This window comes from Salvelinus namaycush, chromosome 28 (assembly GCF_016432855.1).
Source record: "Salvelinus namaycush isolate Seneca chromosome 28, SaNama_1.0, whole genome shotgun sequence".
NCBI lineage: Eukaryota > Metazoa > Chordata > Actinopteri > Salmoniformes > Salmonidae > Salvelinus > Salvelinus namaycush.
The window spans coordinates 24,692,236-24,813,613 of NC_052334.1; the positions used below are offsets into that span (position 1 = coordinate 24,692,236).

A 121,378-nucleotide genomic window follows, 5' to 3' on the forward strand; every position below is an offset into this window, starting at 1 on the left:
ACAGAGAGCGGGAGAGACAGAGACAGAGGGAGAGACAGAGAGGGGGAGGGACAGAGAGGGAGAGAGAAAGAGAGAGCGAGAGACAGAGAGGGGGAGAGACAGAGACAGAGGGAGAGACTGAGAGGGGGAGGGACAGAGAGGGAGAGAGAAAGAGAGAGCGAGAGACAGAGAGGGGGAGAGACAGAGACAGAGGGAGAGACAGAGAGGGGGAGGGACAGAGAGGGGTAGAGACCGGGATAGAAATAGCAAACAGTAGGGAGGCAGGGCTTGAATGGAGTCCTCTTATAAATAAGTAGCGACTGGTGGTCAGTGCTCTTTGGTGGACTGAGGCGGTGACATGAGCCTGTTAACCACCATAACAATTTAATAAATTAAACGAAAGAGCCCAGTCTAGTTGGTAGCTTGTGCATTGACCCATAATCATGATCGTTACTTTTAAACAGCAATGCATTATGACTCACATAACACTCTTTTGTGAGGAACTCAGTAGGGGGCTTCTATTTATATCATATTATATGAAAGCCTGACGTTTGTCTGTATAGGCCCTCTGGGGTATTGTAGCATGCCTATCACAGCTGTGTAAGGGTGTGAACACACAGAAAAGAGGAGTATTTCTGTCTGTAATAAAGCCCTTTCGTAGGGAAAAACTCCTTCTGATTGGCTGGGCCAGACCAACCCCTCGCCAGTGGGTTGGCCTGGCTCCCAAGTGGGTGAGCCTATGCCCTCTCAGGCCCACCGATGGCTGTGCCCCTGCCCAGTCATGTGAAATCCATAGATTATGGTCTAATGAATTTATTTCAATTGACTGATTCCTTATATGAACTGTAACTCAGCAAAATCTTTGATATTGTTGCATTTATAATTTTGTTCATTATATCTCTCATTATCTTTGTCATATACATATAAGTGGTGTTTGCAGCGACTGGTGGTTGCTGGTGATATTCACTGAGTGGCACTTGCGGCAATGTTCAGGGACTAACCTACTCCACCAGTGACAGGGTGATGGAGATACAGCATTCACCGCTCAGAGACTTCTCATTACACTCCATCGACAGAGGAGCTCACCACCACAGTGTCACACCCAATGACTGACTACGTCTGTGTGACTGACAGGATCCCATCTAATTGCAGTAGTGTCAGGGTTCAGAGTGACAGCGTGGCCCATTATACAGCAGCCTCTGACTGCCTGAAGGAACTCCAGAGAGCCACAGCCCCTATAACCGGCCCGGCACGCCTTTGCTCACAGCCTCACACTACAGAGACTCAAACTGTTGAGGGGTAATGACTCAGGGAAACACTGGGGCTGCCCCCCCTCCATCCGCCTGCCTGCAGGGAGGGGTGGAGTCAACACTGGGGCTGCCCCCCCTCCATCCGCCTGCCTGCAGGGAGAGGTGGAGTCAACACTGGGGCTGCCCCCCCTCCATCCGCCTGCCTGCAGGGAGGGGTGGAGTCAACACTGGGGCTGCCCCCCCTCCATCCGCCTGCCTGCAGGGAGGGGTGGAGTCAACACTGGGGCTGCCCCCCCTCCATCCGCCTGCCTGCAGGGAGGGGTGGAGTCAACACTGGGGCTGCCCCCCCTCCATCCGCCTGCCTGCAGGGACGGGTGGAGTCAACACTGTGGCTGCATCAGCTAGTTTTAATGTTGTTGCTCCATCCGTTTATTCTCTAGAACTGGGCTTTGCTCCATTGGCACTATACACTCATTTTTAAACCAAATCACATTTTATTCGTCACATGCATCATAAACAACAGGTGTAGACTAACAGTGAAATGCTTACTTACGGGCCCTTCCCAACAAAGCAGAGAGAAAAATAGAAAAATAATAGAAAGTTATTAACACGAGGAATAGATCCACAATAAGGAGCGATAACTAGGCTATATACACAGGGTATCAGTACTGAGTTGTTTTCTAGGGCTACGAGGTAATTGCGGTATATACAGTGCCTTCAGAAAGTATTCACAGAGTTTGAATTTTTCCACATTTTGTTGTTGCAGCCTGAATTTAAAATGGATTACATTTAGATGTTGTGTCACTGGCCTATACACAATACCCCATAATGTCAAAGCAATCTTAGGAGGAGGTCTTTAGGGAGCGATTTTGTCATATCAGAGGAGCCCCACTTTAACACTCACGGTCTATTTAAAAAAATCCCAATCTGATATCTATTCTTCAACTTCTATCTTAAGTAGAGCCCCACTTTAACCTTCCCGGTCTATTTTTAATAATCTCAATCTGATTTCTATTCAGTTTCTTTCTTAAGTAGGCAAGAAAAGAAGAGTTCTTTTGTGACACAGACAGCATCTCCTGGCTGGGCTGAGCTGGAGGCAGCAGTGTGATGACGATGGCACAAAGGCTCCTCTGTGTCACTGGGCTGTGATGCAGCAGTCGCTCTCTCTCGCCTCTCTCGCCACTCTCTCTTTCTCGCCACTGTTGTAGTTAGGGTGAGGCTGCTTCCTCATGTTATTTTGAGTACCCTTCCATAGGAAGCCAGAAGAGGTATGCAGTCCGTGGAATTTATGCAAAGGTTTGGGAATGTGCGCCATAAGGGTGCAATACATTTCTAATAGACACCAATAGTGTGTCACTAAAAAAATATGTTTTAGTCTAGCGAGAATGCTAAACACATTTACAGAGCACTTCCTAACCTGTGGATTAGGATCTGCATGCAAGACTGACACACAAAGATGGAAACAGTAGTCCCATCACATGGTCATCATCATAATGACTTCATGTTTTCGCTTTTCACAGAACTGTGAACAAGGAGGATGTGGTATTTGGAAATAACAATGTGTAGGCAGGTTTACAGAAGTAAGCTCCATATGTTGAGGTTTTTGTAGTTATAGCGCCATCTGTTGGAAGAATTGCCTCTGAATACAGTATTTCCCAAACATTGGCCACCAGCAGTCCTTCTTGTTTTGCTGATCAGTATATTTCAAAAAGAGTTATACCATTCACACATACAGCATAACTATAAAACTACAGAATTACATTTCCTGAAGAAAATGTGTGTGCTTGCTAGTCTTGGAGTATTTATGGTTGTAAAATAAGTAGTTGTCACGTCGTGTATGTAGGTGGCAGGGAAGTCAAGCGCAGGAGAATTAAACTTGGTATAAATTGATTATTTTTATAATTTAAAACAAACTCCAAAACCAAAGTCCATAATAAAATAAATGTGGGTACAAGAACCCGTCGCACACCAATCCATAAAACATGAACATAACAATAAACAATCTCTGACAAGGACATGAGGGGAAACAGAGGGTTAAATACACAACAATTAATGAATGGGATTGGAACCAGGTGTGTAAGAAGACCAGACAAAACCAATGGAAAATTAAACATAGATCAATGATGGCTAGAAGACCGGTGACGTCGATCGCCGAGCACCGCCCGAACAAGGTCAGGCATCGACTTCGGCAGAAGTTGTGACATAGTGGTAGTGGTAGTGACTGCAATAGTAATGGTAGTAGTACTAATGGTAGTAATAGGGTTGTCATAGGCCTATCAAGGCACAAGGCGAGACCCAGATGCAGACACAGGAGGCAGATGGTTGGAGTCTTACAATGTTTAATGATCCAAAGGGGTAGGCAAGAGAATGGTCGTGGACAGGCAAAAAGGCCAAAACCAGATCAGAGTCCAGGAGGTACAGAGAGCAGACAGGCCCGTGGTCAAGGCAGGCAGAATGGTCAGGCAGGCAGGTACAAAGTCCAGAAACAGGCAAGGGTCAAAACCGTGAGGAATCGAAAAAGGAGAATGCGAAAAGCAGGAGAACGGGAAAACACTGGTTGACTTGGAAACATACAAGACGAACTGGCACAGAGACAGGAAACATAAATACAGTGGGGAAAATCAGCAACACCTGGAGGGGGTGGAGACAATCACCAGGACAGGTGAAACAGATCAGGGTGAGAAAAGGCCATGGTTTAGTTAAAGTGAGACATTTTGGGGTGGTTTGTAGGTGTGGAGTAATTATAGTGGGTTCTCTTGCCTACCCCTTTGGATCATTAAACATTGTAAGACTCCAACCATCTGCCTCCTGTGTCAAAAGTCGTGCTATAAATTCTCAGACAACACAAAGATTTCTTGATGCCCTTCCAGACTCCTTCTGCCTAGCCAAGGATGTCAGAGGACAAAAATCAGTTAACCACCTAACTGAGGAACTCAATTTAACCTTGCGCAATACCCTAGATGCAGTTGCACCCCTAAAAACTAAAAACATTTGTCATAAGAAACTAGCTCCCTGGTATACAGAAAATACCCGAGCTCTGAAGCAAGCTTCCATTAAATTGGAACGGAAATGGCGCCACACCAAACTGGAAGTCTTCCGACTAGCTTGGAAAGACAGTACCGTGCAGTATCGAAGAACCCGCACTGCTGCTCGATCATCCTACTTTTCCAACTTAATTGAGGAAAATAAGAACAATTCAAAATGTATTTTTGATACTGTTGCAAAGCTAACTAAAAAGCAGCATTCCCCAAGTGAGGATGGCTTTCACTTCAGCAGTAATAAATTCATGAACTTCTTTGAGGAAAAGATCATGATCATTAGAAAGCAAATTACGGACTCCTCTTTAAATCTGCGTATTCCTCCAAAGCTTAGCTGTCCTGAGTCTGCACAACTCTGCCAGGACCTAGGATCAAGAGAGACACTTAAGTGTTTTAGTACTATATCTCTTGACACAATGATGAAAATAATCATGGCCTCTAAACCTTCAAGCTGCATACTGGATCCTATTCCAACTAAACTACTGAAAGAGCTGCTTCATGTGCTTGGCCCTCCTATGTTGAACATAATAAACGGCTCTCTATCCACCGGATGTGTACCAAACTCACTAAAAGTGGCAGTAATAAAGCCTCTCTTGAAAAAGCCAAACCTTGACCCATAAAATATAAAAAACTATCGGCCTATATCGAATCTTCCATTCCTCTCAAAAATGTTAGAAAAAGCTGTTGCGCAGCAACTCACTGCCTTCCTGAAGACAAACAATGTATACGAAATGCTTCAGTCTGGTTTTAGACCCCACCATAGCACTGAGACTGCACTTGTGAAGGTGGTAAATGACCTTTTAATGGCGTCAGACCGAGGCTCTGCATCTGTCCTCGTGCTACTAGACCTTAGTGCTGCCTTTGATACCATCGATCACCACATTCTTTTGGAGAGATTGGAAACCCAAATTGGTCTACACGGACAAGTTCTGGCCTGGTTTAGATCTTATCTGTCGGAAAGATATCAGTTTGTCTCTGTGAATGGTTTGTCTTCTGACAAATCAACTGTACATTTCGGTGTTCCTCAAGGTTCCGTTTTAGGACCACTATTGTTTTCACTATATATTTTACCTCTTGGGGATGTCATTCGAAAACATAATGTTAACTTTCACTGCTATGCGGATGACACACAGCTGTACATTTCAATGAAACATGGTGAAGCCCCAAAATTAACCTCGCTAGAAGCCTGTGTTTCAGACATAAGGAAGTGGATGGCTGAAAACTTTATACTTTTAAACTCGGACAAAACAGAGATGCTTGTTCTAGGTCCAAAGAAACAAAGAGATATTCTGTTAAATCTGACAATTAATCTTGATGGTTGTAAAGTCGTCTCAAATAAAACTGTGAAGGACCTCGGCGTTACTCTGGACCCTCATCTCTCTTTTGACGAACATATCAAGACTGTTTCAAGGACAGCTTTTTTCCATCTACGTAACATTGCAAAAATGTGAAATTTTCTGTCCAAAAATGATGCAGAAAAATTAATCCATGCTTTTGTTACTTCTAGGTTAGACTACTGCAATGCTCTACTTTCCGGCTACCCGGATAAAGCACTAAATAAACTTCAGTTAGTGCTAAATACGGCTGCTAGAATCCTGACTAGAACCAAGAAATTTGATCATATTACTCCAGTGCTAGCTTCCCTACACTGGCTTCCTGTTAAGACAAGGGCTGATTTCAAAGTTTTACTGCTAACCTATAAAGCGTTACATGGGCTTGCTCCTACCTATCTTTCTGAGTTGGTCCTGCCGTACATACCTACACGTACGCTACGGTCACAAGACGCAGGCCTCCTAACTGTCCCTAGGATTTCTAAGCAAACAGCTGGAGGCAGGGCTTTCTCCTATAGATCTCCATTTTTATGGAATAGTCTGCCTACCCATGTGAGAGACGCAGACTCGTTCTCAACCTTTAAGTCTTTACTGAAGACTTATCTCTTCAGTAGGTCATATGATTGAGTGTAGTCTGGCCCAGGAGTGTGAAGGTGAACGGAAAGGCTCTGGAGCAACGAACCGCCCTTGCTGTCTCTGCCTGGCCGGTTCCCCTCTCTCCACTGGGATTCTCTGCCTCTAACCCTATTACAGGGGCTGAGTCACTGGCTTACTGGTGCTCTTTTATGCCATCCCTAGGAGGGGTGCATCACTTGAGTGGGTTGAGTTACTGACGTGATCTTCCTGTCTGGGTTCCTTTTTATGTCTCTATTTTGGTTGGTCAGGGCGTGAGTTTGGGTGGGCATTCTATGTCTGGTGTTCTATGTTGTCCTTGTTTTGTATTTCTATGTGTTTGGCCTGGTATGGTTCCCAATCAGAGGCAGCTGTATATCGTTGTCTCTGATTGAGAATCATACTTAGGTAGCCTGTTCCCACCTGTGTTTGTGGGTCGTTGTTTTCTGTTTTGTGTTTCGTCAGTTTACAGAACTGTTCGTTTGTCGTTTTGTCAAGTGTTTTGTATTTTTATTAAAAGTAATATGAACACTTACCACGCTGCACCGTGGTCCTCTTCTCCTTCTCCCGACGACGTTCGTTACAGTGGCAGTGGAAAGAGAATATTAAGAATGAACTATTTCTAAAGTTGTGCTTGGCTTTTAGCAAGCACACCTTATAATTAGAAAAGGACATTTCCTGAAGTAAATGTGTGTGCTTGCTAGTCTTGAAGTATTTATGGTTGTGGAATGGTAGTAGCAGTGGTAGTGATGGCAGTGGTAATGGTATTAGTACTAATGGTAGTAATAGGGTTGTCATAGGCTATGGGTTAGTTATAGTGACCTATTTTGGGGTGCATTGTAGGTGTGTAGTTGTTATAGTGGGCTATTATAGTATGCTAGAGTGAGTACATGAAAGTTCTGTGGTAGTGATTTCAGTCTAGAATGTTGAAGCCTGCATTCCGCCATTGAAATAAATGGGGATACAACAACATTTATAGTTTATGAAGTATACTGTAGATGTAAGAGAAAAGCTATGTTGAAGCAATCCAGTGGCGACCCGTCATTCAGGGCAGAGATTATTTGTTCCCGCCCCCTGTTTTGTTTATTTAGCTTTGTGATGCAATTCCCTTCTTCCTTATAAGGTTACTGGTAAGAAATAGTACATTATTTTCTGCTATGAGTGTGCCCATAGGAGCAAAGCAGTAAGTAAAAGCATAAAATAAAACAGGAAGTGTACCCATCAATCTGTGCTGTAATTTGGTGAATCAACTCAACTGACATTACAAAAAATACATTCTATTGCATGAGGTCCTCTGGCTTTCTCATCCAATGTGTTTTGAGAGAGGACGCAAGAGTATGTAATTGGGATCGTCCCTGTGTTTTGCATAACTCCACGGTTCTCAAACCTTGTACCCAGAGAGCTACCGTCCTATTGGTTTTCAATCCAACCCAACCCTAATCAAGCTCACCTGTTGGAGTAGAAACCTAGAAGACGGTTGCTCTCCAAGAATATGTTTGTAAATCCCTGGTCTAACTAATGCTGAATGACAGTGTGAATAGCATAGTAACTGAGTAATTGTTGTTTTATGTTTTATAATAACATTACATTGGTTATTATTATTATTTTTACTACAATTGTATTTCTTGAAAATATTATTAGTATAATAAGTGATGAGCCTCCAACTTCCTGGAATCCATTGTAGCTGCTGTTGGGGTCAGGGTAGTTTGATGGAATTGCTGCCACCACAGAGGCTGGGAGAACCCATTGTTGGCCTTGACCTAGATGTTGTCCCTTCAGCATCCACTCCAGGGTGATCTGATAAGAGACCAGTCTATTGTCTGGAGGGACAATAGGCCTAGGCCTATACAACATAAAATATAACAGGCCCAGGGATAATTGCATATGAATTTATAAGCCATATTGATGATGGCACAACACATTTACATTTAGGTAATTTAGCAGATGAACAACTAACAGGAGCAGTTAGGATTGAATGCCTTGCTCAAGGGCACATAGACAGATTTTTTACCTTGTCGGCTCGGGGATTCGACCCAGCAACCTTTCGGTTACTGGCCCAAAACTCTGACCGAAAGGCTACCTACCTCCTGCAATGCTATTGACGGCTCTCTTGATCTTGTATACTTGAAGACTGTATAGCCAACTCAGAGTTCAACGGGTGTTTGTTAGTGTTCAAGTGTGAGGCTGTTTTTCTTCCTCGTGTGAGTGTGTTTACAGGCTAATTAGGTTATTAATGGTATAAAAGCTAGACTGGCAATTGCAAGCAATATGTTATTCTCTACTAACACTATTGACTTTATACTTCTTACACTGTTCAGTAATATACATTATTTTATGTAGACCCAGATTGTGGAGTGTGCGTCCCATACATTGTATTTCTATGGCGCGCATCCACTCGTTCTAGACACTGTTCACCTAGCCATCATTGTCAGACAAATTTGAAAGGGACTACAGTAGCCAGTTACATTATGGGGTATAGGCAGGACACTCAAAACACAGTTGGAAGGGTGTCATTAGGTAGGCTTTTTGTTTTAATCTTGGAGAGTAATATAAATAACCTGTGAGTAATATTAGCCAAAACACTTACGCTTCAGAGAGCTTCCCATTGGCCCGTCGTGTGGCACTTCAATTCCAGTTGATCCTGGGCATTCTGAAGAAAGTCTCCAACACATCAAGGTTGATGAGCGACAAGAAATCAGAGTGTTTAGTTACACACACGCCATCTTCTGCTGCATCGTCAGTCTGATGTTCTACCTCCTCCATTATCGGAATAATCTGGTCCCATTCTCGACAGCCGACCTCTACCAATGTCTGTTGGTATAGGTAGGCATCTCCCGCAACTGCACCACCACCCAGGTAGCACAAAAGTCTGGCTCATATCTGGCCTGATTCCTGCATGCCAGATATAAAACTGCTAGCCCAGGTCTGGCAGCCGGGTTCCGGCCCGAATCAGCCCAGCAATGGCCCAAATCCACTCTATTCTACCCCCCCTCTACCCCCCCCCCCCCCCCCCCCCCCCCCCAGTTTAGATGCTAGCTAGCTAACGTTAATAACTATTTAGGACACAGGTTGCTTACCTCAACCTGCATTCCAAATGTCCCAGTCAGGAACAAAGTGTGTAGCGTGGTGTGCGTGATGACACAGCCAGAGAAGGTAACGTTAGTGAGCACACAGTGGGAGAATCTCAATTGCATACTCAATTCACACATATGTGTGAAAAGTATTATTAGTAGTGGAAAATAATCTTTCAAGCAACCTGAAGAGTCAGCCTGCATGTTTAAAAGTGGTTTAGGTAGCTTTCACTGTTTTGATACTATGGGTGGCAGCGGAATGAAAAGATGAAGAAGAAGAAGAAGAAGTATGAACAATTTCTAAAGTTATTAGGTGTGCTTGCCGAAAGCCAAGCAAAAGTATGTACAATATCTAAACACTTACGTCCAAAGGAACAAGTTCACCATCTGAATACACCAATTGCCAGAGCTCCGCTTGTCAAAGCAGCTGTTCTAATTTCAGTGAAGCCTTCTTACTGTGTCCCCTTGTAGTGCTATCCTAATTAACTGACTACAAGAACAGTATAACCACATCACTCTGCACTCCCATGCAAATCTATTTTACAGTAAAAAAAAAAAATCTACATTTTAAGAGAGCTTAAGTTTTAACATTGTATAGCAGGAGAAACAGGCAGAAGAGTTGAGAGACCATCTGAAATGCTGCTCAATGATACCATGTACTGAACCTCTCCTCCATCCCTCTCATGTCGTGTCCTCACCACCCAGGGAAGCGGGAGACTCAATACCGGCTCTGTGTCAAAGTAATTAGGCTAAACATATGCTGGCCAAAGAGAAGAGGGGACGAATAAGAATCCCTACAGTCCAGTGGCACTTGGAAAGCATACAGAGGGAGAAGACGGAGAAAAGAGAGCCATTGGGAGTAATTATCTCAAATGATCTGTTGTGGTTATTTATAGCACAAGCAACAAATGGCAATTAATCTCTCAGTGAAATTGCTACATCCCTCCTGCCTTTTCCTGTATTATCTGCCAAGAAGGCCTTGAGGGATTTGAGGGTGGGGGTGGTGGTCTGTGATTCATTCAACTAACACGCACCCTTTCATCTCTGTCTTCTGTGTGTGTTTGTTGTGACTAGGACATTTTAGAATGTACAATATGTGTATTTGTAAAAGGCTTTTTTGTCTCTGACAAGATAGGGAGACGTGTGTGTGTGTGTGTGTGTGTGTGTGTGTGTGTGTGTGTGTGTGTGTGTGTGTGTGTGTGTGTGTGTGTGTGTGTGTGTGTGTGCGTGTGTGCGTGTGTGCGTGTGTGCGTGTGTGTGAGGGTGGCTGGGGGGATGACAACAAAAGCTGTTTTTTGCTGAGAGTGTGAGAGCCATTTAAGTTAACCCAGTACAGCAATTAAAGAACACATAATAATCCATGCCAAAAGCCTTGATTATCTAACTAAGTTCACTGTTTAATCATCCAAAATTGGATTATGTAGAACTAATTATTCTTTGTCTGACCCTTTTGTCCGACTTCCTTTAGATTAAAACAAATCTGTTTGAATTCACAGATTCCAATGAATTTGAAATTAGAAGTTTCGAACTTTAACAAACACTCAAAGGAACACAAGCCCAAACTCAGGGGAGTGAATAGTATACATCACAGATGGTCCTTTAATAAGCAGGTTTTAGGATAGTAGGTTTTTCTCAATCCTCTTTAGAATCATTGCTAAGTGGACCACTTGATTGGACCCAGACAATGAATGGTAGAGTTTGATTACTACCAGGGTAAACTCCCTAATCAACAATAATTAATCTGCTAAATTTGATTCATATAAGTAATTTATCAGCAAGTATTTAACATGGAGTTTGAACACCGCCCACCTCTATTTGTACATTTCATTGAGTCTCTCCATATAGCTGAAGAGAGGGCATTGGAGGCAAACCTTCCCACTACACTACAGACCCACTATGTAAACAGAGATCAGTATGAAAGGCTGCGAGGGGGCCAATGTATACCTGTGGGAGTTTGGGGCGTGCTTCATGGTTTATGCTTGAAAAAGAGCTATAATCTTCCTACTAATCTGTGGCTTGGTGAGGAATTCCCTCTGCATGGAGGTCATTCAGGAAAGATGGCTATATGCTGGATGTACTTGGTGATGCATGATCACTGAAATATAGTATGGAGTATAGAATAACTAAGACATATAACAGGCTACTTGTATAATTGCTCAAAAGCTACATTAAATGGTAAATTATATGGTGGCTCATTTGTATTAATTGTGGTGAATGTCTACTTTAGCTTCTTATATGTAACCTCTGAACCAACATTAATACTACATTTAGAATTAGGTAGTGATACCATTGCATGTTCATATCTAGCAACACCTCTTGTCACCCTTTTCCATTGTGAGCAACTATTGCCCCCTAGTGCTCAGGAATGGAGGTGGCTGTGGTAATTTCTACAAAAATCATCCCGGGTCTCGTGTGTTAGTTTAGTGGACCCATCTGTTTGTGACATACGACAGGCAATGGGTGCTAATCATAGAAGCAGGTCACAGGAGAGGACATGGCTAGAACCATTCCCATCCACCGGGTCTGTTCCCCAGGTATCTGTTTGCATGGAATCTAGTAATCAGCAAATGTAAATTATTTGTGAATTTATGGGGAAAATGCAAATTGGAACTTTCTTTCTCAACTCCTGTGGCTGGACGCCATTTGGGCTTGATGGATGTATCCCCACCTTGTCATCTGGCCTTATCCGAATGGCCTGTGCTCCCTGGGACTTGCCTGCCAAGGAAGTCGTCTCCATCTGCTTCTCCTCCTCCATCTTGTAGTGGAGTAGACAAAGAACAGCAAGAGGATTGTTCCAATCAGCGCTGGTCCCATGTCACAAGTCGTGGAAACCGAAGGCAGCGGCATTCTGCTAAACAGACTGGAGTGTCTGCGAGAGGTCCAGAGCAGATTGACATGAGGAACAGCTTTGCCGCACTGGTGCCTGATCTACCTGCCCCTTCATCGCTGGGACTGCCTGTGTCTGTGATGACTCCAACTACGCTGACTCCAGCAGCGGCTTCGTAGTCGAGTCTGACTCCTTTCCCTCTCCCTGGATCTGACGGGGCACTGCCTGCTGTGGGAGGTCTGGACCTATCGCCGGGAGCTGCGGGCGTTCGCTATCCTGCTTCTTGTGGGCCCGAGAAAGTTTCCACAAATTGTGTGAAGTAGGAATGGGCGGATTTTTCCATCTCCTTTTCCGGCCACTGTATTGGGTAGTATAATGGTGAGAAATGTCTCAGTCTCTAGAGCAAAAACTTACAGGACATCAATAAGCTGCTCCCAAACATTTTAAATCTGCTTAAGGAAATTGAGTCTATCATAGTTAATGTTGGATTCAATGACATTATGAAGGGTAGCTCAGAAAAGCTGAATATGGATTTTAAAGAACTGATTGGGTCTCTGCTTGACACCAACAAACGCCCCATAATTTCTGGCCCTGTACCCTTCCTAAATCGTGGCATTGAATGTTTCAGCAGACTTTTAGACCTCCATAACTGGCTACGTGACTATTGCAGCTCTGTGGGTGTAACATGTATTGACAATTCTGATACCTTTTGGAAACAAAGCTTGTTTTATAAGGAGAATGGGATCCACCCAAATCATTTGGGTTCCAGGATCCTCCCACAGCATTATAAGGCTGCGTTGAGACAATGACCCAAGCCCAGCTCAGTTAATCCCTACTGTCGCTGAGTTGTAATAATGCTTCAGCAAATGTACATTACTCCAGGGGTATTGGAAGACACAACTTAAGTAACCTAATTTATGTCCCTCTAACTGTCCTGAATGCCTCTGCTGATCCTACAGCTATTGAATGCAGCAATCATGTGCCTATGAACCAGAGATACTGTTAGCACTGAGGCGGTGTGCCCTAGTAGGATGTCCACTGAGTGCAGGTCACCCTGCACTAACATAAATAAAATGAGCATGTCTACTTCTGCTAAGCTTCCCAGTAAACCAATGAACACAATCAAGCATTGCAGAAAAGTGCAAAAAATAGCCCACATTAACATATGTAGCTTAAGAAACAAGGTAATTAAAATCAACAATTTGCTAGTTAGAGATGACATTCATATTCTGACCATCTCTGAAACTCACTTAGTAAGTACCTTTGATGATACAGTGGTAGCAATACATGGTTAGAACATCAACAGAAAAGACAGAAATGCCAATGGTGGTGTTGCTGTTTGTATTTAAAACCACATTCCTGTAAAGCTTAGAGAGCTTTATTACGTCAACATATTACGTCAACAGCATGTTAAACACTGTTGACGTAATATGGCTATAGGTTCATCTGCCATACTTAAAGCCCATTCTCGTGGAAAGCTGCTATACACGATTGTGTTTGACCAGATACAATGCTATTTTACTGTAAACAAATTGACAACAGACTTTCAGCACACTTATACGGAAGGACATTCAACAAGCACAGCACTTACACAAACGACTGATGATTAAAAAAGATTGTGGGAGCTGTTTTGTTGGACTTCAGTGCGGCTTTTGACATTATCAATCACAGTCTGCTGATGGAAAACATATGTGTTATGGCTTTACACCCCCTACTATATTGTGGCTAAAGAGTATCCTGTCTAACAGAACACAGAGGGTGTTCTTTAATGGAAGCCTCTCCAACATAATCCAGGAAGAATCAGGAATTCCCCAAGGTAGCTATCTAGGCCCCTTACTTTTTTCAATCTTTACTAATGACATGCCACTAGCTATGAGTAAAGCCAGTGTGTCTATGTATGTGGATGACTCAACACCATACATGTCAGCTACTACAGCAAGTGAAATCGCTGCAACACTTAAACAAAGAGCGGCAGTTAGTTTCAGAATGGGTGGCAAGGAATAAGTTAGTCCTAAATATTTCAAAAACAAAAAGCATTGTATTCGTGATAAATCATTCACTAAACTCCTAAATCTTGTAATAAATAATGTGGAAATAGAGCAAGTTGAGGGGACTAAACTGCTTGGAGTAACCCAGGATTGTAAACTGTCAATGTAAAAACACAGTAGCTAGGACAAGTCTGTCCATAAAAAAGCGCTGCTCTTTTTAACAACACTATCAACAAGGCAGGTCCTACAGGCCCTAGTTTTGTCACACCTGGACTATTTGTCACGTTCTGACCTTAGTTCCTTTGTTTTGTCTTTTGTTTTAGTATGGTCAGGGCGTGAGTTGGGTGGGTTGTCTATGTTGGTTTTTCTATGATTTTCTATTTCTGTGTTTGGCCTGATATGGTTCTCAATCAGAGGCAGGTGTTAGTCATTGTCTCTGATTGGGAACCATATTTAGGTAGCCTGTTTTCTGTTGGGTTTTGTGGGTGGTTGTCTTCAGTCTTTGTGTGTCTGCAGCAGACAGAACTGTTTCGGTTTTTTCACTTTTGTTGTTTTGTATTTTGTAGTGTTCACTTTTTTCATTAAAATAAGATTAACAATTACCACGCTGCGCATTGGTCCTCCGATCCTTCTAACTTCTCCTCCTCAGACAAGGAGGAAGATGAATGCCGTTACACTATTGTTCAGTCTTGTGGTCAGGTGCCACAAAGAGGGCCCTCGGAAAATGACAAAAGGCTCAGAACAGGGCAGCACGGCTGGCCCTTAAGTGTACACAGAGCTAACATTATTTTTATTATTTAGACAAGTCAGCTAAGAACAAATTCTTATTTTACAATGTTGGCCTACCCCGGCCAAACCCTCCCCTAACCCGGACGACGCTGGGCCAATTGTGCGCCGTCCTACGGGACTCCCGATCACAGCCGGTTGTGATACAGCCAGGGATCAAACCAGGGATTGTAGTGACACCTCTAGCACTGAGATGCAGTGCCTTAGACCACTGCACCACTCAGGAGCCCTTTAATAACATTAATAATATGCATGTAAATCTCAAATGGTTCAAAGTGGAGGCAAGATTGACTTCATCACTACTTGTTTTTGTAAGAAGTGTTGACATGCTGAAATGCACCGAGGTGTAGGTTTAAACTACTAACACGCAGCTCGGACACCCATGCATACCCCACAAGATATGCCACCAAAGGTCTCTTCACAATCCCCAAGTCCAGAACAGACTATGGTAGGTGCACAATACTACATAGAGCCACGGCTACATGGAACTCTATTCCACATCAGGTAACTGATGCAAGCAGTAGAATCAGATATAATAAAATATATACAGTACACCTTATGGAACAGTGGGGACTGTGAGGAAACACACAGAAAGTGAAGAGACACCGTTTACGCAGTACTTTGTTGAAGAACCTTTGGCAGCGATTACAGCCTTGAGTCTTCTAGGGTATGCCGCTACAACCTTGGCATTCTTCTCTGCAGATCCTCTCAAGCTCTGTCAGGTTGGATGGGGAGCGTTGCTGCACAGCTACGAGCGCTCTGGACATCAGACTGGGGCAAAGGTTCACATTCCAACAGGACAACAACCCTAAGGATACAGCCAAGACAACGCAGGAGTGGCTTCAGGATAAGTCTTGAATGTCCTTGAGTGGCCCAGCCAAAGCCTGGACTTGAACCCGATCAAACATCTCTGGAGAGACCTGAAAATACCTGTGCAGCAACGCTCCCCATCCAACCTGACAGAGCTTGAGGGGATCTGCAGAGAATAATGGGAGAAACTCCCCAAATACAGGTGTGCCTAGCTTGTAGTGGTTAAAATGGTACCGGAAGAAATGGCAGCAGTTTTACAGGCGCCCAACCAATTGTGCTATTATGTGGGGTTTTTCGCGTTATTTGTAACTTATTTTGTACATAATGTTTCTGCAACCGTATCTTACGGCAAAAAAGAGCTTCTGGATATCAGGACAGCAATCACTCACCTCGGATTAGACAAAGATTTTTACTACAACAAGCAGGACGCACAGGACATACTCCAAACACCCGACAGGGTCGACATCCCAGTTATTGGCAAGAGGAAGAGATGCAGGTACAGAGGACACAGAGGGGGTGCCCCGTAAGGATTCGCAGAAGGCAAGTGGGAAAGCTGCCGTTACCGTCAATATTACTCACCAACGTGCAATCATTGGACAATAAATTAGACAAGGTACAATCACGAATATCCTACCATCAAAAACTGTAATATCTTATGTTTCACGGAATCATGGCTGAATGATGACATGGATATTCAGCTAGCGGGATATACGCTGCACCAGCAAGATAGAACAGCACACTCCGGTAAGGGGGGGGGGGGGGGGGGGGCGGTCTGTGCATATTTGTAAACAACAGCTGGTGCATGAAATCTAAGGAAGTCTCTAGATTTTGCTCGCCTGAAGTAGGGTATCTTGTGATGAAATTCAGACCACACTATTTGCCTAGAGAGTTTTCAGCTATACTTTTTGTGGCTGGTTATTTACCATCACAGACGGATGCTGGCACTAAGACCGCACTCAGTCAGCTGTATAAGGAAATAATCAAACAGGAAACCGCTCACCCAGAGGCGGCACTCCTAGTGGCCGAAGACTTTAATGCAGGGAAACTTAAATCAGTTTGACCTAATTTCTATCAACATGTTAAATGTGCAACCAGAGGAAAAACAATTCTAGAACACCTGTACTCCACACACAGAGACGCGTACAAAGCTCTCCCTCGCCCTCCATTTGGTAAATCCGACCACAATTATATCCTCCTGATTCCTGCTTACAAGCAAAAATTAAAACAGGAAGCACCAGTGACTCGTTCTATAAAAAAGTGGTCAGGTGAAGCAGATGCTAAACTACAGGACTGTTTTGCTATCACAGACTAGAACATGTTCCGGGATTCTTCCGATGGCATTGAGGAGTACACCACCTCAGTCACTGGCTTTATCAATAAGTGCATCGAGGACATCGTCCCCACAGTGACTGTACGTACATACCCCAACCAGAAGCCATGGATTACAGGCAACATTCGCACTGAGCTAAAGGGTAGAGCTGCCGCTTTCAAGGTGCGGGACTCTAACCCGGAAGCTTATAAGAAATCCTGCTATGCCCTCCGACGAACCATCAAACAGGCAAAGCGTCAATACAGGGCTAAGATTGAATCATACTACACCGGCTCTGACACTCGTCTTATGTGGCAGGGCTTGCAAACTATTACAGACTACAAAGGGAAGCACAGCCGCAAGCTGCCCAGTGACACGAGCCTACCAGATGAGCTAAATCACTTCTATGCTCGCTTCGAGGCAAGCAACACTGAGGCAGGCATGAGAGCATCAGCTGTTCCGGACAACTGTGTGATCACGCTCTCCGTAGCCGACGTGAGTAAGACCTTTAAACAGGTCAACATTCACAAGGCTGCGGGGCCAGACGGATTACCAGGACGTGTGCTTCGGGCATGTGCTGACCAACTGGCAGGTGTCTTCACTGACATTTTCAACATGTCCCTGATTGAGTCTGTAATACCAACATGTTTCAAGCAGACCACCATAGTACTTGTGCCCAAGAACACGAAGGCAACCTGCCTAAATGACTACAGACCCGTAGCACTCACGTTCGTAGCCATGAAGTGCTTTGAAAGGCTGGTAATGGCTCACATCAACACCATTATCCCAGAAACCCTAGGCCGACTCCAATTTGCATACCATCCAGACAGATCCACAGATGATGCAATCTCTATTGCACTCAACACTGCCCTTTCCCACCTGGACAAAAGAAACACCTACGTGAGAATGCTATTCATTGACTACAGCTCAGCGTTCAACACCAGAGTACCCTCAAAGCTCATCACTAAGCTAAGGATCCTGGGACTAAACACCTCCTTCTGCAACTGGATCCTGGACTTCCTGACGGGCCGCCCCCAGGTGGTGAGGGTAGGTAGCAACACATCTGCCATGCTGATCCTCAACACTGGAGCCCCTCAGGGGTGCGTGCTCAGTCCCCTCCTGTACTCCCTGTTCACCCACGACTGCATTGCCAGGCACGACTCCAACACCATCACAAAGTTCGCAGACAACACAACAGTGGTAGGCCTGATCACCGACAACGACGAGACAGCCTATAAGGAGGAGGTCAGAGACCTGGCCGGGTGGTGCCAGAAAAACAACGTATCCCTCAAAGTAACCAACACTAAGGAGATGATTGTGCAGTACAGGAAAAGGAGGACCGAGCACACCCCCATTCTCATCGACAGGGCTGTAGTGGAGCAGGTTGAGAGATTCAAGTTCCTTGGTGTCCACATCAACAACAAACTGGAATGGTCCAAACACACCAAGACAGTCGTGAAGAGGGCACGACAAAGCCTATTCCCCCTCAAGAAACTAAAAAGATTTGGCATGGGTCCTCAGATCCTCAAAAGGTTCTACAGTTGCAACATCGAGAGCATCCTGACTGGTTGCATCACTGCCTGGTACGGCAATTGCTCGGCATCCGACCGCAAGGCACTACAGAGGGTAGTGCATATGGCCCAGTACATCACTGGGGCTAAGCTGCCTGCCATCCAGGACCTCTACACCAGGCGGTGTCAGAGGAAGGCCCTAAAAATTGTCAAAGACCCCAGCCACCCCATTCATAGACTGTTCTCTCTACTATCGTATCTCTACTATCGCATTAACAGGTAATCAAATGGCTACCCGGACTATTTGCATTGTGTGTCCCCCCCCCCCAACCCGTCTTTTACGCTCCTGCTAATCTCTGTTTATCATATATGCATGGTCACTTTAACTATACATTCATGTACATACTACCTCAATTGGCCCGACCAACCAGTGCTCCCGCACATTGGCTAACCAGGCTATCTGCATTGTGTCCCGCCACCCACCAACCCCTCTTTTACGCTACTGCTACTCTCTGTTTATAGTCACTTTAACCATATCTACATGTACATACTACCTCAATCAGCCGAGTAACCAGTGCCTGTACTGTTAGCCTAGCTACTGTTATTTTTCACTGTCATTTTTACTTTTGATTTTATTTCTTTACTTACCTATTGTTCACCTAATACCCTTTTTGCACTATTGGTTAGAGCCCGTAAGTAAGCATTCGGCGCACGTGACAAATAAACTTTGATTTGATTTGTAGCGTCATACCCAAGAAGAATCGAGGCTGTCATCGCTGCCAAAGGTGCTTCAACAAAGTACTGAGTAAGGGGTCTGAATACTTTTGTTAATTAATATGATATCCGTTTATTCTTTATTAAAAAAATTACAATAAACTGTTTTTGCTTTTTCATTATGGGGTATTGTGTGTAGATTGATGAGTGGAGAAAAATATTTTAGAATAAGGCTGTAACGTAACAATATGTGGAAAAAGTAAAGGGATCTGAATACTTTCTGAATGTACTGTATCTAATAGGAAGGATTTTTAGATGAGGTCTTCCAATATTAGTGCTGTACCCTCTAAACGCAATCACATAATGTTGGGGTCCATCCTTTAAAAAACTGCTTTATATCCGTCGTTTTCTCAACATCTTTTACAAAATATGTATATTGTTCTGTTTGTTCCGATGTCTTGTTCTCTGGTGTTGTGAACTCTTCGCCATTTAATCCACGCCCACCTAGACGTGTAGCACCACCCACCTGGCGAAATGCTGCCGAAGATGGTGGATAAATGAAGATAGGTAAACTCAGGCCGTTTACCATTGGGAAAAAATTGTCCGTTTCGGTCTATTTAAGGGGGTGGCTCTCCCATAGATACCAATGTGATATAGCAGCTGGGTCTGGTCTACTGCTGCATTCAAATCAACTGGGAACTCGGTCTTCTCCGACTTCAGTGCGTTCAAGACAACTGGAAACTCGGAAATAAACTAGTTCCGACTGGGGAAAATATTTTGAACAGTCATCCAACTCGGAATTCCAAGTCGGGAACTCCCGACTTTCCGACCTGAGTATCAATGGCAAGATGATTTGACCGAGTCCCCCCCCCCCCCCAAGATACCAGTTGTTGTGGAAGCACCATTAATGTTTGCTTTGGAATTACAAATGCAGCTTAGAGTGTGTGTGAACTGTGCCTGGTATTACGCTCGTGCGCTGAATAAGTTAGCTGACTCGCGCCCACTGACCTGACGTGGCGGGAAAGTTATAAACGAGTGCTTCTTTGAGGTTAACAAACTGTGACGTGTCCTACATTTATTATAATTTCTCTAAATTTCTCTGCCGAATCACCATCAAAACTCTTTAAATGCTTCGAAGTAGCACAGAGGAGTTGACACCTGGCAACACCACGGACTCCGGAAGAAGCTCGGTGCTGTCACCTTTGGATCATCGAGGCGGACAAAGTGGGCCTGTGTCACTCGGTCGTGGATCAACATCTGCAGGGCTGCTCACAAGAGGTAGGCCTACAGAAACTATTTAACGTTAGATATGTAAACAAGCATGCTAGATAGCAAAGCTAACGATTCTGATGAAATGGAAATCATGTTGGCAAAGTTGAGGACTGCTAAATTCTCTAAATAAGGCTTATACACATGTTCATATGTTTTATTATCTAGGCTACAAAGCACTTAGCCAGACAGGCTTATTTAGATTGAGTTGTAGTCTACAAGTTGATGGCCTCTTTCTTTGACTCTGGTCAAGTGATTCACAGCTTCAGAGGGGGAAGGACAAGTTCATCTGTCCCACCATCCAGTGGCTCCTCATTCTGTGGGACCCCCAGACTCATGGGGGGGACCCCCAGACTTGGGAGGACCCCAGGCTTAGCTGGGGCTCTAGGCATACACCCTGCATGGACGCCACAGACTGAACCCTCTGGTAAAGCAATACAGACACACGCAACTGAGTTGTTTTTCGCTGGGCTGTCTCAGTTTGAGAGATGAATTATTCCGCTCTCTCCATCCCTGCAGTGACCACTAGCTGCTCCTCTGTGACATCGGCCACTGCTGCCTCTGTGATTGTGGCGGTGGTAGAAGGGCGTGGGTTGGCCAGGGGGGAGATTGGCATGGCCAGTATCAACCTGAAATGCCCAGAGCTGGTCCTCTATCAGTTTGCAGACACTGGGACCTATGCCAAGGTAGAACATAATAAACAAACAGGCTGAATTGGTTTACTGTCTTCAGTATCTCAGAACAGGGAGAGACAGGCAAATCCATTTCCATGCAGCCTAGCTAAGTGCATGGTTATCTCAGTGTACTAAAGGAGCGTTAAACTTGTCTCTGATCCACTACCAGGTTATCACCAAGCTTCACATCCTGGTGCCACTCGAGATATTAATGCCAGACACTGCCAGTGAGAAAGGCAAAGGGACCAAGCTATACAGCCTAATCACAGAAAACTTTCAGGTACTGAGTAAAGGTGGTCTGTCTATACTGCTGAAGTGAGACTTTTGTCTTATGTGTTATTTGTTGCCTAACCTTCTTTATGTTTCAGTCAGTAGCTTTCACTGCAATCCAGAGAAAGTACTTCAATGAGAGAAAAGGGCTGGAATACATCCAGCAACTGTCTGCACCAGAGTACAGCACTGTTATTATGGAGGTGCAAGTTAAGTATGTCACTGGGCTCAGAGAGCACAACAATAATAGTCTGTCACTTCATAATAATCAATCAGGCAGAATAACCTGTCCAGTAAACTGCAGTGTTCATCCCCAGATACTATTGCTTGGCAGCTGCGGCTGCTTTACTGAAATACTTTGAGTTCATTCAGAACTCCATCTATGCACCAAAGTCACTGAAAGTAAGCTTCAAAGGGAGTGAGCATACTGCCATGGTTGACTCAGCGTCTGCCACTAACCTGGAGCTGGTTGTCAACAACAGGGACCACAGGTATGGTGGCGTGGCAGAAGGATGTGAAACCGTCTCACTTATCAGTATTTCAAACATGGTCACTACATCAAGAGAGTATGTGACGTCTAGTGTGTGTGTGTACATTTGTGTGTGTGCAGGAGTGAACATACCCTGTTAGGGGTGCTGAACTACACCAAAACCCCTGGTGGTGGAAGGAGGCTGCGCTCTAACATTCTAGAGCCCTTGCTGGATGTCGATACCATAAACATACGTCTAGACACAATTCAAGAGCTGTTACAGGATGAGGAGCTCTTCTTTGGCTTAAAGAACGGTTAGTAACAGCTACTAACTGCATTACCTTATATTACAGTGATAGGTTTTCAATATTGATTGACAGTTCTGTACAGATTAGTGTGAACTTGTGTATTTCCTTTGCTCATTTCTACTGTGACTGCAGCCATTGGACATTTTCTGGATATAGACCAACTGCTCTCTGTTCTTGTCCAGATCCCCAAGCAGGAAACGGTACATATAGATTTTTTTTATATGGTTTCCTGAAGATAAAAGAGTTGTCAGAGCCGTAATGATGGAACAGTGAGAGGAATGTTAGAATCTGTCAATTTTCCTCTCAATGAAGGTTCAAGTTGCAGAGTCAAAGATTACACATGTGATTCAGCTGAAGCATACTCTGGAGTTGGTACCACCACTGAGGGTAAGTGCTCGGTGTCCTTATAATATATTCAAAATCATTACTGTTGTTGTACCATGTGCCTTTTTATTACCAGTATTGTGTAAACAGATGGTGCTGAAGAACTGTAACACTGCTCTGCTGAAGGCTTACAGCAGCTCACTGGAAGACAACAGGTACATAATCACTAAAGGGATTGGGTTTTCCATTAACAAGCCTCTAGGTAGAACACTTCTCAGGCATATTGTCTCCATTGATCATGTTATGTTCTCAGGTTTGACATGATCCTGGAGCAGATCAAGTCAGTGATTAATGATGACACCAGCTACATGAAGGGGAGCCTCAACATGCGCACACAGAAGTGCTACGCTGTGCGCCCCAACATCAACGAGTTCCTGGACATCGCCCGGCGAGCCTACACTGAGATTGTGGATGACATTGCAGGTGTTCACTAGATGGTTATGATGTTTTAAAGGGATATGCAAATGTATAATCTCTTATCGTATTATCCCTAATTGATTTCAAACACTCTGATGTGTTATGTGTAGCCTACAGTCAGTCTTTCTTGGTGGGAATTACATAATGACCCATGTTGATGCACAGGGCTGGTTGACCAGGTGGGGGAGAAGTATGGCTTGCCAATACGCACCAGCTTCAGCACAGCTCGAGGCTTCTTCATCCAGATGAAACTGGAGGGGGTAGCTTTACCTGATGGGGAACTCCCAGCTGACTTCATCAAGGTAATAACTTATTTGATGAACACCTCTGTACCTGGCAATGCTGGACTGTGGCAATGGTGAATGGATGATACAGAGCTTTAAGTGAGAGAAACCCATTACAAAGTGTCATATAGCTTCATGTTCATGGTTTAAAATGGCTGTACCTGTCAGAATTGCTTTGGCTCTATATTACACTAAAACTTGTTCGGTATTTTCCATAGTAATATATTTTCATATTCTTGCTGTGTTTTATTCACACTTTCCTCAGGTGACGAAGCACAAGAACAACTACAGCTTCACCACAGCAGACCTGATGAAGATGAATGATCGCTGTGATGAGGCCCTGAGGGAAATATTTCACATGTCCTATGTGTGAGTAAAGAGCAGCTTCAGTCTCACAATTATCAGGCTACATTTTCAGTGTATAATGTGTACAGAAAAATATGTATTCTTTGCTTTGATCTGTCTGTCAAACCTACCCTTTATTTCTGTTATGATCATGTGTCATAAAATATAACTGAGGGAAGTTGGATTGACTTACTATTGTTTACCCAGTAGATGGGGCTATTGAGTTTGGTTTGGCATTGTATATAATTTTGTACTGTTTCCACCTATCTCTTTCCAGGGTGGTGTGTCAGCTGCTGAATACAGTTCATGAGCATATCCACTGTCTTTACAAACTGTCTGATGCTGTGTCCATGCTAGACATGCTTCTGTCACTAGCCAATGCATGCACCATCTCAGACTATGGTAAGTCAAGCAGGAAAGTTAAATGTAATCAATTATTAATTTCCTCCCTACATATCTGCAAAAAGTATGTGTTGCTCAAATTCATAGTTCACGCTAACCATATGATCCAGTCAGATTCAAGCTATCCCTGGAGTGGTGTGACCTCGCTCTGAGTCTAGACAGTATCTGAAGAAACCCACCCACTCATCCATCTCACATAGCAGCCAGTCATAGCAGCATGAGTAAATAGTGTGTCAGCAGCAGCACCCTCTGTTCTCCTCTATAAGTGACAAAGAGGCTGCTGTGATCTGCTCTCTATTTAACATTGGTTGCCCTGCTAGCTTAAGTTGTCTGGGCAGCAGCTCCCATAACCATGTGGGTGGTGACCAATCGCTCACAGCTGTCTGAAACAGGATCTCTGGAGGGACACGTGCTGACTGTCAGCCTTCTCTGTCTGTCATCTCACTCTCAGATTACCCTGGTCACGAAACCATTACTGTATTTGACCAGACCAATTTTTCTGCAAGACACGACTACTGTAGATGTCTGTTTCGACTGCATGCTAGAAGTGTTTTGAACTTTCTCATAAAATGTGATAAAATAAGAAACCCAACTGAATGTCATCCACAGCAATTCAACACTGAGTAAAACATTTATTTTCTAACCATGTAATTATGAATTTGAATTGTATTGTGTTCTTCCTAAAGTTGTTTTCCTTCTGTGCCTGCAGTGCGTCCTGAGTTCACAGACACACTGGCCATCAAGCAGGGTCGTCACCCCATTCTGGAGCGCATCGTTGGCCAGCAGCCCGTGTCCAACAACAGCTACATCTCTGATGGCAGCAACTTTGTCATCATCACTGGGCCCAACATGAGCGGCAAGTCCACCTACCTCAAACAGGTGGCGCTGTGCCAGATCATGGCTCAGATAGGTGGGTGGAGAAACCACAAAATTAATTTTAAAAGGAATGTAGTTATATAATTAACTTCATTTTCAGTGTTGTAACCATTCAACAGGCTTACTCACAGGTTACTTATATAATGAATCTGATCTAGGCTCCTTTGTCCCTGCTGAGTATGCCTCCTTCCGCATTGCTGACCAGATTTTCACCAGAATCGGGGTGGATGACGACTTTGAGACAAACTCCTCAACCTTTATGGTGGAAATGAAGGAGGTACATTTCCCATACATATTTGCCACTCAGTGGTTTTGTATGTACACTGCTCAAAAAAATAAAGGGAACACTTAAACAACACAATGTAACTCCAAGTCAATCACACTTCTGTGAAATCAAACTGTACACTTAGGAAGCAACACTGATTGACAATAAATTTCACATGCTGTTGTGCAAATGGAATAGACAAAAGGTGGAAATGATAGGCAATTAGCAAGACACCCCCAATAAAGGAGTGGTTCTGCAGGTGGTGACCACAGACCACTTCTCAGTTCCTATGCTTCCTGGCTGATGTTTTGGTCACTTTTGAATGCTGGCGGTGCTTTCACTCTAGTGGTAGCATGAGACGGAGTCTACAACCCACACAAGTGGCTCAGGTAGTGCAGCTCATCCAGGATGGCACATCAATGCGAGCTGTGGCAAGAAGGTTTGCTGTGTCTGTCAGCGTAGTGTCCAGAGCATGGAGGCGCTACCAGGAGACAGGCCAGTACATCAGGAGACGTGGAGGAGGCCGTAGGAGGGCAACAACCCAGCAGCAGGACCGCTACCTCCGCCTTTGTGCAAGGAGGAGCACTGCCAGAGCCCTGCAAAATGACCTCCAGCAGGCCACAAATGTGCATGTGTCTGCTCAAACGGTCAGAAACAGACTCCATGAGGGTGGTATGAGGGCCCGACGTCCACAGGTGGGGGTTGTGCTTACAGCCCAACACCGTGCAGGACGTTTGGCATTTGCCAGAGCACACCAAGATTAGCAAATTCGCCACTGGCGCCCTGTGCTCTTCACAGATGAAGGCAGGTTCACACGCACATGTGACAGAGTCTGGAGACGCCGTGGAGAAAGTTCTGCTGCCTGCAACATCCTCCAGCATGACCGGTTTGGCGGTGGGTCAGTCATGGTGTGGGGTGGCATTTCTTTGTGGGGCCGCACAGCCCTCCATGTGCTCGCCAGAGGTAGCCTGACTGCCATTAGGTACCGAGATGAGATCCTCAGACCCCTTGTGAGACCATATGCTGGTGCGGTTGGCCCTGGGTTCCTCCTAATGCAAGACAATGCTAGACCTCATGTGGCTGGAGTGTGTCAGCAGTTCCTGCAAGAGGAAGGCATTGATGCTATGGACTGGCCCGCCTGTTCCCCAGACCTGAATCCAATTGAGCACATCTGGAACATCATGTCTCGCTCCATCCACCAACGCCACGTTGCACCACAGACTGTCCAGGAGTTGGCGGATGCTTTAGTCCAGGTCTGGGAGGAGATCCCTCAGGAGACCATCCGCCACCTCATCAGGAGCATGCCCAGGCGTTGTAGGGAGGTCATACAGGCACGTGGAGGCCACACACACTACTGAGCCTCATTTTGACTTGTTTTTCTTTTTTTTCTTCTTTTTTTTAAGGACATTACATCAAAGTTGGATCAGCCTGTATTGTGGTTTTCCACTTTAATTTTGAGTGTGACTCCAAATCCAGACCTCCATGGGTTGATAAATTTGATTTCCATTGATAATTTTTGTGTGATTTTGTTGTCAGCACATTCAACTATGTAAAGAAAAAAGTATTTAATAAGAATATTTCATTCATTCAGATCTAGGATGTGTTATTTTAGTGTTCCCTTTATTTTTTTGAGCAGTGTATTTTCGAAATACCGCAAAGTAATTCTGATTCATTTCTTTGTACTCCCAAGGTCTCATATTTAATCCATAATGTGAGTGATAGGTCTCTCATTATCATAGACGAGCTTGGGCGTGGTACTAGTGCTGAGGAGGGTGTCGGCATCTGTCACTCTGTCTGCGAATTCCTCCTTAGCCTCAGGGTAGGTACGGTGTGGCCAACCAGCACAGTGCCTCTCTCCTGTCTGAAACTATATGATTCATTGGATTTTTGTGTATGAATCATGGAGGCCTTTATTTTCTTTGACGTCCTGTTACTTGCACTGCTCAGTTCACAATCTATCATAAGATAAATGTGTGCTCAGCTGTTTACCTGCTGGTCCCAGGCGTTCACACTGTTCGCCACACACTTCCTGGAACTATGTGAGCTGGAGACATTGTACCCCAATGTGGAAAACCAGCACATGGAGGTTCAGCACACCCGCACTGGTGACACGGGTACAGAGCGTGTCATCTATACCTTCCTGCTGAGCCGTGGAAGCTCTGAGGAAAGAAACTACGGTAAGGAAATACAATCAGACACTTAACATTGTCCAATCTCAATCATTCACCTTTATTGTAAAAGGTTTACTGTAATGTTCAACTTGCAGGTCTGAGGGCTGCGGAGATGACTGCACTGCCTTCAACCATAATCCAAGAAGCAAAGGAGATTAGCTCTAAAGTCAGCCAACAGCTCTTGGTATGCTTTTCCAGTAGGCCATGCTTTTGGTATGCTCTTCCAGTATCATTATTTAGATCTAACTTACTATCCATCATCTTATTCTCTGTAGTCCCTGTTGTCTTCCTCCTACCCTAACTCAGGCCAAGCACCACAGTGATCCGGAAACGCAACGGCAGAGAGCAGTGTACCACCTGGCCACTCGGCTCCTGCAGACAGCCAGGAACTCCAGGCTGGACCCTGATAGCCTGCGCATCTATCTGAAGAGCCTGAAGAGACACTATGAAGCAGAGCTGCAGGTCATAGGAGAGCCTGTGTCCATGGAGACAGAGGAAGAATGAGTCAGATGAGGAAAGGGATGTCAAGGGGGCGATGAGATGGGGAGAGGAATTTTAAGGAAGCTTGTGGACTTATGAGTGATGCTGTTTGACTATATCTTCTATAATGATATTCAATGACGTTGTTAGATATTTGTAGTATTTGTTTTCTCAATGTTAATCTGTAATATTTAAATAAAACATTTTTATATTTTCCAAGTGTCTATTATTAACATGGAGCGGGACAACAAGGGAGGGGCCCACATTTTAAACACCCACGTTGCTTCAAAACCCCTATCAGAGAAGAAGGCCCTGCCTTTTCTATATCCTCGTCTCCAGTCCTCTCTTCGTTGAATTTTACGCTGTGTGCTGAGACATATCGACCCGCCCCCGCGAAACAAGATACACAGGCAGCGTTGAGTTGTGCTGCTCTTGGGAACTCTCCATTTAATTTCAACATTTAGGAAACTGCGGCACTAAAACACCTCAGGGTATGTACATTGCATTTTCTCATACATTATTATTTATTAAAACGATCTAGTCACGCGAGGCTTTGCTTAGATGAAACAGTAATCTGGGCCTGGCACTAGCCCCAACGCACTACCGGAAAATCGGGACGCAAGAGCGGGTCAGATTTCAGGACAGGGCTGGGTGACTATAGGCGAGGCCTTTTTGTTGGGATTGGCTTCTCAGGTGCTGTACTCCTGGGTTAGTAGCTGTTTTGGGAACGTTATTTGTAAACTACAAATGATTTTGTTTCCAGCATTTCACCTGTTTTAAAATATAATAACTATGTCCGTGCGTATCGAGACGTCACTCACTGACCAGACAAGTTTTACCGCAAGTGTCATGATTTGTAGCACGTTGACACAGATGGAACTGGCTAACGTAACGTTAATCACTTCATTTATTGCTGGCTGGCTAACTAGTTTACCTTGGACAGCAAACTACTTAGCTAGCTGAACGTCCTGACCCAAAAAGATGGCGTACTTCGTTTGTGGCTAAAGTAAGGTAGGCTTCATTGGAAAAGCCGGAGTGGTTAGCTATCCATTAACTACCCACAAACATGTGCGCCCCTAGTCAAATAATGACAGTACGGCTTAGTAACTAGCTAGTTGGTATCCAAAGCAAGGCCTTACCAAAGCCCTCCCGTCAGTATCGTGTCCACCATTCAGATGTAACGTTACGTTGCTAGCAAGTTACACTGAACAAATATATAAACGCAACATGTAAAGTTTTGGTCCCTTGTTTCATGAGTTGAAACATAAGAACCCAGAAATGTTCCAAACGCACAAAAAGCTACTTTCTCTCAAATGTGCTAAAATTAGTTTGCATTTCTTCTTTGCCAAGATGTGATCCACCGGACAGGTGTGACATATCAAGGTGATTAAATGGCATGATCACTACACAGGTGCACCTTGTGTTGGGGACAAAAGGCCACTAAAATATGCGGTTTTGTCACTCAACACAATGCCACATATCTCAGGTTTTGAGGGTGTGGTCAACTGGCATTCTGACTGCAGGAATGTCCACCAGAGCTGTTGCCAAGGAATTTAATGTTAATTTCTCTACCATAAGCTCTCTCCAACTTCATTTTATTTACTTTGTCACTATTTCCAACCAGCCTCATAAACGCAGACCACATGTATGGCATTGGGCGAGCGGTTTGCTAATGTCAATGCTGTGAATCGAGTATCCCATGGTGTGGGTATGGGCAGGCAAAAGCTACAGACAACAAACATAATTGCATTTTATCAATGGCAATTTGAATGCACAGAGATACCGTGAAGTGATCCTGAGGCCTATTCATGCCATTCATCGCTGCCACCACCTCATGTTTCAGCATGATAATGCACGGCCCCACGTCGCATGGAAGCTGAAAATGTCCCAGTTCTTCCATGACCTGCATATTTACCAGACATGTCACCCATTGAGCATGTTTGGGACGCTCTGGATCAACGTGTGCGACAGCATGTTCCTGCCAATATCCAGCAACTTCGCACGCTATTGAAGAGTGGGACAACACTCCACAGGCCACAATCAACCGCCTGATCAACTCTATGCGAAGATGTCGTGCTGCATGAGGCAAATGGTGGTAACACCAGATACTAACTGGTTTACTGATTCATGCTCCTACCTTTTTTGCACATCTGTATTCCCAGTCAAATGAAATCCATAGATTGGGGCCTAATTCATTTATTTAAATTGACTTATTTCCATATGAACTGTTGCTCAGTAAAATCTTTAATTGTTGCATTTATGTTTTTGTTAAGTACAGATAATACATTCGCATTATGGTTTGTAAGATAATAGCAGAACAATATCTAACCACAAGTGCTGCTTGCAAACTTACGTGCAAGGACATGGAAGGCATGCTAGCAGAGACTGAACATTTCATCACCTTGAAACAGAACTGATTAGCCTAGGGGCTAGGCCTTATGCAATACTAGCTAGGGGAGTTTTGCTTAGAACAGAGCCTGTTCTCATATTAAGCATGGCCCAAAACACCCATTGTAGGCAGTTTTGTGGGTAAAGGAAATTACTACTTTATCTGTAGAATAGTTTCATTAGCTAGCTGGTTACATTCACATCATTACACTGTTTTAATGGGTGGAGGGATGACTGTTTTGAATTGTCCCAGTCATCTGCGCCTAAATAGTTGTTAGGCTTATCATGTGATCTCTAATTGTCTAATAAAATTATTGTTGTGAACCTCACATCAGTGTGCATTTCTCTCCCACCATCTGTAGCTGTTGTGAAGAATGAGTGATCCTTGAGGTTTGTGTTTAACTAGCTAGGCTACTCCAGTATTTTGAAGATGATCTCTACTTGTCATGGCTAACATTTTAACTGGATAAAGTCCCCCAAGTGCTCTTATTCATTACGCAGCGACTTGTGTTGACAGGGGCCATCTACATAATCTGTATTGCATGACATTTGGTAAATGCTGTCCTTATGTTGCAGCCATATAAGCTATTTTTGCAGTAGGCGATATACGTCCTGACCCCTGGTCCTTTTCCTTACTTTAGGGCTGTAATTATTAGTCCAAAGAAGTTTTGCAACTAAAACAAGAGTTTCTATTGGACAAATTCAGTTAGGTTCTTCCCTGTTTGCCACCGTTTAAGAAACGTTTTGCAACAGATTCGGCGTAATTAATACACCCCAGTAATGATTGGTCAGTTAGGACTGTGTGTGTGTGTGAATGGCAGCCTTCTCTTGTGAGTCTTATTCCAGATATGGCTTGAAGGGGTGGTGGTTCTATTTGTTGGCACCCACAGGGCTGACTGCTGAGATACCTTATCAGGCGCTGCAGTAAACCTCATGGCTTAACCTGGATACTGAGGGATGTAATGGCTGGTTCTTATCAATGTCTCCCTCTCAGTATCTCTGTCTGTTGGGATTATTAGCAAGACTTAAATTATGCATGTTTTGGCCTGTTCAAGACTATATCCTACTGAAACATTAGCAGGCTAAAAATAAGTTTAATGCTGTTATTTCTGAACACGGTATTACTGACACATATTACAGATACAGGTCAGGTGTAGTGTGCCCTTAAAGGCTGGTTTGTCATGTTCTGTTTTCTCTCCTTGAGGACTGATAGTTTATAAAGGGTTCCTGACACAGAGGCCACCATGTCTGTCCCTGCCAAAGCAGGAGCTCCAGCTAGCCAGTGGCTGGATTCCGGAGAGCCAATGGCCCGAGAGGGCTTTGTCGTCCGGGCTCATTTCCATGCTGGGACATGGCTCCTGTTGTACTGGGAAACTTTTTCACCCTCCAGTCTAAAGCATAGCTAGGGCTGAAAGCAAGCAGGCAAGCATGATGCGATTTACCCCACCCATCCTGTCCACACTGCCTTAGTGTTCTTTTCTGCTTAAGAGGTGTTTACTTTCACAGCTCCAGTCGTCCCGCCTAGGGTGTTTCCTGTTACGGTGGCTGCTCCGGTTTGGCCCTGAAAGGGTTTGTGGCCCAGCCCCTTGCTAATCAGTGGTGGCTTTTGCACCTATATATATTATGGTTTCTTTGTGTGTCTGTGTGACCTTGTATTCAAAATGTGAATTCTTCCATTGAGTACATTGTCCTATGCCCAATCATGCCCTTTTACTCCCAGCTCTTGTTATTGAGCAACTTTGGTTCATATTGTTAGCCTTGAAAGCCTCTAGTTGCTTTTACTGCTGGTATCATGATTCATGTCCAATATGGATGAAGTACTTTCAAATGAGGTATCCAATAAGCTCATTTTACTCAACAGATAAGCAAATCTCATTCAACAAAGAGATGTGGCAAAAAATCCTTGTGCCAATATTTGCTCTTCTGATCAACTAGAAACTGGCACATTAACCATTATGGGGTTTGAATAGGGGCAAATTCATGGAATTTAGACTGAACATTTTCCAAAAACACATTTACTTGGAACAATGCAGATGTGAAGTTTGGTAACAGAATGATGATAAAATCTGACTGTGACCAAGTTTTCCAAAAGCTCTGTTAAATATCTACTCCAAATTAAGATTCAAAGATGTCTGCAGAAAGAATGGGGTGTCTGCTGTGACGTGACACCAAACAGCATGTGAAATTTATTGTCAATCAGTGTTGCTTCCTAAGTGGACAGTTTGATTTCACAGAAGTGTGATTGACTTGGAGTTACATTGTGTTGTTTAAGTGTTCCCTTTTATTTTTTTGAGCAGTGTATGTATGTATATATATATATATATATATATATATATATATATATATATATATATATATATACACACAATCAATTTCACATGCTGTTGTGCAAATGGAATAGACAGAAGGTGGAAATTATAGGCAATTAGCAAGACACCCCCAATAAAGAAGTGGTTCTGCAGGTGGTGACCACAGACCACTTCTCAGTTCCTATGCTTCCTGGCTGATGTTTTGGTCACTTTTGAATGCTGGCGGTGCTTTCACTCTAGTGGTAGCATGAGACGGAGTCTACAACCCACACAAGTGGCTCAGGTAGTGCAGCTCATCCAGGATGGCACATCAATGCGAGCTGTGGGAAGAAGGTTTGCTGTGTCTGTCAGCGTAGTGTCCAGAGCATGGAGGCGCTACCAGGAGACAGGCCAGTACATCAGGAGACGTGGAGGAGGCCGTAGAAGGGCAACAACCCAGCAGCAGGACCGCTACCTCCGCCTTTGTGCAAGAAGGAGCAGGAGGAGCACTGCCAGAGCCCTGCAAAATGACCTCCAGCAGGCCACAAATGTGCATGTGTCTGCTCAAACGGTCAGAAACAGACTCCATGAGGGTGGTATGAGGGCCCGACGTCCACAGGTGGGGGTTGTGCTTACAGCCCAACACCGTGCAGGACGTTTGGCATTTGCCAGAGAACACCAAGATTGGCAAATTCGCCACTGGCGCCCTGTGCTCTTCACAGATGAAAGCAGGTTCACACTGAGCACGTGACAGACGTGACAGAGTCTGGAGACACTGTGGAGAACGTTCTGCTGCCTGCAACATCCTCCAGCATGACCGATTTGGCGGTGGGTCAGTCATGGTGTGGGGTGGCATTTCTTTGGGGGGCCGCACAGCCCTCCATGTGCTCGCCAGAGGTAGCCTGACTGCCATTAGGTACCGAGATGAGATCCTCAGACCCCTTGTGAGACTATATGCTGGTGCGGTTGGCCCTGGGTTCCTCCTAATGCAAGACAATGCTAGACCTCATGTGGCTGGAGTGTGTCAGCAGTTCCTGCAAGAGGAAGGCATTGATGCTATGGACTGGCCCGCCCGTTCCCCAGACCTGAATCCAATTGAGCACATCTGGGACATCATGTCTCGCTCCATCCACCAATGCCACGTTGCACCACAGACTGTCCAGGAGTTGGCGGATGCTTTAGTCCAGGTCTGGGAGGAGATCCCTCAGGAGACCATCCGCCACCTCATCAGGAGCATGCCCAGGCGTTGTAGGGAGGTCATACAGGCACGTGGAGGCCACACGCACTACTGAGCCTCATTTTGACTTGTTTTAAGGACATTACATCAAAGTTGGATCAGCCTGTAGTGTGGTTTTCCACTTTAATTTTGAGTGTGACTCCAAATCCAGACCTCCATGGGTTGATAAATTTGATTTCCATTGATAATTTTTGTGTGATTTTGTTGTCAGCACATTCAACTATGTAAAGAAAAAAGTATTTAATAAGAATATTTCATTCATTCAGATCTAGGATGTGTTATTTTAGTGTTCCCTTTATTTTTTTGAGCAGTGTATAAATATATATATATATATTTTTTTTTATCCTATGGGCGATTCATGATAGTCTTTTTTCTCTAAATATGCATTGTTGCACAATTTAAAGGTCAAGACACTGCATTTCAAACAGTCGTGAATAATCGAATGAATTCGGGGCTTGCTAAATTTATACCTAAGCTAAATATAAGCCTTCAACCCACATTTATTTGTTAAACTTTTTCTTTTTTTTTGCAAATTGCAATCTGGCTTCCAAGTCCGTCTATGAAATGCCCTTTTTTGTTACAAATTCAACCAGAACCATGCGTAATGCACATTCACGTAATGCACATTACTAAATTATTATAGCAGGCGTTATAGAAAATATAAACCATCTCAAGCACACCTGCTAGTGAGTAGCCAGCTAATCTTTTTTATATTTCAAGTCTAGCCAACTTGGATCTGTATCCACTTGGATCTATATGCTTGCTAACAAGGTAGAACAGTTTAATTATTATGGATACACCCTCCTGTCCATCTCCAACTGTTTGAACACCATAACTTGTTAACATTGTTTAGATGTTAAAATCAACTGGCCTTATTTCTCAGAATGAAAACGAGATGCCAATTTCTTATATAAATGTATTTTTATGCTCAATGTTGCACATTTATAAAACAGACTAGACAGCTAGCACAAAAGTATGTGGCTAAAATGCTGCCAGCAGTATGTGGTACCTCAATGCTGCGCACGACCAACAGGGTTGGAAATTAACACCCGCCAAATGCGGGTGGATTTTGTCATTGGCGGGTAAAGGCATCTGCATGCTTCCCAGCCAAAACAGTTTGGAAGAGTTTGTGCATATATTATGTAGTTTTTGTTCGTTTTGGACTAAGGTAAGTTTTTTTTTTTTGACTGTTCGGGCAACACATTTTTTTTTTCTAGAGGCATGCTGAAGTCTATAGCCAGAGTATATTTGTCGGTGATTGGTCAACAGTAGGGATTCTTCAATAAAGTCTTTGTCATTCAATGAGACTACTCGTTTTCATGCACATTTTGAGAAACAAAGTACCAAACATCTTAGTTAGATGTAAAATTACATGACGTAGATCTTCTAAGCAAAAACGTCAATTAATGACCGATTTCTTGAGTTCTCAGATTAATTTGGACTGGCTACGGTGTCTCTAAATGGACAAACGGCTGTTTTCTCGATTTCCCAGCTACTGTCTTTTTTAAGGGAGTGTGCAAGCACACTCTGTTCAGCTGGCGCCTAGCCGAGAACCGAAAGAGACATTCTTAACTTCTTTGGGCTAGGGGGCAGTGTTTGGATGAATGAGGTTCCCAAAGTAAACTGCCTGTTACTCAGGCCCAGAAGCTAGTATATGCATATAATTGGTAGTATTGGATAGAAAACAACTGAGTATAACAGAACTAAAACCAGAGGACAATCCATCCAGATTTTTTTTACATTTCAGCTCACCCTTGATTACTATGGCTGTCAATGGGAATATAAAAGGAAGACCTCCCATATTGCAGTTCCTAGGGCTTCCACTAGATGTCAACAGTCTTTAGAAAGAGTTTCAGGCATGTTTTTTGAAAAATGAGCTAGATTTTGTAGTTTTAGTAAGTGGCTCCCATTTTGGCTGTAGTGTTTGTTGCGTGGTCCGGTGAGTGCGAGTACTTCGTTATTTATCTCCGGTAATGGTCTCCGGTATTCTCCGTCTTAAATTTGAACGTTTATTTACATATTAGGGTACCTGAGGATTGATTAGGAATGTTGTTTGATATGTTTGGAAGAAGTTTATTGGTAACTTAGGGATTCATTTGTATGCATTTTGAATGAGGGAAACCGGTGGATTACTGAGTCTAGCGCGCCAATGAAACATATTTTTTGGGACATAAAGAAGGACTTTATCGAACAAACGGACCATTTGTTATGTGGCTGGAACCCTTGTTATTGCAACCAGATGAAGATCTTCAAAGGTAAGTGATTTATTTTATCGCTATTTCTGACTTTCGTGACGCCTCTGCTTGGTTGGAAAATGTATGTAATGCTTTTGTGTGCGGGGCGCTGTTCTCAGATAATCACATGGTGTGCTTTCGCCGTAAAGCCTTTTTGAAATCTGACAATGCGGCTGGATTAACAAGCAGTTACGCTTTTAAATGATGTATGACACTTGTATTTTCATGAATGTTTAATATTACAATTTCTGTAATTTAAATTTTGCGCTCTGCAATTTCACCGGATATTGTCGAGGTGAGACGCTAGCGTCCCAATGATCCGTAAGAAGTTCAGGCATCATCATGCTTATTTCACTAGCCACACTTGGGAACTGTTATTTAAAATATATATAATATATACACACACACACTACTGTTCAAAAGTTTGGGGTCACTTAGAAATGTCCTTGTTTGTGAAAGAAATGCAATTTTTTTTGTTTATTTTAAAACCACATCAAATTGATCAGAAATGCAGTGCAGACATTGTTAATGTTGTAAAGGACTATTGTAGCTGGAAACAGCAGATTTTTTTATGGAATATCTACATAGGTGTGCAGAGGCCCATTATCAGCATCCATCACTCCTATGTTCCAAAGGAATGTTGTTAGCCTTTTAAAATTATAAACTTGGATTAGCTAACTGATCATTAGAAAACCCTTTTGAAATTTATTTAAGCACAGCTGAAAACTGTTCTGATTTAAAGAAGCAATACATCTGGCCTTCTTTAGACTAGTTGAGTATCTGGAGCATCAGCATTTGTGGGTTCGATTACAGGCTCAAAATGGCCAGAAACAAAACTTTCTTTTGAAACTCATCAGTCTGTTCTTGTTCTGAGAAATTAAGGCTATTCCATGCGAGAAATTGCCAAGAAACTGAAGATCTCGTAGAATGCTGTGTACTACTCCCTTCACAGAACAGCGCAAACTGTCTCTAACCAGAATAGAATGAGTGGGAGGCCCCGGTGCACAACTGAGCGAGAGGACAAGTGCATTAAGGTGTCTAGTTTGAGAAACCGATGCCTCACAAGTCCTCAAATTTAGTACCCGCAAAACACTAGTCTCAACGTCAACAGTGTTGAGGTGACTCCGGGGTGCTGGCCTTCTAGGCAGAGTTGCAAAGAAAAAGCCATTTCTGACTGGCCGATTTAAAAAAATAAATAAACAAATAAGATTTAAGATGGGCTAAAGAACACAGACCCTGGACAGAGGAAGATTGGAAAAAAAGTGTTATGGACAGACTAATCTGAGGTGTTCGGATCAAATGAAGAACATTCGTGAGATGCAGAAAAGATGCTGGAGGAGTGCTTGACGCCAACTGTCAAGCATAGTTGAGGCAATGTGATGGTCTGGGTGGTGGTGGTAAAGTGGGAGATTTGTACAGGGTAAAAGGAATCTTGAAGGAAGGCTATCACTCCATTTTGCAACGCCATGCCATACCCTGTGGACGGTGCTTAATTGTCCTGTTGTAGGAGGAAATTGGCTCCAATGACCCAAAGCACAGCTCCAAACTATGCAATAACTATTTGAGGAAGAAGTAGTCAGCTGGTAGTCTGTCTATAATGGAGTGGCCAGCACAGTCACCGGATCTCAAACCTATTGAGCTGTTGTGGGAGCAGCTTGACCGTATGGTACATAAGAAGTGCCCATCAAGCCAATCCAATTTGTGGGTGGTGCTTCAGGAAGCATGGGTTGAAATCTCTTCAGATTATCTCAACAAATTGACAACTGGAATGCCAAAGGTCTGCAAGGCTGTAATTGCTGCAAGTGGAGGATTCTTTGACGAAAGCAGAGTTTGAAGGACACAATCATTATTTATAACCTTGTCAACATCTTGACTATTTCCTATTCATTTTGCAACTCATTTCATGTATGTTTTCATAGTAATGTCCTTGTTTTCCAAGTGACCCCAAACTTTTGAACGGTAGTGTATGTGTATATAAGATATATATATTATCCAAAGGCCACATGTAGAGTTTGGTCGAATTGACAAGAAAGGCTACTAAAGTGTGACTTTGTCCTTCTTGGCCAGTGATATCGTTTTCACATGCTAGCTTGTTTTTCAATGTTTTGAGTTTGCTGCAACTGTTGCTAGGAAGACATCGCAGTCATATATATATATTTTTTTTTTCACAGACAAGCGAGTGCCCAAGTTACCACAGTTATGGTACCTCCTGTAAAGGGCCAGCTGAACATTTCTCATCTAATGATTGTGCTTGATTTGAGCATGGAGCACTCCTAAAATGTTATTCATAAACTTAGTCATTTATCATTAAAACTCTCAAATACTTTAATTGTTCTCCTAGATCAGGTATTCCCCAGCGGTACGCACAATACCGTCAGGGCTACACCAAATAAAAATGTGATTCACATTAAAATAAATACTAAATGGACTGTTTGAAAATGTAAGGCCCACGTCCATAGAGACACATACCAGCTCTACTGGTAGTGCTGCTACTACCAACAGTACTACACCTGCACCTGTCAACATCACAAGCTGTTCTGCTTCCACGAGCACATCCAATGCTAGCATCAGTAATTCTACATTTGTTGTTAGCCCAGCTAGCATGGACACTGACAGTTGTGAATCTGATGCAGCCAAAGAGCTACTGACCCCTTACCCGGGAAAGCACTGAACAACAGACGGGAACGTTGGACCATCGAAGAGGCGCAAATATGATGAGAACTACATTGATTTGGGGTTCACTTATATTGGGAGTAGTGCCTTTCCTCAGCCACAGTGTGTTATATGTGCAAAAGTACTCTCACAACTCGATGAAACCTTCACTCTTGCGCAGACATTTAGAAACAAAACATGCCAATTTGAATAATAAGCCACGGGAGTTTGAGAGAGAATAAACACGACTTTTGAGAAGTAAGCCATGTATAAAAGCAACAGATACCATTTAATAAGAAGGGGCTAGAAGCGTCTCATATGGTGAGCTACCTAGTGGCTAGGACAGGCAAGCCCCATACTATAGTGGAGGACTTAATTCTTCCTGCTGCAACGGATATGGCTGGAACAATGCTAAGGGAAAAGGCCCAAAAAACTATACAGACAATGCTTCCATCAAACAACACTTTCACGACGCATCAATGACATGGCAGGAGATGTTTTGAAACAATTACTGCTTCACATGCAAGCCAGTGAATTCTATGCGTTACAGCTGGATGAGTCAACAGATGTGGCGGGCCTGGGCACAGCTCCTGGTATATGTGTGTTATGTTTATGGGGGTTCAATTAAGGAAGACTTCTTCTGGAAACAAGGACAGCATGAGGAGGATATTTTTTAAGTACTGGACAGCTTTGTGATATCAAATGGACTTTGGTGGTCAAGATGTGTTGGTATCTGTACTGATGGTGCAAAAGCCATGACATGGAGACATAGTGGAGTGGTAACGCACATGCAAGCAGTTACTCCCGACGCCACTTGGGTACACTGCAGCCAAGGGAAAGCTTGAAAGACGTTTTGGACACTACAGTGAAAATGGTTAACTTTGTTAAAGCAAGGCCCCTGAACTCTCGTGTATTTTCTGCACTATGCAATGATATGGGCAGCAACCATGTAATGCTTTTACAACATACAGAAGTGCGCTGGTTATCAAGGGGCAAAGTATTGACAGGTTTTTTTTTTATTGACCATAATTTTCACTTGTCTGACTGCTTGCATTATGACGAGTTTCTCACACAACTCGCCTGAATGATCTGAATTAGAGGTCGACCGATTATGATTTTTCAACGCCGATACTGATTATTGGAGAACCAAAAAAAGCCGATGCCGATTTTTATTTATTTATTTGTAATAATGACAATTACAACTACTGAATGAACACTTATTTTAACCTAATATAATACATCAATAAAATCAATTTAGCCTCAAATATATAATGAAACATGTTCAATTTGGTTTAAATAATGCAAAAACAAAGTGTTGGAGAAGAAAGTAAAAGTGCAATGCGTGCCATGTAAGAAAGCTAACGTTTAAGTTCCTTGCGCAGAACATGAGAACATATGAAAGCTGGTGGTTCCTTTTAACATGAGTCTTCAATATTCCCAGGTAAGAAGTTTTAGGTTGTAGTTATTATAGGAATTATAGGACTATTTCTCTCTACCATTTGTATTTCCTTAACCTTTGACTATTGGATGTTCTTATAGGCACTTTAGTATTGCCAGTGTAACAGTATAGCGTCCGTCCCTCTCCTCGCTCCTACCTGGGCTCGAACCAGGAACACATTGACAACAGCCACCCTCGAAGCAACGTTACCCATGCAGAGCAAGGGGAACAACCACTCCAAGTCTCAGAGCGAGTGAAGTTTGCAACACTATTAGCGCGCACCCCGCTAACTAGCTAGCCATTTCACTTCGGTTACACCAGCCTAATCTCGGGGGTTGGGTAGGCTTGAAGTCATAAACAGCGCAATGCTTGAAGCACTGCTGGCAAAACGCACGAAAATGCTGTTTGAATGAATGCTTACGAGCCTGCTGCAGCCTACCACCGCTCAGTCAGACTGCTCTATCAAATCATAGACTTAGTTATAACATAATAACACACACAAATACGAGCCGTAGGTCATTAATATGGTCGAATCCGGAAACTATCATCTTGAAAACAAGATGTTTATTCTTTCAGTGAAATACGGAACCATTCCGTATTTTATCTAACGGGTGGCATCCATAAGTCTAAATATTCCTGTTACATTGCACAACCTTCAATGTTATGTCATAATTACGTAAAATTCTGGCAAATTAGGCTGCCCAAACTGTTGCATATACACTGACTCTGCGTGCAATGAACGCAAGAGAAGTGACACAATTTCACCTGGTTAGTATTGCCTGCTAACCTGGATTTCTTTTAGCTAAATATGCAGGTTTAAAAAATATATACTTCTGTGTATTGATTTTAACCTGTCTAGCCCCGGGGTTCCCCCCCACATTCCACTGAAAAGGCAGCGCGCGAAATTCAAAAAATATTTTTTAGAAATATTTAACTTTCACACATTAACAAGTCCAATACAGCAAATGAAAGATAAACATCTTGTGAATCCAGCCAACATGTCCGATTTTTAAAATGTTTTACAGCGAAAACGCCACGTATATTTATGTTAGCTCACCACCAAATACAAAAAAGCACAGACATTTCTTTCACAGCACAGGTAGCTTGCACAAAATCGACCAAATAGAGATAGAATTAGTCACTAACCAAGAAACAACTTCATCAGATGACAGTCTTATAACATGTTATACAATAAATCTATGTTTTGTTCGAAAAATGTGCATATTTGAGGTATAAATCAGTTTTACATTGCAGCTACCATCACAGCTACCGTCACAAATAGCACTGAAGCAGCTTGAACAATTACAGAGACCAACGTGAAATACCTAAATACTCATCATAAAACATTTATGAAAAATACATGGTGTACAGCAAATGAAAGACAAACATCTTGTGAATCCAGCCAATATTTTAGATAGTATTGACTTTGGGGGGGTGAATAGTTATGCACGCTCTAGTTTTCAGTTTTTTTGGTCTTATTTCTTGTTTCACAAAAAATATTTAAGTGGTAGGAATGTTGTGTAAATCAAATGATACAAACCCCCAAAACATCAATTTTAATTCCAGGTTGTAAGAACAGAATAGGAAAAATGCCAAGGGGGGTGAATACTTTCGCAAGCCACTATGTGCATCCTTTCAAGCACATCCTTCTTATTAACCTGTGGTGAGTTATTCACAATTTGATGAACAAATTAGGTTTTATATGTATGATGGTTAAATAAAGAGCAAAAGTATTGATTATTTGTGCCTTGGTCTTTTAAGAGCTCTTTGTCACTTCCCATGAGCCGGGTTGTGACGACAAGTCACACATTATGTTTTAATAAATGTATTTGTGTGTTTGGCAGGCTTACAATGATGGCAAAAAAAACATTTGAGTGCTGACCCTGGTGCTAGAGGGGGTACACAGCTGGAGGTTGAATGTTTTGAAGGGGTACGGGACTATAAAAAGTTTGTGAACCACTGTCCTAGATGCATTTGTGTGCTTCTACATTTCTACTTTTCTACTACTAAAAATGTCAGTGTAGGTCCCTGAACTAATAATAATAATAATAAGCCATATCACTCAGCCTTTTGTGGCAGCTTAGGCACTTTTTGATTATTGATGTTCAGTTGTAGAACTGTTTCTGATTTGACTATTGTTTCTAAATTATTTATTTTAACATGCATTGATTAAAAGACACATTTCATTTTTGTGACTTGCATCAATATACCCCATTACTACTTACAAGTAATGCATTTCTTGTTTTAGAAAAAACAGAAAGCATGCTCATCTGTTTAGATGTGTAATTATGGCCCAAAATATATTTTAACTGCTAAAAAAAAATCTAAAGTTAATTTGGTGTTTGTGCATGTGGGAAGGTGCACAGAAGAAGCCAAGGAGATCAAAAAGACAAACCTTGAAACTAGCAATTCAGCCATTTGAAACATTGCGCTAATACATTAAAATTAATTCGATATCACCCCGCCCTAATGGGGTCCCTGAACAAAATAAAGGAAATGTCAACATAGTGTCTTAATAGGGCGTTGGGCCAACAGAACAGCTTATATGCACCTTGGCATAGATTTTTCCAGTGTCTGGAGCTTCCTGTGTGGAAGCGCCTCATGCTTTCAATATACTTTGTATCCCTTGTTTCCTTTATTTTGGGAGTTGCCTATAACATTGAGAGTATCGCTCGAGTCGCAACAAAATGGATTATAACGTTGTGGATAAAGTTCGGATTGACAATTTCATGTGTACAACATCGAAAGACCTGCATCACTATATTGAGAGCTGTGCTGTCTCTACAAATTTGACATGCTCCTATGGACTTCATATGTTGGTACTCATTGGTATTTTTACATGGAAATGCCCATATGCATTATTGCTCTGTGAGAGAAATGTCCTCTCTGATTTTTCTATTCGGAGATGTTAAGTGTCTGACCCTGTGGTATCACGATACTACTTGGTACCATGATACTTGGCCTGGTATTACATTGTTAGTAAAATGTTGGTATTGTGACAAGCTCATTCTGAAAATAGGCACATTTTCTTGCAGTTGACACAGATTTTGTGTTTATCCGTGCTAAATTAATCGCCTTTTTGGGCCCTCACCAGTTAAAATCTCTGCTCAGGCCCAGAGCATCACTGCATCAAAGTTATTCTTAAATGTATTATCATGGGTAATGTAAAGGGTTGCGTCAATCGAATCTGGTATCAGGATAAAATGTGATTCAGAGTCACCGAATATACTTTAATTATATTTATTTAACACAAGTGATAAATGGTAAATGCAATTTTCGTATATACGGGTTCACTGTATCACCACGCAGGGTAAAGCAGAGAACTGACTCGAAATGATACAAACAACATTTGTTATACTGTGACAGAGATAGTTCCAACTCGTCCGTTGGCCTATCACAGTAGAGGCTTAGCGTGGTTTAGACTCACTAGCCTGTCGGTGGCGCCCAGGCTGGTCCCAGCCCCACAGCGCTCCAGATGTCCGGCGCTGTTGCTGTGTAGATTACGCTCCCACACCCTAGAAACTGAGGTCAGACAGTTCTGTAACACTGTTGAGCTATTTGCACCTGCATAGAAAGCATACTGTTCCCGCTCAAGGTTAACCACAGCTTCTCAGCACACTATCTGGGGCAAAATGTTACTTCCAGCACACACACAGGCACCCAGGCCAACAGTTGCTAATATTCAATCACATGTGATATAGTATTGGGTTATAGCGCAATAAACACAGATCCTCACAATTCCCCCTTTTTACACCCCACAGGGTGTAACCCTTTTTCTCACATACCTTGCCTTTGAACCCAGGAACTTGAAACCTTTTAATGACCATTCAGAGCACGTTCTCAGTAACATAGTAACATATTAGATAACATAGGGATTTTTAGGAGTCCTCCTTTTGACACCCCTAGGGTGTCACTCATTTTGTAATCTGATTTAATCCAAATTATGGCCTACCTAAGAGGCCCAGCATGTATCTGCTAGACAGAGCCGAGTCCTGTGCTATTGCTGACACCAATCTGAATTCAGAGCAGGCGGGTATTGCCAGGTCAGCCACTGTAAGCGGCACTGTTTGTAATTTTAACAATAATAGTACACTTCAATCTAGACCATGAGCCAGGGCTGAAATGTGTTTGTTTCCGCTCGGTGGTGTACAAGTAAAGCGATGCCTGACTGAGTGAAACGATCTCTGTTCAGATGATCACTGGACAGGCAGTTCCTTGTAATGGTTCTTCTTTTTACCACTATCGTCTCTCCACTTGTGGTTTCTTGTAACCAATAGAGCCTACTATGTTTTCATCGATTGTTGGTCTCCTTCGTTCCCTTTCCTACCACAAACTCATAGGACTACCTCCAGGTGTCCAAGGCTGTGATGTCAGACAGTATAGGCATTTTTATTCAACCCTTGGTGATCTCCATCCAGTGTAGGAGCTAGGTGACATGCGTAGGCTTTACGTTGGCTGATGACGACATATTGCTGTGTCCTGGGCCTGGCAGGCAAGAGGAGCCTTTTCTCCTTTAACCTCATAACAGGCTGGTTCAAAACTGCAGTACTGATGTGACATTTACATGTTGGTGTTATTTTTGCCCCTTGCAAAGCACTTCTGTATTAAGTTAAGAATGCCATTTTACCCTGCAAGTGCATTGAGGAAGGGGAGTGGATTAACCACAGAGAGGGTTAATCCAGCAGGATGTCAATTTTTGTGTCCCTCATCTAATGGTATAGCAGCTAGCTAACAGACTGCTTAATTTAGTGTGTATTGTTTTAAAGTACAAACTGTAGTAGCTAGTCTACCCTGTGTCAGTGTTTTCCATTAGCGTCAGCTAAATAGCTGGTTACAGACTAATTTTCAGTGGGCTACTTTTTCCACTTCATTAACTACTTTTCATTTACAAGTTTTAATTTGTTATTCCGATGAGCCCATTGTCGAGCCCTCTCCCTCTATAACAGGCCTGGTCAGTTGTTTTCCATGGAGGGCCACATTAGAATATATTTTTGCCATCCTGGGCCAGAACGATGTTACAGGATTATAGATCATGTGTATGACTGTTGTTGACAGATATATCTACAGTAAATCACGTCCAGATATGTTACTTATTTTACTTTAACATGCACAGAAATAAACAAGATCCATGTTCTCCTTTTTTGAAGGTATTTTTATTATTAAACATGCAATGAACTACACGGAGGGAAAAGTACACTGTGCATTCAGCACCACAGACCGAACAAGAAAGAGAGAGCTCAACATTACATTTAAACTACTCAGTCTATGTGAGGAGTGAAGTCTCTGATGGGCATTGACTAGAGCAGTGAAGTCTCTGATGGGCATTGACTAGAGCAGTGAAGTCAGGTATAGTTTCTGACCTCGCTATGCGCAGGATTGCTGAGAGGTGAGAGTCAGTAAGAGTTGATCTGTGCCTTGACTTGTTATATTTCATCACTGAAAATGTCTTTTAACATGCATAGTTTGACCCAAACAGTGCAAACATCTTCTGAGCATGACTCCTAATCTTTGGAAAGTCTTGTTCATTGAGAGATGCATAGAACCTTGTCAGTGACATTGTTTTGAATAGTTCTCCAATCACTGCATCAGACTGAAGATCGATAAGCTCAAGTTGCAGGTCAGTGGGAGCGTTATCCACATTGAAGGTGAACGGAGAGGAAAACAACAGCATGTCATTTTCCAACACTTTGAAATCCTCAAAACGAGAAGAGAACTCACCGTTCAAAGCACGCAGCAGCGATGTATGGCCAAACTGAGCAATCGGGGGAGAAGGGCCTTGGTCAGGGAGGTCACTCTGACAGAGCTCCTTTGTGGAGATGGGAGAATCTTCCAGAAGGACAACCATCTCTGCAGCTCTCCAACAATCAAGCCTTTTATGGTAGTGTGGCCAGATGAAAGCCACTACTCAGTAAAGGGCACATGGCAGCCCGCTTGGAGTTTGCCAAAAGGCACTTAAAAGACTCAGACCACAGCATCATACTGTGGGGATGTTTTTCAGCAGCAGGGACTTGGAGACTAGTCAAGATCAAGGCAAAGATGAAAGGAGCAAAGTACAGAGATCCTTGGTGAAATGCCTGGAGCACTCAGGACCTCAGACTGGGGTGAAGGTTCACCTTCCAACAGGACAACGACCCTAAGCACACAGCCAAGACAACGCATGAGTGCCTATCAAGACAAGTCTCTGAATGTCCTTGAGTGGCCCAGCCAGAGCCCGGACTTGAACCCGATCAAACATCTCTGGAGAGACCTGAAAATAGCTGTGCATGGACGCTCCCCATCCAACCTGACCGAGCTTGAGAGGATGGATCTGCAGAGAAGAATGGGAGAAACTCCCCAAATACAGGTGTGCCAAGCTTGTAGCATCATACCCAAGAAGACTCAAAGCTGTAATCGCTGCCAAAGGTGCTTCAACAAAGTACTGAGTAAAGGGTCTGAATACATCTAAATGTGATATTTAAGTTTTTACATAACCTTGGCAGACCCCCCAGGGCGCTTGGCTGGCTACTTTTTCTATTTGGCTGGCTACTCTGTGTGTGTGTGTGTGTGTGTGTGTGTGTGTGTGTGTGTGTGTGTGTGTGTGTGTGTGTGTGTGTGTGTGTGTGTGTGTGTGTGTGTGTGTGTGTGTGTGTGTGTGTGTGTGTGTGTGTGTGTGTGTGTGTGTGTGTGTGTGTGTGTGTGTGTGTGTGTGTGTGTGTGTAAGGTAGGCTGTGGGCCGGGACAGTGTAGTCTAATAGGATCATATCACAGAGACGAGTGAGGGAGGACACACACTATCACCCCTCGTACACTCACTCTCTCACTCACACACATACATTCTCACTGCACAGGGCTGGTTCTCTCATTCAGCAGACAACCTATAGAAAAAGTAATTGAGTTATATTTATTACAAATCGATTCATGTGGTGTGGGAAAAGGCATTAGCTTTTCTGCTGTAGTATATCAAACCCATAAAGTATTGAGGAAGTGTCACCATCAGGGAGGCACTGGTAGCGAGGTGGAATGCCTTCTGGCATTCATATCAGTCTGGCTGGAAGTACCCAAAGCTGTTTTAATAATAATTTGGGGGCGTGATTATATATGTCCTGTTATACACATGTGTGTGTGCAAATGTGTGTTTTTGCCTATCCCAACTCCCACTGAGACACCCGCAGGGAGTGGGGTCACCATTGTACAGCACCCCTGGAACTAGGTTAAGTGCCTTGCTCAAGGGCAGAGTAACATATTTTTCACCTCGTCGGGCCCAGTAATCAAACCAGCGACCTTTCGGTTACTGGCCCCAGCGCTCTAACCTAGAGGCTACCATCCGCCCCATTTCACGTTAGCCCATTTCCCTTTCACTGGGCTGCTCTGGCATGGGATGGGGCTGTGCTAGTGTCTGGCTGGCCTTGAAGTTTGGAATTAAACCAACTTTTTAAAATCTAAAATATGTGTCAACAAAGAGATATAGGACATTTGGGCATGAACTGCTCAGCTATTTTGCTATGCACCATTTGTATTTATTTTATTTCTTGGCTATGTTGAAAGTTGGTTATGTGCTTATGACGTGCATGATACCAAAGACTCATTCTTGCTCTCTCTTCAGAATGGCGCTGGACATCTATGACTCTCAGTACCTGGTGATCCTGGCCCCCTCCTTGGTCATCGCTCTCATCTTCCTCTTCTTCTGGCTCTTCATGAAGGAGACCTCCTATGACGAGGTGCTGGCCAGGCAGAAACGAGACCTCAAGCTGCCACCCTCCAAACCAGAAACCCGCAAGAAGAACGATAAGAAAAAGAGCAAGAAGAAAGAGAGCAGTAGTAGAGGGGAAGGAGAGTCTGAGGAAGACCTGCAGGACTTTGACGTGGCTGACGCTGTGAGCAGCTCCACTGCGGAGGAGGAGGAGGAGGAGCCTGTCCCTGTGGCTCCACCCACCCCTGTTTCTGCCCCTGTGGCAGCGCCAGCCGAGGCCCCTGCAGGGGTGAGGGAGAGGAAGAAGGAGAAGAAAGCCGCGAAGGCAGCTGCCACTGCAGCTGCTCCCCCTGCCGAGATACCTTCGGTGAATGGCTCCAAGCAAGCAGGCCACAAAGCAGAGCCCCCTGCCCCAGTGGCTAAACCCAGTCCCCCCATACCCCAGCCTGACCCACAGCCCCCAGCTCAGGCTCAGACCCCCCCCCAGTCCTCTGGCAAGAAGAAGAAGGAGAAGAAGCAGAAGACAGAGGCTGGTGAGTAGAAGGCCAGGGTGGCTTTCATAGGATAAGAGGATGTGGTTCACTATGCGCTTGCCTGTGTCTGCAGACAGGACTAGTGCCTTCCCCGAGGCCACTCGTTAGTGTCTGAGTGCACATCTATCCTCCCGAATCAGATTATTTAAAGCCCAGTATGAGTAGTGAGCAGGACCTTCTACACAAATGGATCACAAGGCCATCATAATGGCATCCTCTTTTCCTCCATCTCTAAAGCCTAATTGTCCTCGTGTTGGTTCCTGTCTAGTGGAAGAAGAGATTAAGGTGGATAAAGCTCCAGCTCCAGTCAAAAAGGAGGTTCCCGTGCCGGTGGAAACCAAAGCCCAGGATGGAGCGACCCCCACAGCCACCACCTCAACCAGTGGCAAGAAGAAGAACTCTGCCAAGAAGCAGAAGACTGAGCATGGTAAGGATGATGTAGACCTACTGATACTGCAGGTTAATCAAAGTCAGAGCAGGTTCAGACATTGTTCGAAAGCTGCTAGCAGAAAGCAAAACAAATCTTACTCTGCCTTTTTAAAATATATTTATATTTATGAAATCCTTGGGCCCACTCTCAATTTGTGTACCTTGTCTGGCCCCAAATATGACAATGTGTTACGGTCTCCCTCAGCCCAAGTGGATGATATCCAGCCTGACTCTGCAGGTCCTGCTAACCACCAAGGGGATGCGCCCTCCAAGGGAAATGTCAAGAAACAGAAGAATGAGATGGATAAAGGTGAGAAACCTACACTCCAATATATAGCTACTATATCATGTTTAAACCTGACATATAAACAATTACATTTGATAAATCTATTTAAACTGCATCATTCTATTCCACTCCGCTGCCATGCAACACTTGTATAACACATCATAGTTCATCCTCTGCCTTTATGTGTGTGTATTTGTAGAGAACTCTGAGGTGAAGCTGAAGGAGCTACTTTTGGGCCTGGGAAGTCTGGCCCTGTCACAGGCAGAGGCTGTCAGTGTGGTCACTGTGCTTAAAGAGAAGAATCCGTCTGCCCTGGACGCTTGGCAGAAGTCTGCAGCTAGGGCTGACCCCTCATCCCTGGAGAGAGAGAGGCTCCTCACCACTCTGCAGGAGGAGGCCTCCCTCGCCAAGGACAAGGTCCAACAGCTCAGCAAGGTGCAGCCAAACATACTCATAAGATGACCTTAACCCGACCATACCGGTACCATAATATATATCCATTGACATCACTGGTTTACATCACTGGTTTATTACCTGTGGACTCTGGCTGTGGCTTGGTGGCATTTCATTCCAATACTGATCCGCTGCCATTTATGCCCTGTCCGCTGTTAGGAGCTGCAGCAGGAGAAGCAGAAGACTGTGAGGGCGGAGGCTGTTCTGAGGGACCAGCGTGGGGCGCTGGAGAAGGAGCTGAATGTCATGCAGGCTAAATCCCAGGGAGAGCTCCAGGGCATACAGATGAAGGTGACCACCATCCACCACTCTGATACCTTTACCTCAGGCCAAACCTCAACTACCATCACTTTTTACTGTAATGCTTTATACTCCAACATCAGTCCTGAGGCAGTATAGACAAGTGTTTCTCTCGGATGCTTTATGTTTGGTGGTACTGACTCCCAATGTTGTGTAGTTCCAGAAGCTGAGGGAGCAGCTGGAGGGTCAGATCGCCAGGCTGCAGCAGGAGAACGGCATCCTGAGAGATGCAGTCAGCTCTGCCACCAACCAGATGGAGAGCAAGTGAGTGCCACCTCCCAGCCATCTGTTTCTAGATTATAAAGATGTTAAGTTCTTTGATAGGTATTGTATTGCACTGTAAGAATACTAGTTGCCTTTGAGGCACGGCATGGATGAGTGTGTGGGTTGTAATAGTGGTTGTGGTGTGTATGGCAGGCAGTCGTCGGAGCTGAACCAGCTGCGCTCTGAGTACTCTGGTCTGATGAAAGAGCTGACGGAGAACAACAACAAGCTGCAGCAGGAGGAGCACCAGAGGAAGTCGCTGGAGGTCAACTACAAGCAGAATGTCTCTCAGCTGGAGGTATGTGGTTTGTCAGGGGAGGGGCTATGACTCACACGGGCATCTAATTTAGTTATTTATTCAGCCCATAGTTCACTAGGCTGCCCCACAGAGATTAAACACAAAGGAATCTCTCCTTCGTGGTCAGACCTGGACTGTTTCGGGTTTCTCACTGTAACCATGGGAGGGCCTGTGTCCGGGGGGGGGGGGGGGGGGGGGGGTCTGGGTGGTGTGTAATAGAACAGGGAAGTGGAGGATTGTGTTCGCTCAGGAAGTGGGTCTGTTTGAGGCTTTGCGCTCAGTATGAACACTGCTTCCCTGCAACATACACCCAGGTTGGCCATTCCTGTGTTCATCACCATAACCACAGTACAGTGAGATGGATTCTGAGAGGTTGTGTCAGTGTATGTTCACTGTTAAAATGCCAAGTGTTGTCCCGTGATCACCAGGCTCAACTGCAGGAAGCTAAGCGCCGCTGGGACGAGCTCCAGAACTACCTCCACAATGTCAACGCAGAGAGGGAGAAACTTCATGCTGCTAAAGAAGGTGCTCACAGAGATTCTATAAACAGACCTCTGAAACGCAAACTAATGCACGACTCATTGCCAATATGTAACAAATGTTACATATGACGAAGGTGATATGACTGGGTCTGGTGTCTCTCCTCTCTCAGAACTACAGAGCCAGCTGCTGGCGGTGGAGAAGGAAATGAGCAACAAGAACAAGGAGATCCAGACGCTGCACAGCAGCCTGACCGACACCATAGTGTCCAAGGACCAGGTGGAGCAGAAGGTGATGCAGCTGCTGGAGGTGTCCCAGCACAGCCTGGCTGACAACGCAGCGCAGGTCCAGGTAGGGGAACACAGCCCTTATTGTTGTAATGACAGTTGTGATGTGTATAACAATAAAAAATTCCCTTGTGTTTACATTCACCAGTGGTTGACAGTTAAACTTGGATGTTATTGTGCCAGGTATAAACAGGACTTCACACTCACACCATTCGGAAACGAGGGAGAGAAGTAGTTAAAGGGAAACTGTTTTAGTTGAGAGACTGAGATGGGCCAAATATTTGAAGTATTTTTGTATTTATATTTTTCATATTCTGGTATGCACTCAACGTAACATCCTTTTAATCCTGACAGGATCTCCTGAGGGAAAACAGTGGCCTTCAGACCCAGATTGAGACTCTGCAGAACCAGTTGAGCTCACAGGTATGTTTCCAACATGTTTCACCCTTTAGTTCATCAACAAGAGTTCATATGTACAGTACCAGTCAAAGGTTTGGACACACCTACTCATTCAAGGGTTTTTCTTTATTTTTACTATTTTCTACATTGTAGCATAATGGTGAAGACATAAAAACTATGAAATAACACATATGGAATCATGTAGTAACTAAAAAAGTGCTAAACAAATCAAAATATATTTGAGATTCTTCAAAGTAGCCACCCTTTGCCTTGATGACAGCTTTGCACACTCTTGGCATTCTCTCAACCAGCTTCATGGGGAATGCTTTTGAAACCGTCTTGAAGGAGTTCCCACATATGCTGAGCACTTGTTGGCTGCTTTTCCTTCACTCTGCAGTCCAACTCATCCCAAACCATCTCATTTGGGTTGAGGTAGGGTGATTGTGGAGGCCAGGTCATCTGATGCAGAACTCCATCACTCCTTCTTGGTCAAATAGCCCTTACACAGCCTGGAGGTGTGTTTTGGGTAATTGTCCTGTTGAAAAACAAATTATAGTCCCACTAAGCGAAAACCAGATGGGATGATGTATTGTTGCAGAATGTTGTGGTAGCCATGCTGGTTAAGTGTGCCTTGTATTCTACATAAATCCCCAACAGTATCACCAGCAAAGCACCATCACACCTCCTCCTCCATGCTTCTCAGTGGGAACCACACATGCAGAGATCACCCGTTCACCTACTCTGCGTCTCACAAAGACACGGTGGTTGTAACCAAAAATCTCACATTTGGACATTGCTTGTGTTTCGTGGCCCAAGCAAGTCTCTTTTTCTTATTGGTGTCCTTTTAGTAGTGGTTTCTTTGCAGAATTTTGACCATGGAGGCCTGATTCAATCAACATCAACTGTTCAGAGGAGACTGTCTGTTACTTGAACTCTCTGAAGCATTTGTTTGGGCTGCAATCTGTGGTGCAGTTAACTCTAATGAACCTATCCTCTGCAGCAGAGGTAACTGGGTCTTCCTTTCCTGTGACAGTCCTCATGAGAGCCAGTTTCATCATAGCGCTTGATGGTTTTTGCGACTGCACTTGAAGAATCGTTCAAAATTCTTTAAATTTTCCAGATTGACTGAGCTTCATGTCTTAAAGTAATGATGGACTGTCGTTTCTCTTTGCTTATTTGAGCTGTTCTTGCCATAATATGGACTTGGTCTTTTACCAAATAGGGCTATCTTCTGTATACCACCCCTGCCTTGTCACAAAACAATTGATTGGCTCAAACGCATTAAGAAGTAAAGTAATTCCACTATTTAAGGCACACCTGTTAATTGAAATACATTACAGGTGACTACCTCATGAAGCCGGTTGAGAGAATGCCAAGAGTGTGCAAAGCTGTCATCAAGGCAAAGGGTGGCTACTTTGAAGAATCTCAAATATAAAATATTTTTTGATTTATTTAACATTTGTTTGGTTACTACATAATTCCATATGTGTTATTTCATAGTTCTGATGCCTTCACTATTATTCTACAATGTAGAAAATAGTAAAAGATAAAGAAAAACCCTTGAATGATTAGGTGTATCCAACCTTTTTGACTGGTACTGTATATGTGAGTGTGTTGTGACCACTGTCTTCCCTCCTCTTTCAGGCCACTACTGTATCCCACTTTGAGGAGCTACAGAAGCTGTAAGTGTTTCCCCAGCCCACTTGCACATCTGTGTAGCCTGATCCTTGAATGTCCGTCTGTTCCTTATAATGTCCTCTCTGACTCGTGTCCCTGTCATATGGGTTGTGTTGCTGACTCTTGCCCTGTGTGGTTGTGTCCAGGCTGGCTGAGAAGGAGCTGCAGAGGAAGAGTCTGGAGGACTCCCTGAATGGTGAGAGGAGCAGTGGCGCCAGCAGGGAAACTAACATGCAGGTACCTACAGTAATACTCTGTAATACTGTCTAAACCCCCATTATTACACCAGCTCTGTAAAATACGGTCTGTTAACTGTATGGAATGTGTTGAGCTGTAGGAATGCTGCTCACATGGCTCAGTGGATTGATTTGTGGGCTTACCATACATGGAAGTTATTTCTTTGTGAAGCATAGTAGCTAGTACAGTTATAAAACAGAACTATGATAAGCCCTCTGGGCTGCCTTTGTTCATTAAAACAAAGTAAATTGGCTGAAAATGGTCATTAGGATAAAGATATTATCAAACTACTGTAGACCTACATGCACACTGTCAAATGAATAGTGATATCTCCTTTGTGTGAGATGAATGTTGTTGAATCTGGGCTTCCTGCCCTCACCCTCCTCTCTCCTCCACAGGCCATGCACAATGAGAACATGTCACTGAAGGTAGAGCTCCAGAATCTGCAGGCTCAGATTTCTGAACAGGTCAGAAGTGAAACACGCCTGTTTTCTTAGATGGAACTCCTGCTGTGATCTACCAGTTCCTCAGTATGCATAACTCTGACACACCCTCTCTCCCCATCTAGACTGCTTCTCAGCTGGCCTTGGACCAGTTCCAGAGGAGGTATGTGAGAATGGAGAGCATTAAGACCACACCAGAAAACAATGCTGTACTTCACATTGACCCCGTCTCACTATGTCTTTGTGTTGTTGACCCCCCCCCCCCCCCCCCCACACACACACACACACAGTTTCCAAGAGCGGGAGGAGAACATCAAGACTGTGGAGGACCTGCTGAAGATGGGGCTGATTGAGGTGGCCAATAAGGAGGAGGAATTGAAGGTGAGCAGGGTTCAGGGGAATGAGCTTGATCACCCCACCAGATAAAGAGTTTTGATCGTGCATTTTGTAAACAAAAATGATGTTGAAATGTTTGAAATCAAATTGTTTTCTCTGTCAGACTGTAAGAGAAGAGAAGGAGGTTCTGAAACAAGAGATGGAGGCTTTAAAGCTTCAGACTACTGAACAGGTATGTTACGCACACTTTTTTCCCCCCACACGGATCTACTGTCTCTTTTTATTTTGATAGTCTCAACTCCGTTCCCTCATGGATTCTCCCTCTTGTCTTTTCCTACTCTCAGACATTGTCCGATTCGATAGTGGACGCACTACAGCGCAAGTAAGTCAATGAAAATACCACCTTTTCCCTAGCAACTGCTATGAAACAGCTTGCCATATTCATGGACAATTTGTTCTGTGTTCGGTAAGTTTTTGTTGTTCTGTATTTCAAGGATCCAAGAGAAAGATGAGCAGATTAAGTCAATGGAGGAGAGCCTACAGGCAGCACAGGCGAGTGACTCCAGCAATGGGATGACCATTGAGGTGTGTGTTCATAGTCGCTCTCGCTCTCTTTCAAAATTCAAGTTAAGTGCTTTATTGGCATGTGTTTAGACTTCTCCCAATGTTACTGTTTTGGTTCTAGACTGTGCTGTGTCTCCCTGCTGGGTGTTTGGTGTTACCCTGTGTTTGTTGTCCCTGTAGTCTCTGGAGCAGCAGGTGGTGGGGCTGGAGCAGCTTAGACAGAAGGAGGCTGAGGACACCACCAGTGCCAGAAACCAGCTCCTAGAACTACAGACACAGTAAGCCTACTGTACTATCCTTAAGCCTACTGTACTACTCTTTCCTACTTGATTACTGCATTGTACCCTGAGAAATTAGGCTGACACACTCTATTGCAGGCTTGCTGCTAAGGACCAGGAGATCCAGACCCTACAGAGTGAGTTGGAGGCGAGGGCCAAGGAGGTGAGCGACAAGGTGCAGGAGCTACAGCAGCAACAGGTGAGAGAAGAGGTGGAAACAGTTCATTGGTCATCTGTATTGGCTGAATGGGATAGGGTGAAAAATAATAAGTTAAATAACTAACTTTTTTTCTTGTTCTAGCTGACCCACACAGAGGCCCCAAGCCCGGAACTGCTGACAGCGTGAGTAACAGCAATACTTCACAGAATTCCCTTCAGTATACAATAGGTGTCCCTTGGCATGGGGCTATCCAGCAGCGTTATGCTTGGTAATGTATGTGTGGTGGTGTTCTGTCCTCCAGGTTGGCAGAGAAGGAGAAGCAGGTGTCTGATCTCCAGGGAGAGCTGGCTAAGCTGAGGGAGTCCCTGGAGCTTCACAGGAGCAAGAACAACGTAGGTGTCCCGTCCTGTGCTGCAGACAGTCCTGCTGCTTCCCCAGCCCACACCCACACTACCTACCTCTCCAGTCTAGCCCTGACATACATCTGCAGACCTCATCCTGTATATACTCTGCTAAACCAGGGGTTCTCAAACCCTTCCTCGGGGACCCCCCAGCCATTCTATGTATTTTAACTATTCCGGAGCTAACACACCTGATTCAACTTGTCAACTAATTATCAAGACCTTGACTAGGTGAATCAGATGAGTTAGAAAAAGGCTACAACAAAGTTGTGAAACGTCTGGGGGGTCCCTGAGAGGTTTGAGAACCACTGCCCTAAACCACACCCCTCAGTGATGTCACTCTACCCATGCATATGCAGTCCTGTGCACCTCTGCTTCAAATGAATAATCTCACTACTCATTTTCCCAAGTGGATAAATTGCATTTCGTCACAGACTATGAATGAAATTAATTAAGCTACTTGAAATTATTCAAGTCAATGATTTCTCTACCATTACATTTTAGTCCTGTTAATTTGAAATTCCATACTTATGTTGGCTTAGGCTTTCTACAATCAAACAGCATAGTTAAGGGCTGTCAGTCTACTCTGCTCTGTTCTTGGCCATGTTTACAAGGAGTCCCTATTTCTGTGTCCACGGTATAACAACAGCCTTGTTTTACAAAGACTGAGAGCTTCCTTGTTGACTAGCTCTGTATCACGTGATTTGGCTTTTCCTATCTAGGTACATTTGACTTTTTTGGCAGTGAGCTGCAGCTCTCATTCTTCAGATTCTTTCAGTGTCTATCCCAAAGACCTCTACTGAGTGACTAACTGTTTCACTGTTTGTTTTTGCCTTTTGCCTTTTAAAGACTCAATCGTTAGATGGGCAGCTCATGTTAAGCTGCACTTGACCCTTAGACTGGTTTACAGGTAAAGTGCAGTGAGGATTTTCTTTTAAACCTACACTCAGAAACAGGATAGGACAGGACAGCTGTACAGAAAAGGAGAGTAGAAAATAGTATTAGCTAATGGTTCTCTGTTCGTCCCTATATGAATTGTGTTTGTGGGTCACTGCATACTTTTCCCTGAGGCTGAACTGAAAGTCATATCTCTTTTGAAACTGACCAGGAGCTTCGGGTGAAAAACTGGAGCGCTATGGAGGCTCTGGCAGCCACCGAGTCCATGCTTCAGGGGAAACTTGGCAAAGCCCGCAAGGTTCGGACGCTGCTTCCAGTCTGCTTCACTCTAGATTGAAAACTTGATTCATCCCCAAACAGCTATTGCCATAATGGACCAGTGAGGTTACTCCATTATTCATACATCTGATTTCTCCCCTCTTTCTGCACTCTGGCCCTGAATAATTGTCTCCATTAGCTATTCCCCTCAGGAATTTCAGAAACACTAATGAACTTTATGTACTTTGCCACGGCTGTTCTTGAGTTCTGCTTGCTATTCTGCGCTAGAATCTGCTTTACTTGTATAGTTATATAACTACATAAATTCCAGTGCAAATTAAAACTGGGAATTGAAAATGAGTGTGCAGTGACTGACTCCAGATTTCATGTAGCTGGATGGTCGTAATGAGTTTGAGATCCATGATCTTCGTGATGCTCCTCTCACTTCCTGCCATGTGCTTCTCTCATGTCCTTTCCCCAATTCTGCATGTGTTCCATTATGCTTTGTGATGTGTATACACTGACATCAATTCAGCCATCAGCCGCTAGTGAAATTCTATTCCAAGATTTTTTAAAGAAATTTGATCCTGCAGAATTGCCGTTGAGAAAATGATGTCCAGAATATGTGCAATCAGTCAACATCATTATTTTGTGTAAAAGCATTTTTGAAAACATGCTAAAATAACAGTGATACTATTGATAAACATACAGAAATCTTTCAGTTTGTGTACACCACCACCTTACTGCATTGACTTATATACTGAACAAAAATATAAACACAGCATGCCACAATTTTTTAAATCGGCAGTGGTGGAAAAAGTACCCAATTGTCATACTTGAGTAAAAGTACAGATACCTTAATAGAAAATGGCTCAAGTAAGTGTCACCCAGTAAATACTACTTGAGTAAAATATACTTAAGTATCAAAAGTATGAATCATTTCAAGTTCCTTAAATTAAGCAAACCAGTAGGCACAATTTTATTTATTTATTTTATTTACGGAAAGCCACAGATACACTCCAACACTCAAACACATTTACAAACAAAGCATGTGTATTTAGTGACTCCGCCAGATCAGAGGCAGTGGGGATGACCAGGGACATTCTCTTGATAAGTGTGTGAATTGGACCAGGGAAAATGTATGGCGTAACAATTGCATCCTTTTATTTAGGAATGTAGTAAAGTAAAAGTTGTCAAATATAAATAAAGTACAGATCCACAAAAAAAGACTTAATACTTTAAAGTATTTTTACTTAAGTACTTTACACCAATTGAAATAAATAAATGAGGCTCTAATCTATGGATTTCATATGAGAATGGGAATACAGATACAGTGGGGCAAAAAAGTATTTAGTCAGCCACCAATTGTGCAAGTTCTCCCACTTAAAAAGATGAGAGGCCTGTAATTTTCATCATAGGTACACTTCAACTATGACAGACAAAATGAGAGAAAAAAATCCAGAAAATCACATTGTAGGATTTTTAATGAATTTATTTGCAAATTATGGTGGAAAATAAGTATTTGGTCAATAACAAAAGTCTCTCAATACTTTGTTATATACCCTTTGTTGGCAATGACAGAGGTCAAACGTTTTCTGTAAGTTCACAAGGTTTTCACACACTGTTGCTGGTATTTTGGCCCATTCCTCCATGCAGATCTCCTCTAGAGCAGTGATGTTTTGGGGCTGTTGCTGGGCAACACGGACTTTCAACTCCCTCCAAAGGTTTTCTATGGGGTTGAGATCTGGAGACTGGCTAGGCCACTCCAGGACCTTGAAATGCTTCTTACGAAGCCACTCCTTCGTTGCCCGGGTGGTGTGTTTGGGATCATTGTCATGCTGAAAGACCCAGCCACGTTTCATCTTCAATGCCCTTGCTGATAGGAGGTTTTCACTCAAAATCTCACGATACATGGCCCCATTCATTCTTTCCTTTACACGGATCAGTCGTCCTGGTCCCTTTGCAGAAAAACAGCCCCAAAGCATGATGTTTCCACCCCCATGCTTCACAGTAGGTATGGTGTTCTTTGGATGCAACTCAGCATTCTTTGTCCTCCAAACACGACGAGTTGAGTTTTTACCAAAAAGTTATATTTTGGTTTCATCTGACCATATGACATTCTCCCAATCTTCTTCTGGATCATCCAAATGCTCTCTAGCAAACTTCAGACGGGCCTGGACATGTACTGGCTTAAGCAGGGGGACACGTCTGGCACTGCAGGATTTGAGTCCCTGGCGGCGTAGTGTGTTACTGATGGTAGGCTTTGTTACTTTGGTCCCAGCTCTCTGCAGGTCATTCACTAGGTCCCCCCGTGTGGTTCTGGGATTTTTGCGCACCGTTCTTGTGATCATTTTGACCCCACGGGGTGAGATCTTGCGTGGAGCCCCAGATCGAGGGAGATTATCAGTGGTCTTGTATGTCTTCCATTTCCTAATAATTGCTCCCACAGTTGATTTCTTCAAACCAAGCTGCTTACCTATTGCAGATTCAGTCTTCCCAGCCTAGTGCAGGTCTACAATTTTGTTTCTGGTGTCCTTTGACAGCTCTTTGGTCTTGGCCATAGTGGAGTTTGGAGTGTGACTGTTTGAGGTTGTGGACAGGTGTCTTTTATACTGATAACAAGTTCAAACAGGTGCCATTAATACAGGTAACGAGTGGAGGACAGAGGAGCCTCTTAAAGAAGAAGTTACAGGTCTGTGAGAGCCAGAAATCTTGCTTGTTTGTAGGTGACCAAATACTTATTTTCCACCATAATTTGCAAATAAATTCATTAAAAATCCTACAATGTGATTTTCTGGATTTTTTTTCTCATTTTGTCTGTCATAGTTGAAGTGTACCTATGATGAAAATTACAGGTCTCTCATCTTTAAGTGGGAGAACTTGCACAATTGGTGGCTGACTAAATACTTTTTTGCCCCACTGTATGCATCTGTTGGTCACATGCTGTACCTTAAAAAAAAAAGGTAGGGGTGTAGATCAGAAAACCAGTGAGTATCTGGTGTGACCACCATTTCCCTCATGCAGTGCGACACATCTTCTCATAGAGTTGATCAGGCTGTTGATTGTGGCCTGTGGAATGTTGTCCCACTGAGCGAAGTTGCTGGATATTGGCGGGAACTGGAACACGCTGTCGTACAGGTCGATCCAGAGCATCCCAAACCTGCTCAATGGGTGACATGTCTGGTGAGTATGCAGGCCATGGAAGAACTGGGACATTTTCAGCTTCCAGGAATTGTGTACAGACCCTTGCGATATGTGGCTGTGCATTGTCATGCTGAAGAAACATGAGGTGATGGCGGCGGATGAGTGGCACGACAATGGACCTCAGGAACTCATCACAGCATCTCTTTGCATTCAAATTCCCATTGATACAATGCAATTCTGTTCGTTGTTCGTAGCTTATGCCTGCCCATAACCCCACCGCCACCATGGGGCACTCTGTTCCCAACACTGACATCAGCAAACTGCTCGCCCACACAATGCCATACACGTGGTCTGCGGTTGTGAAGCCGGTTGGACGTACTGTCAAATTCTCTCAAATGACATTGGAGGCGGCCTACGGTAGAGAAATGAACATTCAATTCTCTGGCAACAGCTCTGGTGGACATTCCTGCAGTCAGCATGCCAATTGCACGCTCCCTCAAAACTTTTGGCATCTGTGACGTTGTATTGTGTGACAACTGCAGCAATTTGTTCAGATTTGCGAGAAATACGCTATTTTGCGTTTTATATTTTAGTTTAGTGTAGAAACCAGACAGTAATATTGACACAAGTTCCTCTGCTGTAGCTGCTGTTAATATTCACCCAGTTGTTTCCTAGGGGGTTTTCTAGTCCTCTTCATCAGTGAGAATATGATCTGCCATTACCCTTTACTTAGCCGTATGTATTTAGGGACCCACTAATAAACCATAGACTAACAGATTGCTCTTCTACTATAAACAGTTGTGGGGGTTCGGTATATTTTTGCCACAGTTCTAACCCCTAGTGACTCGCTCCTCATGTCCATAAAGCAGACCGGGTACATAGTGAACTGATTTTCCCAGCAGCTGCTCTCGGCCATCTTGGTACAGTAAAAATGGCCTTCATTTAAGCTGAGTGTAGGAGTTCCTGGACACCTGTTGTGTGCGCTCAGGAAAATGCATGCTCATACACAATCCAAAGCATATGTCACAGCGTAGATCCCTTTCCCCTTACAACACAAGGTGTTAATGAGAGTAGAGGTGAATGTGTCAGCGGTCCCTTACAGGACTCACTCCATCGGAGGGTAAGATGGGTTATACAGGACATCTCTCTCCTCCTGAGAGTTTCAAGCCCTGTGCAGCTAGTGTGATTTATGGTACCAACATAGTGGGTTTTGTTTGGTGGTTCTTCATAACGGACGCACGTGTGGTGCTCTATGGGAAGAATGTTAGCTCCTCCGGGGCATTACTGCAACTGAATGAACAAGAGTGAGTAACATGTTCCTCCTTGAAAGGAGACCAATGTGAACTTTGTGAACCTGTGGAGAGCAGAGCGGGGCCTAAACTTAATGAACTCGTCTCGTGGTGGTGTGTGGCTGCTGAACACTGGGGTGGATGAATACTTGCTTGAAGCACACTAAATAATTGAGCCGTTAAATATTAGCTGTTTGTTACACTGGAGTGTCATGGAGAGGGAGTTGCGTTTGTCACAGGCCATGCTCCTGTATGCACTCTGAGATGGGAGGGGTGAAACCAAGCGAGCAGAGAGGTAGCAATTTGAGGTGTTGGATGTTTGCCTGTACAGCTGTGTGTGTGTGTGTGTGTGAGCCCTGAGTGTAGTCCATGTTGAACGTCCCCTTTTCTCTTCCTCCTTCTCCCTCTCCTCTACCTCTTCAGGAGCACCAGACAGCCCTGGAGACAGCTCAGGTAGAGTGTCGAGATGTTTTGCACAGACTGCTACCCAACGTGCCTCTGCCCGCTGAACATGTAAGGTCTCACATAATACAGTATATAATATGCCATTTAGCAAACACTTTTACCCAAAGCGACTCAGTCATGCATGCATACGTTTTACGTATGGGTGTCCCGGGAATTGAACCCACTATACTGACGTTGCAAGAGCCATGCTCTACCAACTGAGATACAGAGAACCACATGATGTGATATTAATTCTAAGTTAATCTGTTCCACATGGTCTATTGTTGTGTATCTCTCAGAACCACCAGGAGTGGCTGCAGAGGTTTGAGACTGCAGTGAAAGAGGCCCCGGCAGCAGAGGTGACCCTAGCAGCAGAGCCCAGACCTTCAGCTCCAGGGGGCTCAGAGGACACCAAGGTTTCCTTTTACAAACACTTGTATGTTTTAAAATGTCTGAGAACTGAGGTGGAAAGAAGTGAAACCAGGGCTGTTCCTTTCACCAGATATTGGCTGATAAGCTGAAGGAATCTGAAGAGGCCCAGAAGGTTCTACAGAAAGATTGTGAGACATACAAGAAAGTGTTGGCTGAGACGGTGAGGCGACGCTCTCTATCAGTGTACTGTAGATGACGTTAAAAAGGTGTCATGAGGAGGCTGTGAAACTAACCTGTAATACCCTCTACTGTCCACAGGAGGGCATCCTGCAGCGCCTCCAGAGCAGTGTGGAGCAGGAGGAGTCTCGCTGGAAGGTGAAGCTGAATCTTTCACAGACAGAGCTGAAAGAGGTGAACACTGAAGAACATTCAATTAACCTCAAATTGTGTTTATATTGCACTTTTAACAATATCATTGGTATGTGTGGTGCAGTGGAGGCTGGTGGGAGGAGCTATAGGAGGACGGGCTCATTGTAAGGCTGGAATGGAATAAATGGGAAAGCATCAAACACATGGAAACCACGTTTGACTCCGTTCCTTCATTCTCGCCATTACAATGACCTCCTATAGGTCCTTCCACCAGCATCCACTGGTGTGGTGCTTATAGTCACTCTCCTGCCCTTTCTTTCCTAGATGAGTGTGAAAGTGGCAGCACTGGAGCAGGAGGTGGACAGAATGAGCGACCTCGGGGAGCTGGACAACGTCAGTCCTTCAGTTTAACACTTTACATACCACTCAGCAATTGTATTATTTAGTCACTTTACATCAGTTGACACATTCAATTGAATTGATTTTCATACATAGCTTAAAATGCAATATTTTGTTCATCCATAGTTGAGAAGAGACAAGCAGTACCTTGAGTCTGAGCTGGAGAGAGCAGAGCACGAGAGCGCCACCTATGTGACGGAGGTTAGCGAGGTGAGCTGACTCAACTTCCTGTCATCTACCTGTCATACTCGGTCATGTCATAGTGGTTATCCATCTATGTAGTCATAGGGGCGGCAGGTAGCCTAGCGGTTAAGAGCGTTGGACCAGTAACCAAAAGGTTGTTGGTTCGAATCCCCGAGATGACTAGGTGAAAAGTCCGTCTGTGCCCTTAACTTCTTATGGCTGCAAGGGCAGTATTGAGTAGCTTGGATGAAAGGTGCACAGAGGTGCCCAGAGTAAACGGCCTGCTCCTCAGTCATCATTCCATCTATCTATGTACAACCTCTGGATACAGTAGTGATATAAGCTTAAATGCAACAGGCTAAACTGTGGGTTTTCTTTGCTTTTTAGGAGGCAGTTATATTCTTAGTGTAACGATAGACTGGGCTATTAGTATCATTGGTTATAGATGGACCTTCCTTACTCGTGAGAGGACAGACTTAAAACACTACTGTTTCCATCCTGCACACTATCCACTATCCCCCTCAAACTCAACTCTGGACCTTGAAGCCAGTTCCATTGTTTTTTCCCTCCTTGTTCTCCTATTGTCAGGGACTGATTTAGCTTGGTGCAATTATCAGGTAGAACAGAAAACCAGCAGGCTCCGGACCTCATAGAGTAAGAGTTGGATACCCCTGCACTATCCCATCACTACCACTAAAAGGCTTACGGTGGCTTTCTGCTACTCCTGTACAGGCCAATGAGCTTCTCCATGTCGGCCATCTTTGGGGATACATTCTATGCCTTCAACTGCACGCACACTTTCATCATATTACCATTAATTTGCCTCCACACACAGTTGAAACATTTTCAACGTCTGTCTCTCTCTTGTCACCCTTCTGTCTGTGAATGCCTTGAAGGATACCTGAACATTTTATGGTTTTTCATTTGACAATGCATTAAAAAAATAAAGAAATCTTTGTCAGTGTCTAGCTAATTATTATTAGTTTAGTAGATATAGCTACATGTCTACCTCAACTGCTCTAAAAGCCAAGTGAAAACAGTTTTGGTGTATGCAAAACAGATGTTTGCATTTTATTGGTAGAAATATACAAATATATTACCTCGTGTATATGCAAATTCTCCCCTCCAAACAGTTTTGAGATCAGATTTCACCAGGAGTGGAACGGTCATTGTCATGTGTTAAGTGTCTCGTCTCTCTATTGGTGTTTGGTTGCAGCTGAAGACCCAGCTGACTGAGACTCTGTCTAAACTGGAGACCGAGGAGCGTGAGAGGCAGAAGGTGGCTGGGGATCTCTATAAGGTAAGACAGCCTCTCAGGATTGGACTACCATAAGTTTATGTTTGGATGTACATTGTTGTTAGAGAAATAGTTTGTTACCAGTCCCTAGTCTAGAATGAAACACTCTAGGAGCTAAATACACTCTGAACATTTGAATACGTGGACGTGTTGAACACACTTATATTACCTGAAATGTAAGCTTAAATGTTTCTTGTAATTTCCCCCATCCTGCTCTACCACAGGCCCAGCAGTCTCTGGACCTGATCCAGGAGGAGATCTGCAAGGAGACTGGCCAGGGTGACCTGATAGAGAACAGCAACCTCTCATCACACGTAAGACTTACTGGAGGGGAAGGGGAACGTTGTCTGTCTGTGGCTGGGTGGATATTTTTATTTTCAATATTTGTTTTGAAGTCAGTCACGCATATGATCTAGGTAGTGTACATTCATGGTAAAAACACAGGTAGCTATGAGTAGTTGTAGTATTGTAGTTGTATGTTAAATGTAACCAGTCTTTACCTAGGGGTAGTTTTATTGACCAGTAGGTGTAGTTATATTGAAAGTGACCAGAGGGGGGTAACTAAACTGTCACTATGTCCCTCAGGAGGAGATTGACAGGAAGGAGAAAAAGACGGCAGGCCTAAACCAAACTGTGAGGGAACTGCAGCAGCTGCTACTGGCTGTCAACCGGCAACTCACCAAGGGACAAGAGGCGGTAGGACATTGGATGACACGGCAATCAAAAGAAGTCTTTGAAATATAGGAGTCAATTTACAATAAATGGGGGTTATAACTGGCATGTAAGTCTTCGTTGTAACTCTAAATAGATATTGAACTGTGCTTTCTTGCAGGAATCAAACTCGCCTGAAGTATAGGGAGGGGAGGATGGACCCTCTCTACAGAGACAACCTCTCCACCTCTACCTCTCCTATCATGCCCTCTCATCCTCTCCTGCTACTCCTCGCTTTCCCTTTCACCTGTACTGTAGGCAGCCTCTTGCTGACCCCATGCCCAGTGCTGACCTATAACCTCTGACCCCCACCTGCTCCTCCTCAGCAGGGTCAGGGAGAGACCTGGCTGGGCCCCAGAGCAGAGGGGCTCCCTCAAACTACAAACACACCGAACACCAAACCAGACCTTACTACTGCAAAGTCCCACCACATTCCTCATGATCCCAACAGCACAGCCAGAACTAAAGGCATCCTACACATTCAGACTGTGTGGCATCCCCCCTGTTTAGTACCCCCTTTTTTTCAATGGAACGCTTTGAATACATCGTATTTCTCTGTTAGTTTTCTTTGTCAAGAAGGCGATGAAGTGGATTCCTAAATGAACTTTGGGTTCTTTGTCCTTTTAAGTTAAAAAGGAAAAATGTATTGTTTAAAAAAGTAACTGTTAGGACCTGCTGACTGTACACTACAATTGTTGATCTCTTTGACTCCTGTCCTGACAACTCAAACACGTACTGTACATGTGTTGATTCATGAATACATAGCTACTGTACATGCATACTTTGGCTGAGTATTGGGAGGGCAAGGGGATAGGGGAGGGTTCCAGCATGTCAGATGGGACACTAAGTAACTGTAACCATGGAGATCCGTAGAGGAAGTCTAAGTGCAGAGCCAGTAGGAGGGAGGCTGTGGCCCTGCCTCGCTGTGGGAGCAGAACGACAGGTCTACCGAGCTGAGGTTTTTAATCCTTCTGTAACTATTAGAGGAATCCCATATTATCTGTAATCAACGCTCGCTATATTGTTGGTAATTTCATTAACACTGAATATTTCGGGGGGGGTTTTGTAACAGGTGATCGTTAGTAAAAGGGATGCTTAAAAAATCTGCTTAGTGTCCTGTCTTCAGTTCTGCTCGTCTTGACTGCACTTTCTTTGGTGCCCCACAGTGGTATGGCAATCTCCCAGACCTTATCTCTGCTTTTAAGAGCAAAGATGGGGCCTAGTTCGTTGCAATTTTGTCCATCCTACACTTACAAAATCAACCCCTCAACACATCTAGAAACCACCTTGAAATGTAGTGCCTACCTGAAGGTTGAGGGAAGCTTTTGTCGTTGCTTTCATCTATCGGATACTTTCAGACCTATGAAGAGCCATCAGGCAGTCTAGGGGATAACTTTTGGGCGAGATTAACATGTATCTCTACAATGAGGCATTCAATTTAATTTAGACCCTAACTAAACAAAGGGAAGGCCATTAACTGCTCAGTTTTTACACTGATGTCCAACGTTCTAAGGAGTGCATGACTAATAAATAGAATAATGTAAGGTTGTCCTCCCCTTTCAAGACAAACATGTTGCTGTCATGTGGTGGGTTTAATTTTAGGACACAGGAGGGTATTCGTGTGATTATGGTGTGCTAGCATGACGCCGCCATTATGAAACTTTGTGACCCGGGTTGCCATCAGGATGGCAACGAAACGTTACTCAACAGGTTAATTCCGCATTCTTGCAAAACATTGTGCAACACGTTGATTCATCATGCTATAGTTTAGTGGAAGTATGGCTGTGTGGGCTGAAATGGTATAAATAGGTGGGGTTTAGCTAGAATAATGACTTTGTGGCAACTAGTGATGACATAATGGATAGCCAAGAAGGACAACTGCCCCCTACTGTTATCTGGAAACTTTACAACTGGAAATTCTATCAGGTTTGTCACTGGCAGCTGTACAAACAGTGGATCAGTGAATTACATATCCTGCTTTTACCTCCCATTCCCGGTGGAGTTCAACATGTTAGGGAGGACATCGCATATCTGGCGCATACTTCTGACCACATTCAGATGATTCAGAGGGGTTGAGTTAAATGCTGAAGACACATTTCGGTTGAATGACTAGGTATCCCTTTCCCATATACTGTAGTTCATTTAAGAATTAGCCTTGAGTTTTTGTTTCCGACTTTACCTTAGCTAAGATGGAGAGGAAACACCAGTTCTAAAATGGCATGATCATAGAAGAATTTACATTGTGTGTGTGAGTCAATGTAGTACACTCATTGCGCTGCGCTTGTCACCTGTAAACCTGCATGTGGTCCTTCAGGACTGAAAAATAACAACAGGACTTTTGTTCAGCACAGGGGTCAGGGGAGAAAGTAGCACAGGATCAGCACATTCCAAAAATTCTCCCACTGTCATGCTGCAGTCAGCTGATTATGGGCCTTAGCCATCATGGAGACCTAGCTAGCGACAAAACAGGCGCCACACCATAACCTCAGCATACCCCTCTACCCTGATATGATACAGGACCGTACATCAGTGCCTCTGTCAAACACCTTAATAAACATAGTTGCTTCACTTTCCTATGATGCAGGAATCCAGTATCTAGATTTCTCACACACATGCATTGTCCTGTGAAGTATACCTCACTCTGTTTAAATAATGACTAGTGTGTTGGAAGTCTTATGCCCTTATGCCCACTGTGCAGCCGTATTCATCGACCTGGCCAAGGCTTTCGACTCTGTCAAACACCACATTCTTATCGGCAGACTCAACAGCCTTGGTTTCTCAAATGATTGCCTCGCCTGGTTCACCAACTACTTCGCAGATAGAGTTCAGTGTGTCAAATCAGAGGGCCTGTTGTCCGGACCTCTGGCAGTCTCTATAGGGGTGCCACAGGGTTCAATTCTCGGGCCGACTCTCTCCTCTGTATACATCAATGATGTCGCTCTTACTGATGGTGATTCTCTGATCCACCTCTACACAGACGACACCATTCTGTATACCTCTGGCCCTTCGTTGGACACTGTGTTAACTAACCTCCAGACGAGCTTCAATGCCATACAACTCTCCTTTCGTGGCCTCCAACTGCTCTTTAATGCAAGTAAAACTAAATGCATGTTCTTCAACCGATCACTGCCCGCCCGTCCAGCATCACTACTCTGGACGGTTCTGACTTAGGTATTTGTAGTTGTCCACATATTCTAGGTGTCTGGTTAGACTGTAAACTCTCTTTCTAGACTCACATTAAGCATCTCCAATCCAAAATTAAATCTAGAATCGGCTTCCTATTTCGCAACAAAGCATCCTTCACTCATGCTGCCAAACATACCCTCGTAAAACTGACCATCCTACCGATCCTCGACTTCGGTGATGTCATTTACAAAATAGCCTCCAACACTCTACTCAACAAATTGGATGCAGTCTATCGCAGTGCCATCCGTTTTGTCACCAAAGCCCCATATACTACCCACCACTGCGACCTGACGCTCTCGTTGGCTGGCCCTCGCTTCATACTCGTCGCCAAACCCACTGGCTCCAGGTCATCTACAAGTCTCTGCTAGGTAAAGCCCCGCCTTATCTCAGCTCACTGGTCACCATAGCAGCACCCACCCGTAGCACGCGCTCCAGCAGGTATATCTCACTGGTCACCACCAAAGCCAATTATTCCTTTGGCCGCCTTTCCTTCCAGTTCTCTGCTGCCAATGACTGGAACGAACTGCAAAAATCACTGAAGTTGGAAACCCATATCTCCCTCACTAGCTTTAAGCACCAGCTGTCAGAGCAGCTCACAGATCACTGTACCTGTACATAGCCCATCTGTAAATAACCCATCCAACTACCTCATCCCCATACTGTATTTATTTATCTTGCTCCTTTGCACCCCAGTATCTCTACTTCCACATGTATTTATATATAATATATATATTCTGCACATCTACCATTCCAGTGTTTAATTGCTATATTGTAATTACTTTGCCACCATGGCCTATTTATTGCCTCCCTTATCCTACCTCATTTGCACATACTGTATATAGACTTTTTCTACTGTATTATTGACTGTATGTTTGTTTATTCCATGTGTAACTCTGTGTTGTATGTGTCGAACTGCTTTGCTTTATCTTGGCCAGGTCGCAGTTGCAAATGAGAACTTGTTCTCAACTAGCCTACCTGGTTAAATAAAGGTGAAATACATTTTAAAAAATGTATGAGAGGAGAAGTAGTTTAAATGAGTTCCATGTGAAGTTTAAGGAACTGTCACTGAAATAGTACTCTACAATCACATCCCATTCCCACAAGCTCTTAACACGCGTACACTCTCTCTCACAGTCTAAGACATCCAGGGAACTTGACCACTCCTGATGTAGAGGAGGCTGCAGGGGGAGGGCATGGAGGAACTAGGAAGGAAAATAGGAGCATTGTCTTCAATACGTCATCGTGGCTCATACAGTTAGTCACTATTGTGCAATTTGTTGCATTGAGTCTCTGTTTCATGCCTATTACCAAGAAACATCTGACTTTGTACTCACGCACACACACTCAAGTTAGACCCACCTCCACAGAGCAGCTCTCTCTGCATCTGCTCCCCATCAGTGTGGTATGTGCTAGAGAGCTTTTGATCTCCCTGCTTTGTGTGTGCGCATGTGTATGTTTGGTGGTTGGGGGGGGGGGGGGGGGGGTATTGAAAGGGAGTCTCATGGTGCTCTTTTAAACAGACAATACCCTCTCTATGAAATGGGGAGACAAAGACTGTCTCACACAAAAGGGCTGTACATAGTTATTATACTCCAGGCTGTTAAGACTAGCCTGAGAGGAAGAAAGTTGGGGTATATAGCACAAGCAGCTTGATCCTAATATACAGACAGACATAGAGGTTTATCTGTAGTAACAGTAGTATTAATGGACTGATATGGAGAACCATGAATGTAACCAACAAATGCCATGGTTTAAAGTGGGTTGCTGTATTACTTACAGATGGATAGACAGGATTAGTACATAAAAAATAACAAAGTTGTCAGAACTCTTTTTGGTGATGCATTACACCACCGTGGTTTCCCCTCCCTACCTTTTTGTTTTAACTGTTATTGCACTTTTAAACTGAACATCACCTCAAACAGGTTGTAATAGCAGAGTGGAGCACACCACTGACGGGGGGCTCAATGCACTATTTACAATGGAGAGTTAGGAGGAATGGGGCACTTAGCCAAGCAGAGCCTTGTGAAAACAACAGAGACAGCCAAGTATTGATGAGGGTGGTAGACAGAAGTGTAGAAGTGGCACATTCATCAGAAAGGTGTGACAACGACTGGACATATAGGATAGGGGAACCGGAGGGATTTCCTAGTTGAAAATGTGAGATTAATTTAACATTGGTTTGGCTGCTCCCACTTTTAGCTCAGTAAGACTCACAGTGAATGGCATTTCACCATTGGGTAACAGCGAATCACATTGAAGTAAGGCAAGATGCTTGCTGGAAGGTGAAAGTCAGAGATATTCACTCCTGGAGGTAACAGGGAACTTTGCCCCAGCTCCCCCCATTATAAATAGCCAACCAATTGCAGCCTTGGACTGGGTGTCTAATGTATATTTTAGTGAACATGCAGTTTCTGTGTTATTCACTTGAGGCAGAACTGCTGACTTTGTCTTTGACCAGAGAGAGAATGGTCTGATTCGGCCCGTCAGCATTGTGGCCCCCCATAGTTAGTCACAGCAGCCAACAGTATTTACATTTTCATCACTCACTCGCAACAGAAAAACCGAAAGGATATCATTTGGGTCTGCTCAGTTTCACGCTGCATTAAAAATAATTTGTCATAATATGTTTAGAAAGCCAGTCAGAGGGTTTGCGCTCAGGCTAGAATGAAAAGCGGATGGTGCGTGAGAGAGAAAATATCTGTAGAGTTCAAAAAGTACTAGCACTCAAAACCATGAACAGGAATAACCTGAGGAGGCTTAATTTAATCCATGCTCAAAATAATACAAAAAGTGAAAGCGTAAGGTGCTAATAAAAAAAAAAAAGGAACAGAGCATTTGTTTCGGCCTTAAATGCATGCATGTTGATTTTGTCCACCCACACCAGACGTGACCAGGACACGCGTGTTGAAATATCAAAACGAACTCTGAACCAACTATATTAATTTGGGGACAGGTCGAAAAGCATTAAACATTTATGGCAATTTAGCCAGCTAGCTTGCTGTTGCTAGCTAATTTGTCCTGGGATATAAACATTGGGTTGTTACTTTACCTATTCTGACAATGAATCCACAGATAAAAGGGTAAACCGAATTTGTTTCTAGTGATCTCTCTCCTCCTTCAGGCTTCTTCTTCTTCTTCTTTGGACTTTATATGGTGGTTGGCAACCAACTTTAAGGTGCATTACCACTACCAACTGGACCGGAGTGTGGACCTCAGTTCATCTTTCAATCACCCACGTGGGTATATGCTCCAAAAAAAACAATGAGGAGATGGCACGTGGGTATACGCTCCTAAAGAACAATGAGGAGATGGGAGAGGCGGGACTTGCAGCTCGTCAAGCATCACAAATAGACCTAAGTTCTATTTTAGCGGCTGGCTACGCAGACGTTCGTTGACGCGAGCGAGCAGTGTGGGTGCAATGAATGACATGTATGTGTTCATTTATTTTGCAACACCCAAGCGTGCCACGCGAGCGGTGTGGTCAGCTTGTTACTTGTGGTCACCATGTTACATCTCTTTCCAATTATATGTGTTCAGAATGTTATGCCTTCAGTGCTGTACAAACAACAAACAAATTAAGAAGATGCTGTGCGTAACAGGCCCAACAGGTGCAAGCAGATAGTGGATTAGAGACTGGCGAATAGGGAATCAATTAACAAGGAACATATAGAAAAATATGTCACATATAATTGGGGAGACACCATATAAGGGGACACTGCTGCTGTGGATGTTTGGCTCAGGGCTCTGCTCCCTACTACCTACCTACATTGTACTGTTGTATGAAATGTAATATCTTTCCAGTTTTTTATAGTAAAAAAAACCCAATGAGTACATGTCTACTTGTTCATTGTGTAAGGTTGTTAGTTTACAGCTGTTTGTATTTTTATATAGTGTAATGCAACTGAATTGAGAACTATCAGTGGGGTGGATGGGTAATAGTAATATGAATTTGCATCAGGACACTTCTGGAGGGATTCTGGCAAAACACCGGCAGTGTCGGCTTAGTTCTGGCTTACTCTGGGCAGTCATTCAATATGATGTCAGTCCGAGCCCGGCACCCGGATTCGGGCCGATTAAATCAGTCCCGGCGCGCCGGAATAGGGTCGCGTCCTCATTGCTAGCTGGGTCCCCTTACAGACACATCCAGGCACGCCTGCCAGCCTAAAAGAATCAAACTGCACCCTGAAAGCTATTTTAACATAGGAATCCACCTGGACCCCCTGCCCAGAATTGGACAGGTTTCATCTATGTCGGTGAGTTTCGAACGTTCTGTTCTTTGAAAATGATGTGGAAAGTGGAAGCTATGATCCCTTAATGAATTTCCAGATTGTACTCTTTGTTTACATAATAGAAGGTGCCGCCTCATATCTAGCCATGCCCATCATGTGATGTAGACAAACAAGGGAAGTCTGTTGTCATTTGTAGAATTTCTTTGACAAAAAAAATTATTATAGAAATCAAATGATGAACAAAACAATATCAAATCAAGATATCAGTATACATCGATAAAGTGTTTGATCAATAAATGGGTTTAAAAAAAAGTGTGGAATGTGTCTAAAGTCCCCCCACCCCTATATAAAGTAAAGGACAACTGAATGGTATGGTCCACCCTCTGATCCTGGTTGTTTTTGGATCTGCTGTTAAAGCGGATTGAACCACCGAGTTGCGTTAACTACGACTCCCTTACAAAACGTTTTTATTCCATTAATTTTAAAAGAAAGACTGCTCTATATAGTCGTAAATACATATGCAACGAGATATACAGTGAAATGGCAGTTGCGTACACTCTTTGTAGGGAATCCCTTGTGTTCTTTTCCCTCTGAATTTGAGAGAGTGCATTGAGATCGAGGGGCGCCTGCTGTCCATTGAAGCAAGAAGCCTCATGTTTTCGCCAAGCCAGGAGGAGCAGTGCGCCCCTACAAAAGACCCAATAAAATACGGGGAGTTGGTAGTATTAGGGTAAGTTGAAGAAAAGCTTACGTTTAGTAAGTTACGGAAGTGTTGGTATTTTAGAAAGTAAACAAGTTAGCTAGCTAACAATTTGTAGGCTAGTTGGAGAAGTCGAGGCTATGTTTGTGACTGATTGAACTTTTTTCCAGCACTGAAAACACAGACTGGAGTTAGCTATCTTCGCCGTTAATACAATTAACGCTTTAGTTACTTCGATTAAGATGGTGTAGGAAAAGTTTGTTTACATAGGTAACGTTACACTGCTATCGTTAGAGGCCACAGAGAACTTGACGCGCCCACGTTACTCAACAAATCAGAAATGTGTAACGGTATAGTAGCTATCTGTTTTCATTTACTTTTTCGGAAACGGTATAAACATTATATTTATTTACAACGTAACCCACAATACATGTGTAGATTGTGGTGGAAGGATTTGAGATAATAGTACATATGAGTAAATCACAGAATTCCCAACCTTGCAACAGTGTTCTTTTAGCGCCTGTTTTTTTTTTGTTCCAATAAAAGTTGCTCACAAGTAATGACTCGATTCAGGTCGGATGAGGAATTCGGAAGTGGCGATTTCCCCCATCCCCCAATCCTCACTTTTTCCTAACATGTTGCTTTGCTTACGTGATAAAGTCATCTCTCATAGCATCAGAGTATGCTAGTGTTTCCACGCGACTTTAAATAGGCTCAGACTTAGGCTAATGTAGGCCTACTTCTACGTCCCCAATTTTAACCCTCTTTTTTTATTATTATTATTGTAAACATTTTTCATGTAAACTGATTCAGCGATAATATAGTCTTTGAAATGTTTTAGTGCTCACAACTTTTTTTTGAACTGACAGGAGCACTACCCACAGAAAAAAAGTAATCAACTATGTTCTCAATCGATACAAATGCCATTTAGGGAATTTAAGACTCCTTGATTAATCTCTTACTGACATATTTTCGGAACATCCAAAACACAAGTGGACATGTTTGTTCCGTTTATACATTAAATGCTATACAGAAAGTAGTAATACCATTCATAGATGCTAAAACTACATTTAGCACCTATTGATGATAGCAGGGATGCCACTTTGGTCGTAGAAGTGGGTGGGGGGCATAAAGTGGCGTGGGTCTGGGGATCCTCCCCCAGAATGGTTTTGGGCATCTAAAGCTAATTTCCTGCATTTTTAAATAATCCAATATGTCATCTCTATTTAGAACAAAAAGTCAGCAAAAATGCATACACTCTTTAAGCTAGGTAAGATATAAATATTACATATGTTTGTGATTAATAAGACTAATAAGCTAAATCAAAGGTAATTCAATAATAAATATTGTGTTGCACCTTTAAGCAATTGCCTAACAAATGAACAGCTCTTCCTTACATTTTTGTTTGACATGTTTTGTGTCATTGGGAAAAGCCTCTATCAACCCTTGATACAGTTTGGAAATCAACTTTGGAGGTTTGTTGCTTTAAAATAGCATCTGGCTTGTCCAGTGTTTGCTGCACAGAGAGAACAAAGTGTTGTATCTGAATAAAACACCTCACCTCCATCAGACTGGTCTTCCCTGGCTGCCTGACCCTGCTGAGACCCCTGTCACCATCTGATCCTCTTAATAAAATGAGGCATGACAAAGAATTCCCTTGGTGTACATTTATACATTATATTATCCAATAATAGAATCAATGGTTCCATAATTGAAATGACCATTATTCCCAGATCCCAGACTGTAGCTTTAAGCTGCTGTCCTGTAGCTACTGTAGGTCTTCCCATCACTTCAAGATAGAACTTTGTATCATTTACTGATATTGTTAATATACAGTGCATTCAGAAAGTATTTAGACCCCTTGACTTTTTCCACATTTTGTTACGTTACAGCCTTATTCTAAAATTGATTAAATACATATTTTCACTCAATCTACACACAATAGCCCGTAATGACAAAGCAAAAAACATTTTTTATAAGTTTTTGCACATGTAATAAAAATAACATAGCTTCTTTATATAAGTATTCAGACCCTTTGCTATGAGACTCGAAATTGAGCTACACACAATATCCCATAATGACAATGCAAAAACAGGTTTTTACATAAATAAAAAAAACATTTATTACAAATAAAAAACCAATACCTTATTGACATAAGTATTCAGACCCTTTGCTACGACACACGAAACTGAGCTCAGGCGCATCCTGTTTCCATTGATCATCCTTGAGATACAGTGGGGAGAACAAGTATTTGATACACTGCCGATTTTGCAGGTTTTCCTACTTACAAAGCATGTAGAGGTCTGTAATTTTTATCATAGGTACACTTCAACTGTGAGAGATGGAATCTAAAACAAAAATCCAGAAAATCACATCGTATGATTTAAGTAATTAATTTGCATTTTATTGCATGACATAAGTATTTGATAACCTACCAACCAGTAAGAATTCCGGCTCTCACAGACCTTTTCGTTTTTCTTTAAGAAGCCCACTGTATTTCTACAACTTGATTGGAGTCCACCTGTGGTAAATTAAATTGATTGGGCATTATTTGGAAATGCACACACTTGTCTATGTAAGGTTCCACAGTTGACAGTGCATGTCAGAGCAAAAACCAAGCCGTGAGGTCGGAGGAATTGTCCGTAGAGCTCTGAGACAAGATTGTGTCGAAGCACAGATCCGGGGAAAGGTACCAAAAAATGTCTGCAGCATTGAAGGTCCCCAAGAACACCGTGGCCTTCATGCTTAAATGGAAGAAGTTTGGAACCACCAAGACTCTTCCTAGAGCTGGCTGCCTGGCCAAACTGAGCAATCGGGGGAAGAAGGGCCTTGGTCAGAGAGGTGACCAAGAACCCGATTGTCACTCTGACAGAGCTCTAGAGTTTCTCTGTGGAGATGGAACCTTCCAGAAGGACAATCTCTACAGCACTCCTCCAATCAGGCATTTATGGTACAGTGACCAGACGGAAGGCTCTCCTCAGTAAAAGGCACCTAAAAGACTCTTAGACCATGAAAAATAAGGTTCTTTGGTCTGATAAAACCAGTGCTGGAAAAAGTACTCAATTGTCATACTTGAGTAAAAGTAAAGATACCTTAATAGAAAACTACTCAAAAGTCACCCAGTAAAATTCTACTTGAGTAAAAGTATTTGGTTTAAAATATACTTAAGTGTGAAAAGTAAATGTAATTACCAAAATTCCTTAAATTAAGCTAACCAGACGGCACCATTTTATATATATATATTTTTTTAACGGATAACCAGAGGCACATTAAAACATTCCAACATAATTTACAAAGGAAGCATGTGCGTTTAGTGAGTCCGCCAGATCTGAGGCAGTAGGGATGACCAGGGATGTACTGTTGATAAGTGCATGAATTGGACCACTTTCCTGTCCTACTTAGCCTTCAAAATGTAACGAGTACTTTTGGGTATCAAGGAAAATGTATGGAGTAAAAAGTACATTATTTTCTTTAGGAATGTAGGGAAGTAAAAGTAGGCAAAAATATAAATGGTAAAGTACAGATACCCAAAAAGAATACTTAAGTAGTACTTTAAAGTATTTTTACTTAAATACTTTACACCACTGGATAAAACCAAGATTAAACTCTTTGGCCTGAATCCCTACGGTGAAGCATGGTGGTGGCAGCATCATGTTGTGGGAATGTTTTTCAGTGGCAGGGACTGGGAGACTAGTCAGGATCGAGGGAAAGATGAACAGCGCAAAGTAGAGCATACAATACCTATTTTTTAATAGCCGTTCTCACACGGGTTTGTCTTAAACTGGTGGTGGCATAGATGCTTTTCCTGGCAGCGGGCCGGCTGGGTGAGTGGGTCTTATGGAATGAAAATAGGGATTGATCAGGATACAGCCTCTGCCTCTCCTCAGTCCCCTCTCTGTCTATTCATTGTGCCTGTGGGACTGAAGCTATTGACTGCATTGTGAGTCTCCTAGGAACTGCTCTGTGAGGGAAGCTTGTATTCGACTGGGACTTCTCCGGGTAGGTGGAGCACAGACCTCCAAACCACCAATACGGGAGGGTGGTGACTAACTGTAGATGACGTCTGCTGTTGAGGATGAACCAGAAATGTTGCTGTACATTGTCACAGTTTGGACTGGTTGTGACCTAAAGCCCCTTCAACTCTGTCACAGTGACTAGGGGAGTGCGGATGACTCTTTCCTGTGAATGGCAAGGCTGGTGGACTGGGATGCTCAGTCTCTAGTCTAATCCCTGCTATTATCCAAAAGTAAAATCCGCTATCTGTCTGGCCCAGGTCAAAAGGGAAAGGGATTACAATAGCTACAGCACAGATGCTGTCCCAGCTAATGCAACGATGAAGATGGCTCCAGGTGACATTACACACTTCACTTCCTGTCCTTAAAGATTGATAATGGACTGGTATTTATGTATAGTCGTCCCATCTGACCCCAAACGGCTTAACTGGAGTGGGGGAGAGATGTTATGGCCCAGTAGCATCAAGCTAGGGAGAGATAAACTTTTATGTCACATGCTTAGTCTACACCTGTTTTTACGAACGGTGAAATACCCATCCCAACAATGTTGAGAGAAATAGAAAAGTAATAGAAGACAACACAAGGAATACATACACAATGAGTAACGTTAACTTGGCTGTATTCACAGGGTACCGAGTCGATGTGCGGGGGTATGAAGTAATTGAGATAGATATGTACATATGGGTATGGGTAAAGTGACTGGGCAACAGGAGCAGTAGCAGCAGCGTAGTCCAAAAAGAATTAATGCAAAGGCTGGTCAATGCACATACAGTGAACTCCAAAATTATTGGGACAGTGACTCATTTTTTTTTTTTTCGGTTCTGTACTCCAGCACTTCGGATTTGAAATTCTACAATGACTGTGAGGTTAAAGTACAGACTGACAGCTTTCATTTGAGGGTATTTTTTAATCCATATCAGGTGAATCATTTAGAAATTATAGCACTTGTTGTACATAGTCCCCCCATTTTAGGCGACCAAAAGTAATGGAACAAATTCACTTAAGTGTATTAAAAAGTTCCAAGTATTTGGTTTCGCATTCAACAACTACATCAAGCTTGTGACTCTACACATTTGTTGGATACATTTGCTGGTTGTTTTGGTTGTCTCAGATTATTTTGTGCCCAATAGAAATGATGTATTATCATTTTGGAGTCACTTTTACAGTACATTTGAGTAATTTAGCAGACACTTTTATCCAGAGTGACTTACAGTAGTGAGTGCATACATTTTCATACTTTTTTCATACTGGTCCCCCGTGGGAATCAAACCCACAACCCTGGCATTGCAAGCACCATGCTCAACCAACTGAGCCACACAGGACTATAGTGAATAGAATGTTTATAAATACTTCTACATTCATGTGGATGCTACCATGATTAGAGATAATGATGTGTGGAAATTTAGAGGCATAAATATCAGACCCCCAAAATGCTACCCTCCCCTGTTATTGCATTGGTGAGAGGTTAGCATGTCTTGGGGGTATGATATTTGTGCGTCTTAACTTTCTCACTCATCATTATTCACGATTCATTCATGATTATCCCTAATCATGGTAGCATCTAGGCTTTGGCGGTATACCGTATACCAGGGTATTTGAAAATAGCGTCAATACATTTAGAAACTATACATTTTTATATTATTAGCTACTTTTTAAGTAAATACCTGCAGTCAATTTGTATAATATGTTAGGAGATGAAGATTTCGTTCTTCATTTCACCTGTTCTTCATATCATGAAGCTTACTCTAGTTCCCCAGTCATTTGTTTGTTTGTAGATAGGAGACTGGAGAAAGTGGGGGCAGGTGAGTTGAGCTGTGTATTGACAGGGGTCGAGCTGTGTATTGACAGTGTATCGATAGTCAAGTGTTTTTTCCCCGTTTTTTTTCTTCGATAGATTGATCAGAGACGTGCAACTCTAGTTTTCTTTCACAGATGACAACAGAAGTGCAATGCTATTTGGCTGGCAGCCACACATGTAGGCTAAGTGAGCTTACAATAATAAATACATTAAAAAACTATGCATAGCCATCATATTTCTGTTTATCATAGAAAGAATGTAGCCATCTGCATTTCCTAATGTTTTTCTTAAAGTTAATCTGGCATTTTACTGGAGAATTTATTTATTTATTTTGCTAGGCATGTCAGTTAAGAACAAATTCTTATTTTCAATGACGGCCTAGGAACAGTGGGTTAACTGCCTTGTTCAGGGGCAGAACGACAGATTTGTACCTTGTCAGCTCGGGGATTCGATCTTGCAACTTTTCGGTTACTAGTCCAACGCTCTAACCACTAGGCTACGCTGCCGCCCCATGTATGTAGTCTAGCTACACATCAGTCAGAGCGCTGTCTGCTGATAGAATACCTGTTCGTGAATTCTCATCCAAGTGGAGAAGTGCAACTGAACCACTAATTGAGTCTGATGCCAAGCAGAAATTACAATAAGAAGAATTTTAGATCTGCGTCTAGAAAACGCAGCAAGATATTTCTTATGTGTTGTATCTTTTTTCCTGTGTCAAAAACACGAATTCTGCTTTAACGTGACCCCGAAGTTTAACTTGTTATTAATTCAGCCACATACTTAGATAAGGGTATTGTGTTGGCTTTCTGTCGTGTTTGAGAAGTCAAAGCTCTTTGAATGAGTTATCTGTACAGCTGCCACTGCTATCTTTTGATTTCCTTGTTTTTTTCCCCTCTCTGTTCTCGGGCCCGTCTGCTCCTCCCCATCTTCTCCGAGCAGGCAGGTCCGTTGCCCTAGCGACTCCAGACTCCATACAGACACAGTGTGTATACAGGCTGCTCAATGTCTCTGGTTCACATTCGCTTGTAAATGTCCAAACTCACAAAAAATGACGTTCGTTAGCTCCTACCTATATATGTATAACTTTTTTATTTACCTAGCAGCCTCCATGAAAATTCGCTATTACTTGTGCAACTTTTGTTAGCATTCTGCTAATAGATGCCCAATGGGCTTTTATGCATTTTGTTGGCGCCCCCTTGTGTACTAAACCGGTAATACCGTTAAACCAGGGATAAGAGGACAGTAGGACGATATGAACATCTGGATACTGCCCAAACCCTACTAGCGTCCACATAATGTAGAAGTGTTTAGAAACATTCTTATTTAAAATAAAAGTGACTCCAAATGACACTACAATATTTAACATTTATTTTTGTGTACAAAATAATCTGAAACGGCAACATGTATGGATGAAAGTACCCTCAAATTAAAGCTGACAGTCTGCACTTTAACATCATAGTCCGTTATTTCATTTCAAATCCAAAGTGTTGGAGAACAGAGCCAAAACAACAAAAATGTGTCACTGTCCCAATACTTTTTGGATCTCACTGTAGTCCAGGTAGCTATTTAACTTTATAGCCATCTTTATAGCTTGGGGGTAGAAGCTGTTCAGTGTCCTGTTGGTTCCAGACATGGTGCATCGGTCCTGCTTGCTGTGCAGTAGTAGAGAGAACAGTCTATGATTTGGGTGGCTGGAATCTTTGGAATTTTTAGGGCCTTTCTCTGACATCGCCTGGTACAAAGGCAATAGTATTGACTGGTACCAAGGACAATAATCGCTTTAGAGACAGGTGGCTGCCGAAGGCTAACAGAAGAGTGCAATTGATCCTGCCTGATTGTGAACTGATCACTGCGGTTGTGACTTGTTTCATATTGATCGTACTCATGTGCAGTCAGTTAGTAATGGCAGAGATAACATATTCCCCTGTGAGAGGGTTGTGTCGAGCAGACCAGCTCTACCCTGTTCTGACTGAGGCAATGTGTTTGCCTGGCTGTGGGGACAGGTGGCCTGGGCAGGACGGAGGAGTATGGGGGGGTGGTAGTCGCTCGCTGCTGTTGCATCAGTGTTGCATTAAGGGGGCTTTGGGGATTACAGTAGTGGTTTGTTGTTTAGCCCATTCACTAATTAAAATAAAGGTGATTTACTTAGTGAACATAATTCATTCTGAAATACTGTGATCTAAGTCTACGTGTCAGTCTGAACTCTCTTATTTGCACGATCATTGTGGGTGGGTGATAGGCCTGTGTTGGATGGGAGGAGAGCATGGGGTTTCCCAGCTGTAGGGGCCAGCTGGTGGATGTAATTGTTCTGGAAGGGGCGTCTCCATTCACCAGGCAGACCAGGCGTGTAGTAACAGCAGACTGAGACTGGGCATCACAAGGGTGCACCAAGATGGAATTGTGAACCACACAATTGTTATGATGAGGCCATTTTTTGTCCTGTGTTTTTAAGAGTCAGCCAGTTCAGGTTCCAAGTTATTGTGACTAATACGGTAGAGCTATTACGCTGTTGAACCTTCATGTGAGTCAGAGAGCCTCGCCGGTCTAGACAGTCCTGTAAAGGGCAGCAGGAGACCTGACGCACATTAAAAACTCTGCTCTGCTACAGGCTAGTGTAGATCAACAGGTCGAGCTACATCGTGGCTAGCTTAGACAGGGAAAGCATTTAAAGTGCATTATGTAATAACTCTAATAATCCAAGGTGATGCTTATATCACAAATAAAATGAATGTGATTTCCAGGAACACATTTTATTATTCATCGCACATTCATTTCCAGACATGCGTGTTCTGTAACATATTCTCTGAGACCTTTTCTCTCCTGGAAGCATATGTTTACCCACCCTTTGTGGACAATTAATTCCCCTTGTCTCAAATGTTGAAAACTCACGTCTTTCTCCTCTTCTTTCTGACAGGTACAATGGCTCCCTCCCGAACGGAGACCGGGGCAGAAGGAAAAGCCGCTTTGCCCTGTACAAGAGAAGCAAAGCCAACGGTGTTAAACCCAGCACCGTCCATATCCTCAACACACCACAGGCCAGCAAGGTAAACCAGGAACCTAGCCTACTCATGTAGGCTATTCATGAATGAACTAAGTAATTGGTTGGATTAATACTTGATGAGTTCTCATGAATATGTTATGACCCCACTTATCAAGTTGATAGTCATTTAAAAAAAAAAAAAATTACACACAAATAAGATTTTTAATGTATCTACTTTGGAATCCCAGTCAAGAAAATATTGCTGCTCTATTGATAGATCTGTGACATTTACTACACAAAAGCTGCAGACTGCAGCCAGTAAACTGCCCAATCCTGTATATGTCTGCCTTCTTGCAATTGTTCTAGATAAATCAAGCACACATTTCGGAGCACTTCTCCTTTTTGAAGTTTGCGTCTTCTGGCTTCAGGCCCGAGTCTGGGTTGGTCTCCCACCCTGTAGCCTGACTGTGAAGTCTGCTGGCCGGTTGCTCTTACTGGGAGAAGGTTAGGCGCTAGCTGTTAGCTGATAAAGGCTGTGTAATCTCTGACGGCCTGTTTACTTTACTGTACTGTGCTCTTGTCTGTGCTGTTTCATGACACTAGGGCTGGCCCCATTTAGTTGATTGTTTGGTCGATAGGCTGTTGGTCGACCAAGATTTCTCCAATCAGACACCTGTCTGATTCGTTTCTGTCTGAGTGGACTAATCCATTGTGGAGGCCATGGGGAGGGCACAGTCCATCACTCTTAAGACATGTCCAACTGTATTTGTATATGGTTAAGGTCAATGGTGCAACACTAAAAATCATATTATTTTATAACAAATGTGCTTTCTAACTTTTGATAGCGGTCGCTGTCCGCGGTTCTGAAACATAAGTGCGGTGTTGAATTAGTGCCTTTTACTAGACAATGTTGCAATGTGGATAATAGCAAAGTTAACCAGCATATTGATGTTGAGAACAATGCGGCAGAGGCAGCAATGGTGTAAGAAGACGAGAAAACAGCCCTTGCTTTAATTGTCTAGGAAAATTGAGGAGAGGAAACCCCAACTTAATTTGGTCTATAATATATAGTCTTAACTGTTAAATGTGCCTGGCTTTTTAAATTATCCATATATATATATATACAAATGATGTGCACACACCTTCAAATTAGTAGAGTTGTTATTTCAGCAACACTTGTTGCTGACAGTTGTATTAAATCGAGCACACAGCCATGCTATCTCATAGACAAACATTGGCAGTAAAATGACCTTACTGAAGAGCTCAGTGACTTTCAATGTGGCACCGTCATAGCATGCCACTTTTCCAACAAGTCAGTTTGTCAAATTTCTGCCCTGCTAGAGATGCCCTTGTCAAGTGCTGTTATTGTGAAGTTGAAACATCTAGGAGCAACAACGGCTCAGCCGCGAAGTGGTAGGCCACACAAACTCACAGAACGGGACCGCTGAAGCAAATTGTCTGTCCTCGGTTGCAACTCTCACTACCGAGTTCCAAACTGCCTCTGAAAGCAACGTCAACACAAGAACTGTTCGCCGGGAGCTTCATGAAATGGGTTTCCATGGCCGAGCAGCTGCATACAAGCCTAAGATCACCATCCACAGTGCCTAGTGTCGGATGAATTTGCGTTTGGGGGATGCCAGGAAAACGCTACCTGCCCCAATGCATAATGCCAACTGTGAAGTTTGGTGGAGGAATAATGGTCTGGGACTGTTTTTCATCGTTCAAGCTAGGCCCCTTAGTTCCAGTGAAGGGAAATCTTAAAACTACAGCATACAATGGCATTCCAGACGATTCTGTGCTTCCAACTTTGTGGCAACAGTTTGGGGATTGCCCTATCCTGTTTCAGCAGGACAATGTCCCTGTGCACAAAGCGAGGTCCAGACAGAAATGGCTTATTGAGATTGGTGTGGAAAAACTTGACTGTCCTGCACAGAGCCCTGACCTTAACCCCATCGAACACCTTTTGGATGAATTGGAACGCTGACTGCGAGCCAGGCCTAATTGCCCAACATCTGTGCCCAAACTCACTAATGCTCTTGTGGCTGAATGGAAGCAAGTCCCCGCAACAATGTTTCAACATCTAGTGGAAAACCTTCCCAGAAGTGGAGGCTGTTATAGCAGTAAAGGGGGGACCAACTCCATATTCAATCCCATGCTTTTGGAATGAGATTTTTTGATGAGCATGTGTCCACACTTTTGGTCATGTAGTGTATCAACAGAAATAAGACAGATCTTGCTAGTGTTGGCAGTTTGAGTGTTTGTTTAATAGTCTACTGATTCAGTGAGCATCAAGCCTCACAACACGTCGGTTGATAACATAAAAAAAAAAAAAAAACAGGCTCTCTGGTGTTATGTATTTGGTGTTTACACTTTCAAATGGTCAGAAATGATATTAACAATAATAACCCTCCTTTTTCTTGATCTCCTTGTTATCATTACTATTATGATCCTTTATAAGAAGCAATATCATTAGTAGGCTTAGTATAGCAGCCTTGTATAACCGCCATAGGCCTTAGAGCACGTGCTGTTTATTCTTAATCCTGTAACTTACGTAGGCCTATATTTCAATACTTATTTTAAATAAAATAAAATAAGTGACCCTTGAATAATTAGCGTAAACAATAAAGTGTTCCGTTTTGACAATTGCATCGAATAGTCCCCGCGATATGCAACTGTTCAGGGAAGTCAGGAACCAATACACGCAGTCAGTCAGGAAAGCAAAGGCTAGCTTTTTCAAACAGAAATTTGCATCCTGTAGCTCTAACTCCAAAACGTTTTGGGACACTGTAAAGTCCATGGAGAACAATAGCAGCACCTCCCAGCTATCCACTGCACTGAAGCTAGGTAACACGGTCACCACCGATAAATCCATGATTATCGAAATTTCAATAAGCATTTCTCTACGGCTGGCCATGCTTTCCTCCTAGCTACCCCAACCCCGGCAAACAGCTCCGCCCCCCCGCAGCTACTTGCCTGAGCCTCCCCAGCTTCTCCTTCACCCAAATCCAGTTAGCAGATGTTCTGAAAGAGCTGCAAAACCTGGACCCGTACAAATCAGCTGGGCTAGACAATCTGGACCCTCTCTTTCTAAAATTATCTGCCGCCGTTGTTGCAACCCCTATTACCAGTCTGTTCAACCTCTCTTTCGTATCGTCCGCAATCCCTAAAGATTGGACAGCTGCCGCGGTCATCCCCCTCTTCAAAGGGGGTGACACTCTCGACCCAAACTGTTATAGACCTATATCCATCCTGCCCTGCCTTTCTAAAGTCTTCGAAAGCCAAGTTAATAAACAGATCACTGACCATTTCGAATCCCACCGTACCTTCTCCGCTGTGCAATCCGGTTTCCGAGCTGGTCACGGGTGCACCTCAGCCACGCTCAAGGTACTAAACGATATCATAACCGCCATCGATAAAAGACAGTACTGTGCAGCCGTCTTCATCGACCTGGCCAAGGTTTTCGACTCTGTCAATCACCGTATTCTTATCGGCAGACTCAACAGCCTTGGTTTCTCAAATGACTGCCTCGTCTGGTTCACCAACTACTTCGCAAATAGAGTTCAGTGTGTCAAGTCGGAGGGCCTGTTGTCCGGACCTCTGGCAGTCTCTATGGGGGTACCACAGGGTTCAATTCTCAGGCCGACTCTTTTCTCTGTATATATCAATGATGTTGCTCTTGCTGCGGGTGATTCCCTGATCCACCTCTACGCAGACGACACCATTCTGTATACATCTGGCCCTTCTTTGGACACTGTGTTAACAAACCTCCAAACGAGCTTCAATGCCATACAACACTCCTTCTGTGGCCTCCAGCTGCTCTTAAACGCTAGTAAAACCAAATGCATGCTTTTCAACCGTTCGCTGCCCGCACCCGCCCGCCCGACTAGCATCACTACTCTGGACGGTTCTGACTTAGAATATGTGGACAACTACAAATACCTAGGGGTCTGGCTAGACTAAACTCTCCTTCCAGACTCATATTAAGCATCTCCAATCCAAAATCAAATCTAGAATCGACTTTATATTTTGCAACAAAGCCTCCTTCACTCACGCCGCCAAACTTACCCTCGTAAAACTGACTATCCTACCGATCCTCGACTTCGGCGACGTCATCTACAAAATAGCTTCCGATACTCTACTCAGACTGCATCCAGTTTGCTATCACAGTGCCATCCGTTTTGTTACCAAGGCCCCTTATACCATCCACCACTGCGACCTGTATGCTCTAGTCGGCTGGCCCTCGCTTCGTCGCCAGACCCACTGGCTCCAGGTCATCTATAAGTCTATGCTAGGTAAAGCTCCACCTTATCTCAGCTCACTGGTCACGATAACAACACCCACTCGTAGCATGCGCTCCAGCAGGTATATCACACTGGTCATCCCCAAAGCTAACACCTCCTTTGGCCGCCTTTCCTTCCAGTTCTCTGCTGCCAGTTACTGGAATGAATTGCAAGAATCGCTGAAGCTGGAGCCTTATATTTCCCTCACTAACTTTAAACATCAGCTATCTGAGCAGCTAACTGATCTCTGCAGCTGTACATAGTCCATCTGTAAATAGCCCACCCAATCTACCTACCTCGTCCCCATATTGTTTTTATTTACTCTTCTGCTCTTTTGCACACCAGTATCTCTACTTGCACATCATAATCTGCTCATTTATCACTCCAGTGTTAATCTGCTAAATTGTAATTACTTCGCTACTATGGCCGATTTATTGCCTTACCTCCTCACGCCATTCGCACACACTGTATATAGACTTTCTTTTTTTCTATTGTGTTATTGACTGTACGCTTGTTTATTCCATGTGTAACTCTGTGTTTGTGTCGCACTGCTTTGCTTTATCTTGACCAGGTCGCAAATGAGAACTTGTTCTCAACTAGCTTACCTGATTAAATAAAAAATGCATGAGACTTTTTAGTCTTTGCTGTAATAAAGGCTTATTAAACAAGACTTTCTGGTACGCTTTTAATTTATTTCGTGTTTACATTGTTCCAAATGGTCAGAAACAATTATATTGTAATCTATAATATGCATGCAGTGCTTGTTTCTTACCTTCTTTTTCTTGATCTCCAGTATTTTCCACAACTAGTCAAATTTTTTTCCACAGAGCAACCAGTGAACATTCTCCCATTTAGAGTTTATTTGTAACGTCCTCTTCATGTGTTCGGAGTTTGTTATAACCTATTTATTGATATGCTATGTCAGACCTTATTGGTCATGTGCATGCGATGCATACATGTCACGTGAAGAGAGTAAGGGTTGAGGGAATGGAGAATGTTTTTCCTAAACAAATGAGGGATTTCAGTAACAAAACATTTCAGTCAAATGGCTGTAATTATGTTGCAGCTTCAGCAACAGCGTGACAAACACTTGATGTTCTGTGGTCGCTACAGCAGGGAGGAGAGACCGACAACGGGTGCTAGTCAGTCATTTTTCTTTTTTTACACAGCACAGCAAGTCTGGGCCTGGTACAATCAAATCAATTGCGGTTGGAATCCCTCTAGTCATTTTTGTGTCATTATTTCATCAAGCATAGCGCTTAAAGCATCAGACAAGCTCAGTGTATATAGTTGATTTGATTAAAACATATAGGATGTGTCTGTGGAAAAATACATGTTTTAAAATTTCGACCAGATTCTCAATCGACAAAGAGTTTGAGTCGGAGACAGCCCTACATGACACACCACATTAGAACAAGTTAGGTTTATGTAGGAGGTCATGTACTGTCTGTTTTAAGTTGATGGGGCTTTATTAACCCCCCAGCACCTTCACCTCCCCTTTCCCTCTGCTATCACCCTGGTATCAGGGCCTGTATTAAGCTTGGTTTAGCGGGTGAAGTGAGGAGGAAGTTGTTGCAGTTGGCTGACCTTCCGCTCACAGCTGTACACACAGAGATGAAATGGCTGTTCTTTCTGGCAGGCAAGAAAGGGAACCTTGTTTTGAAATTCTCCCTTTTGTGGCCCTCCGTAGCCTACCACTGTTGTCAGTGAATGAGTTCAACATACCTATCGTCCTTGAGCCAGCACAGAGTTCTATTTGAAAGCAGAGATTTGAAAGGGCAACTATTATGGATATCCGTGTGTGTCCCCCGATGCCTTCTCTCACTCAGCAGGAATGCGTTTTTCACTCAAGACACACACGCCATGTGAACATAATGAGAAAGCTGACTGGGTGAGTGGGGCTATGCACACTCTAGTAGATAATGAGGATCTCTGCCATTGCCAGACTCCTATTCAAATCCTGCCTTGCTCTCTAATCTGCCCACTTGATCTCAATTAGAGGGGTCTGTCTGGGTGTGTGTGTGTTCCTTTGGGTGTTCCCTAACATACGGTTTAGGCCTCTTCGTTCTCCAGATCTCATTTGGTTGCGTGGGGTTTTAGTGGGACTTTAGCACTGGATATGCGGAAATCCAAAAGGAGAACCAAATGTTCTGTTGAAAATGTTAGTTAACTCTATCATGGTTGATGTTTCTTACTCCTGCAGACCCCCGTAGCGTGGCTTGTATGTAGACCGTGCCTAGTGTAGTGGGAGGGCTGTGACTGAGAGTATAAACTGTATCTGAGCCCAGACAGACACCGGTGGATGGATGTTGGCAGTGTGCTTTGTGTTAAAACTTCTACTTGGTCACAATCCCGGATCCGGGAGCACCCCCATCAGTAAAAAAGCTGACTAGCATAGCCTAGCATAGCGTCACAAGTAAATACTAGCATCTAAATATCATTAAATCACAAGTCCAAGACACCAGATGAAAGATACACATCTTGTGAATCCAGCCATCATTTCTGATTTTTAAAATGTTTTACAGGGAAGACACAATATGTATTTCTATTAGCTAACCACGATAGCAAAAGACACAACTTTTTTTTCCCACCATTTTTTTCCTGCATAGGTAGCTATCACAATTTCGACCAAATAAAGATATAAATAGTCACTAACCAAGAAACAACTTCATCAGATGACAGTCTGATAACATATTTATTGTATAGCATATGTTTTGTTAGAAAAATGTGCATATTTCAGGTATAAATCATAGTTTTACATTGCAGCCACCATCACAACTCTCACCAAAGCAACTAGAATAACTACAGAGACCAACGTGAATTACCTAAATACTCATCATAAAACATTTATGAAAAATACACAGCGTACAGCAAATGAAAGACAAAGATCTTGTGAATCCAGCCAATATTTCAGATTTTTTAAGTGTTTTACAGCGAAAACACAGTATAGCATTATATTAGCTTACTACAATAGCCAACCACACAACAGCATTGATTCAAGCCAACAATAGCGATAACGAATAAACCAGCAAAAGATATAAATTTTTTCACTAACCTTCTCAAACTTCTTCAGATGACAGTCCTATAACATCATATTACACAATACATATAGAGTTTGTTCGAAAATGTGCATATTTAGCGGCACAAATCGTGGTTATACAATGAGAATAGTAGCCAAGCTGCCAACAAAATGTCGGGAGAAATCTTGGGAGAGGCACCTAATCTAATCATAAACTTGACTAAAAAAATACAGGTTGGACAGCAAATGAAAGATACATTAGTTCTTAACTTCTTATGGCTGCAAGCCCGACGTCGGTACACTTATGACAACAGCCAGCTCAAGTGCAGGGCGCGAAATTCAAAATATATTTTTTTTAAATATTTAACTTTCACACATTAACAAGTCCAATACAGCATATGAAAGGTACACATCTTGTGAATCCAGCCAACATGTCCGATTTTTAAAATGTTTTACAGGGAAGACACAATATGTAAATCTATTAGCTAACCACGTTAGCAAAAGACACCACTTTTTTTACTCCACCAGTTTTTTACTCCATCAGTAGCTATCACAAATTCGACCAAATAAAGATATAAATAGCCACTAACCAAGAAACAACTTCATCAGATGACAGTCTGATAACATATTTATTGTATAGCATATGTTTTGTTAGAAAAATGTGCATATTTCAGGTATAAATCATAGTTTACATTGCAGCTACAATCAGAAATTGCACCGAAAGCAGCCATAAAACTTACAGACACCAACGTCAAATACCTAATTACTCATCATAAAACATTTCTGAAAAATACATAGTGTACAGCAAATGAAAGACAGGCATCTTGTGATTCCAGCCAATATTTCCGATTTATTAAGTGTTTTACAGCGAAAACAAAATGTAGCGTTATATTAGCTTAGCACAATAGCCAGAAACACTTGGGCGCCGACGACTAGTTCACATCTACGACAGATATATGAAATAGCATCATAAAATGTTTCTTACTTTTGCTGATCTTCCATCAGAATGTTGGACAAGGTGTCCTTTGTCCAGAACAGTCGTTGTTTGGATTTAGAACGGCAACTTTCCCTCTTCATTTAGCACGCGCACTAGCCAAGTGGCACGGATCTCTCCATCGTCAACAAAGTCAGAGAACGGAACACGGCAAAACTCCCGAAAAAATTTCAATAATCTGATTAAACTATATTGAAAAAACATACTTTACGATGATATGGTCACATGTATCAAATAAAATCAGAGCCGGAGATAGTAGTCGTCCATAACGGCAGCTAAACAGAAGGCAATCCCACTGTCCACCTCGCGCTCCCAAGAGTACCGGAAATGAGGGACACGTCATACAAAGAGCTTGTATTCCAATTCAGACCAAGATAAACACTAAATTTCTTCTCTCACAGCCTCTTGACATCCAGGGGAAGGTCTATGAAGTGCACGTAGACTCTTACGTATCATGCCCATGTATAGGCAGGAAGAAGAACAGAGCCTCGATTTCAGACTTTCCACTTCCTGGTCAGGAAGTTTGTGCCAAATGAGTTCTGTTTGACTCACAGATATAATTCAAACGGTTTTAGAAACTAGAGAGTGTTTTCTATCCAATAGTAATAATAATATGCATATTGTACGAGCAAGAATTGAGTACGAGGCAGTTTAATTTGGGAACAATTTTTACAAAGTGAAAACAGCACCCCCTATTGTTAAGACAAGCCCCTGTATGTCTCGCTACAGGATCTCTTTTTGTTCACTTTTTTTTCTGCAGCTGCACAACACAGCAATCGTGAGTGACCCACTTTTACCTCTCCCTTGCTCACGTGATGGAGCTGTTAGGGGAAATGGAATTTAGATTCCGATTTAGAGTGGATGGGCTGGGTGGCGGGCTGGGTGGCGGGCAGGGCTGGGTGGCTGCAGGGCTGTGTTTGAGAGGCTTGAAATGAATCCACCTTCACGAAGCTCAGCTGATAGCCTGGCCTTTGTTGACTGAGCCTAGAGGCCGGTTCATGGTCACTGTAATGGAAGTGTTACGTCACAGGAACACTGATCCCTACTGTTCTGTTCTGAGTATTACTGTCCCAACTCCTGTTTGTTTTTGTCCAGTGATATAATCAAGGGGTTGTGCAATCATCTAATGATTCCCTCAACACGAGTGGCGGAGCGGTTGCGGAAAGCATTAGTTCCCTCCGTGACTCCCTGGCACATGACTGCTCTTTGATCTAATGTTGTGAGAACAAACAGTGGTCATCAGATGTTACCGGGTTGATAGTAACCTGCCTAAATGACTACCGACCTGTAACACTCACGTCTGTAGCCATGAAGTGATGTGAAAGTCTGGTCATGGCTCACATCAACACCATCATCCCAGGAACCCTAGACCCACTCCAATTTGCATACTGCCCCAACAGATCCACAGATGACGCAATCTCTATTGCACTCAACACTGCCCTTTCCCACCTACACAAAAGGAACACCTACGTGCAAATGCTGTTCATTGACTACAGCTCAGCGTTCAACACCATAGTGCCCTCGATGCTCATCACTAAGCTAAGGACCCTGAGACTAAACACCTCCCTCTGCAACTGGATCCTGGACTTCCTGACGGGCAGCGCCCAGGTGGTAAGGGTAGGCAACAACACATCTGCCACACTGATCCTCAACACGGGGGCTCCTCAGGGGTGTGTGCTTTGTCCCCTCCTGTACTCCCTGTTCGCCCATGACTGCGTGGCCAAGCACGACTCCAACACCATCATTAAGTTTGCTGATGAGACAGCCTATAGGAAGGAGGTCCGAGACCTGGCAGTGTGGTGCCAGGACAACCTCTCCCTCAACGTGATCAAGACAAAGGAGATGATCGTGGACTACAGGAAAAGGAGGGCTGAGCACGCCCCCATTTTCATCGATGGGGCTGAAGTGGAGCGGGCCGAGAGTTTCAAGTTCCTTGGTTTCCACATCACCAAGAAACTATCATGGTCCAAACACACCAAGACAGTCATGAAGAGGGCACGACAAAACCTCAGGTGACTGAAAAGATTTGGCATGGGTCCTCAGATCCTCAAAGTTCTACAGCTGCACCATCGACAGCATCCTGACTGGTTGCATCACCGCCTGGCATGGTAACTGCTCGGCCTCCGACTGCAAGGCGCTACAGATGGTAGTAGTGTGTACGGCCCAGTACACCACTGGTGGTGTCAGTGGGAGGCCCTAAAAATTGTCAGACTCCAGCCACCCTAGTCATAGACTGTTCTCTCTGCTACCGCACGGAAAGTGGTACCGGAGCGCCAAGTCTAGGTCCAAAAGGCTTCTTAACAGCTTCTACCCCCAACCCATTAGACTAATCAAATAGCTAATCAAATGGCTACCCGGACTATTTGCATTGACCCCCCCCTGTTTTTACGCTGCTGCTACTCGCTGTTTATTATCTATGCAGTCACTTTACCCCTACCTACATGTACATATTACTTCGACTAACCTGTACCCCCGCACATTGACTCTCTACTATTACCCCCTGTATATAGCCTCGTTATTGTTATTTTGTTGCTCTTTTATTTTTTACTTTAGTTTATTTCGTAAATATTTTTCTTAACTGCATTGTTGGTTAAGGGCTTGTAAGTAAGCATTTCATGGTAAGGTTTACACCTGTTGTATTCGGCGAGTGTGACTAAACATTTGATTTGATCACCTTTTTATAGAACCGAAGAAGCCCTTTGTTTCAATAGGTTTGTATGATTTCATTAGTAATGAGCTCATACATTATTGTAATTTACAAATGACTTAATACCCTATTAAGAGTTTCAATGTAAGATTACTGTCATTATCAGTCCATTATATGCATGTGTAGAATGCATCTTTTGATCTGCTGCTGCTGTTGTTTCAGGCGGTGAACTGCAAAGGGCAGCACAGTATTTCCTACACTCTGTCCAGGAACCAGACAGTAGTGGTGGAATACTGCCATGACAAAGACACAGACATGTTTCAGGTAAGTCCACCCGTTTCAATATTCCAGATGATCCATTGGTTTAAATTAATCAGATTATGTACATTTCATTGTTAATTTTACTGAAACCCCTCAAACTACAAGTTTATAAGGCAATCTGCTTAGTAATATACATTTCATGTTCATGCATTTTTAACAAAACTCTGGTCTGTTTTATGTAAATCTTTAATGAAGTCTGTCTTCCTCATCGAGTTGTTTGCTACGAAGCTGGGCAGTGTTTCTATAGCACTGTGGTCTCTCTGTGACCGTCTGTCCCACTTTCTTTGTCTTCTCCCCACTCTCCTTTCCTCAAGTGAACACGTGTTCTGTTCTGCACGCTGTTCTCCACCTAGCGTTAATCTACAGCACAGAGACCGCTCCACTCCCACCAGGGAGACGTTCTACTGCTGCAGACACGCTTTACATTCTAACCTTTATTGTGTCTATGTGTCTGCAAACGGCACTAAGTAAACAAAAGCCATACCCAGCAGAGAGCTGTTTAAAACCCACTCAAGGACAAACGTTGGCCTACTAAAACAACGTTTGACACTTCAGACAGTTTGATCTTCAACTCTACAAACTGAAAATCGTATTAGTAAATCTCAATACCAAAATGATGAACATGGAGAGAAATGAGAGATAATGTTAGCACACCAGCTGTGTCAGAGAACCGCGAATCAAACCATACCTGAGATAAATGACGAGCTGGGTAAGAGATGTATTGAACATTTAGAGATTAGTTCATGCTTTCTTAACTTGTACTCACAATTTACTCGGAATCCGCTGGTAACGCTACCTTATTCAACACCTTCTTTTAGAACTTAGATATTCCCACAGTTTAACCTGAGATACTGTAGCTGCTGAATTGGAATAACATTTCTCTGTAGAAGAGATTGTGTTGGCAATTAAATCTATGCAGTGTGATAAATCCTCTGGGCCCGGTGGATTTCCGAGCGAATTCTTAACAAATTTTCTCAGATCAACTTTTTCCTCTCTTGCGTTCCGTATTTGAGGATTCATTCTCCTCCTTCTTTACCCGGCAGGTAGCCTAGTGGTAGGTAGCCTAGTGGTTAGAGCGTTGGGCCAGTAACTGAAAGGTTGCAAGGTCGAATACCCGAGCTGACAAGGCAAAAATCTGTTGATCTGCCCCTGAACAAGGCAGTTCCTAGGCACACTGTTCCTAGGCAATCATTGCAAATACGAATTTGTTCTTAACTGACTTGCCTAGTTAAATAAAAAACAATGAGACGGGCATGTATTTCTAATCAAACGCCTTATTTTACCTTTATTTAACTAGGCAAAATGAATATGAACTTTTCTTTGCATTTTTCGAGGTCTGACAACACTGCATATTTTTGTTATTTTGACTAGTTGTCATTTTCTGCAAATAAATGCTCTAAATGACAATATTTTTATTTGGGAGAAATGTTGTCAGTAGTTTATAGAATAAAGAACAAATTCTTATTTTCAATGACAGTTTCTCTGGTTTTACTATTTTATAGGTACGTGTTTATTCTATAAACTACTGACAACATTTCTCCCAAATTCCAAATAAAAATATTGTCATTTAGAGCATTTATTTGCAGAAAATGACAACTAGTCAAAATAACAAAAATATGCAGTGTTGTCAGACCTCGAAAAATGCAAAGAAAAGTTCATATTCATTTTAAAACATTAGTATTGTGTTGTTTAAACTTAGGAATTCAGAAATCAATATTTGGTGGAATAACCCTGATTTTCAATCACAGCTTTCATGCGTCTTGGCATGCTCTCCACCAGTCTTTCACATTGATGTTGGGTGACTTTATGCCACTCCTGGCGCAAAAATTCAAGCAGCTCAGCTTTGTTTGATGGCTTGTGACCATCCATCTTCCTCTTGATCACATTCCAGAGGTTTTCAATGGGGTTCAGGTCTGGAGATTGGGCTGGCGATGACATGGTCTTGATCTGGAGGTCCTCCATCCACACCTTGATTGACCTGGCTGTGTGGCATGGAGCATTGTCCTGCTGGAAAAACCAATCCTCAGATTTGGGGAACATTGTCAGAGCAGAAGGAAGCAAGTTTTCTTCCAGGACAACCTTGTACGTGGCTTGATTCATGCGTCCTTCACATAGACAAAACTGCCCGATTCCAGCCTTGCTGAAGGACCCCCAGATCATCGGCGATCCGCCACGAAATTTCACAGTGGGTGTGAGACACTGGCGTCTAGGCCTCACCAGGTCTCGCACCCACTGTGAAATTTGGTGGAGGATCAGTGATGATCTGGGGGTCCTTCAGCAAGGCTGGAATCAGGCAGTTTTGTCTATGTTAACTGACTTGCCTATGTAATAAAATAAAAATAGACTCTGTTTTTAAAGTTTATCCTTATATCAAAGGGGGCATAGGCATGGTCTATACCAGGGTTCCCCAACTGGCATGCCACATTTTTCTGAGCAAAACATTTTTATTAATATAATTTTTTTTTACCAGGTAAGTTGACTGAGAACACATTCTCATTTACAGCAACGACCTGGGGAATAGTTACAGGGGATGAATGAGCCATTTGTAAACTGGGGATGATTAGGTGACCGTGATGGTATGAGGGCCAGATTGGGAATTTAGCCAGGACACCAGGGTTAACACCCCTACTCTTACGATAAGTGCCATGGGCTCTTTAGTGACCACAGAGAGTCAGGACACCCATTTAACATCCCATCCGAAAGACTGCACCCTACACAGGGCAATGTCCCCAATCCCTGCCCTGGGGCATTGGGATATTTTTCTTGACCAGAGGAAAGAGTGCTTCCTACTGGCCCTCCGTCACCACTTCAAGCAGCGTCTGGTCTCCAATCGAGGAACCGACCAGGACCAACCCTGCTTAGCTTCAGAAGCAAGCCAGCAGTGGGATGCAGGGTGGTATGCTGCTGGCATGGTAATGTTTTGTGTGGAATTTTTATTTTTGGACATAAGACTGTAGAAACAGGAAATCGGCTCCAATTTACTTTAATTTAAGAAATCTGTTCCAAAAATTTTCCACACAAATGTAAGAAAGGATTATGTTTTAGTTAAACAAATATCTGTTAGGGCTTCTTGCAGTCAATTTGCAGTTATGCTCCGGTCCCCCGACCATCCACTCCAGAAAAAATTGGCCCGCGGCTGAATCTAGTTGATGATCTATACGTTATTAAACTCGCACAATCCGGAATCCCTGGACTCTTAATAACCAATGGGAAGAGGATTTACGTGAACAACTTTCAGATGAGTATGCTTCAAAGAATCCATTCTTCATCTATATGTCTAAGACATGCTGTAATTCAATTTAAAATAGTTCATCGTCTGCATTGGTCAAAGGCAATGTTATCCTAGATTAGACCAGAAGTACATCCCACTTGTGACCGTCGTAAGCAGGCTTCTGCTACTTTATTGCCGTGTTTTGGAAATGCCCAAAATTGACAGATTTCTGGATAACAATATGAGACATTTTCTAAGATACTGGAGAGACCTATAGTGCCTTCGGAAAGTATCCAGATCCCTTCCCTTTTTCCACATTTTGTTACAGCAATATTCAAACATTTTCCTCATTTAATTTACACACAATACCCCATAATGACAAAGCGAAAACAAAAGTATTAAAAAACCAAGCATTGAGGTCGATGGAAATGTCCGTAGAGCTCAGAGATCTGGGGAAGGGTACCAAAACAATTCTGCAGCATTGATGGTCCGGAATAACACTGTGGCCTCCATCATTCTTAAATGTAAGAAGTTTAGAACCACCAATACTCTTCCTAGAGCTGGCGGCCCAGCCCAACAAGACTCGAGGCTGTAATCGCTGCCAAAGGTGCTTCAACAAAGTGCTGAGTAAAGGGTCGGAATACTTATGTAAATGTGATATTTCAATTAGCAAAATGTTCTCAAAGTTTTTTGCTTCATCATTATGTGGTATTGTGTGTAGATTGATGAAAAAGTCATTAATCGGGGTGGCACCATAAGAGGCCCCCTCTGAACAGTTCTATGGGCAACATGCTGGTAATTTACTACTCTTTTAGGTAGACGTCTTATGCTATTTAAGTGGAAGGATCGGTTTCCTCCTACTTTTAACGATTGGATAAAGGAAGGCATGCAACATCTCAAGCTAGAGAAAATGCGCTACTCCATTAGGGGATCTGCAATTACATTTTATATCTGTCTACCTTTCATATCCTTTGTAGAAGACATGGACCAGCTAATTTCACAACTCCATAAACCAACCCTAATTTAAAATTTGTATCACTATTTTTACTCTACTTACTTACTCACTCTAAAAAATTATATTACTCAAATTCTATATCATGCCTGCTTTAAGTCTGGTTTTAGGGTGGGTCTTTGTTGTAGCATGGGGGGGTTGGGTTGGGTTTGATCTGGGAGGAGATCCGTGTGTGTGTGTTTTCCCTCTACTTGTTCTGTCTGTATAATCATCATAAAAAATTGCACAAAAAAAAAGATTTGAGAAATTTTAAACAAGGACAAACGTTGAAACAAAATGAAAGACGGAAAAGCATTTACTTTTCTGTGTGAAGCTCAAATTGATATCATTATTTAATCAGTATCTTATTGTATTACAATGCATACAAATTCTATTGGTTTGTGACCTTGTTTGATTTAACATAGTCCTCCATCAGTTAGCTAAGGATGCTATATATTGATACAGTCACTGTTCATCCTGGTTATGGAGCATTCATTGACATGCTCTCATTCATTATTTTATTTTTTATTTTTTATTGTGCGATCTCTGGTGCTGGCAGCATCTGAGCCTACTGTTTTTACTATTTATTAAGGAAATAGTCCATGAACGCAGGCCCTGACCTAAAAACAAACACTTTCTAAACACCTTGTTTTACAAATGGATGTTCAGACCCTAATGGTGCAGGTGTCTGTTGTAACCTGGGCTGACTATATTGTCCTGCAGATTGGCCGCTCCACAGAGAGTCCCATAGACTTTGTGGTGACGGACACTGTGTCTGGGGGTCAGGAGGGAGAGGAGACGCCCATCACCCAGAGCACCATCTCGCGCTTCGCCTGTCGTGTCGTCTGTGAGCGGGTCCTGCCCTACACCGCCCGCATCTACGCTGCTGGCTTTGACTCCTCCAAGAACATCTTCCTGGGGGTAAGACTGGGCTCACGGGGAGCTGTCCCAGGGTTATGAATGTCTCCTGGGTTGATTGGTATTCAGATTTTCTTTATTTGCATTTTATGACAATAATGCACAATGGAACACTTCTAGCATGTTTTTACGTTCTCTTGTTTTCCTCCTAAGAATCTAAGCCTGGTTCGCAAGTGCTTGTCTAGCATTCCAGACAGAATAAACAAGATTAGCACACAATTTATACTAGCACCAGTGTTATGGAACCCCACTACTGTGTGACTTTGCCCTTGTCTCATCCTCAGGAAAAAGCCGCCAAGTGGAAGAACCTGGATGGTCACATGGACGGGCTGACAACCAATGGAGTGCTGGTGATGCACCCCAGGGGTGGGTTCACAGAGGAGTCCAAGCCGGGAGTATGGAGGGAGATCTCTGTGTGTGGGGATGTTTACACCCTGAGAGAGACCCGCTCTGCTCAGACCCGCGGCAAACTGGTCAGTAACACTGATGATGCTCCACCATTACCCTGATTGAAATCTGTTGTCAGTCATTTTGGTCAAATAAAGAACCATTAAAAAATGTCAGAGCATTCAACGTATACTCTTAAAAACGTAGTTTCCATAGACTTAGTGCTCTAACCCAGCTGTCAGTGTTGAGCCCAGTGTAACCTAATGGAGCTGTGTGTGCTGCGTTGCCCCCTGCAGGTGGAGTGTGAGAGCAACGTGCTGCAGGACGGTTCCCTGGTAGACCTATGTGGCGCCACCCTGCTGTGGCGCACAGCTGATGGCCTCTTCCACACACCCACCCAGAAGCACCTGGAGGCCCTGCGGCAGGAGATCAACGCAGCGCGCCCCCAGTGCCCTGTGGGCCTCAACACCCTGGCTTTCCCCAGCATGCAGCGCAGCCGTGCCCTCTCCTCCCTGGAGGACAAGCAGCCCTGGGTCTACCTGGCCTGTGGCCACGTGCACGGCTACCACAACTGGGGCCACCGCTCGGAACAGGAGCCCAGCGCCCAGCGGGAGTGCCCCATGTGCCGGACCGTGGGCCCCTACGTGCCGCTGTGGCTGGGCTGTGAGCCTGCCTTCTACGTGGATGTGGGCGCCCCCACACATGCCTTTGTGCCGTGCGGACACGTGTGCTCAGAGAAGTCGGCAAAGTACTGGGCGGAGATCCCTCTGCCCCATGGCACCCACGCCTTCCACGCCGCCTGCCCATTCTGTGCCACCCAGCTCTGCCTCAACCAGGGCTGTGCCAAGCTCATCTTCCAGGGCCCCATTGACTGAGCTGCGGGGCCCTGGGGTGGGGGAAAAAACGAGACAGGAGGGCCAACATGCTGTGAAACTATTCAGACTATTTAGTGCTTTGTTTTTTATCACCGGACTGTAAAGAGGAGGAATGCTTGACAAGGTTGATGGTGTACTACAACAGTGTGTTCCAAGTGTCCGTGGAGATGGTCCTGAAGGCAGTGGTCCATTACACAGTGTTTGGTTTGGGCTTCTGGTCCTCTGGATGGCTGCTGGCGTAGTGTACGCACAGCGATGTGGACCTAAGGCACAACCACAGAAACCATCATACTCTTTAGCTGCCAGCCATCAGCTTTCAACTCAACTGAGCTAACTCTCTGGACTGTGCAAGCTAAAATGGCTGCTCATTTCAAGTAGAAGGGCTACAAAACATGTTTATCGATCATAAACTCCAAACGGATTACAGAGAGTAGGTGTAGTTAGGGTATGTGGGGGTTGGGTTGGGTGGGGTGGGTTCATGGTGGGCCTGAGGTGCATGATTTTCTCAGAGCCAGACAGCTGGACTGTTGGCTGGGAGGAGGACCGAGCGAGCCAGCAAGGTTCATGGGTAACTAGTTAAGTGCGCCCCAGCTCTTATCTGGTTTTTAATGGTATCCAGAACATTTAGCCTTTCCAGAGGTGAGCTGAACTCTGTTCTGTTCAGGGAACAGATCCTTAAAAGAAAACAAGTGTTTTTCTCTCTTGTACAGAGATGTATTCCAGTGCCTGGGACTCCCAGTAAAACCCTGGGAATATTTTTACTAAATTAAAAAAGCTATTTTGTTGAGGGTTATTAAGGGAGGGGGAGAGTTTTACATAAAGTATAAAGAAATTTAACCCACAGAATAGTTTCCATCTTTTTATTATTTGTTAAGAAGTATTTTACTACACTGAGGTGTACAGTTTTTTTTATGAAAATGTTAATATATTTTTCTCTTGTGTAACTATTGTGTGCATGTAGGTTGGATCACATGGGTGTGCTTGAATGTGTCAACACCGGCTCATACGGAGACATTAGTCCCTTGTGACGTAACCACCAAAAGGCAACAACAGGCCACTGGCATCAACCTTGTGGGTCATGACAATGAATCTATTAAAATACATACTTTCCTCACCATTGGTGCTTTAGCCTAAATTATGCAATTGCTTTGCTGAATGGCTAGGTCTGTTCCTTCTTGATATACTGTAAAACTCGGGTGTCTCATGATATCAGTAAGGCCTTTGTCAACTCTTGTGAAATAGATGAACTTTTGGAAGTGTAACTCACTCACACATCAACACACACCTGTGAGCTTTCTTTGATCTTGTCCAATACTCAGTGTGCACTGTTGAATTTGTAGCTGTATCTCATGCTGGGTTTTATCCAATGATTTGTATGCTCCCAAACCTGGGCACAGTCACTGCAGCATTGATGGGTTATACCAAATATAAAATAAGAGTTTTCTCTCTGATGCAACAACTGCTTCCTGCAATGCAAAGTGTTACTGCACGCAAACTAAAAACCTAACTGCTATTGTAGAATTCAAATGTAGTTCAGGATGACAGTCGAAGCTATTTGTTTGTACTCATTATCACAAGGATAATAAGGATATTATCATGTGCCAATGCCAAATTTATCAAATCCAATTGTGGAGATGGATCAAGTGGGCCAAATGTGTATGAATGGATAAGAAATGATGTTGTAGTTGGGCTGTGAGGTGGAAATAAGTTTAAACTAAAGAATTTGAATCAAATCAAATGCACTCTTCGTCGATGCAGGCTAGTTTGACTGTACCCATGTATGTAGAGTGTAGCTCAACATATAGTACCAGTCAAAAGTTTGGACACCTACTCATTCAAGTGTTTTTGTTTTTTACTATTTTCTACATTCTAGAATAATAGTCAAGACATCAAACTATTAAATAACACTTATGGAATCCTGTAGAAACCAAAAAAGTATTAAAGAAATCTAAATATATTTTAGATTCTTCAAAGTAGCCACACTTGGCCTTGATGACAGCTTTGCACACTTTTGGCATTCTTTCAGCCAGCTTCACCTGGAATGCTTTTCCAACAGTCTTGAAGGAGTTCCCACATATTCTGAGCACTTGTTGGCTGCTTTTCCTTCACTCTGAGGTCCATCTCATCCCAAACCATCTCAATTGGGTTGAGGTCGGGGAATTGTGTAGGTCATCTGATGCAGCACTTCATCACTCTCCTTCTTGGTCAAATAAAAACAAATGATAGTCCCACTAAGCGCAAACCAGATGGGATGGCGTATCGCTGCAAAATGCTGTGGTAGCCATGTTGGTTAAGTGTGCATTGAATTCTAAATAAATCAGACAGTGTCACCAGCTAAGCACCATCACACCACCTCCATACTTCACGGTGGGAACCACACATGCGGAGATCATCCGTTCACCTACTCTGCGTCTCACAAAGACACGGCGATTAGAACCAAAAATCTCAAATTTGAACTCGTCAGACCAAAGGACAGATTTCCACTGGTCTAATGTCCATTGCTCGTATTTCTTGGCCCAAGCAAGTCTCTTCTTGGTGTCCTTTAGTAGTGGTTTCTTTGCAGCAAACCATGAATGTCTGATTCACGCAGTATCCTCAACAGTTGATATTGAGATGTGTCTGTCTGTTGAACTCTGTGAAGCATTTATTTGGGCTGCAATCTGAGGCTGGTAACTCTAATGAACTTATCCTCTGCAGCAGAGGTAACTCTGGGTCTTCCTTTCCTGTGGCGGTCCTCATGAGAGCCAGTTTCATCATGGCGCTTGATGGTTTTTGCGACTGCCCTTGAAGAAACGTTCAAAGTCCTTAATTTTCCGCATTGACTGACCTTCATGTCTTAAAGTAATGATGGACTGTCGTTTCTCTTTTGCTTATTTGAGCTTTTCTTGCCAGAATAAGGACTTGGTATTTTACCAAATAGGGCTACCTTCTGTATACCACCCCTACCTTGTCACAACACAATTGATGGGCCAAACACATTAAGAAGGAAAGTAATTCCACTATTTAACTTTTAACAAGGCACACATGTTAATTGAAATGCATTCCAGGTAACTACCTCATGAAACTGGTTGAGAGAATGCCAAGAGTTTGCAAAGCTGTCATCAAGACAAAGGGTGGCTGCTTTGAAGAATCTCAAATATAAAATATTTTGATTTAACACTTTTGTTTACATGATTCCATGTGTTCTTTCATAGTTTTGATGTCTTCACTATTATTCTACAATGTAGAAAATAGTTCAAATAAAGAAACCCTGGCATGAGTAGGTGTCTCTAACCGTTTGACTGGTACTGTATACAAACCACCACCGTATTAATGGGTAAGGATAGTGAGTATCATGATCCTGAGATGGTAAGTGTTCTTACTGTAGCTATGTACAAGTAGGAAAATTAATGAATATGTTGGAAGAGAGCTATTCTTTTCAGCTACACTGAGAAGCCAAATAATATAGTGACATGTCATGTGTGTCTCTACAATGCACATGGGCTCAAATACAGTACAGAAGTGGTGTGTCCTCTCCTTTGTTGGTGGACTGCAAAGGTTCCCCCTCCAGTCTGGAGGGTAAAGACATGACCTTGGTAGTATGAAGCTAACAGTAGGACAGATGTGGTGACATAACAGGTGCTGAGTAGCAGTGTAAAGGAAGGGTATCTTACACTAGTATTCCCCCCCACTGTGCCCAGTCAGTGCTGACAGTACGCAGATAAAGACCCTGCTCTGGAATAGCTGTAATGTAGCACAAACATTCCTCCCTGAATACTTGGGAGGCATAGCTGTGGGAAGTAAGGGTGCTGTAGCACCCCCTGAAAAATCAGAACGCAACAAAAAGTGAACAAAATGTCTCACTAAAGTAGTTAACTGGGCCTTTACCAGTCCTGTGATAGTGGACCGATGTAGCACGTCTCCGAAGAAATGCAGCACCCCATCCCCAAACATCTTCCTGCTGTAATGGTGGAGGGGTCCTGTTGTTCACTCAAGGGCCTGTTCAGTGCATTTTGTCTCTGAACTCTGTAACCAGGTCATAGCCTGCACTGATGCTCCCAAAGCCTACTTGCAAAAATAAAACATTTGTTTAAAACAATGTTGCTTGTCTTTGTTTGGTTTCAGTTCTGTGTAGGATCTCACTACACGTTAGTCTTTTCTCCAGGGGAGACCTCCGACACAGTCTAGTCTGGCTGACACCAAACTCCAAGACTTCCTTTGCTGTATACCACGTGAGTTGTATCAGCCAGGCTATACGCAAGCAGTCCCCAACTACCACAAATTATGCAGTCGCGATTCCCACATTTGGGAAATTCGCAGGGGGGCCAGCATTGTAGGAGTGCAATGGCCGAGCCTCACTGGATCTCCCCTGCCAGGTAAGTATACGTTAGTATTTCTACAACAGTATGAGCCAACTGATAATCATGTGTAAAGGTTAATAGATGCCCATTGCCTATATCTACGATCAAAATCACTTCAATTGTAAAAGGTAAGGCTCACATTTAGGCTACTAAAGCCTTTTTGAAAGATAATACTCAGGAACACATGTAAGTTAAGACAGGCTTTGCAGAATGGTGACAATGTTAAAACACTGGGAAGAAGATTCCAGTTCTGAGTGACAGCAGTCCCAAGGTTTATTTTTGACGACGAGCCTGAAGTGCCCTGGCTGGGATTCTCTGGCTCCCCCACAGGATAACAGGCATTACTGCATCTCAGAGGCTTTCTTCGTAGTTGCTGACATGTTGCATCATTCCCAATCTTCATACAAGCATATGCAAATAAAGTTGACTCTATAAAAGAGTTATAATTTTAGATAAGATGGAGAAAAAAAGATTGCAGCTTTCTTTGTACATGTCATATCTCATCAGCGACAGCCCACTCTTTATTTTACCATACAGAACACATCAGCAACATTTCCTGATACTATCGTTGTTTCAAAATGGTCATAGCAAGTTAGTGTAGGCCTGAATAATAGAAACATTTCCTGACCCTTTGTTTCCTCTGTTTGTGCAGGTCACCTTACCAACCACTAGAGGACACTATTCCCTCAACTATGGACATGGCGCTACCCAGTGTCCTGTAAGGAGCGAATGATGTCCAAGGGAACTATTGGACCCACAACTCATGCAGCAGTGGATGACACAGATAAAAGAGAAGGAATACATTTACAACAAATGATGAATAATATTTATGACAGACGGCACATCAAGATTGTATATAGATGTCATGCTTTTTCCTAAATTGACGATATTAATATGTGAAAAGTACAGGGTCACATGGGCGGGGGAGGTAATGTATAATTCCTTGGCATTCCTCATGTTGCAATTTATAGAAGCTAGCTATACCAGTGCAAATCATGTCATTGAGTTTTCTTGACATTGTAGAATAATTGTATTCATGTAGAAACATTGTACAATGACGGTGACATTTTCCCTCAAACACATTTAACTTGCTCCCCTCTAAACTAAGGGCGCATGAAAGGATTTAAATACATAACATGTCATTTAGTCAGTTTGAGGAGGAGGATAGAGCAGTGGGATGCCATGCCTCCTAATTAACATTACTCCTGTGGATGTAAGGGGGTTCATGTGTTTGCACCCTCGCCTGTTTTTCTGAATGACAGAGGAGACACTGAAGGTGACAGAATGCTAATTTAGGAGATCACTGGTTGGCTTTCCTGCTTTAAGCGGGGCAGGGTTATGCAAATGAATAAGACTTAAAGTTTCTAAATGTGAATGAGCTGTTTTATATAGACTTTATTATACATTTGCTATTGGTAAAAGAGTGATATAAAAAGTTTAATTTGATCAGCATAGGAAAGAAAATATGTTGAAAACGAGCAGTGAATTAGAACTGCCCTTAATTCATATAGTCCATTTTAACAATAACTCCTCAAATTCAAGTGCATATTAACATTATAGATTAAAGCAGCACATTGAAGGGATCAGGCATGACTAAAGCATGAAATTAGCTTCCAGTTTTTTTGCCATTTGCCAAGGAAGTATTCCTTTTTTGTGTACACTAAATGTCTCTACCATGTATCAACCTAAACAGTATTGCTTTAGTCTTAAGCTAGTAATACAGCAGAAGTTTGGGTGGGAGTGATGATACAATGTTGAAGCATTAACTATCAAGATGGACATAACCCATTAGTAGACTGACAGCCGCTTTGGTCTCTGGAAGTGTGGAGCTTAGTGCCTCTGTGCTGTAGAGGCTTCACAGTTTGTGTGGCGTTGCTGAGCGGTACGTCAAGAGAACACCACAAACAGAAAGGTAGACCGATACAATGTGTGATTATTTCAGCCCACTGACAGACTCAGTCAGGATGCCTGTCTTCACAAGAGGCCCGTACCTGCAGGATCAAAGACGGAGGCAGGATATGTCACATCCTATCAGCCAGAGATTCAGGCGCCCACAAAAGGAGAGATGCAGGCACCCAAGGAAGCAGATTGAAACCAGAACAGACAACCGAGTCTGTGTCCTCTCCCTTCTGATAACCTTGACTACATCACTCTTCCCTTTCATGTTGTACTAAAGCATCTTTTGAAGTGATCAGGTGAACAGTGTTTGATGAGTAGGGATACATGTGTGTTTTAACAGCTGTTAGACAGGTGCTTAGATGGGAAGCTGGCAGTGGGTGAGGATGGTGAGGCATGTTTTAAGAGGAGATCAGAAGATGTCAACCTCTGAATGGTGGGTAAATTATATTGGGAAGACAACCTGGTCTTATGGACTAAACGTAACATTAGTAAATGTAAATCCGAGACACTCAAATTTGCATGATATGTTACGTTTGGTATGGTTACATTAGACAGAAGGTTACTAAAGGCAAAAATGAAAGTAGGGTGGGTGGTCGGGGTGGAAGTGTTGGCGTATAACGTGAATGTGGAACGTCTAGCAAACCAAAGGTTGCGGGTTCAAATCTCATCACGGACAACTTTGCAACTACCTACTACTTTTTAGCTACCTTGCTACTACTTAGCATGTTAGCCAAACTTATGCCTAAACTTAACCCCTAGACTAGCTAATGTTAGCCACTTAGTTAACGTTGGTGTTAGCTACCTAGCCACCTAGCTAATGTTAGATACAACAAATTGGAATCCATAACAGACAGTACAAGTCAAAAGTTTGGACACATAGATTGTAGAATAATAGTGAAGACATCAAAACTATGAAATTACACACATGGATTCATGTAGTAACCAAAAAAGTGTTAAACAAATCAAAATATATTTTATATTTGAGATTCTTCAAAGTAGCCACCCTTTGCCTTGATGACAGCTTGTACACTATTGGCATTCTGTCAACCAGCTTCATGAGGTAGTCACCTGGAATGCATTTCAATTAACAGGTGTGCCTTGTTAAAAGTTAATTTGTGGAATTACTTTCCTTCTTAATGTGTTTGACTCAATCAGTTGTTGTGACAAGTTAGGGGTGTTATACAGAAGATAGCCCTATTTGGTAAATACCAAGTCTATATTATGGCAATAACAGCTCAAATAAGCAAAGAGAAACAACAGTCCATCATTACCTTATTAAGACATGAAGGTCAGTCAATCCGGAAAATGTCAAGAACTTTGAACGTTTCTTCAAGTGCAGTCGCAAAAACCATCAAGTGCTATGATGAAACTGGCTCTCATGAGGACCGCCACAGGAAAGGAAGACCCAGAGTTACCTCTGCTGCAGACGGTAAGTTCATTAGAGTTAACTGCACCTCAGATTGCAGCCCAAATAAATGCTTCACAGAGTTCAAGTAACAGACACATCTCAACATCAACTGTTCAGAGGAGACTGTGTGAATTAGGCCTTCATGCTGCAAAGAAACCACTAGTAAAGGACACCAATAAGAAGAAGAGACTTGCTTGGGCCAAGAAGCATGAGCAATGGACATTAGACCGGTGGAAATCTGTTCTTTGGTCTGATGAGTCCAAATTGAATGAGTAGGTTTGTCCAAACTTTTGACTGGTACTGTATATGTTTTGCAAATTCGTAACATATTGTACAAATTGCAAGTCGTAACATACTATTCAAACTGTAATTTGTAACGTATAATAAATGGATGATGGACAGTCACAAATTAATACACACCATATCAAACTTAACATATCATACTAATTGGGAGTGTCCTGGATTTACATTTACTATGTTACATCTACCCCTGAGTCCAGGTTGGGGAAGAGAGTGGGGCTATCATGAATTATCATTTGCAGTCCATTACAAAACCACAAAAATTAAATCAATATCCATCTGACAGAAAGTGTGAGTCTAAATAAAATGTCTGTTGATGCCACATAGGCCTACATATTTAGATAAGTAAAAAATATAAAATAATAAGATGATAATGGTGGATAATAATCAAATAGTAGGGGAGAGTGGGATAAATGCTAGGCCTTAGTCTACTTGAAAATGGTTTAGATTAGATGGCCATGGGGTATGTATGGTGAGCGGCAGAGTATAATGCAATGTCGCCATGCAGCTATGTTGTCTTGTAAACCTTATTATCCTTGCTGGAGACGCCATCTCACTTGCTGTGTCTGAATGGTGTAACCACCCTCATGTCCCTTTGTCTCCTGATCTATTTTCTGTCCAAGACCCAGTGAACTGGCATGCGAAATGCCACAGGTGGCTAGAGGCTGTACGCCAAGCTATCAATAGGACACCTTAGCCGGCAAGTTGGAGGCTGTGATATTTACCTCTCCCAGCATGCGGCCGAGGCAAATGATATGCAGATCATCGTCTGTAAATAAGAGATAGGGTTCTCCCCCCTCGCTTTAAAAAAAATGAAGTAACAACACACGCACACCAACTCACGCACAAACACAACAAGACGAACGTTTGTTTCCCTGCTTTTTAATTGAGTAAATTTGGCAGTCGTTTTAATCTCCTGGCAAATTGAACCGGTAGGGGATCGTGGCAAGCGTTGGATGAATGTTATTAATTCTTCGCTATATCCGTGTTGCGCAATTAGTCACTGTTTGCTGCGAAAAACGTCTCATTAATTATCAACACCCGGTATTCAACCAAAGTTATATTTACTTCGAAATATGCACCAGTCAGCAGCCAGTCAGCCCAGCAGCCGTCCACGCTTCCCGGGGCCCCTAGGTTGAGCATCTCTGCAAATAAGAGAGGGGTAGAAAAGGTATTTGAATGTTTTATTTTTATTCCTGAACTCCCAACCTCTATTTTCCTTGATATATGTAACAGTAGGATCCCAGCGTCTCAAAAAATAGGTATAGCCTACTCTAGGTCTAGTTTGAATATTACATATGACATTATTGCTCTAGGATTCTAGTGGTTTTTAATAAACTATGTTTTTAATACACTATGTGACCCGTTTCAGGAAACTAGTCGTATGTCGCAAGTCATGACTTCACAGGAGAGCCGTTTTAACTTAAAAATATATATTTATCAAGTTTTTAAAACCAAATACTTTTACTCATGTAGTATTTTACTGGGTGACTTTTACTTCAGTAATTTTCTATTAAGGTATCTGTTACGGCAGATTTCCTCCTCTTCGTCAGAAGAGGAGGTGTAGGGATCGGACCAAAACGCAGAGTGGAAAGTGTCCATATTTATTATAAATAAACTGAACACTACAAGTAACAAACTAACAAAAGAGAATCTAACCGACAAACAGTCCCGTGTGTCACGAACACTGACACGAAATACAAACACCCACAAACACACACGTGAACCCCGGCTGCCTAAGTATGATTCTCAATCAGGGACAACGATTGACAGCTGCCTCTGATTGAGAATCATACCAGGCCGAACGCACAAAACCCCAACATAGAAAACAACACAGACAACCCACCCAACTCACGCCCTGACCATACTAAATAAATACAAAACAAGAGAAAATAGGTCAGGAACGTGACAGTATCTTTACTCAAGTATGAGAATTTAGTACTTTTTCCACCACTGGATGTGGATGGGGGTTACAGCATTTCTTTCACATGACCCATCAATTTAGACAAGTGTGTCTGGGTAAGAGTCATCTAATATTTATAAAATATTTGTATCTGGACACTTTCTGTTTACCTGGAATCTTTCCTTATTGTAGGATACTACCACTTTTAGTCTTAATCTTTACTACATTACTCACTGTTTAGCACATGACCTCACATGTGAATCCTTAAAGAGATGGGTGGGGCTGTTTTTCGTGGTTCGGGCTAGGCCCCTTAGTTCCAGTGAAGAGACATCTTAACACTAGAGCATACAATGACATTCTATATGATTCTGTGCTTCCAACTTTGTGGTAACAGTTTGGGTAAGGCCCTTTCCTGTTTCAGCATGACAATGCCCCTGTGCACAAAGCAAGGTCCATACAGAAATGGTTTGTTGAGATCAATGTGGAAGAAATTGACTGTCCTGCACAGAGCCCTGACCTCAACCCCATCGAAGACCTTTGGGATGAATTGGAACGCCGACTGCGAGCCAGGTCTAATCGGCCAACATCAGTGCCCAACCTCACTAATGCTCTTGTGGCTGAATGTAAGCAAGTCCCCGCAGCAATGCTCCAACATCTAGTGGAAAGCCTTCCCAGAAGAGTGGAGGCTGTTATAGCAGCAAAGGGTGGACCAATTCTGTATTAATGCCCATGATTTTGGAATGAGATATTTTGGTCATGTAGTGTAGGGCTCCCGAGTGGCGCAGCGGTCTAAGGCACTGCAACTCAGTGCTAGAGGCGTCACTACAGACACCCTGGTTTGATTCCAGGCTGTATCACAATAATTGGGAGTCCCATAGGGCGGCGCACAATTGGCCCAGTGTCGTCCGGGTTTGTAAATAATAATAATTTGTTCTTAAACTGATTTGCCTAGTTAAATAAAGGTTAAATAAATAAATAAAAACATGTAAATGTCACATTTGTCATTAAAATTGTCCCCACTCTCCCCTATACAGCATATGCCTATTGGAACGCAAAACAGACCCAACCTCATTAAGAAGACCTTGACTTTGATTATGACCTTTTCGCTGTTATTTTGCATAGGCCTACTCTGAATGTGCATTTTTGTCATCAACTAAATTTGTTTAGGTGCAGATGGCCTTTATTCTTCTGATTTAACCCCCACCCTTCTTTCTTTTCTCTGTCACTCCCATCTTCTCCAATTTCCTATTTTGTGGCAGCTGTGGCATATAGTCTACTCATCCCAACAAGGGGACAAATTACTTTAATTACATAGTAATTGCAGAGTTGTGTGTTAATTAAATCTTTATCAGTTTAAGTAAGTGGATTGCTCCCACATGGAAGTCATGCTGTGACGTGCTGTCTCTCTCTCCCTCCTGTTATTTCTAAATTCTCCACACCGCAGTCCTAGACCTTATTTCCTTTATTCTCATATTCTCGGCCCTGTTCTCGCTCTCTTTCTCCTCACCCTTCTCTCCCTCTCCCTGTCTAACTACATTGTGTAGTAGGATTAGTGCCATTTTGGAGGGGTAGTTTGGACCAACTCTGTCAGTAGCCAGCTGCTTTTCTGAAATGCCACAACAAACATGATAGAAACCAACGTAAGGGAGTGGCCTTCACTGCAAACTGAGATACAAGATTTATCTTCAGGTTCCTGTTGTTTTGCAAAATTGAATCCTCACATTTTAATTGGTCTCTATTAAGTGTACTGCTCTGGGCGATTGGAACAAGGGCTCACTTTGTTGTCCTCTGTTCTCCCAACCCCATTGTGTTCCATTGTGCAAAATGTTGATTATCATTTGTCTTATCCTTTCCATCTTGCGGTCTAGTTTAGAAACATTTTGTAAACCACATGGTGGAAAGGTAAAACAGCTAGCTTTAGTTTACAACATCCTTGTCAATCAGTTGATACACAAGTGTGTTGGGACCAGTGTGTATTTGTGTCCCCTGTCAACAGACTTAGATTGAGAGTGGTACCTAATTTGCTTTTTCAATCACAACAGGATCTGTGAGAATCCTCACATCTGAAATGGCTTTGCCACCTGCAGTGTTTAGACCACCTATCAGAACGCACAAAGAAAGACTCAGTATACAGTAGACCTAGGCCTAGTTATCACCTCTGGACATAGAAGATTAGTTTCTCTGGTGTAGCGATACATCCCTGTGCAGCTTTTGTATGAGGCCGACTTTCTGCTTGTTTGCATTTGATCTCCATGGATATACACAGTGTCTGAATCCTGGCAGTATATGTATCTCTGGATCTCTATGGATATACACAGTGTCTGAATCCTGGCAGTTTATGAATCTCTGTATCTCTATGGATATACACAGTGTCTGAATCCTGGCAGTATATGAATCTCTGTATCTCTATAGATATACACAGTGTCTGAATCCTGGCAGTATATGAATCTCTGTATCTCTATGGATATACACAGTGTCTGAATACTGGCAGTATATGAATCTCTGTATCTCTATGGATATACACAGTGTCTGAATCCCGGCAGTATATGAATCTCTGTATCTCTATGGATATATATCGTGTCTGAATCCTGGCAGTATATGAATCTCTGTATCTCTATGGATATACACAGTGTCTGAATCCTGGCAGTATATGAATCTCTGTATCTCTATGGATATACACAGTGTCTGAATCCTGGCAGTATATGAATCTCTGTATCTCTATGGATATACACCGTGTCTTGAATCCTGGCAGTAGGCCTGTACTTGTAGACAGTATCACTTAGTCTGTGTGTGCAACTGTTTGGTGGGAGGATGAACAATTCTATTAGGACTGTGAAGCATATTTCACAGAGGCTTTAGTGGATTACACAGGGTTTGCAGGATGCTTAAGGTAAGATTAAAACAGATGTATAGTACATCACAGTAAGAGGAGGGAAGTCTGATCAAATAGATCTCTTTGAGTAGCCATTTGTCTGTATGAGTGTGTAGTATATAAACTCTGTATGGGTATTTGACAATGTAAGACATATACACTACAGTTCAAAAGTTTGGGGTCACTTAGAAATGTCCTTGTTTTTGAAAGAAAAGCATTTTTTGTCAATTAAAATAACATCAAATTGATCAGAAATGCAGTGTAGACATTGTAAATGTTGTAAATGACTATTGTAGCTGGAAAGGGCAGATTTTTTATGGAATATCTACATAGGCGTACAGAGGCCCATTATCAGCAATCATCACTCCTGTGTTCCAATGGCACGTTGTGTTAGCTAATCCAAGTTAATCATTTTAAAGGCTAATTTGATCATTAGAAAACCCTTTTGCAATTATGTTAGCACAGCTGAAAACTGTGCCTTCTTTAGACTAGTTTAGTATCTGGAGCATCAGAATTTGTGGGTTCGATTACAGGCTCAAAATGGCCAGAAACAAATAACTTTCTTTTGAAACTTGTCAGTCTATTCTTGTTCTGAGAAATGAAGGCTATTCCATGCGAGAAATTTCCAAGAAACTGAAGATCTCGTACAATGCTGTGTACTACTCCCTTCACAGAAGTGCAAACTGGCTCTAACCAGAATAGAAATAGGAGTGGGAGGCCCCAGTGCACAACTGAGCAAGAGGACAAGTACATTAGAGTGTCTAGTTTGAGAAACAGATGCCCCACAAGTCCTCAACTGGCAGCTTCATTAAATAGTACCCGCAAAACACCAGTCTCAATGTCAACAGTGAAGAGGCGACTCCGGGATGCTGGCCTTCTAGGCAGAGTTGCAAAGAAAAAGTCATCTCTCAGACTGGCCAATAAAAAGAAAAGACTAAGATGGGCAAAAGAACACAGACACTGGACAGAGGAACTCTGCATAGAAGGCCAGCATCCCGGAGTCGCCTCTTCACTGTTGACGTTGAGACTGGTGTTTTGCGGGTACTATTTAATGAAGCTGCCATTTGAGGACTTGTGAGGCATCTGTTTCTCAAACAAGACACTCTAATGTACTTTTCTTTCAAAAACAAGGACATTTCTAAGTGACCCCAAACTTTTGAACAGTAGTGTACATTGTGGATATTAATGATGGGCTGCACTCTGACAAGGGCGGGGAGAGCACCAGTGTCATCAGATTGTCCTGAATGCTTACCTTTGCATAGAAAATATTCCTCCAAGAATTGGAAAAACAACATGACCAAGTACTCATGCAATACTATCAAGAGTGCTCTTTCCCATTTTCAACATATGGGTCTTTGTCACCTAGAGACCATTGATTATTCCATCCTAGTGAGACTTTAGAGCAGCTTACAATGTGCCCAATGAACATACTGTACAGGAGAATAGTGCTATAACAAGATAGACAAAAAAAACTGAATTATATTTCAGATGCCAGGCACTAACCCACAAGCTCTAGACTGCTTTATCTAGGACCCGTAACCACCACTACCATTTAAAGTGGATGCCCTTACCCTATCACTGCACTTGACAAATTCCCCTTGCTAACACATGAACTTTCTTTCTACACGCACATACAAAGATAATGAATGTAATACCACAGCCATTACAGAGTAGCAATATTTTGCTAATATGGAACCGGGGCATCTTTGGACAAGCTGTCAATAAAAATGCATTGCATTTTCAGCAAGCGTTGGGGTTGCTGCATAATCCCTCAGGCTCTGGGATGAGTTCTCTATGTCACTAATGTGGCCTGCCAGCCTGCCACATACTGTACAGATATACCTCTGTACTTTGTACACGCAGTCGAATTTGTAGCTACACTAACAGCCTAGCATGGTCTGTATACAAATATCATAAATGCAACATGAGACAAATAAAGGTGAATAGTTGTTGTGTGGTGGGCAAATTTGGGTTTCCTAGCCAAGAGAGATGTTTCAAATAACTAATGAAACATGTTTCAAGCTAGAAAATGGGAAAATACAGAGTAGCAGCAGTTCTGTATTGTCCAACGATCCCCTTGGAGAATTCCTCTGTTGACAACCCTGTTGTTTGGAAGATCACTGGAATCTGTGTGTATTTTAATTACACCACCATTCATCTGTGCATCTATACGGTCTGCCGTAAATCCCCCTTTTCTATGTGCTGGGATTTGTGAGGGTAATGGAACAGACAGTTTAGAAGGAATGCTTCCTGGTGTGCCTGAACGATGCCCCCCCCCCCCCCCCCCCGCCCCCGCCCTCCCTCATATCCCTCTGCCAGCACTGCAGCCCAGCGGATAACCAAGCGTGGATTAAGAGTGACATCACATTGAAGAGATAGCTGAGCTGAGTGTGTGTGTGTGTGTGTGTGTGTGTGTGTGTGTGTGTGTGTGTGTGTGTGTGTGTGTGTGTGTGTGTGTGCGTGCTTAAGACTGATTAGACAGAGCCATCTCTGAGTTCTTTAGGTGCTGACACCACTCCACCTCGCCAAGGGTTCAATTTACTGAGGGATCAGACTCATTTATGATAGTAGTGGGATTATTAGCAGTTCAATAGGGCAATTTATTTATTAGGGTAACCCTTCAACTCTGGAACGCGGACACTTGTGAGACATTTAAGGATGCATGTACACCTCATTTCAGAATCATTGAAAGGTACAGTATATTTTTGTGCAGTAGCCCGTATTTGAACCTATACATAGATGTAGCTGGACATATAGAACAAGGGATCTAGCTATGCAGCTATAAAATATTGGGAAAGTACAGTATATAATTTACTCCCTAGAATTATGTGGCTACACTTCCCTCACAACCATGTTTTAATGCCATTAAACACTTGACTATTTTAGTCAATTTTATGAACAGATTGTAGAACTGTTCAAATGAATCTGCACCATCTACATTCTACACAAGTGAACATATGATTTGATCTGAGAAGATGCTGACTAATTATCATCGGCTGTATGTTACACTGTGCATATATTAGTGGAGATGCTAATCTCTTCTCTCTCCATCATTTAACAATTTAGAGCCTTTTTCAGCTTGATTGACTGTATCAACAACCCCCATTAGGGAAACAAAGACAAATAAAGCTTCGTTCAGTCATTCTTTAACACCTCACCAGGTTTAAAGGGGGCTCGGATGACCGTGGCGTATAGCTTCTTTCAAAAGGCTCTAAATCCGATAAGGCGGCCGGCTATGTTTGACTTTAGGTTTACCTGGTTTGTCAACATTCTTAAGCTGGCCCGGTGTATGGGCTCCCTTGTAATGCATTGTGCTTCCTCCTCTGACTTGCACAGAGTAGTCCATCATTGATTACAAGCTCAAAATCAGGTTAGAAGATACAAAAAAAGACAGGGAGTAATGGTCCCCATTCTCAGCATATTGAGCAAACTACAGGACAACCCAGTCTTGCTCTACCCTTTCTTACTCAATTTCCCTAAACATCTATGTTATAAACATCTTAAATCTTCACATTTTATGGAGCCTTATGATTATCATAAGGAAAATTATTTTGACCACACATAAAGAACATACCTAAATATAGGTTAAAATAACTTTTTACCTTCAGTCATACATGGCAACCAAAGTGGCTTTATCCAAATATGATAGCCACTAATCACTCTGCAGGGACTGATAAGGGAGGTGGTGGGTGATTGGTGTGGATGGATGTGGTTTGTTTGTTTCACATAAAGACAATAAATAAATGTTTTGCTCTAGGCTACTTTTGGTTTGTTTCCTATGATCAATAAAATGTTGATTCCACATGAGGCTTGCCTGGACTCGATCATCAACAGGTGACAACGACCGACTGACTGGCTGTATGTGGTTGCCTTAATGGTGGCAAATTACGATCATCAACAGCTGATTGTGCGTAACGACAGAGACAAAGACGCTATAGAAATCTGGTTCGACGTTTGATGAAGCGCTAACAGACTGACATGCCTGTCTAATTAGTCAGTTTATCCTATTGATGCTTTTAAAGTTTGGGACTTTACACATGTAGATCAGCAACGGCAACAGCCAAAAACAACACCCTTGCACTCGAGGCTAATGGTCAGTCGATAACACTCCTCTTTTGCCCAAATATACAGTTGAAGTCGGAAGTTTAAATACACCATAGCCAAATACATTTAAACTCAGTTTTAAACAATTCCTGACATTTAATCCTCGTAAAAGTTCCCTGTCTTAGGTAAGTTAGGATCACCACTTTATTTTAAGAATGTGAAATGTCAGAATAATAGTAGAGAGAATGATTTATTTCAGCTTTTATTTATTTCATCACATTCCAGAAGTTTACATACACTCAATTAGTACATACCTTTCCTCCCTCAAGATGCCATCTATTTTGTGAAGTGCACCAGTCCCTCCTGCAGCAAAGCAACCCCAGAACATGATGCTGCCACCCCGTGCTTCACGGTTGCGATGGTGTTCAGCTTGCAAGCGTCCCCCTTTTCCCTCCAAACATAACGATGGTCATTATGGCCAAACAGTTTTATTTTTGTTTCATCAGACCAGAGGACATTTCTCCAAAAAGTACGATCTTTGTCCCCATGTGCAGCTGCAAACCGTAGTCTGGCTTTTTTATGGCGGTTTTGGAGCAGTGGCTTCTTCCTTGCTGAGCAGCCTTTTAGGTTATGTCGATATAGGACTCGTTTTACTGTGGATATAGATACTTTTGTACCTGTTTCCTCCAGCATCTTCACAAGGTCCTTTGCTGTTGTTCTGGGATTGATTTGCACTTTTCGCACCAAAGTACGTTCATCTCTAGGAGACAGAACGCATCTCCTACCTGAGCGGTATGACGGCTGCATGGTCCCATGGTGTTTATACTTGCATACTATTGTTTGTACAGATGAACGTGGTACCTTCAGGCGTTTGGAAATTGCTCACAAGGATGAACCAGATTTGTTGAGGTCTACAATTTGTTTTCTGAGGTCTTGGCTGATTTCTTTTGATTTTCCCATGATGTCAAGCAAAGAGGCACTGAGTTTGAAGGTAGGCCTTGAAATACATCCACAGGTACACCTCCAATTGACTCAAATTATGTCAATTAGCCTATCAGAAGCTTCTAAAGCCATGACATTATTTTCTGGAATTTTCCAAGCTGTTTAAAGGCACAGTCAACTTAGTGTATGTAAACTTCTGACCCACTGGAATTGTGATACAGTGAAAGAATCTGTTTGGAAACAATTGTTGGAAAAATTACTTGCGTCATGCACAAAGTAGATGTCCTAACCGACTTAATAAGAAATTTGTGGAGTGGTTGTAAAAACGAGTTTTAATGATTCCAACCTAAGTGTATGTAAACTTCCGACTTCAACTGTATATATAATTTGTTACCTCAGGTAAATGGGGCAATGGGCTCACATCTGTGTGACTCAGTTCGGTGATTCAATTGGCGATAGTCCTCATTGATGTATCAGGTAAGCCTATCCCAGAGATGGGAAACTTTGATGGTGGTGGGGGTCACAAAAAATCTGAACTCATCATGAGGGGCAGCAGTTATGAGCAGATCTGCACACACACATCCATACCCGCACCTAGCCTTTTGGGGGCCCTAACTGAAATTATGTTGCTTACTTTGTGAGCAAAACATTCTACCGGCCACCCTCTTTACAGCAGAGCGATTTTTTATTTTTTTTTTTTTTTTACATATATATATATATATATATTATTTTTTTTATTATTTTTTTTTAAAAGTTAATTTCCTGCAATTTTGTCATGGGCGTCGAGAAAATTTTACAGTTTTAAAGCAGGTTTGATGCAATTCTACACATTTTGCCAAGGGCGGACTGAAGATTTTGAGATTTATAGCTTATTTCATGCAATTCTACTCATTTAGCCATAGTGTGGAGAGAAATGTTTGACGTTTTGAATATGATATCTGAGTGAGAGTGACTAACGAAATCAGTGTTGGCCACCCGGCAGTGATGTAAAGTACTTAAAACTTCTTATGGCTGCATCCCGCTACCGGGATCGATATGACAGCAGCCAGATAAAGTGCAGGGCGCCAAATTAAAAAAACAGAAATCTCATAATTAAAATTCCTCAAACATACATGTGTCTTATATCATTTTAAAGGTATTCTTGTTGTTAATCCCACCAAAGTGTCCGATTTCAAATATGCTTTTCAGCGAAAGCACTACAAACAATTATGTTAGGTCACCATCAAACCACAATAAGCACAGCCATTTTTCCAGCGAAAGATAGCAGTCAGAAAAAGCAGAAATAGAGATAAAATTAATCACTAACCTTTGATTATCTTCATCAGATGACACTCATAGGACTTCATGTTACACAATACATGCATGTTTTGTTTGATAAAGTTCATATTTATAAAATAAATGTAAAATCTGAGTTTACATTGGCTCGTTAGATTCACTAGTTCCAAAAACATCCAGTGATAGTGCATAGCCACATCGTTTCAACAGAAATACTCATCATAAATGTAGATGATAATACAAGTTATACACATGGAATTATAGATATACCTCTCCTTAATGCAACCGCTGTGTCAGATTTCAAAAAAACTTTACAGAAAAAGCAAATCATGCAATAATCTGAGACGGAGCTCAGAACAATAGCCAAATTAGCCGCCATGTTGGACTCAACAGAAACCAGAAAATACATGATAAATGTTTCCTTACCTTTGATGAACTTCATCAGAATGCAGTCCTAGGAATCCCAGGTCCACAATAAATGCTTGATTTGTTCGATAATGTCCGTTATTTATGTCCAATTAGCTACTTTGGTTCGTGCCTTCGGTAAACAATTCCAAAGTCAGAAAGCGCCTCCACTATAACGTGACGAAATGTCCAAAAGTTCCGTAACAGTCAGTAGAAACATGTCAAACGATGTACTGAATCAATCTTTAGAATGTTGTTAACATACATCTTGAATAACGTTCCAACCGGAAAATTAAATTGACTTCAGAAGAGTGATGGAACGGACGTCCTACTCATGTGAAGGCGCATGGGGAATGCGTGATCAGCCCGTGGAAGTGATTACTCATTCCTGTCTCCTTCGGCCCCCCTTCACATTAGAGTCATCAGACAAAGTTCTGTTGACTGTTGACATCTAGTGGAAGCCGTAGGAAGTGAAAACTCATCTATATCTTGCTGTCATTTCAATTGAGAGCATGGTTGAAAATCTGACACTTCAGAAACAATTCAAACAGGAAGTGGAACTTCTCAGGTTTGTGCCTGCCATATGAGTTCTGTTATACTCACAGACATAATTCAAACCATTTTAGAAACTTCAGAGTGTTTTCTATCCAATATGAATAATATGCATATATTAGCAACTGGGACTAAGGAGCAGGCCGCTTAATATGGGCACCTTTCATCCAAGCTACTCAATACTGCCCCTGCAGCCATAAGAAGTTATTAAGTAGTACTTTAAATCATTTTTACTTACAGCATACGGAAAGATTTCAGACCCCTTGACTTTTTCCACATTTTGTTATGTTACAGCCTTATTTTAAAATGGATGAAATCATTTTTTCCCCTCATCAATCTACACACTGTACTCCATAATGACAAAGCGAAAACAGGTTTTTAGACATTTTTGCAAATGTATTAAAAATGTATCAGGTATTTCAGTTTTTATTTTGAATATATTTGCAAAACATTTCTAAAACCCTGGTTTTGCTTTGTCATTATGCAGTATTGTGTGTAGATTTTTTAAATATTTTTTTTAAATACATTTGAGAATAAGGCTGTAACGTAACAAAATGTGGAAAAAGTCAAGGGGACTGAATTCTTTCCAAATGCACTGTCAATTTTTTGGGGGGGTATCTGTACGTTACTTTATTAAGTAACTTTTACTTAACTACATAACTGAAGAAAATAATATACTTTTTACTCCATCCATTTTCCCTGACACCCAAAAGTACTCATTACATTTTGAATGCTAAGCAGGAAAGAAAATGGTCCAATTCACGCACGCACTTATCAAGAGAACATCCCTGGTCCTCTGTCACATCCAAGAGGAAATAGAGTGCTTGCGTGATCACTAACGTGTTACCAGAGACTGCTACAACTCAGCTATGTTTGTGTGTGCTCGCCAAATGTTTACATTTTAACCGGATTGCTGAGTTGTAGCAGTCTCTGGTAACACGTTAGTGATCACGCAAGCACTCTTTTTCCACTTGGATGTGACATAGGCTAACTCTGACCCACTTTTTCTCCCAAAATCTCTATCCGTCAAACTGCAGTGCTACTCCAATTTCCTCTGGTTGTCCCAATGTCCATTGGAGAATGCTGCTGATAGGGCAGACCAGGAAGGGAAATCAGCAGTGTGACTATTCGGAGGAATAACCTGTTGTGGACCATGCAAGTACTTTTTGGAAGCTAGCTGTTTATGTTTTTCTTACAGTAAGACATTTGATCAAAAATACTTAATAAGCACGCGCCTGTGTAGAGGAGCAATATAATAAATGTAGGTCTGGGGTACAGATATGCCAATGAATAGGCTAGCTAGCTCACATAGTTGGCTAGGCTACGTTAGCTAGGCTGTGTTTTAAAGATTAAAATAGCTACTTTGGCAACAAACAAAAAATATATTTGTAAATAGAGTTCGGGGTGTTAGCATTGACACCTAAAGCTAGCTAGCGATCTACTCATTGTTTCAGTGATAGCCAGCTAGCTTAGCTTTCCGGTTAATTGTGCATGCCAGTTAACAATTCGTGTTTGTTTTCGCTGTCTGACTAGCCATGGTGGTGGAGCAGAGAACCTGGCGGCTGACTAGCGCCTGTGTCGCGGCTCTTTACTTTACCTGCCCTGCACGCAAAAGGCTGTCCCCGGAGGAGACTCAGGTTAAGCTTATGCAGCCATGGTTTATCAAATTGTATTGGTCACATAGACATGGTTAGCAGATGTTATTACGAGTGTAGCGAAATGCTTCTGCTTCTATATCTGACAGTGCAGCAGTATCTAACAATTCCACAACAACCCTAATATCTAACAAATTCCACAACAAAACTTAATACACACAATCTAGTAAAGGAAAACCTAAGATCTAATAAATTCCTCAACAAAACCTAATACACAGGAATGGGATGAGAATATATAAGTATAAAATATATGGATGAGCAGTGACAGATCAGCAAAGATGCAATAGATAGTAAAGAATA

General features: G+C 42.9%; 3 protein-coding genes and 1 pseudogene across 4 annotated transcripts; 3 read left to right on the plus strand and 1 right to left on the minus strand.

Annotated features, from left to right (window-relative positions):
* The first annotated feature begins 20,983 nt into the window (after positions 1–20,983).
* msh4 (mutS homolog 4) lies at positions 20,984–27,961 on the plus strand. The gene is made up of 18 exons (XM_038967317.1): positions 20,984–21,181; positions 21,339–21,449; positions 21,538–21,653; positions 21,757–21,930; positions 22,050–22,222; positions 22,349–22,416; positions 22,529–22,603; positions 22,691–22,755; positions 22,854–23,023; positions 23,183–23,319; positions 23,567–23,670; positions 23,924–24,048; positions 24,758–24,958; positions 25,083–25,201; positions 26,880–27,008; positions 27,192–27,366; positions 27,456–27,544; positions 27,667–27,961. Exons 1-18 carry the CDS (start codon positions 20,984–20,986, stop codon positions 27,862–27,864), a joined length of 2,427 nt encoding a protein of 808 aa, XP_038823245.1. The 3' UTR covers positions 27,865–27,961.
* A 215-nt stretch (positions 27,962–28,176) lies between these two features.
* ktn1 (kinectin 1) lies at positions 28,177–66,041 on the plus strand. 2 transcript variants are annotated; one of them, XM_038967032.1, is made up of 34 exons: positions 28,177–28,331; positions 47,660–48,279; positions 48,548–48,706; positions 48,914–49,018; positions 49,194–49,429; positions 49,607–49,738; positions 49,905–50,011; positions 50,165–50,309; positions 50,738–50,834; positions 50,962–51,140; positions 51,431–51,499; positions 53,120–53,157; positions 53,299–53,389; positions 53,788–53,856; positions 53,958–53,995; positions 54,123–54,213; positions 54,332–54,400; positions 54,513–54,550; positions 54,663–54,753; positions 54,913–55,010; positions 55,110–55,209; positions 55,312–55,352; positions 55,472–55,562; positions 56,680–56,766; positions 61,583–61,672; positions 61,903–62,019; positions 62,106–62,195; positions 62,294–62,386; positions 62,669–62,737; positions 62,870–62,953; positions 64,143–64,226; positions 64,448–64,537; positions 64,809–64,919; positions 65,056–66,041. In XM_038967032.1, the coding sequence occupies exons 2-34, from the start codon at positions 47,661–47,663 to the stop codon at positions 65,077–65,079; spliced, it is 3,642 nt and encodes a 1,213-aa protein (XP_038822960.1). In that variant the 5' UTR covers positions 28,177–28,331; position 47,660; the 3' UTR covers positions 65,080–66,041. The 2 variants fall into 2 exon arrangements, with proteins under 2 accessions (XP_038822960.1, XP_038822961.1); XM_038967033.1 differs by lacking the exon at positions 56,680–56,766 and having other exon boundaries at positions 28,179–28,331.
* Positions 66,042–72,770: 6,729 nt separating this feature from the next.
* peli2 (pellino E3 ubiquitin protein ligase family member 2) lies at positions 72,771–100,600 on the plus strand. Its single transcript, XM_038967502.1, has 6 exons — positions 72,771–73,079; positions 81,775–81,904; positions 93,003–93,104; positions 98,027–98,224; positions 98,506–98,694; positions 98,905–100,600. The coding sequence occupies exons 1-6, from the start codon at positions 73,003–73,005 to the stop codon at positions 99,481–99,483; spliced, it is 1,275 nt and encodes a 424-aa protein (XP_038823430.1). The 5' UTR covers positions 72,771–73,002; the 3' UTR covers positions 99,484–100,600.
* A 3,107-nt stretch (positions 100,601–103,707) lies between these two features.
* Positions 103,708–103,846, minus strand: LOC120023862 (annotated as a pseudogene).
* Positions 103,847–121,378: the final 17,532 nt, after the last annotated feature.

Excerpts from the sequence above, each read along its gene's own strand:
- msh4 (XM_038967317.1), top strand. The coding sequence starts at position 20,984 with ATGAATTATTCCGCTCTCTCCATCCCTGCAGTGACCACTAGCTGCTCC. Across the intron at positions 21,654-21,756 it reads ATTATGGAGGTGCAAGTTAA|ATACTATTGCTTGGCAGCTG; the intron begins GTATGTCACTGG and ends GTTCATCCCCAG. Across the intron at positions 27,009-27,191 it reads AATTCCTCCTTAGCCTCAGG|GCGTTCACACTGTTCGCCAC; the intron begins GTAGGTACGGTG and ends TGCTGGTCCCAG.
- ktn1 (XM_038967032.1), top strand. The coding sequence starts at position 47,661 with ATGGCGCTGGACATCTATGACTCTCAGTACCTGGTGATCCTGGCCCCC. Across the intron at positions 50,310-50,737 it reads AGAATGTCTCTCAGCTGGAG|GCTCAACTGCAGGAAGCTAA; the intron begins GTATGTGGTTTG and ends CGTGATCACCAG. Across the intron at positions 56,767-61,582 it reads AACTTGGCAAAGCCCGCAAG|GAGCACCAGACAGCCCTGGA; the intron begins GTTCGGACGCTG and ends CTACCTCTTCAG.
- peli2 (XM_038967502.1), top strand. The coding sequence starts at position 73,003 with ATGTTTTCGCCAAGCCAGGAGGAGCAGTGCGCCCCTACAAAAGACCCA. Across the intron at positions 98,225-98,505 it reads CCAAGAACATCTTCCTGGGG|GAAAAAGCCGCCAAGTGGAA; the intron begins GTAAGACTGGGC and ends TCTCATCCTCAG. Across the intron at positions 98,695-98,904 it reads CTCAGACCCGCGGCAAACTG|GTGGAGTGTGAGAGCAACGT; the intron begins GTCAGTAACACT and ends TGCCCCCTGCAG.